This window comes from Chrysemys picta, chromosome 17 (assembly GCF_011386835.1).
Source record: "Chrysemys picta bellii isolate R12L10 chromosome 17, ASM1138683v2, whole genome shotgun sequence".
In the NCBI taxonomy this organism is placed as follows: Eukaryota; Metazoa; Chordata; order Testudines; family Emydidae; genus Chrysemys; species Chrysemys picta.
The window spans coordinates 24,890,462-25,026,933 of record NC_088807.1 but is presented as its reverse complement, the minus strand read 5'-3'; the positions used below and the strand labels follow the sequence as shown (position 1 = coordinate 25,026,933).

The 136,472-nt window shown below is 58.9% G+C and overlaps 8 protein-coding genes and 2 pseudogenes across 31 annotated transcripts in view; 3 read left to right on the top strand and 7 right to left on the bottom strand.

Annotated features, from left to right (window-relative positions):
- Window positions 1–13,555: 13,555 nt before the first annotated feature.
- Window positions 13,556–14,488, top strand: LOC135976315 (olfactory receptor 5C1-like). Its single transcript, XM_065571417.1, has one exon. The coding sequence runs from the start codon at window positions 13,556–13,558 to the stop codon at window positions 14,486–14,488; it is 933 nt and encodes a 310-aa protein (XP_065427489.1).
- Window positions 14,489–18,811: 4,323 nt separating this feature from the next.
- LOC135976313 (uncharacterized) lies at window positions 18,812–22,799 on the top strand. Its single transcript, XM_065571399.1, has one exon. The coding sequence runs from the start codon at window positions 19,619–19,621 to the stop codon at window positions 22,301–22,303; it is 2,685 nt and encodes an 894-aa protein (XP_065427471.1). The 5' UTR covers window positions 18,812–19,618; the 3' UTR covers window positions 22,304–22,799.
- A 7,977-nt stretch (window positions 22,800–30,776) lies between these two features.
- On the bottom strand, window positions 30,777–34,674 carry LOC101947264 (olfactory receptor 5C1-like). The gene has a single exon (XM_065571418.1). It carries the CDS (start codon window positions 34,671–34,673, stop codon window positions 33,741–33,743), a length of 933 nt encoding a protein of 310 aa, XP_065427490.1. The 5' UTR covers window position 34,674; the 3' UTR covers window positions 30,777–33,740.
- A 4,884-nt stretch (window positions 34,675–39,558) lies between these two features.
- LOC135976314 (syntaxin-binding protein 2-like) lies at window positions 39,559–40,602 on the bottom strand (annotated as a pseudogene).
- A 2,083-nt stretch (window positions 40,603–42,685) lies between these two features.
- On the bottom strand, window positions 42,686–43,683 carry LOC112058642 (syntaxin-binding protein 2-like; annotated as a pseudogene).
- A 12,771-nt stretch (window positions 43,684–56,454) lies between these two features.
- On the bottom strand, window positions 56,455–78,822 carry MBD1 (methyl-CpG binding domain protein 1). Of its 16 annotated transcripts, none has more exons than XM_065571400.1 (19): window positions 78,661–78,822; window positions 73,781–73,914; window positions 70,875–70,989; window positions 69,522–69,784; window positions 69,051–69,136; window positions 68,695–68,735; window positions 68,032–68,175; window positions 67,779–67,913; window positions 67,381–67,434; window positions 66,031–66,105; window positions 65,092–65,151; window positions 64,078–64,134; window positions 63,423–63,503; window positions 61,674–61,838; window positions 60,268–60,453; window positions 59,026–59,226; window positions 58,721–58,801; window positions 58,386–58,493; window positions 56,455–57,912 (listed from the first exon to the last, which is right to left on the bottom strand). In XM_065571400.1, the coding sequence occupies exons 2-19, from the start codon at window positions 73,888–73,890 to the stop codon at window positions 57,451–57,453; spliced, it is 2,424 nt and encodes an 807-aa protein (XP_065427472.1). In that variant the 5' UTR covers window positions 73,891–73,914; window positions 78,661–78,822; the 3' UTR covers window positions 56,455–57,450. The 16 variants fall into 16 exon arrangements, with proteins under 16 accessions (XP_065427472.1, XP_065427476.1, XP_065427477.1 ...); XM_065571404.1 differs by having other exon boundaries at window positions 67,381–67,431; XM_065571405.1 differs by having other exon boundaries at window positions 69,522–69,736.
- A 2,021-nt stretch (window positions 78,823–80,843) lies between these two features.
- CXXC1 (CXXC finger protein 1) lies at window positions 80,844–95,014 on the bottom strand. 4 transcript variants are annotated; one of them, XM_005311954.3, is made up of 16 exons: window positions 94,825–95,014; window positions 94,216–94,334; window positions 93,770–93,870; window positions 93,500–93,660; window positions 91,212–91,388; window positions 91,050–91,076; window positions 90,566–90,715; window positions 90,074–90,181; window positions 89,136–89,320; window positions 88,466–88,673; window positions 88,193–88,303; window positions 87,978–88,027; window positions 82,051–82,147; window positions 81,801–81,953; window positions 81,025–81,176; window positions 80,844–80,908 (listed from the first exon to the last, which is right to left on the bottom strand). In XM_005311954.3, exons 1-15 carry the CDS (start codon window positions 94,825–94,827, stop codon window positions 81,030–81,032), a joined length of 1,797 nt encoding a protein of 598 aa, XP_005312011.1. In that variant the 5' UTR covers window positions 94,828–95,014; the 3' UTR covers window positions 80,844–80,908; window positions 81,025–81,029. The 4 variants fall into 4 exon arrangements, with proteins under 4 accessions (XP_005312011.1, XP_005312012.1, XP_008174165.1 ...); XM_005311955.3 differs by having other exon boundaries at window positions 91,212–91,367; window positions 94,825–94,996; XM_008175943.3 differs by having other exon boundaries at window positions 91,212–91,370; window positions 94,825–94,985.
- A 2,587-nt stretch (window positions 95,015–97,601) lies between these two features.
- LOC101952474 (synaptonemal complex central element protein 1) lies at window positions 97,602–109,791 on the bottom strand. 6 transcript variants are annotated; one of them, XM_065571433.1, is made up of 13 exons: window positions 109,311–109,791; window positions 107,356–107,418; window positions 106,838–106,897; window positions 105,840–105,914; window positions 105,499–105,546; window positions 104,697–104,751; window positions 104,234–104,323; window positions 102,725–102,788; window positions 102,200–102,266; window positions 100,965–101,085; window positions 100,572–100,661; window positions 100,114–100,141; window positions 97,616–98,196 (listed from the first exon to the last, which is right to left on the bottom strand). In XM_065571433.1, the coding sequence occupies exons 1-13, from the start codon at window positions 109,327–109,329 to the stop codon at window positions 98,155–98,157; spliced, it is 822 nt and encodes a 273-aa protein (XP_065427505.1). In that variant the 5' UTR covers window positions 109,330–109,791; the 3' UTR covers window positions 97,616–98,154. The 6 variants fall into 6 exon arrangements, 5 of the variants coding, with proteins under 5 accessions (XP_042697635.2, XP_065427504.1, XP_005312033.4 ...); XM_065571432.1 differs by lacking the exon at window positions 109,311–109,791 and having other exon boundaries at window positions 97,603–98,196; window positions 100,572–100,657; window positions 107,356–108,095; XM_005311976.4 differs by lacking the exon at window positions 109,311–109,791 and having other exon boundaries at window positions 97,612–98,196; window positions 107,356–108,095.
- Window positions 109,792–111,659: 1,868 nt separating this feature from the next.
- Window positions 111,660–120,901, bottom strand: LOC101946178 (vacuolar fusion protein MON1 homolog B). The gene is made up of 6 exons (XM_005311953.4): window positions 120,745–120,901; window positions 119,318–119,422; window positions 118,149–118,571; window positions 116,149–116,947; window positions 114,185–114,332; window positions 111,660–113,206 (listed from the first exon to the last, which is right to left on the bottom strand). The coding sequence occupies exons 2-6, from the start codon at window positions 119,400–119,402 to the stop codon at window positions 112,988–112,990; spliced, it is 1,674 nt and encodes a 557-aa protein (XP_005312010.2). The 5' UTR covers window positions 119,403–119,422; window positions 120,745–120,901; the 3' UTR covers window positions 111,660–112,987.
- Window positions 120,902–124,624: 3,723 nt separating this feature from the next.
- PTPN18 (protein tyrosine phosphatase non-receptor type 18) overlaps window positions 124,625–136,472 on the top strand; it is a 23,096-nt gene continuing 11,248 nt past the window's right edge. The window contains exons 1-4 of the mRNA XM_065571137.1: window positions 124,625–124,932; window positions 130,195–130,303; window positions 131,075–131,151; window positions 132,968–133,063. Of these exons, the coding sequence (XP_065427209.1) occupies window positions 124,855–124,932; window positions 130,195–130,303; window positions 131,075–131,151; window positions 132,968–133,063 (360 nt within the window). The 5' untranslated portion in view covers window positions 124,625–124,854. The remainder of the gene's footprint in view (window positions 124,933–130,194; window positions 130,304–131,074; window positions 131,152–132,967; window positions 133,064–136,472) is intronic.

The following is a 136,472-nucleotide window of genomic DNA, read 5'->3' as shown; positions in this document are numbered from 1 at the left end:
CCTGACGTGCTGCCGGCCGACGGCTCGGATCTCTCAACCCTATGGACCAAGGGTGTTTGTCTAAAACATCGGCTGTGGTTCAAACAGAAATGAACCCAGGGCCGTCCTAGGGCCTGGGCCATATGGGGGCGGGGCCGGGGAGATGACGGGATGAGCCCAATCGGCCTTTCTGGCCTTGGCAGTAGGGGACACCTTTCCTACAAGCTACCTCTCTTCACGGCCACACGTAGGCTCATCTTTGGGAGCCATTTCCCCTTGTTCTCCCGTCCTCTAGGGCTGAGAGTGCGCCCCTCCCCCGCCATATAGGGCTGTATTTACTGCCCCTCCCCCACCATTTGGGCTGCGTTTCCTTCCCCCCTCCTACACCATTTGGGCTGCGTTTCCTTCCCCCTCCTCCACCATTTGGGCTGTGTTTACTCCCCCTCCCCCACCATTTGGGCTATGTTTCCTTCCCCCCTCCCCCACCATTTGGGCTGTGTTTACTCCCCCTCCACCACTTTTTGGGCTTGGGACAGACCATTTTTCCCCTGGGGGGGGGAGATGGAGAATTATCACGGACTCAGGCTTTTTAACCCCTCAGACTGAAAAGGAGCCATTCACATGACAGATGTGTGTGTGGGGGGGGGGGCAGTATTATTATACATTTCCTGACAGGGAAAAATACATCCAATGCACTTGTCCAGATAACTTAACCCCTGCACCCTCCTGCCTGTGAAATGGTCTCTTCCAAGGGAGAGAGAAGCCCCAAAGTGCCCAACTGATGGAACGAACCATTTCACTGAGTAGGGACAGGAGAAAGGAGATGAAATGGCAAAGAGTCATAACTGCCACTTTGGAAGGTCTTTGGTGGAAGGTCCCATTCTGCCTGTGGAGAGAGGTCTGGCCAACTGCCATAACTGCCACTTTGGAAGGTCCCATTCTGCCTGCGGGGAGGGGTCTGGCCAACTGCCATAACTGCCACTTTGGAAGGTCCCATTCTGCCTGGGGGGAGGGGTCTGGCCAACTGCCCTAACTGCCACTTTGGAAGGTCCATGATCACTGGAGACAGGATTCGGACACAATCACCGGAAATCCCTTTCAACAGGGCAATGGGGCACGACTGCACCCCCAGAAGCAGCCATTTAAAGGCTCATTCATTCACCGATTCAGTTGTGCAAGATGGCTCCTTTCTCATGGCGCTGTTCCCATCGCTGCACCGAGAAACCAAACCGCCTGGGACATATAAGCCTTAGTAAGGCTTTTGACACAGTGTGACGAACTGGGACTGTTCTTACTGTGGTCTGTGAATGCTGACAGGGGAGTGTGGCTAGGATAGTCTGCATTGGGGGATGGGAGTCTGCCCGAAGGCGAATACCTCAGCGTGTAACATGAGAACCCAGGAAGGGGGTGGAGGCCAGGTGACACCTTGGCCCGGGAAACTGAACAAAGGCTGTGGGAGGGGTCGCTGAAGGCAGAGTGTTGGAAGCGGGCTGGAGAGATGGCTGGGAGGCAGAGATGGCTCTGACCCCCCCCCAAAGGGGGGGGGGGGCTGGGATGCCCCGGGACCCCAAGCTGGACCTAACTGAGGGGGGCCCTGTTGTCTGTGCCTGCAAGACCTGTCCTGGACTGTATTCCTGTCATCCAAATAAACCTTCTGCTTTACTGGCTGGCTGAGAGTCATGGTGAATCGCAGGAAGCCGGGGGTGCAGGGCCCTGAGTCCCCCAATACTCCGTGACACACAGTCCCCCAGGACATGCGGGCCAGACAAAATTATAAGGCTGGCGCACAACTGGTTGAAAAACCATACTCAAAGCGTAGTCATCAATGGTTCGCTGTCAAACTGGGAGGGCGTATCAAGACTCATAGACTTTAAGGTCAGAAGGGACCATCAAGTCTGACCTCCTGCACTTCGCGGGCCACAGAACCTCACCCTGTGACGGCGCAGGGAGTGGGGCGGATTGACCGGGGAGTTTTGCTGGGACAATCTGCATTGGTGATGGGCTACCAGAGTGTGACTTCACTTGAGGGATGATACCTGAGCATGTAACCTGAACCCAGGAGGGGGGTTGGGGCCAGGTGACACCTTCTGCCCGGGAAACTGGACAAAGGCTGGAGGAGGAGCTGGGGGGAGGCTGGGAGGGACAGCTGGAGGGGGTTTCAGTTTGGAGCTGGCTGGGGAAACGAAGGGAACCCCAGGACTGGGGTCTAAGCTCCCTGCCCCCCAGAAGGACTTGACTGAGGGGTCCTGGCTGTACCTACAAGCTCTGTTTGGGACTGTGTTTCTGTCGTCCAATAAACCTTCCATTTTACTAGCTGGCTGAGAGTCACAGTGAATTGCAGGAAGTGGAGGTGCAGGGCCCTGACTCCCACACACTCCGTGACACACCCACTCCTGTAATAGACCCCTAACCTCTGGCTGAGTCACTGACGTCCTCAAATCATGATTTAAAGACTTCAAGTTACAGAGAATCCACCATTTACACTAGTTTAAACCTGCAAGTGACCCATGACCCACACTGCAGAGGAAGGCGAAAACCCTCAGGGTTTCTGCCAATCTGGCCCAGGGGAATATTCCTTCCTAACCCCAAATACAGTGAGCAGTTAGACCCTGAGCATGTGGGAAAGATCCACAAGCCAGACACCTGGGAAAGAATTTGCTGTGGTAACTCAGAGCCCTCGCCATCTAGTGTCCCATCACCAGCCATTGGACAAGTTTTCTTCAAGCAGTTGCAGATGGGCTCCATGCCATCATAGACAGTCTCATTGTACCATCTTATCCATAAACGTATCAAGCTCAGTCTTGAAGCCAGTTCACTTTTTTGCCCCCACTGTTCCAGAACGTCACTCCTCTGATGGTTAGAAACCTTCATCTAATTTCAAGCCTAAATTTGTTGATGGCCAATTTATATCCATTTGTTCTTGTGCCCACATTGGTGCTTAACTGAAATAGCAACTTTCCCTCCCTGGTATTTATCCCTCTGATGTATTTATAGAGAGCAATCGCATCTCCCCCCAGCCTTCGTTTGGTTAAGCTAAACAAGCCAAGCTCTTTGAGTCTCCTCTCATAGGATAGGTTTTCCATTCCTCGGATCATCCTAGTAGCCCTTCTCTACACCTGTTCCACTTTGAGTTAGTCTTTCATGAACATGGGAGCCCAGCACTGCACACAGTATTCCAGTATATACAGTGCCTTGTATAACGGTACTAACACTCCCTTGTCTCTAGTAGAAATATCTTGCCTGACACATTAGGACTGCATTAGCCTTTTTCATGGCCGCATCACATTGGCGGCTCATAGTCTCTAGTGGGGTCAGTCCTGGGTTCAGACCTATCCAATATGTTCATTAATGACTTGTATAACGGACTGGAGCGGATACTTATAAAATGTGCAGGTGACCCAAAGTTGGGAGGGGTTGCAAGCACTTTCAAGGACAGGATTAGGATTCAAAACAACCTCGCCAAATTGGAGAACTGGTCTGAAATCAACAAGACAACATTCCATAAAGACAAGTGTGGTTCATGCTACGGAGCGTTGGTGGTGCTGCAGAGTTGGTAAGGCTGCCAGTGCTGCTATTCTCGGAGCTCCGGTGTTACCTGGATTAGCAGAGAGTGCCGTGTGACGGTTCTGCAGACCTCAATGTTATTCCTAAAGAAACCACAGGCTCGGGTTGGTGGCAAAGTCGCTCGGCCAGGTTTATTGTCAGCAAAGCACAGTCCGAGCCTGTCCAATGCCCTGGCGCAGGGACACTAACATATGTATGTCCACAACAAAGTAAAGGCTTGGTCAACATAACAAGATGTTGTCCCCTTGGCTGCTACAAAGATGCCGCTCCTATGTCTTCTCCTTTTATACATCAATACAAACGAGTTATGTATTACACTCCAGGTGTTATTCGTTACCACCCTTATACCTTGTACCTACTAGTTCAAAATAAACTATGCTCATCCATTATCCTGCCATCCCATCCTTATCTTACGAGGGATCGGTGTATTCCTGTACAATCTCTTGGGAATTTGTATACATATTTACTTGAGAACTCTGGGTGGTTTTGTACCATCCTCTCCGGTCAGGAACAGGCTTACTTGGTTAGCCAAGCCAATACCTGGTGTGTTACCATACTGCCAAGGCCTACTCTGGTTTCCCATAGCTCAGATGGCAGGAGAGACAGCAAGAGACAGCCCAGCTCAGAAAGGCAGCAGAGTGGTCCCCCAAAAAAGGAGCGGAAGTAAATCTACTCCCCAAAACAGGAGAGTGAGAAATCCTCAAAATCCTCTTGTGACTTAAACCTGGCCTAGCACGGAGGGTCAGAAAAACTTAAATCAGAGCCCAGAAACAGCAGAGGGATCAGGCAGGAGAAGGAGAAAGACCCTGTCAGTGTCCTAAATGTGGGGAAAGGTTTGACTGGAGCTCAGACTTGATTACATACCAAAGGATTCACCAGGAGAGAAACCCTATAGATGTCCTGAATGTGGGAGAGGATTCAATGGGAGCTCAAAGCTTAGTGTCCATCAGAGAATCAACTCAGGGGCGCGTCCCGGAGCATCGTGAATGTGGGAAAAGAGCTGGTGGGAATTCAACGCCCACTAAGCACCTGAGAATCCACACAGGAGACCCTATCAGTGTGATGAGTGTGGGAGAGGATCCTGGGAGAGGTCAGACTTCATCACCCATCAGAGAGTCCACAGAGGAACATAAGAACTTAAGGAAAACCATACTGGTTCAGACCCTGGGGCACTGGAACAGGAGACACCTGGGAGCCATGGCCCCGTCACTTTTTACCCGAAGTAAGGGCGAGCAACGGGGGAAGAGGGGGCAAAGAAGAGTGAGCAGGAGGTGGGGTTTTGGGGAGAAGAGGTGGCATGGGAGTGGGTTCTCAGGGGAAGGAGTGATGTGAGGGTGGGGTCTTGGGGAAAAGGAAGGTGTGAGGGCGGGTGCTCGGGGGCAATGGGTGGCATCAGGGCGGGGCCTTGGGATGACGGGGTGGGGCCTCAGGGAGAAGGGGCGGTGCAGGGGCAGAGTGACGGGTCAGTCACCAGTGGCCCTCACACTTTTAGGGAATTTCCACTGCACCTGGTCAGACCAATGGTCCATCTAGCCCAGTTTCCTGTCTTCCAACAATGGCCAGTGCCAGATGCTTCAGAGGGAATGAAGAGAAAAGGGAAATTATCAAGTGATCCATTCCTTGTCATCCAGTCCCAGCTTCTGGCCGTCAGAGGTTTAGGGACACCTGGAGCATGGCCTTGCATCCCTAACTATCTTGGCTAATAGTCAATGATGGACCTATCCTCCATGAAGAGAGACCCCAACAATCCCCTGAATGTGGGCGATGTCAGACCTTGGTAGCCAAGGAGAAAAGACATCAGGTGTATTTAGGGCATAGAGGTGAAATACAAGTATTAATTCATACTGTAACACAGGGCCTACAGGCCTTAGGTTTGTCAGATATTTAGCTTTGAGAAACAAGTCTTAGAGCCTAAAGACGTGACATAAGCCACTACCCAGTAAGCAGGGCAGAATTTGTGCCAGGGCTTGCCAGAGCTGAGCCCCGGTGCCTCTGCACTTTGTGCATCAGTTATTAATGTAAAAAAATTGCTCGAGCCCCGGCACCTCTTTCATTACAAATTAAGCACGGCCAATAAGTGACCCTAGAGCATAAGTTGTCGCAAGATAGCAATGACCCTAGATCACAGGATGTCATAAGGTAGAATACTGCATTCTGTAAGTGTTCAACTGCTGATATTTAGGAAACTTATATTGCAATGTACCCGTTAAAGATAGTTAGAGTATTTGGGGGATTTTTGCAGACTCAGGGGGCCAGCAGCAATCTGCAAAGCACAAGTTGTTATGATGACTGAGTGACATAAAGGTCAGTGAGTATAAGAGAAACGAACCAATTAGTAGCCTATGAAAAATGGAGCAGCCCACAAGTTGTGGGGTGGGGAAGCTCAAAAAAGAGAAAGGGGTCAAAAACCTTCATAAATATGTGTGAATTCCAGTGAGCACAGTATAGAAGCGGTGTTCCGGCCTGCGTGCCTTGGGAGACACCAGGATGACGACCACTGGTGATGATGATGGTGAGGATGAAGATGAGGAGGATGAGACACTTTGGGCTTTTCTGCAAGGATAGACATGCAGAATGCAAAGGAGAGATGCTCCACTGCAGTGTGCGTATTGTGGTTTGGTTGGCTGATAAAACTCCTGATTACAGAAAGCCCGCCGTGGACTATCGATACTCTCTCTACTGTGAGCTTGGAGCTGAATACTCAGAATAAAGTTGGTGCAAACCCTTGCCCGGGGGTGGGTGATTAGTTAAAGCAGCAGTTCTCAAACTCTGGGACGGGCCTACCGAGGGAGGTGTGGGAGTGTGGCAAGGGAGGCGTGAGCTGTGTGCCTTTTTTTTATTTGAAGAGCTCTGGCTGTCAGCCCCGGGTGGCTGGAGCTCGTGCAGAAGGGCCATGCACACCCAAGAGGCAGGATAAAGGCGACAGCTGGAACCCCACCGCCAGGGCTTGGGCCCCTCCCACCCCCCAGCCAATCCTTCACCGGGAGGTGGCTTGGGCTCTGGGTCTCCTTCCCCCCTCCCCACTGGGAGGCAGCCCGGGCTTGGGCTCTCCCTCCCTCATCAGCTGGCTGTCAGCCCCAGGGTGGCAGCAACCGCACAGAAGTAAGGGTGGCCATCGGCACTAAGTCTGCTGTAAAAAGTGATACTGACAAATAGTGACCAGCTCAGATGGCATCTGAAGAAGTGAGGTTCTTACCCACGAAAGCTTATGCTCCCAATACTTCTGTTAGTCTTAAAGGTGCCACAGGACCCTCTGTTGCTTTTTAGTTAGTTTGAGAGAATCTAACTTTGCATGTTCCTCTTCCCTTTGGAAATGTCCACTTCCTCTTTGAATCTTGCTAGGTTTTAGCCTCAACACCATCCTGTGGCAGTGAGTTCCACAGTCCCTGAGTGCGAGAGTGTCTTTTGAATTTCTCACTGTAAGTTCATGGGCTGTCTCCTTGTTCCTGTGCCATGTGACAGGGACGACAGAATCCCCCAAGCTCTTTTCTCGGCCCCATTTTCGTTGTGTCATTCTCCCTCTTATGCTTTACGCAACCCTGATCTTTCTTGTCTCTCTTCACAGGAGAGTTTTCCCAGAGCCTGACCTGTCCCCAAGCCCCTGGTCATTCTGCATTTCCCGTGTGGTGCTGAGAGGGCCCAGGGCTGCAGGCAAGATCCAGATGCGGGCGAAGGGCTGCGAGCATGTTTCCAAACTGGTACCAAGTCCCATCTTCGCCGGCTCTTCGATGAACTAAGCAGACTGAGCCCCTGTTGGGTAGGTTTTCTGGACATCCTGTGTAGCAGCTGAGCATGCTTGGAAATATGCAGCAATGTGCTCGCCATGGTGTGACTCTCATGAACTTTACCTTGTGGTATCTAGGGTTTTCCTACAGGTCCCCTCCTGACTCGTGGACTCAAGTCCAGGCTATCACAGCCGCCGTGTCTAGCTTCAACTCCCAGCCCCTGGATTGGGTTAGACCGTTCTCTGCTAAATCAAAGAGCCCATTATTCAAATGATTGTTCCCCATGTCGGTATTTCTAGACTGGGATCGAGTCACCCTTTAACCTTCTCTTTGTTCAGCTAAAGAGCTCGAGCTCCTTACATCTCTCACTGTCAGGCAGGTTTTCCAATCCTTCAATCATTTCCAGGGCTCTTCTCTGAACCCTTTCCAACTGGCCAGCCTCCTTCTTATAATAATAAATGGAGATATCCCATCTCCTAGAACTGGAAGGGACCTTGAAAGGTCATTGAGTCCAGCCCCCTGCCTTCACTAGCAGGACCAAGTACTGATTTTGCTCCAGATCCCCAAGTGGCCCCCTCAAGAATTGAACTCACAACCCTGGGTTTAGCAGGCCAATGCTCAAAACACTGAGCTATCCCTCCCCCCCAATTCTTGAATTGCGGGCCCCGTTAACACCAGTTAGGCTGTTTTCCAAGTGGAAGATTATTTCAGAACCTCCGCAGCCCCATGTACTTCCTCCTCGGCCAGCTGGCCGTGGTGGATGTGAGCTTCGCCTCCATCACCTTGCCCCAGGCCCTGGTGCACGCCCTGACCCAGCGCCGGGCCGTCCCCTTCGCCAGCTGCATGGCCCAGCTCTTCATCTTCATGGCTGTGGGCAACATGGAGGGCTACCTGCTGGCTGCCATGGCCTATGACCGCTACGTGGCCATCTGCAACCCGCTGCGCTATGCCACCATGGTGACGTGGCCCCTTTGCCTCAAGATGGCCGCCGTCTCCTGGGCCGTGGTGATCCCCCACTCCCTGCTGCACACAGTCATGGCCGCCAGTGCCAGGTGCCCCAGAGGGAATGAACAGAGCAGGAATCATCAAGTGTCCATCTCCTGTTGCCTGTTCCCAACTTCTTGATTTACTTTCTCCACACCAGTCATGATTTTATAGACCTCTCTCATATCCCCCCTTAGTGGACTCTTTTCCAAGCTGAAAAGTCCCAGTCTTCTTCATCTATCCTCATGCGGAAGCTGTTCCATGCCCCTAACCATTGTTGTTGCCCTTTTCTGAACCTTTTCCAGGGCAATCTATCTTTTTTGAGATGGGGCGACCAGATCTGCACACAGTATTCAAGATGCGTGCGGACCGTGGATTTATATAGAGGCACTAGGATATTTTCTGTCTTATTATCTGTCCCTTTCCTAATGACTCCCAAGACTCTGCTTTTTGGACTGCTGCTGCACATCAAGTGGAGATGGGATGGTTTTCCAACAGATCTGCGCTAGGAATTATCTGGGGGACGTTCTCTGGCCTGGGTGATACAGGAGATCAGAGTAGATGATGACAGTGGCCTGAGAATCCACGAAAAAGCCACAGTCCCTGAGAGGAAATCATACCTAGGACCTTTGGCTAGAACTGCAGGATCTGGTACAACCTCATAAAGCCCCGTTGGTGGCTTAGCCACTGGGCAAGAAGCCGTGACAGAGGCACCTTGGGGAAGGGTCCCCAGGTCTTTGCAACTCAGTCCAGACAAACTCACTCCGCCAAACACCCATCTTACGGGATCTTTAGCCATAAAGAGGAGCCTGTGAGGTATCTACAGAAAGCTCGTGATTTATCACGACTGCGAGATGTGTGTCCGGGTAATATTTAAGGAATAAAGTAACTCTATTGAAAGTCCACTTGTCCCTCTTCGGCGTGCCACCTGTTGTACTGGGATACCTCTGAGTCCGCCTGTTCCGCCAGCCTGGGCCCCGTTTACCTTTTCTTGCTGGGCTAGGCTCCCAAGCCTCTTCCAGCCATGCACACAGACAGGGCCACGCCCAGCTGCAGAAAGATGCAGACGCTCAGATCAGCTCTGGGGAGACGCAGCTCTTTGCCCCTCCCAGTTCCTAATTGCACAAACTGGGTTATGGTATAAACAAGAAAGAAGTGTCTGAACTACAAAAGGTAGCTTTTCAGTGGTTATCAGAGATAGCAAACAGAACAAAGCAGATTCCTTTAGTAAATAAACAAAACACTCAGACTAAATTTACCACACTAAAGAGATTATGAGGATACATTAGCAAATTCTCACGCTAAGTGATAAACAGGCAGGCAGATTCTTAAGGCACAAGCTCGCTTGGCTTTGCAGCTCGCATTTCCCAGGTGAAAGAACAAGTGAGGCTCTTACCCACGAAAGCTTATGCTCCCAATACTTCTGTTAGTCTTAAAGGTGCCACAGGACCCTCTGTTGCTTTTTACAGATTCAGACTAACATGGCTACCCCTCTGATACAAAGATATTTACGGTGTCTATTCTGCTGGACCTTGTGACGCTGACAATTTGGGTCGTCACGGATAGCAAGCGTTATCTTTTTGAACCGCAACGTTGACGGTCACGAAGCAATGATTCGCCGACCTCTCCCGTAATTTCCTGCAACTTAAATAAATTGATTACAAAATTTAAAAGGCTTCAACCACATCCTCTTGCACCGGTGTGAAAACGTAAGCGGGCTTAGAAGCTTTTTAACTAAACGCCGATGTTTTTGTATAAGCAGCAATATGACTGGAGGGAGTGGCTAGTTCTGGGGGACAGCGAACGGGATAAGTGGGCCTTTTCCCTCTAGGGGGCACTGGCTCTAATTTGGCCGGGAATGAGACATGGGCCTTCCCTGTCCAGGGGGCACCAGCTCCCAGCCAGTCCAAAATCCAACAGCCGCTCCCGGACCTCGTGTGACAGGAGCGTTGTGCTCAGTCCATCACCGACAATCTGAGACCCTAACGGCCAGTGGCCCCGTCCTGTCTCTGCACTTCACGGCCCCTTAAATGCTCAGCCCGTAGTAGGGGGGGCTCTGGATGGGACGCAGCCCAGCTAACCCTCTGAAATCAGCTGGTCTCCTCCACATCTCTTTTGGACACAGGGATGTGGGGTGGCATGTCACCCCAACCTCTGTGCGCCATAATTGGGAGGCGCTTAATGACTCCAAGCATCTCGCAGAGCTCTGGGCTCACACCCAGGGGAGAATCTCTGACCTCTGTCCCCTGGACAATGCCCGGCTTGAAGAGATTGTGGGACAAATGTCCTGTTAATTACCACAAACTCCCACCGCAGCCCGTCAGCCACTCCGCCTCCACCCCCAGCTGGTGGGGGCTGCAGGGGGCAACATTCATGGGGGGCTGGAGGGGCCTGGATTGTGGTGGGGGCTTGGAACAGCAGAATTGTTGGGGGGCACAATTGATGGGATGCTGGAGGGGGCAGAATTGTGGGGGGCAGGTTTGATTTTGGGGCTGATTAGCAGAGCAAATTGCTGGGCAGGAGGACGGGCTGCTGTGGGGGCGACGGGAGCCCCCCACTTCTGTTCCTACCGCTTTCAGCACCAGGACGTTCCCTTCAGGGCGCCCAGGGATGTAAGCTGCCGCGTCGTCCCTCTGCCTCCGGAGGAGCAAGCGTGGCTGGAAATCAGTCCATCCCTCCCCCGCTCCCCCGACCCCGCTCCCGGCCAAGAGGTGTGGAGAGAACTCAGGAGTCCTGGCTCCCACCCCCCACCTCCCTGCTCTAGCCCACTAGCCCCAAGAGCTGGGGATAGAACCCAGGAATCCTCATTCCCCCATCCCCTCCTGGTCTAACCACTAGGTACTACCCCCACACACATGAAGAAGGCAATGGGGCCCCTTCCGAGACTACAGAATTCACACCCTAAGGTGAAAGCCCAGCTCCAGGAGAGGAGTGGGGTCTAGTGGTTAGAGCAGGGAGGCTGGGAGCCAGGACTCCTGGGTTCTCTCAGCTCTGGGAGGGGAGTGGGGTCTAGTGGTTAGAGCAGGGGGGCTGGGAGCCCGGACTCCTGCGTTCTCTCCCTGGCTCTGGGACGGGAGTGAGGGCTGATGGTTAGAGCGGGGGGGCTGGGAGCCAGGACTCCTGGGTTCTCTCCCCGGTTCTGGGAGCAGAGTGGGGTCTCAAAAAGCCCAGGTGCCCAGCCTCGGAAGCACATGGGATGGCATCTCCCTCACACCGCGCTGGGTGCAAAGGGCCCAGCCCTCAGCGCCACCCGGGGGCCGACCTCTCTTGGCAGCAGAGCAGAAGATCCGAGGCTGGCCCTGCTCTAATGCGGGATACTGGGAGCACGCCATGGGGTGTGTGTGTGTGTGTGGAGCTGTGGCCCAGCAGCCCCCCCGCCACGGGCGCCAATTTCCCGTGCGATTAGCCGACTGCGTCTGACTCCCTGCGGGCAGGAGCCGGGGGGTGACGAGCGCCCAGCCCCTCCGTCTGCGGGGCCCGGCTGGCACGGTGGAGATTGGCTCAGGCAGGAGCCCTGGGAGTCGGTGCCAGGGGAGGACTCGTGGATGCCGGGAAAAGGGGCCATAAAAGCCCCGGTGCCGCCCGGGTGGAAAGCAGCAGGCACCGGCACCGAGAGAGACGCAGACCCTGCCGCTGCCCAGGTAGGGCGGGTGCCGTGGGGCAGAGACGGGACACGGGGCCATTCCCGGGTAGGGACACCCCCTCCGCACTGACCCCCATCACCTCCTCCTCTGGTCAGGGGGCTGTCCAGCCACAGTCAGTGGGAGCCAGGATGCCTGGGTTCTGTCCCAGGCTCTGGGAGGGAAGTGGGGGCTAATGGTTTGAGCAGCGGGGAGCTGGGAGCCAGGACCCCTGTGTTCTCTCCCCAGCACTGGGAGGGGAGTGGGGTCCTGTCGTTAGAGCAGGGAGGGCTGGGAGCCAGGACTCCTGGGTTCTCTCCCTGGCTCCGGGAGGTGAGTGGGGTCTGGTGTGTGAGAGAAGAGGGAGCTGGGAGCCAGGACTCCTGGGTTCTCAGTGGTGACTCCCTCCACGCTTTGCCCATACAGGGCTCCCAGTCCCTCTATCTCTCAGCAGGAGGCAATTTTCCTTCGTTCTCTTTAGCTGTCCCCCTGTCTAAAACCCGCCCTTCTCAGGGGATGCCCTCAGCGATTACTCCATCTCCCTCGGTACCTCGCAGCCTCAGCCCCCCTGTGCTAGTCCTTCTCTCCTCTGTCGGGCCTGGGGCTCCTCTCTGAACCCCTCCGCCCCCCCCCCCACCGCGCCCCTGTGTGTTCAGTTCAGTCTGGGAGGGATCAGTGTTCAGGGCAGGGGGGGGCTCCCAAAAGCTGTCTGGACCATCCCCCTCTCTCCTCTGCTCCGACTGTGCATCCCCGATCACACCCGGGCCTTGGAGCTCTCAACCACCAACCCCGAGCAGGTGTCCCTGTCCCGTCGAAGAGCCAGGCTGGGGACTATGTCCCGCCACACTTTAGGGGGATGTGTATTATGGTACCACTAGGAGGCTGCAGATGACTTGGGGGTGGGGCAGGCGCGTTGCACTAAGCGCTGCACAGATCAGGGCCCCATTGTGCCGGGCGCTGCCCAGACCCCGACCGAGATCAGGGCCCCGTCGTGCCGGGCGCTGCTCAGACCCCAACTGAGATCAGGCCCCCTGTCGTGCCAGGTGGTGCCCAGACCCTGACTGAGATCAGGGCCCCCTGTCATGCCAGGCGCTGCCCAGACACACAGGGAGAGACTGGCTCTGCCCTCGAGAGCTCCCAGTCTGAATGCACCGGGGGAAGCAGAGCCCTAGAGCTGGGCAGTAACTTGCCCAGCGTAACCCAGCTGGTCAGTAGCGGAGCTGCGACTAGAACCCAGGAGTCCCGAGTGCCCGTCCTGCTGTCTGCCCACATCACATTGCCACGCTGCCTCCGGGTCCCTCTGTCATCCCCCTGCCCCAGGCATCGCTCCCCCCGGCTTAGTAGCGCCTGCAGATTTAAATCACCGACCCCTCTTTCCAAAAGGAACCCCGTGAACCCCGCTTTCCTCACCAACGCCTTTCGCCTGCTAACGTCCCTAAAGATGTGTGTGGATGTTGGCTTATTCTTTGCTTCGTAGCCTAAACTGTTGTGTGGCGTTATGTGTAGCTGTTCCCCAGCTGCCGTGCCCCAGAGGTGGCTGCATCTCTGCGCCAGACCAGCCCTCCCCGAACACCAGACCCTTGACGCTAGGAGGAGGCAGTGCCAGCTCCAGCCTGGGCTGAGGGCACTGGCAGAGGGGCAGGTTCTCACCCACGCTCTCTCCCCACAGATCTGTGCTCCCCCATGGCCGGGCCAAACCGGACAGAGGTTACTGACTTCCTCCTTGTGGGCTTCTCCTCCCGCCGAGACCTAAGTCTGCTCCTCTTCTCGCTCGCGCTGCCTGTCTTCCTGCTGGGCCTGGTGGGGAACCTGGGCCTGGCGGTTCTGATCTGGGTCGAGCGCTCCCTCCACACCCCCATGTACTACTTCCTCAGCCACTTGGCGCTGCTGGACCTCTGCTCTTGCTGTGCCGTGAGCCCAGTCATGCTGTGGGGTCTGCTGGCCGGCCAGGCCACCCTCCCCGGCCCAGTCTGCACCCTTCAGCTGTTCCTCTTTGCCGCTGCTGCGGATGCCGAGTGTTGCCTGCTGGCCGTCATGGCCTACGACCGCTACGCCGCCATCTGCCGCCCGCTGCACTACCAGGCCGCCGTGCCGCCCCACCTCTGCCGCGGGCTGGTGCTGGGCTCCTACGCGGCCGGGGCGGCCAGCGGGGCTGTACACTCCGGCCTGGCCTTCCGCCTTCCCTTCTGCCGTGGCCGCACTCTCGACCACTTCTTCTGCATCATCCCGTCCGTGCTGGAGCTGGCCTGCGCCGACACCAGCCTCAACCAGGCCCTGCTGCTGGCCATCTGCGGAGCCATCCAGAGCGTCACCCTGCTGACCATCCTGGCCTCCTACAGGCTCATCCTTGGGGCCGTGGGGCAGGTGGGCTTGCGCCGGGCTGCCTCCACCTGCGGCTCCCACCTGGCAGCTGTGGCCGTGCTCTACGGGACCATCATCTTCATGTACCTGCGGCCCGAAGGCAGCTATGCTCCCCAGGCCGACAAGATGGCCGCTGCCTTCTATACCGTGGTCATCCCCACCCTCAACCCTGCCATCTACAGCCTGCGCAATGCTGATGTCAAGGGGGCCCTGGCCAAGCGGCTCCTGGGCGGGCGCCGCATCTGGGGGGGCTGAGGAAGGGGCTGGAGGCGAGGTGGCAGAGGAAAGGGCGCTGGGGCAAGATGGCTGCTTAGTATCTGCACTGGCATTGGTGCAGTGCTTCAGTGTAGATGCAACCTACTCCGATGGGTGGGCGAAGGTAATGCACCTCCCAAGGAGGCGGTAGCTAGGTTTTATGGAGTAATTCTTCCATCGACTCTGTACTGTGTACACTCTACGCTGGGTTTAGCTACATCTCTCCGGGATGCGGATTTTTCACACCCTGGACTGACGTCGTTGGGTCGACCAACTTCTTAGCATAGTCCCTGGCCTGAGTAAAACGATCAAAATCTAGCCCACAGCCCTTCTGGCTCTCTACTCTAGCTGTGAGCACTTTTTCTGTAGACCGTATCCTGTCTTCATTCGGACAAACGCCCGCTGGAAACTAACAGGGGCATTTGCCTGAATCCAAACACCATCCCCAGTCCCCGTGTGACACCAGGGTGACAACGTGAAACCCTAATGGCCAATGGCCCCGTCCTGTCTCTGCATTTCATGGCCCCTTACACACTCGGCCCCCAGGCGCAGGCTTTGGACGGGACAGAGCCCGTCCACACCTTCTCCTCACCCTTTGGAATCGGATAGTCTCCTGCAGCCATTGCTGGGGGGAGGGAATCCCTCTAGAATCGGTCACAGCAATCTGGGGGTGCAGCCCAACCTCTGAACACCATAGTCGGGGGGTCTTAATGACTCCAAGCATCTCACTGAGCTCTGCGCTCGCACCAGGGGATGAATCTCGGAACTCCATCACCTGGACAATGCCAGTTTGGAGACAAACATCCTGTTAATTACCACAAACTCCACCGCAACTCATCAGCCGCTCTGCCTCCACCCGCAGCTCCCGTCCCTGAGGGCACCAGCACCTAACGATGCCCAGAGCGGTGTGGATTCATTATCAGTAATGAACACACCGGGGATGAGTTGGACATGGGAGCACAGCGGGTGGGGATGGGTGTTCCCATGCCGTGTATTCCTGTGTTCGATGGATAAACAGGGGACTCTTGAATAGATTGGAGATTGGTTCTAGTGCCTCTGTATTTGGCCCTGGGGCGACCGTAGTCCTGGTTAGGGTGAGCTGATGTCCCGATAACACCAGGATTGTCCCGATATCAGGGGCTTTGTCTTCTATCTGCAACTATACTCCCCGAAAAAACAAGTCTCCTGATTTAGAAACCCTGCCGGGCAGTGAGAGACACCAGGAGCTCAATCTGTTTAGCCGAACAACAAGAAGGTGAAGGGGTGACTCGAGCCCAACATGGGGGATAAATATTTACTAACAGGCTCTTCACTCTAGCAGAGGAAGGTCTAACCTGATCCAATGGCTGGACGGTGAAGCTAGACACGTTCAGACAGGAAATAACAGGTACATTTCTAACGATGAAGGGAATTAACCATCGGGACAATTGACCAAAGGTCATGGTGGATTTTTCCATCCCTGACCATTTTTCAATCAAGCTGGGGTGTTTCTCTAGGAGATCTGCTCTAGGAATTGTCTCGGGGTCGTTCTCCGGCCTGTTTGATGGGGGGTCCCACTAGACAATCCCAGTTTGGAGTCAATCAAAACTCTTTAACAAAGCGGCGTCTGGCGGGACACAACTGAGAGTATCAATTCAGGACAAATTGCTTAGAACAGGGCAGTCACAGCCCAAGGCTGGGGTTCCTTTATTATTAAAGCAAAGCAAACCAGCCAATCAGAGAGGACTTCGGTTTTACCCCACTGGCCAACCAGAAGTCATATAAGCAATTCCCTCAGACACTCCAGTCCCCCTGTATCACCACCAGCACCGCTCCTCATGGGGATGAATGATTATGAAAACCAATACCCTAGTAAATGAAATAAGGTTCTCCCGATCCCAAAGGACCAAGCCCCAGACGCAGGTCAATAGACAAGTCAGAACTTACCCACAAATCACGCTGTTGCCAATCCTTTAGAATCTAAAATCGAAAGGTTTATTCATAAAAGAAAGAAAGATAGATGAGAGTTAAAATTGGATAAATGGAATCAAAGACGTACAACAGTTGCAAAGTTCTTGGTTCAGGCTTATAGCAGTGGTGGAATAAACTGCAGGCTCGAATCAAGTCTCTGGAATACATCCCCAGCTGGGATGGGTCCTTCAGTCCTTTGTTCAGACCTTCAGTTAGTAGCCAAGTCCCTCCAGAGGTCAGGAGCAGGATTGAAGACAAAATAGAGAAGATGCAGCTGCCTTTTATAGACTCTTGCCACGCGGCCTCTGCTTCCTTTGTTTCAAACACCAGCTGCCCAGCACGTGGTGTGACGGGCTGGATCACAGAAACCCCCTTGGGGCTGCCAACTGATGTTCCAAGACTACGTCTGCCCCTGCTTTCCTGCCCTGGCAGCTTAGGACTTCGTGCCCTGCCTGGTTTGAGCCAGACCCGCTAGCCTGCTGCAAACCCAGACCCAGGGTCTGAACCACGTCCCCGACAGCTGTAGGCTTAACTGAAAGCAACGTACAGAAGTGTTCCTGTCTTTAATACCCAGGTGTCCAACTCCCAATGGGGTCCAAGCCCCAAATAAATCCGTTTTACCCGGTATAAAGCTTATACAAGGTAAACTCAGAAATTGTTCGCCCTCTATAACACTGATAGAGAGATAAGCACAGCTGTTTGCCCTCCCCCCCCTCCCCCCAGGTATTAATACATACTCTGGGTTAATTAGTAAGTAAAAATGATTTTATTAAATACAGAAAGTAGGATTTAAGTGGTTCCAAGTAGTAACAGACAGAACAAAGTGAATTACCAAGCAAAATAAAATAGAACACGCAAGTCTATGTCTAAGAAACTGAATACAGATAAAAACCTCACCCAGTAAACTGCCTTTTACAGACTAGTCTCCTTCTAGTCTGGGTCCAGCAATCACTCACTCCCCCTGACGTGCTGCCGGCCGACGGCTCGGATCTCTCAACCCTATGGACCAAGGGTGTTTGTCTAAAACATCAGCTGTGGTTCAAACAGAAATGAACCCAGGGCCGTCCTAGGGCCTGGGCCATATGGGGGCGGGGCCGGGGAGATGACGGGATGAGCCCAACCGGCCTTTCTGGCCTTGGCAGTAGGGGGCACCTTTCCTACAAGCTACCTCTCTTCACGGCCACACGTAGGCTCATCTTTGGGAGCCATTTCCCCTTGTTCTCCCATCGTCTAGGGCTGAGAGTGCGCCCCTCCCCCGCCATATAGGGCTGTGTTTACTGCCCCTCCCCCACCATTTGGGCTGCGTTTCCTTCCCCCTCCTCCACCATTTGGGCTGTGTTTACTGCCCCTCCCCCACCATTTGGGCTATGTTTCCTTCCCCCCTCCTCCACCATTTGGGCTATGTTTCCTTCCCCCCTCCCCCACCATTTGGGCTGTGTTTACTCCCCCTCCCCCACCATTTGGGCTGCGTTTCCTCCCCCCCTCCCTCCCTATCGGGGGGGGGGGGGGCGGCAACTAACTGCCACTTTGGGCTTGGGACAGACCATTTTTCCCCTGGGGGGGGGGGGAGATGGAGAATTATCCCGGACTCAGGCTTTTTACCCCCTCAGACTGAAAAGGAGCCATTCACATAACAGATGTGTGTGTGTGGGGGGGGGGGGCGGTATTATTATACATTTCCTGACAGGGAAAAATACATCCAATGCACTTGTCCAGATAACTTAACCCCTGCACCCTCCTGCCTGTGAAATGGTCTCTTCCAAGGGAGAGAGAAGCCCCAAAGTGCCCAACTGATGGAACGAACCATTTCACTGAGTGGGGACAGGAGAAGGGAGATGAAATGGCAAAGAGTCATAACTGCCACTTTGGAAGGTCCCATTCTGCCTGTGGAGAGAGGTCGGGCCAACTGCCATAACTGCCACTTTGGAAGGTCCCATTCTGCCTGCGGGGAGGGGTCTGGCCAACTGCCATAACTGCCACTTTGGAAGGTCCCATTCTGCCTGGGGGGAGGGGTCTGGCCAACTGCCATAACTGCCACTTTGGAAGGTCCATGATCACTGGAGAGAGGATTCGGACACAATCACCGGAAATCCCTTTCAACAGGGCAATGGGGCACGACTGCACCCCCAGAAGCAGCCATTTAAAGGCTCATTCATTCACCGATTCAGTTGTGCAAGATGCCTCCTTTCTCATGGTGCTGTTCCCATCGCTGCACCGAGAAACCAAACCGCCTGGGACATATAAGCCTTAGTAAGGCTTTTGACACAGTCCCCCAGGACGTGCGGGCCAGACAAAATTATAAGGCTGGCGCACAACTGGTTGAAAAACCGTATTCAAAGCATAGTCATCAATGGTTCGCTGTCAAACTGGGAGGGTGTGACGAACTGGGCCTGTTCTCACTGTGGTCTGTGGATGCTGACAGGGGAGTGTGCTGGGATAGTCTGCATTGGAGGATGGGATCGGCCCGGGGGCGCATTCCTGGGAGTGTAACATGAGAACCCAGGAAGGGGTTGAAGGCCAGGTGACTCCTTAGCCCGGGAAACTGAACAAAGGCTGTGGGAGGGGTCGCTGAAGGCAGTGTGCTGGAAGCCGGCTGGAGAGATGGCTGGGAGACAGAGATGGCTCTGACCCCCCCCCCCGAAGGGGGGCGGGCTGGGATGCCCTGGGACCCCAAGCTGGACTTAACTGAGGGGGTCCTGTTGTCTGTGCCTGCAAGACCTGTCTTGGACTGTATTCCTGTCATCCAAATAAACCTTCTGCTTTACTGGCTGGCTGAGAGTCATGGTGAATCGCAGGAAGCCGGGGGTGCAGGGCCCTGAGTCCCCCAATACTCCGTGACAACTGGTGGCAGCGGTGGGATCTACTGCACCCCGTGGACGGTGCTTCCTGCAGTAAGTGACTGGGGAGCAGTAAAACGAAGGGGGATTGACGGGGACCAGGCACGCTGAAGAGTGGGAGAGAGACGGTTATTACCCCTGGGAGTGTGTGACCAGCGAGAAGGACTTTTGCAGTAACAGGGTCCCCCGGGGGGATCGCAGCGAGTGGTCCCAGGGGCGGAGGAGTCTGCAGCTCGACCCTGGCAGAGAGGTGGTGACCTCGAGAAGGGCTGGCACACTAGGGGTCCCCCTGGGAACTGTGGGGAGCTGTGAGCGCACAGGCCGGTGAGTGGCCAGCAGGAAGATGTATGCCAAGCGGCTTAAGAGCGACCTGGTGGAGCTGTGCAAGCAGAGGCGGCTGCGCATTGGGAGGCTCACCAAAGAACAGCTCATTGCCCAGCTGGAGGCGGAAGATCGCGCGAATGAACTGATCCCTGTGTCTCAGGGAAGCAGCCTGGCAAATGCAGCGCAGGCACCAGTGTCTGTCCCAGCTGGGAGTGGTCAGCCCGCTGCTGAGGGCTTCCCGAGACCCCTCCTTCCTATGCCTAGGGGAAGGGTGGGGAGGAGCCCAGCAAATACCGAAGGCGCCGTGACCCCCCCGGCCAGCAGGGGGTCCCCCCGGCGAAGCCCGCCGGCCAGCAGAGGATCCTCCCGGCGACGTTCGGCATCCGTGGAGCGGAATTGGCTGGAATGGGAGAAAGAGCTAAAACTGAGGGAGCTGGAGGATCGTGAACAACAGAGACAGCATGAAGAGAGACAGCGTCAGCATGAACGGGAGGAGAAAGAGAGACAGCATCAGCGTGAAGAGAGACAGAGACAGCATGAACGGGAGGAGAATGAGAGACAGCGTCAGCATGACCTGGAACTGGCGAGATTGAAGGGCAGCGAACCCCCGGCTGCGGTGAGTGAGGGGGGACCCAGGACTGCACGGAGCTTTGATAAGTGCATCATGGCCCCATACAAGGAGGGGGAGGACATGGATGACTTCCTGGAGGCCTTTGAGACGGCCTGCGAGCTGCACCGGGTTGATCCCGCGGACAGACTCCGGGTCCTTACCCCCTTACTGGACCCCAAATCCGTGGCATTGTACCGCCAACTGGGAGAGGCAGAGAAAGGGGACTACGAACTATTCAAAAAGGCCCTGCTACGAGAGTTTGGGCTGACTCCTGAGATGTACCGGGAAAGGTTCCGGAGTCAGGATAAAACCCCTGAGATCTCATATCTGCAACTAGCCGCCCGCATGGAAAGATACGCCAGCAAGTGGGCTGGTGGGGCCCAGACGAAGGAGGACCTGATTAAACTGCTGGTACTGGAGCAACTGTATGAGCGGTGCCCATCCGACCTGAGGCTGTGGTTGGTGGACAGAAAGCCAGAGAACCCGCGACACGCCGGGCAGCTGGCTGATGAGTTTGTAAAGAGCCGGTCAGGGGGTGGCAGGGAGGAGCCCCAAAGGAACAGGCCCGCCGCGATGCAGAGAGAGAGTCACCCTGGGACCTCCCAAAGGGGGAATATTGGGAATCCCCTCCCCCGGGAAATGCCCAGCATCAGGGACAACCGACCGGCTCGAGGGGACCCACGGGACCTGAGCTGCTATTACTGCGGCCGAAGAGGCCACGTTCGGGCCCAGTGCCCCAAGCTCAAGGACAGACTGAGCAGACCGAACCCGCACCGGGTTAACTTGGTAGAGGCCCAGACGGACGAGGGGCAGGCTTCTCACGCAAGAGGGGCTGGCAGCTTATCAACTGCTCAAGAAAGAGAAGGGCCCCAGGCCAGCTTCTCTGGGGGGCCAGATGCTCCGGATTCAAAGTTCTCCGTTTACAGGGTTGGCGCGGGGCTGTCCCTGCGGAGCGAGTGCCTTGTTCCCCTGGAGGTGGATGGGAAGAAAGTTTATGGATACTGGGACACGGGCGCAGAGGTGACACTGGCCCGGCCCGAGGTGGTGGCCCCAGATCGGGTGGTGCCCAACACCTTCCTGACCCTGACCGGGGTGGGCGGGACCCCATTCAAGGTTCCCGTAGCGAGGGTACACCTGAAATGGGGGGCCAAGGAGGGCCCCAAGGACGTGGGAGTGCACCACCATTTGCCCACTGAGGTGTTGATGGGGGGGGACCTAGAGGACTGGCCAAGCAGCCCCCAGACCGCCTTAGTTGTGACCCGCAGTCAGAGCCGGCGAGGGGCACTGCGCCCTGGCCTTGAGGGGGGTGCCTTGCCTGAGGCGCAGGACCCTAACCTGGTGGGGAGGGAACGCCCAGGGACACGGCTCAGGGAGGCTGCAGCTTCGGACCCAGCGGGCGAGAAAGAGCAGGTGGCCATCCCTGTCCCAGCTGCTGAGTTCCAGGCCGAGTTACAGAGAGATCCCTCCTTGCGGAAGATAAGGGACCTGGCCGACCTCAATGCGGTACAGACCATGGGACGAGGTGGCCGGAAAAGGTTCCTGTGGGAGAAGGGGTTCCTGTACCGAGAATGGGCTCCCCCAGGGAAAATGGAGTCAGGGGGGATCAGGAGGCAGCTGGTGGTACCCCAGAAGTATCGCCGCCAGCTGCTGTACCAGGCCCATGACATTCCCCTCTCAGGGCACCAGGGAACCTGGCGTACCCAGCAGAGGCTGCTACGGAGCTTTTACTGGCCTGGGGTCTTTGTTACTGTCCGACAGTACTGCGGATCCTGTGACCCCTGTCAGAGGGGGAGGAAGGCCTGGGACAAGGGGAAAACAGCTTTAGGACCCTTGCCCAGCATAGAGGAGCCTTTCCGGAGGGTGGCCAAGGTAAAAAGGGCGGCTCTGAACCAAGAGAGCCCAAAGCACAGACCTCCAGACTGGAGCGCTGGGAGAAGACCACAGCCCAGTTGGAGCCCCAGAGGTATGGGGGTGGGAAAAGGGCACAGGCCGCATAAACCTTCCCACATGCGAACTGCGAGTGCCATCAAGCACCCCAACCTAAGGGGGGGCGTGAAACTGGAGGGGCTTGGTGTAATTCTCACCAAGGAATGAGAGGGATGCGGGGGCATCCATGGGAACGGGGGTAGGTTCGAACTTCCCCGGGTCACTGGCTACAGTGACCCTGCTCAGTTCGGTCTCGAAGGGGGGAGAGATGTGACGAACTGGGCCTGTTCTCACTGTGGTCTGTGGATGCTGACAGGGGAGTGTGCTGGGATAGTCTGCATTGGAGGATGGGATCGGCCCGGGGGCGCATTCCTGGGAGTGTAACATGAGAACCCAGGAAGGGGTTGAAGGCCAGGTGACTCCTTAGCCCGGGAAACTGAACAAAGGCTGTGGGAGGGGTCGCTGAAGGCAGTGTGCTGGAAGCCGGCTGGAGAGATGGCTGGGAGACAGAGATGGCTCTGACCCCCCCCCCCGAAGGGGGGCGGGCTGGGATGCCCTGGGACCCCAAGCTGGACTTAACTGAGGGGGTCCTGTTGTCTGTGCCTGCAAGACCTGTCTTGGACTGTATTCCTGTCATCCAAATAAACCTTCTGCTTTACTGGCTGGCTGAGAGTCATGGTGAATCGCAGGAAGCCGGGGGTGCAGGGCCCTGAGTCCCCCAATACTCCGTGACAGAGGGCGTATCAAGACTCATAGACTTTAAGGTCAGAAGGGACCATCATGACCATCTAGTCTGACCTCCTGCACTTCGCGGGCCACAGAACCTCACCCTGTGACGGCGCAGGGAGTGGGGCGGATTGACCGGGGAGTTTTGCTGGGACAGTCTGCATTGGTGATGGGCAACCAGAGTGTGACTTCACTTGTGGGATGATACCTGAGCATGTAACCTGAACCCAGGAGGGGGGTTGGGGCCAGGTGACACCTTCTGCCAGGGAAACTGGACAAAGGCTGGAGGAGGAGCTGGGGGGAGGCTGGGAGGGACAGCTGGAGGGGGTTTCAGTTTGGAGCTGGCTGGGGAAACGAAGGGAACCCCAGGACTGGGGTCTAAGCTCCCTGCCCCCCAGAAGGACTTGACTGAGGGGTCCTGGTTGTACCTACAAGCTCTGTTTGGGACTGTGTTTCTGTCGTCCAATAAACCTTCCATTTTACTAGCTGGCTGAGAGTCACAGTGAATTGCAGGAAGTGGGGGTGCAGGGCCCTGACTCCCACACACTCCGTGACACACCCACTCCTGTAATAGACCCCTAACCTCTGGCTGAGTCACTGACATCCTCAAATCATGATTTAAAGACTTCAAGTTACAGAGAATCCACCATTTACACTAGTTTAAACCTGCAAGTGACCCATGACCCACACTGCAGAGGAAGGCGAAAACCCTCAGGGTTTCTGCCAATCTGGCCCAGGGGAATATTCCTTCCTAACCCCAAATACAGTGAGCAGTTAGACCCTGAGCATGTGGGAAAGATCCACAAGCCAGACACCTGGGAAAGAATTTGCTGTGGTAACTCAGAGCCCTCGCCATCTAGTGTCCCATCACCAGCCATTGGACAAGTTTTCTTCAAGCAGTTGCAGATGGGCTCCATGCCATCATAGACAGTCTCATTGTACCATCTTATCCATAAACGTATCAAGCTCAGTCTTGAAGCCAGTTCACTTTTTTGCCCCCACTGTTCCGGAACTTCACTCCTCTGATGGTTAGAAACCTTCATCTAATTTCAAGCCTAAACTTGTTGATGGCCAATTTATATCCATTTGTTCTTGTGCCCACATTGGTGCTTAACTGAAATAGCAACTTTCCCTCCCTGGTATTTATCCCTCTGATGTATTTATAGAGAGCAATCGCATCTCCCCCCAGCCTTCGTTTGGTTAAGCTAAACAAGCCAAGCTCTTTGAGTCTCCTCTCATAGGATAGGTTTTCCATTCCTCGGATCATCCTAGTAGCCCTTCTCTGCACCTGTTCCACTTTGAGTTAGTCTTTCATGAACATGGGAGCCCAGCACTGCACACAGTATTCCAGTATATACAGTGCCTTGTATAACGGTACTAACACTCCCTTGTCTCTAGTAGAAATATCTTGCCTGATGCATTAGGACTGCATTAGCCTTTTTCATGGCCGCATCACATTGGCGGCTCATAGTCTCTAGTGGGGTCAGTCCTGGGTTCAGACCTATCCAATATGTTCATTAATGACTTGGATAACGGACTGGAGCTGATACTTATAAAATGTGCAGGTGACCCAAAGTTGGGAGGGGTTGCAAGCACTTTCAAGGACAGGATTAGGATTCAAAACGACCTCGCCAAATTGGAGAACTGGTCTGAAATCAACAAGACAACATTCCATAAAGACAAGTGTGGTTCATGCTACGGAGCGTTGGTGGTGCTGCAGAGTTGGTAAGGCTGCCAGTGCTGCTATTCTCGGAGCTCCGGTGTTACCTGGATTAGCAGAGAGTGCTGTGTGACGGTTCTGCAGACCTCAATGTTATTCCTAAAGAAACCACAGGCTCGAGTTGGTGGCAAAGTCGCTCGGCCAGGTTTATTGTCAGCAAAGCACAGTCCGAGCCTGTCCAGTGCCCTGGCACAGGGACACTAACATATGTATGTCCACAACAAAGTAAAGGCTTGGTCAACATAACAAGATGTTGTCCCCTTGGCTGCTACAAAGATGCCGCTCCTATGTCTTCTCCTTTTATACATCAGTACAAACGAGTTATGTATTACACTCCAGGTGTTATTCGTTACCACCCTTATACCTTGTACCTACTAGTTCAAAATAAACCATGCTCATTCCATTATCCTGCCATCCCATCCTTATCTTACGAGGGATCGGTGTATTCCTGTACAATCTCTTGGGAATTTGTATACATATTTACTTGAGAACTCTGGGTGGTTTTGTACCATCCTCTCCGGTCAGGAACAGGCTTACTTGGTTAGCCAAGCCAATACCGGGTGTGTTACCATACTGCCAAGGCCTACTCTGGTTTCCCATACCTCAGATGGCAGGAGAGACAGCAAGAGACAGCCCAGCTCAGAAAGGCAGCAGAGTGGTCCCCCAAAAAAGGAGCGGAAGTAAATCTACTCCCCAAAACAGAAGAGTGAGAAATCCTCAAAATCCTCTTGTGACTTAAACCTGGCCCCAGCACGGAGGGTCAGAAAAGCTTAAATTAGAGCCCAGAAACAGCAGAGGGTTCAGGCAGGAGACGGAGAAAGACCCTGTCAGTGTCCTAAATGTGGGGAAAGGTTTGACTGGAGCTCAGACTTGATTACATACCAAAGGATTCACCAGGAGAGAAACCCTATAGATGTCCTGAATGTGGGAGAGGATTCAATGGGAGCTCAAAGCTTAGTGTCCATCAGAGAATCAACTCAGGGGCGCGCCCCTGAGCGTCGTGAATGTGGGAAAAGAGCTGGTGGGAATTCAACGCCCACTAAGTACCTGAGAATCCACGGAGGAGACCCTATCAGTGTGATGAGTGTGGGAGAGGATCCTGGGAGAGGTCAGACTTCATCACCCATCAGAGAGTCCACAGAGGAACATAAGAACTTAAGGAAAACCATACTGGTTCAGACCCTGGGGCACTGGAACAGGAGACACCTGGGAGACATGGCCCCGTCACTTTTTACCCAAAGTAAGGGCGAGCAACGGGGGAAGAGGGGGCAAAGAAGAGTGAGCAGGAGGTGGGGTTTTGGGGAGAAGAGGTGGCATGGGAGTGGGTTCTCAGGGGAAGGAGTGATGTGAGGGTGGGGTCTTGGGGAAAAGGAAGGTGTGAGGGCGGGTCCTCGGGGGCAATGGGTGGCATCAGGGCGGGGCCTTGGGATGACGGGGTGGGGCCTCAGCGAGAAGGGGCGGTGCAGGGGCAGAGTGACGGGTCAGTCACCAGTGGCCCTCACACTTTTAGGGAATTTCCACTGCACCTGGTCAGACCAATGGTCCATCTAGCCCAGTTTCCTGTCTTCCAACAGTGGCCAGTGCCAGATGCTTCAGAGGGAATGAAGAGAAAAGGGAAATTATCAAGTGATCCATTCCTTGTCATCCAGTCCCAGCTTCTGGCCGTCAGAGGTTTAGGGACACCTGGAGCATGGCCTTGCATCCCTAACTATCTTGGCTAATAGTCAATGATGAACCCATCCTCCATGAAGAGAGACCCCAACAATCCCCTGAATGTGGGCGATGTCAGACCTTGGTAGCCAAGGAGAAAAGACATCAGGTGTATTTAGGGCATAGAGGTGAAATACAAGTATTAATTCATACTGTAACACAGGGCCTACAGGCCTTAGGTTTGTAAGATATTTAGCTTAGAGAAACAAGTCTTAGAGCCTAAAGACGTGACATAAGCCACTACCCAGTAAGCAGGGCATAATTTGTGCCAGGGCTTGCCAGAGCTGAGCCCCGGTGCCTCTGCACTTTGTGCATCAGTTATTAATGTAAAAAAATTGCTTGAGCCCCGGCACCTCTTTCATTACAAATTAAGCACGGCCAATAAGTGACCCTAGAGCATAAATTGTCTCAAGATAGCAATGACCCTAGATCACAGGATGTCATAAGGTAGAATATTGCATTCAGTAAGTGTTCAGCTGCTGATATTTAGGAAACTTATATTGCAATGTACCCGTTAAAGATAGTTAGAGTATTTGGGGGATTTTTGCAGACTCAGGGGGCCAGCAGCAATCTGCAAAGTGGTGTTCCGGCCTGCGTGCCTTGGGAGACACCAGGATGACGACCACTGGTGATGATGATGGTGAGGATGAAGATGAGGAGGATGAGACACTTTGGGCTTTTCTGCAAGGAATGGCGTGCAGAATGCAAAGGCGAGATACTCCACTGCAGTGTGCCTATTGTGGTTTGGTTGGCTGATAAAACTCCTGATTACAGAAAGCCCGCCGTGGACTATCGATACTCTCTCTACTGTAGTGAAGCTTGGAGCTGAACGCTCACAGATTAAAGTAGGTGCAAACCCTCACCTGGGGGTGGGTGATTAGTTAAAGCAGCAGTTCTCAAACTCTGGGACGGGCCTACCGAGGGAGGTCTGGGAGTGTGGCAAGGGAGGCGTGAGCTGTGTGCCTTTTTTTTATTTGAAGAGCTCTGGCTGTCAGCCCCGGGTGGCTGGAGCTCGTGCAGAAGGGCCATGCACACCCAAGAGGCAGGATAAAGGCGACAGCTGGAACCCCACCACCAGGGCTTGGGCTCCCCCCCACCCCCAGCCAATCCTTCACCGGGAGGTGGCTTGGGCTCAGGGTCTCCTTCCCCCCTCCCCACTGGGAGGCAGCACAGGCTTGGGCTCTCCTTCCCTCCTCAGCTGGCTGTCAGCCCCAGGGTGGCAGCAACAGCACAGAAGTAAGGGTGGCCATCGGCACTAAGTCTGCTGTAAAAAGTGATACTGACAAATATAACTTTTCACATGGCCTCCCTTACTTCTGCGTTGCTGCTGGCAGCGGCGCTGCCTTTAGAGCTCGGCACCTGACCAGCAGCCGCTGCTCTCCGCTCTGTCTTCAGAGCTGGGTAGTGGTATATATACTTGGGGGAAGTGGGTAAACGACTACAGACACAGAGAAGGGGGGACCCGATCAAATAAGTTTGAGAACCACTGAGTTAAAGTAACCCATGACTATAGATAAGGCTACCCCCTATCATGCATCAGAGAATCCATGCACGAAAGAGACCCTATCAATGTGCTGAGTGTGGGAAAGGATTCAGTCCATGCTTGAAGCTTATCCCCTATCAGCGAGTCCACCCAGGGGATAAATCCCATCCCTGGAGCTCAAATCTAGCAAGACACAGAGGCTCCAGGTCGGCTAGAGACCGAGGCAGACCAGACGTGTTTGTCAACCCTTTTGCACTTCAGACTGTTTTTCATTATAGGCATTTCACTTTTTACATGGCCTCTGTATGTAGATATGCTGGTATGACCACCATGAGCCCAGCTTTTACTGAAGTTCTCACATGACATTATTGATGGATAAATGCTATGAAAGCAGTGTGTTAGGTGTAAGGAGTTTGACGGGCCTCTTGGGAGTTATCTGAGTTTGTGAACTCTTGGTAGTTGGCATTGACAGGGTTCTTTAGAGTTACTTAAGTAAAGTTTTCATTTTAACAACATCCCTTGTTCCCTGTCTCTTTAGCTGGAGAGCTTTTCTTAGAAAGAAACTCCCCCTTTCTGACTGTCTCTTGGGTAATAATTTGCCAATATTTAAGGGGGGGGGGGGTTAACCATAGGAACAGCTTGCCGAGGGGCGTGGTGACTTCTCCATCACGTGGAGTCCATCACATTGAGACTGGAAGTCTCTTTCTAAGAAAGAAACTTTAGTTCACACCGCAGCTCTTGGCTGGATGTAGGAAGGGCTCCGGGCGTCAGGCCTGGAGCGTGCAGGACATGAGGCGAGATGGGTCAGAACTGTCCCCTTCTGGGTGTAGAACGTGTGACCATTGGCTCGGTTCATCGTGGGTCTCCATCGCCCTTGCAGCCCATTCCCAACTGAGCATTCCATTTCATGGCTCAAATCTCCTCTCTGCAGGGACCTCGGAGCCATGAAGCAGGGGAACCAGACCAGCGTCTCCGGGTTCATGCTGCTGGGTCTCTCAGACCGGCCGGAGCTTTGGCACCTCCTCTTCCTCTCCATGTGCCTGCTGATGCTGCTAGGGAACCTGCGCATTGCCCTGCTGATCCGCTCTGACTCCTTGTGACATTATGAGTGTAATATAATATCTCATTGAAAGGTGACACAGGGCCAGAAAGGATTAATTAACTCTCCGACTGACCTGATCCATGGCTAAACTTTAAAGACTTGTTAGGAAGATCTGTAAATGAATAGAGCTTTGAAATGCAGCCTGCATTGTTAGAGATAGAAGGGTAGATGTTTGCTCAGGTCTTGTGATGTAAGCTAACAAGTCTTGTCTATTACTATTACCCTTATGTTCTTATGTTTATGGCTTTGATTCAAAGATCAAAAAAGGAGTATTAACATTTAGGAAGACACTTGAGTGAAATAGTATTATTGTCTATTTGTCTCTTTGAAGGTTGTGGTAACCTGTATCTGAACTGTTTAATGGATAAATTATCCTGTGCTAATTGCCAGGATGTTTGGAAGACAGCAAGTTAAGCCTATTGTTTTCTCAGGCCAAGAGGCTGTTGTTATGTATAAAAACCCTGGGACATGATCCTTCTTCATCTCAGATCTGCTTTGGGTTTCAAGAAGGGGAAACCTTAAACCATAAGAATTGAGATCCCCAGTCACTGATTGGTGTCACCCTGAATATGGACATTGAACTATAACCTATGAACTATTTCTAAAAGAAAGAGGTGCGGGACAGGAGGAGCCAGCGAAGATTCAGGCCAAGGATCCTGCTCTGGCCCAAGCAGTGCCATGCTCTGAGGCTGGGAACGGGCTGATCTTCATCCCTGTCAATGAGTTTCCTTGGTGTTGAATTGTGGGGTCATTAATCATGGCGGCCATTTTGTCCCTAGTAAACCCAGTGATTCTCCCCTCTCCCAGGCTGCTTTCTCAGGGACAGGGGTGGGAGCGACACCCGCGGGGAAGAACCCATTTCCCACAATTGATGAATGAATGAGGTTTAAACGGCAGGCCCCAGGGGACGATTGTGCTCCATTGTCCTGTTGAAGGGGGGAATCCCCTCCCCCTAGCTGCCCCCTAAATCCCCCCGCCTGCTCCAATGGAGCAAGGACAGACAGATCCCATCAGCCCCACTCCCACCACACATGGATGGGGTGTGCCCCCTAGTCAGGGCTGCGCAGCTCCCCCTACCCCCCGGGATCTGAGGGGCAGTTGGGGGTGGGGGAGGGCCTGGTCAGAGGCCATAACTGCCACTTTGGAAGGTCCCATTCTCCCTGGGCGGAGGAGCCTGGCCAACTGCCATAACTGCCACTTTGGAAGGTTCCATTCTCATTTTGGCTGGCACCATCTGTGCTGCAAAAATTGTAATTTTTTTCCCCAGAGACCAAGGAAAATGTATTAAATTTGAGCTGTGGATATTCCCCCTCTCCCCCATAATGAAATGGTTCATCCTGGTCATTGTGAACTTTGGTGCTTTTATCTTCCCTGGAAGGAACCATTTTGATGGGGGGGAGTTCTTTTAATATCGGGGGGAGGCCATTGGATTTATTTTCTCTGACAGGAAATTTACAATAAAAGCCCCCTCCCCTCACGTGATTGTCTCCTTTTAGATCTGGGGGGTTAAAAATCCCAAATCCGGAGGCCTAGAGTAGTAGTTGCTTGTTACCCTCCCCTGCAGATAGAGAGGGGGACGGGGAGTAAATCCAGCCCCATGGGGTGCGGGAGGGGGAGTAAATCCAGCCCTATGTGGTGGGGGAGGGGGAGTAAATCCAGCCCCATGGGGTGCGGGAGGGGGAGTAAATCCAGCCCCATGTGGCGGGGGAGGGGGAGTAAATCCAGCCCCATGTGGTGCGGGAGGGGGAGTAAATCCAGCCCCATGTGGCGGGGGAATGACTCCCACAAGATCAAGCTACGTGTGTCCATGAAGCGAGGTAGCTCATCGAAAACATGCCACCTATAGGGTTGTACATTTTGGTTGGCCGTATTCCTGGAGGTTTCATCACATGACATCATCTTTAATTAAAGATCCATCTTTAATTAGTGGAGACTCCGGGGCAATCCTGGAGCGTTGGCCATCCTCACCACCTGCTGTTAACATAGATACCAAAGCCAGAAGAGCCCATTGGGATCATCCAATCTGAACCAACCCATAGATCCCAGACCCTAGGACAGCCCTGGATTCTTTGGAGTTGGGAGAGTTTCAAGATCATCTATCGATCCCACACTGGGATCATCTACTGGGACCCCCCCATCACAGGCCAGAGAAAGGCCCCAAGCCAATTCCTAGAGCAGATCTCCTAAAGAAACATCCCAGCTTGATTGAAAAATTGTGAGGGGTGGAAAATCCACCATGACCCTTGGTCAATTGTCCCAATGGTTAATTCCCCTCATCGTTAAAAATGCACGTCTTATTTCCTGTCTGAACGTGTCTAGCTTCACCATCCAGCCATTGGATCGGGTTAGACCTTCCTCTGCTAGAGTGAAGAGCCTGTTAGTAAATATTTATCCCCCATGTTGGTACTTATAGACTGTGGTCGCACCAGGGCCAATTACAGGGGAACTAGACCCAATCTCCAGTTACTCCGGAGTCCCCTGTTTATCCATCTAACATAGGAATACACGGCACAGGCACATCCGGCCCCACCCGGGTCTCCTTGTGTTCCTGTCTCCAACTCATCCCCTGGTGTGTTCATTACTGATAATGAAGCCACACCGCTCTGGGCATCGTTAGGCGCTGGTGCCCTCGGGGATGGGAGCTGGGGGTGGAGGCGGAGCGGCTGATGAGTTGCAGTGGCAGTTTGTGGTAATTAACAGGACGTTTGTCCCATGATATCTCCAAGGGGCCGCGTTCAGAGATTCAGCCCTGGGTGCGAGCCCAGAGTGTTAGGATATAGATAGGCCTGTCCGTAAAGGGCTATACTTTAAGAATTTAGGTCTAGGTTTATTGTTTAGCTAGTTCTAGAGGTATAAAAGAAAGAATCAAAATCACTGTCTGCCTGAATAGGGCCTTTTCTCACTGTGACAGTCTGAGGCCTTTGGCTAAGCAGAAGAGGCAGCCATAAACTGGGAAGTGTATGGTCCCATCCTTACCGTCCACTAGTCACATGGCAATAAGGTGCTATGGGGCCGTTAGGAATACAGTCCTCTCCTGGTAATGCCCATCACCTCCAGAGAAAGGGAAGAGCCTAGAAGATTTAAAGAAAACGTAGTTTGATAACGTCCTGTCTGGCAAGAACTCACTTATCCATAGCACGGGTGTGAAATCCTCATTTCTTTGTTGTTCTATCACTGTAGTCTCCACTGCAGAACTGGAATTAATTTGCAAAATGGACACCATTAAATTAGGCTTGAATAAAGACTGGGAGTGGAGGAGTCATTACACAAACTAAACTATTTCCCCATGCTAATTTCCCCCCTACTGTTACTCACACCTTCTTGTCAACTGTTGGAAATAGGCCATCCTGATTATCACTACAAAAGTTTTTTTTCTCCTGCTGATAATAGCCCGCCTTAATCAATTAGTCTCATTAGAGTTGGTATGGCAACACCCATTTTCTCATGTTCTCTGTATATCTATCTTCCTACTGTATTTTCCACTACAGGGATCTGATGAAGTGGGCTTTAGCCCAAATAAATTTGTTAGTCTCTAAGGTGCCACAAATACTCCTCGTTCTTTTCATTTCCCTATTGTTTGTCTGTATAATCTCTGTCTGGTTCTGTGATTGTTTCTGTCTGCAATTTTGTTGGGTGTAAACCAATTAAGGTGGTGGGATATAATTGGTTAGATAATCATGTTACAATAGGTTAGAATTGGTTAGTTAAATTTCAGTAAAATGATTGGTTAAGGTCTGGCTAAGCAGAACGCAAGTTTTACTAGATAGTCTGCAGTCAATCAGGTCGTAAACGGGGGAATGGGAACAGGGAACGGGGAGGGGGAATTGGAATCATGTTTTGCTAAGAGGGTGGATGGGAACAGGGACACAGGCCATGCTGTGTGGTGTCAGAGCTGGGAAGGGGGACACTGAGGAAGGAAATTGGAATCATTGCTTGCTGGAAGTTCACCCCAATAAACATTGAATTTTTGCACCTTCAGATTTCGGATATTGTTGCTCTCTGTTCATGCAAGAAGGATCCAGGAAGTAAGCGGGTGAAGGAATAAGCCCTTTAACAGCCCAGAGCTCTGTGAGATGCTTGGAGTCATTTAGGACCCCCTGATTATGGTGCACAGAGGTTAGGGTGCAACCCCAGATCCCTGTGTCCAATTCCAGGGGGACTTGCCCCTCAGCGATGTGTGGAGGAGAACAGCTGATTCCAAAGGGTTAGGAGAAGGTGAGGCTGGGCCGTGTCCCATCCAGAGCCCCCTTCTAGGGACTGAGCGTTTAAGGGGCCGTGAAGTGCAGAGACAGGACGGGGCCACTGGCTGCAGCACTCTTTGCCTGAGGATGTTGCCAGGGCCAGGGTTCAAAAAGGAACTAGATCAGTTCGTGGAGGATAGGTCCATCATAGCCAGGCTGGGCAGGGATGGTGTCCCGAGTCTCTGTTTGTCAGAAGCTGGGAATGGGCGACAGGGGATGGATCACTTGACGATTCCCTGCTCTGTTCATTCCCTCTGGGGCACCTGGCATGGGCCACTGTCGGAAAACAGGATACTGGGCTAGATGGACCTTTGGTCTGACCATGTCTGGCCGTTCTTATGTACTGAGACCTGGGCTACTCTAAGAAGTTGGTCGACCCAGCGATGTCGCTCCAGGGTGTGAAAAAGCCACACCCCAGAGAGATGTGTACACAGCACTGGGTTGATGGAAGAAATACTCCGTAAGACCTAGCTACCGCCTCCTTGGGAGGTGCATTACCTTCACCCACCCATCGGAGTAGGTTGCGTCTACACTGAAGCACTGCACCAATGCCGTGGCAGACCTTAAGCAGCCATCTTGACCCATCTCCCCTTCCCTTGGCCACCCCTCCTCCAGCCCCTTCCTCAGCCCCCCCAGATGCGGCGCCCACCCAAGAGCCACGTGGCCAGGGCCGCCTTGACATCAGCATTGCGCAGGCTGTAGATGGCAGGGTTGAGGGTGGGGATGACCACGGTATAGAAGGCAGCGGCCATCTTGTCGGCCTCGGGAGCGTAGCTGCCTTCAGGCCGCAGGTACATGAAGATGAGGGTCCCGTAGAGCACAGCCACAGCTGCCAGGTGGGAGCCGCAGGTGGAGGCAGCCCGGCGCAAGCCCGCCCGCCCCACGGCCCCGAGGATGAGCCTGTAGGAGGCCAGGATGGTCAGCAGGGTGACGCTCTGGATGGCTCCACAGATGGCCAGCAGCAGGGCCTGGTTGAGGCTGGTGTCGGCGCAGGCCAGCTCCAGCACAGGTGGGATGTCACAGAAGAAGCTGTTGATGGCGCGGCTGCGGCAGAAGGGAAGGCGGAAGGCCAGGCCGGAGTGTACAGCCCCGCTGGCCGCCCCAGCTGCGTAGGAGCCCAGCACCAGCCCACGGCAGAGGCGGGGCGGCACGGCGGCCTGGTAGTGGAGCGGGCGGCAGACGGCGGCGTAGCGGTCGTAGGCCATGACGGCCAGCAGGCAACACTCGGCATCCGCAGCAGCGGCAAAGAGGAACATCTGAAGGGCGCAGGCTGGGCCGGGGAGGGCGGCCTGGCCGGCCAGCAGACCCCACAGCATGATGGGGCCCACGGCACAGCAGGAGCAGAGGTCCAGTAGCGCCAAGTGGCTGAGGAAGTAGTACATGGGGGTGTGGAGGGAGTGCTCGGCCCGGATCAGAACCGCCAGGCCCAGGTTCCCCGCCAGGCCCAGCAGAAAGACGGGCAGCACAAGCGAGAAGAGGAGCAGACTTAGGTCTCGGCGGGAGGAGAAGCCCACAAGGAGGAAGTCAGTAACCTCTGTCCGGTTTGGCCCGGCCATGGGGGGGGCACGGATCTGTGGGAGAGAGCGTGGGTGAGAACCTGACCCTCTGCCAGTGCCCTCAGCCCAGGCTGGGGCTGGCACTGCCTCCTCCTAGTGTTAAGGGTCTGGTGTTCGGGAAGGGCTGGTCTGGCGCAGAGATGCAGCCACGTCTGGGGCGAGGCAGCTGGGGAACAGCCGCACATAACACCACATAACAGTTTAGGCTATGAAGCAAAGAATAAGCCAATATCCACACACATCTTTAGGGACGTTAGCAGGCGAAAGGCGTTGGTGAGGAAAGCGGGGTTCACGGGGTTCCTTTTGGAAAGAGGGGTCGGTGACTTAAATCTGCAGGCGCTACTAAGCCGGGGGGAGCGATGCCTGGGGCAGGGGGATGACAGAGGGACCTGGAGGCAGCGTGGCAATGTGATGTGGGCAGACAGCAGGACGGGCACTCAGGACTCCTGGGTTCTATTCGCAGCTCCGCTACTGACCAGCTGGGTTACGCTGGGCAAGTTACTGCCCAGCTCTAGGGCTCTGCTTCCCCCGGTGCATTCAGACTGGGAGCTCTCGACGGCAGAGCCAGTCTCTCCGTGTGTGTCTGGGCAGCGCCCGGCACGACGGGGCCCTGATCTCGGTCAGGGTCTGGGCAGCGCCTGGCACAAGGGGGGGCCCTGATCTTGGCAGCACTCAGTGTCAGCCTCCCCACCGCGATTTCATCTGCAGCCTCCTACCGGGACCATAATAAACATCCCCATAAAGATGGGACGGGGACACCTCGTCGGGGTTGGTGGCTGAGAGCCCCAAGGGCTGGGTGCGATGATCGGGGGTTGCATATTTGGGGCAGAGAAGAGAGGGGGATGGTCCAGACAGCTTTGGGAAGCCCACCCTCCTGCTCTGAACACTGGTCCCTCCATCCCAGATGGAACTGGGCATGGGGCCGGGGGTTTGGGGAGGAGCCCCATGCCTGGGAAAGGAGGGAAGACCTAGCAGGAGGGGCTGTGGCTGAGAGGTACCGAGGGGGACAGGGTAACCGGATGGGGGGGATCCTCCGAGCAGGGCAGGGATTAGAAAGGGGGACGGCTGAAGAGAAGGAAGGAAAATTGCCTCCCGCTGAGAGAGAGAGGGACTGGGATGGGCTGGGAGCCCTTTATGGGCAAAGCATGGAGGGATTCACCCCTGAGAACCCAGAAGTCCTGGCTCCCAGCCCCACCCCGCTCTAACCCACCAGATCCCACTTCCTGCCCAGAGATGAGGAAAGAATCCAGGAGTCCTGACCCCCAGCCCCACCTGCTCTAACCCACTGGACCCCACCCCCCTCCCAGAGCCAGGGAGAGAACCCAGGAGTCCTGGCTCCCAACCCCCCCACTCTAACCTACCAGACCCCACTTCCCTCCCCGAGCCAGGGAGAGAACCCAGGGGTCCTGGCTCCCAGACCCTCCTACTCTAACCTTTAGCCCCCACTCCCCTCCCAGAGCCTGGGACAGAACCCAGGAGTCCTGGCTCCCAGCCCCTCCTGCTCTAACCTTTAGCCCCCACTTCCCTCCCAGAGCCTGGGACAGAACCCAGGCATCCTGGCTCCCACTGACTGTGGCTGGACAGCCCCCTGACCAGAGGAGGAGGTGATGGGGGTCAGTGCGGAGGGGGTGTCCCTACCCGGGAATGGCCCCGTGTCCCGTCTCTGCCCCACGGCACCCGCCCTACCTGGGCAGCGGCAGGGTCTGCGTCTCTCTCGGTGCCGGTGCCTGCTGCTTTCCACCCGGGCGGCGCCGGGGCTTTTATGGGCCCTTTCCCCGGCATCCACGAGTCCTCCCCTGGCACCGACTCCCAGGGCTCCTGCCTGAGCCAATCTCCACCGTGCCAGCCGGGCCCCGCAGACGGAGGGGCTGGGCGCTCATCACCCCCCGGCTCCTGCCCGCAGGGAGTCAGACGCAGCCGGCTAATCGCACGGGAAATTGGCGCCTGCGGAGGCGGGGCTGCTGGGCCAGCTACACACACACACACACCATGGAGTGCTCCCAGTAACCCGCATTAGAGCAGAACCAGCCTCGGATCTTCTGCCTTGCTGCCAGTCCCTGCGTGGCACCGAGGGCTGGGCCCTTTGCACCTAGTGCGGTATGAGGGAGATGCCATCACGTCCATGGCTGGGCGCCTGGGTTTCGTTAGACCCCAATCCCTTCAGAGGGCTGAGGAAAGAACCCAGGAGTCCTGGCTCCTAGCGCCCCAGCTCCCAGTCCCCCGTATTCACCCACCAGACCCCACACCCCTCCCAGAGCCAGGGAGAGAACCCAGGAGTCCTGGCTCCCAGCCCCCTCAACTCTGACCCCTCCCCAAGCTGGGTTCTCACTTAGGGGATTATTTCTCCAGTCTTGGAGGGGCTCCGATAACAGCTGCATCGAGCCCCATTGCCTTGTGCATGCGTGAGGAGGTAGTGGAAACCCAGCCTGCCCTAGACACTGGAGTGTTGATTTACCCGGCCGAACGGCTGGATGCCCAGCGGAGAGAAGAAACGTACATTCACAGCCCTCGAGTGACATGGGGAGCAGGCGGGGAGACATTGTCCAGCCTCCAGGAGTCCTTCCTGGCTCTTGAGGCAGAGACAATGGACTTTGGGGGATACACAAGGAGCACAATGACCCTCCTTGATGGATGTAGGGGCCGGTCCCCTCTGGGCCTGTTCAGTCCCCCGGCCTGGAGGGCTGGGGTTGCTGGGAACTTGACATAAGGCAGAAAATTGAATGGGGTAAGATAGAGAGACACGGTGGGACCGACACGGCTCCAACAACACCATGTACAACATGGCAAAGCTAGACAATGGGGGACTGATGCGACTGCAACAACACTTCCTACAACAACCAGAAAACATAGACAAAGTGAGGCTGACATGGCTCCAATTCTGCTGTATACAATCGGCAAAGAAAGAAGGTGCGACTGACTTGGCTCCAACAACACTACCTACAACCATCGGCAAAGATAGACAAGATGAGATCGACACATCTCCAACAACACCGCCTTAAACACTCGGCAAAGTAGCCCCGCGCAACAATGTCGTGTCCGTCACTAGAAAAGTGCGGTTTGGTGCCTTTTCCTCTGGCTCCGCATCACTTAAACTCGGCTCTTCGTTGCCACGCTCAGCATTGGATTTGCTAGAACCCGGCTCCATGCTGGGGCGTTGGAGTCGGGCGCGAGGCTCAGCTGAGCAAACAGGCCGGGGCGGGACGGGACACAGCCCAGGGACGGCTCTGGGGTTGCCGGAGGCGGGGAGTCAGCCGGAAGGCAAGGGAAAGGCCAGCAGCGTCTCTGGGGGGTTACCGGTGAGGCGGACAGGCCGGCACGGCAGGGAACTGATTTCCAGCCACGCTCGCTCTTGCGGAGGCAGAGGGCGAGGCGGCTGCTTGTGACCCTGGATGCCCTGACGAGAACATCTCAGTACTGGAAGTGCTTGGAACAGAAGTGGGGGGGGCCCCCATCACCCCCACAGCAGCTCATCCCTCTGCCCAGCAGTTAGTTCTGTCTCCCAGCCCCGAAATGAAGCCTGGACCCCCCTAATTCTGCCCCCTCCAGTACCCTATCAATTGTCAGGTTTCAGAGTAGAAGCCGTGTTAGTCTGTATCCGCAAAAAGAACAGGAGTACTTGTGGCACCTTAGAGACTAACAAATTTATTAGAGCATAAGCTTTCGTGGACTACAGCCCACTTCTTCGGATGTGTCGGATGTGTCAATTGTGTCTCCCAACAATTCTACTGTTTCAAGCCCCCCCGTCAATTCTGCCCCCAACCAGCTGGGGGTGGAGGCGGAGCGGCTGACGGGCTGAGGTGGGAGTTTGTGGTAATTAACAGGACGTTTGTCCCACAATCTCTCCAAGCTGGGCATTGTCCAGGGGACGGAGTTCCGAGATTCGCCCCCAGGTGCAAGCCCAAAGCTCTGAGAGATGCTTAGAGCCATTACACGCCTCCCGATTATGGTGCCCAGAGGTTGGGGTGCAATCCCCAGATCGCTGGGTCCAATTCTACGGGGACTCCCCCCTCCAGCGATGTGTGGAGGAGCCCATCCCATCCCAAAGGGTTAGGAGAAGGTGCAGACGGGCCGTGTCCCATCCAGAGCCCCCTTCCGAGGGGCCGAGTGTGTAAGGGGCCGTGAAGTGCAGAGACAGGACGGGCCTACTGGCCGTTAGGGTCTCACATTGTCACTGACGGACTGAGAACAACCCTTGTTGTCTCTAGGAACGGCTGTTGGATTTTGGACTGGATGGGAGCTGGCGTCCCCTATGGGAGGAAGGCCCCATGTCCCAAGAGCTAGGCATCTAGACAGAGGATTCCTGGACCAGCTCCAAGCGCCAACCAGCAGTGGCTGATCTCCGGTGCTTCAGAGGAAGGCAGGGGAAAAAAGAGATTAGAAATATAGAGTCATAGAAACGTTGGGCTGGAAAGGACCTCGAGACGTCATCAAGTCCAGCCCCCGGTGAGGTGGCAGGACCAAATAAACCTAGACCATCCCTGACAGGTGTTTCTCCGACCTCTTCTTAGAAACCGCCAATGACCAGAGATCCCACAATCTCCCTTGGAAGCCGGTTCCGGAGTTTAACTACCCTCAGAGTTAAAAAGTTTTTCCTAACCTCGAACATAATCCCCCCCGGCTGCAGATCAAACCCTTTACTTCTTGTCCTGCCTTCAGCAAACACGGAGAACAACTGATTCCCCGGCCTCATTATAACAGCCCGGAACAAATGTGAAGACTGTTCTTCTTTTCTCAGGAGTAAACATGTCCTGAGTTTTTAACCATTCCTCCTAGGTCAGGTTTTCGAAACCTTTCCTCCTTCCTGTCTCTCGCCTCTGGACTCTCTCCAGTTTGACCACATCTGTCTTGAAGTGCAGTGCCCAGAACAGGACCATTTGATCTAGAATCAGAAATACAAGGGTTGATGAACATGGAGGTTTAAGACTGATAGTTGCGCTGGAGGCACAATGGGATCCAGCAGGACAGGCACGATGATCTTCACGGGGTCCTTGATCATCTCCCCGTCCACGTCCATCCCCATGGACAGCTTCTCCACTGTCCCTTTGACGTGCCGCATGCAGTCCTCGGCCAGGTTCAGGTGCGTGGAGTACCTGGTCAGTTCTTTCTGGTACTGTGGCATCTTCTTTAGGATCTGGGACAGGTCCTCGATGTTGGTCTTGTCCATGGTCAGCCTCTTACTCTCACTTCTTGGAGACGTCAGCGATGTGCATGTGGCGTAGCTGCACCCAGAGTTCGTCGTCTTCGTCCAGCAGCGCCACTTTCTCCCGCGAGTCGCTGATGCCCATTGTCTCGTACTTGTAGGTGCCGTTCTCGATGCTGAGTAGGTCGTAGGCCATGGCCTGGTAGGTGAGCTCGTGCAGCAGTGCGGACACCAGGTCGAAGCTCCGATCCACCATCAGCAGCTGGGAGTGGGCTTTGTGCACCAGGTGGAAGTTATCTTCATGGTCCTTCCTGTAGAGGATGGCTGGATACTCCTTCAGGGTTACACACAATGTGGCAATCTGCTCTGTCAGCATCTCCATCTGCTTGTTCTTTTCCAAGAAGCAGTAGGGGCTGAACCAGTTGTGGAAGGTCTATGACCCTGCCAGGGAGTACACCTGACTCTCGAAGGGCAGGAAGACCACGTTGATCTCCCTGAGGGTTTTGATGGCCTTGGTGATCCGTGACTTCCTCAGCTCGTTGAACAGAGTCTCAGGACAGGTGTTGATGAAGAAGATGTGAGTCGCCTTGTAGGTGAAGTGGGAGTGCCCTGGACGTCATTGATCAGAGCCTGCACCGACTTCTCCACAGGGCTGAGCAGGTAGATGGCCTCCAGGCTGGGGCTTGGCTCCCGGCGCTTATTAATATCTTCCACAAGCGTGATGCCTTCGTCCACAATGTCGGACATCGTGCAGCACGACGAGAGGATGCGCATGGTGGGGTGGTCCATGATCAGCACCTTCCATTCTCCTTCCTTCTTCACGCTGCAAATGACACCGCGGAGGATCTCTGGGTTAACTGTGCTCCAATAATAAGACCAGTGGCCTTTTCCAGTTGCTCTAATTTCTCATCATGTTGTTGGCCTTTGTAAATGTTCCAAATTGCTGCTGCACTATTGGCACCATCCCATAGGGATCACTAAGGTGTAAAGGCCTTGGCCACTGGGTTTCATAAGAGTATATAGTATTGTCTGTATTAGGATGTGTTACAGGGGTGGTAGTAGTAGTGAGGATAATGGCGGGGGCAGTGGTCGTGGCAGCAAGGCGTCTTTGGTATTCATCATCTGAAAGCCAATTAGGGAGGGCTATACATGCTGAAGGTACTTGTCCAAAAGCACAGAACCCAGTCCCCGGAATAAACCCAAACTACCCCTCAATACCACAGTCCCAAGCGCGGTTCCCACAAGTTCCTCTCTGCCAGGTTACGATACTCCGTCTCTTCCACCAGGGCCAATTCTTAATGTCTTTTGTAGTCAAGAATCCCTGGACTTTGGCGGTTTCAGCAGAACGAACATACCTTCTTCTTCTTCTTTCCTGGAACAGTCGTGGTTCAGCATCATACAGAGGAGAGGTTACCAGCACGTCACCCTGTAATAACTGGGTTTCTCCAGCAGATGGTGAATGTATGGTGGTTCTGTTAGTGGACAAGGGAGAGGTTACCAGCACTTCATCTTGTCCTTTTCTCCTGCCGTCCAGAAGGAGGAAAAGAAGTACCAGAAGGAGGGACAGGCTGATCAGCAGGAAGAGGTGGAGGGGCCTTCTTTCAGTGAGACGCATGGGTCCAGGCAGTCAGTCCTTGGCACTTCACAGCGATGTTGGTAGTTAGCAGAACTTGGTAAGGGCCTTTCCAGTGCGGAGCCAGAGCGGACTTTCGCTGATGGACCTTTATGTAGACCCAGTCTCCTGGTTCTAACGAATGACAGGGTTGCTTAGGATCTTTGGGTAGCGCGTCTTTTACCTGTGAATAAAGAGACCTAATACATTTCATTAGTGCCTGGCAGTAATTAAGCATTGTATCGTCCATCAAATGAATGTCTATCCGGGCAAGGGCCAGTGGAGGCGCAGCCGGTAGTCACAACGGGTGCCCTGTCAGGATCTCATGTGGGCTACGTTCAATCTTTCAGTTGGGAGTGGCCCTCATGCTCATCAATGCTAATTGCAGGGCATTTGGCCATTTTAAGTTTGTTTCCGCACAAATCTTGGCCTGTTCGTTTTGTTTTTCAGAATCCCATTCTGACGTTTCCCTGCCCCGGCAGACTGCGGGTGGTGGGGACAGTGTTGGATCTGCAAGGCTGCACATAACTCCTTTACAATCTGTCCAGTAAAATGAATGCCGCGATCACTGTTGATACGCACAGCTATGCCAAACCTTGGAATGAAATCCGTAAGCAACATTTTCACAACAGACTTGGCGTTTGCTCTTCTGCAGGGGAAGGCTTCAACCCAGCTTGAAAAACATCAACTAATTCTAACACATACTCATCGTTACAACATTTGGACATTAGAATAAAATCAACCTGAATATTTACAAAAGGTCCCCAAGGGGTGTGCTGCTTTTCTAGCTTTAACTGCTTTTCCAATATTATGTTGCTGGCCCTCCTCCCTCAGTGAGTGTCCAGGAAAGGCAGATCAGCACTGTATGTGGCCAACACCGTTGCAAGCATCGCAAAGCATTTTGGGGAGGATCAAAGGTGTGTGAGCGGAAAGTGGAAGTTTCCTCTGCAGGTACGAGAGGCTGGGGGGGGGCGGAAGAGGGAAGAAGAAGAAAGGAGCAGAGAACGAATGAATTAACCACTGCAGCTAGCAAACTCAGTCCGAAGATAAGACGCTGGCTCCCGCCCAAGGACACGGCTCATAGCCGAGACTTGGCTGACAGCCGAGAAAGACAGGGGCTTGGATGTGCCCGAAAGAAATCCAGCTGCACGGGCCTGCAAAATAGCAAGGCCAATAGGAAGGAAAACAGCAGATCTAAGACTACAGAGATGGAAAACACCAACTATCAGGCAAATTAAAATTAGGTGCATACCAATCTCGTTACCTGCAGCAATCATCCCCCCTTTGCTCAGGTGTGCCATCCAGTGTCATGGGGTCCTTGATCATCTCCCCGTCCACGTCCGTCCCCATGGACAGCTTCTCCACTGTCCCTTTGACGTGCCGCATGCAGTCCTCGGCCAGGTTCAGGTGCGTGGAGTACCTGGTCAGCTCTTTCTGGTACTGTGGCATCTTCTTTAGGATCTGGGACAGGTCCTCGATGTTGGCCTTGTCCATGGTCAGCCTCTTACTCTCACTTCTTGGAGACGTCAGCGATGTGCATGTGGCGTAGCTGCACCCAGAGTTCGTCGTCTTCGTCCAGCAGCGCCACTTTCTCCCGCGAGTCGCTGATGCCCGTTGTCTCGTACTTTAGGTGCCGTTCTCGATGCTGAGTAGGTCATAGGCCATGGCCTGGTAGGTGAGCTCGTGCAGCAGTGCGGACACCAGGTCGAAGCTCCGATCCACCATCAGCAGCTGGGAGTGGGCTTTGTGCACCAGGTGGAAGTTATCTTCATGGTCCTTCCTGTAGAGGATGGCTGGATACTCCTTCAGGGTTACACACAATGTGGCAATCTGCTCTGTCAGCATCTCCATCTGCTTGTTCTTTTCCAAGAAGCAGTAGGGGCTGAACCAGTTGTGGAAGGTCTATGACCCTTCCAGGGAGTACACCTGACTCTCGAAGGGCAGGAAGACCACGTTGATCTCCCTGAGGGTTTTGATGGCCTTGGTGATCCGTGACTTCCTCAGCTCGTTGAACAGAGTCTCAGGACAGGTGTTGATGAAGAAGATGTGAGTCGCCTTGTAGGTGAAGTGGGGGTGCCCTGGACATCATTGATCAGAGCCTGCACCGACTTCTCCACAGGGCTGAGCAGGTAGATGGCCTCCAGGCTGGGGCTTGGCTCCCGGCGCTTATTAATATCTTCCACAAGCGTGATGCCTTCGTCCACAATGTCGGACATCGTGCAGCACGACGAGAGGATGCGCATGGTGGGGTGGTCCATGATCAGCACCTTCCATTCTCCTTCCTTCTTCACGCTGCAAATGACACCGCGGAGGATCTCTGGGTTAACTGTGCTCCAATAATAAGACCAGTGGCCTTTTCCAGTTGCTCTAATTTCTCATCATGTTGTTGGCCTTTGTAAATGTTCCAAATTGCTGCTGCGCTATTGGCACCATCCCATAGGGATCACTAAGGTGTGAAGGCCTTGGCCACTGGGTTTCATAAGAGTATATGGTATTGTCTGTATTAGGATGTGTTACAGGGGTGGTAGTGGTAGTGAGGATAATGGCAGGGGCAGTGGTCGTGGCAGCAAGGCGTCTTTGGTATTCATCATCTGAAAGCCAGTTAGGGAGGGCTATACATGCTGAAGGTACTTGTCCGAAAGCACAGAACCCAGTCCCCGGAATAAACCCAAACCACCCCTCAATACCACAGTCCCAAGCGCGGTTCCCACAAGTTCCTCTCTGCCAGGTTACGATACTCCGTCTCTTCCACCAGGGCCAATTCTTAATGTCTTTTGTAGTCAAGAATCCCTGGACTTTGGCGGTTTCAGCAGAACGAACATACCTTCTTCTTCTTCTTTCCTGGAACAGTCGTGGTTCAGCATCATACAGAGGAGAGGTGCATACCAATCTCGTTACCTGCAGCAATCATCCCCCCTTTGCTCAGGTGTGCCATCCAGTGGTGCATGCGAGCCACGAGGCGCAACCAGGCGGCCGCCCAGGGAGCGCCGAAGGTGATCAGGATGTAAAGTGCACCCAGCAGCACCCCAAGAACATTTCTCAGCTCTTGGTGCAGCCTCTGTCACGTATATTCAAACCTCAGTATTTTCTGAAAGTATCCAAACCACTGCGTATTCCCACTTGGATAAACCAAGTATCTGCATTTAGCTCTAAGGCCTCCATTTGGTTTTGAACGAGGCTGTCCTGTAGCAAACTAAACACAACCATTCTAGCCACAAGACAAAACACCACAAGGACACAGGACACAGAACACAATTTCTATTGTGCCAGCAAAGGCACGGGATGTTGGCTCACTCTTTAGCTGGCATTAGCTTCTAAAAGACAAAAACATATTTCTACCCCTTCTGGGGTGATCGGTCATTGTTTAAAATATTTCTTTCTTATACAGATACCCTGGCTGATTGCAGGCAAGACGGAGGAATTACCCCTCTATTTTTCTGTATTTGTTTCATAGGCAGCCCAGATTTCAGTGGCTTCTACCTTATCAATTAGGTCATTTGCATTAGCACACAGATGCTGCCTGGCTTCCTTTTAGATCCAGAGCTATTCACAGGTTAAAAACTTTTACTTAAAAGGGACACAATTAACTTTTACCAGAGTTCTGATTGCCTGTTACCTTTAACTCCTGTTTTCAAAAACACACAGTGATCCAAAAAGGAAACCACCACCTATTGTCGCCCCTCGGAACCTAATAGGATTTTAATTAAGTAGCATTGCATATTTGCATTTTCCTCACCCCTTTTACAATATACACTACACATGTTCTTTTCCTTGACATTCCTTTCATACATGTTGGGTGGTTAAATTCCGTATGTTTTTTCTAATCCGACTAAAATGTTCAGAGCCAAATGATTTTAATTAAATAGTCTCTATTTATTTACAGACATTTCTTTGGAAAAGGGCCCATTTTCCCTTCAGAATGGCTGCAAAGAAACCAAGAATTCTTTTTCTTTTTAACATTTTTACAAAATCCAACTGATAATTCCCTCCAGCAACTACAGAGTTAACGTCTTACTTTTTTCCTTAAATCACTTGCTTATTTTCCCAAACCGACATCCCGATCAACTCAGATTTTACCATTCAAATGATTGTTCCAGGGGGTTAAATTCCCCATGCCTACACTTACTGCTTTCCCTTAGTCCTGCCACCACGCCCCTCAGGCCTTCCAATCCGTTTAAAAAAATTTTTTTCTTCTCTGCCTGCCTGTCTGCTTGTCTGGGCCCGATCCTTTTTTCCTTGCTGCATCGTCCCTTTCCATGGGCCCAGGCTTTGGTCCACTACCAATTTAGCAAGGAGGGTGGGCTTCTCAACTAACCCCCACCCCTCCTGGTCCTGTTCTTAAACAGTCTCGCTCACAAGGCTACCCGAGTCCTCCCCCGTGAGCGTACCACCTGGACAGATTGCACGGCCAATTGGCATTTTAACTGTCCAGTTTTCTCTAGCTGTCAGGTCCACATCTCTTCCCTTTTCCCCAACTCCTCTTATTGCCTGGTCCTGCTACGACCGGGAGTAGACCCACCAGCCACCTTTTTTTTTTCTCCCATACTCACAAACACGCTGCCTGGGCTGGCCAGGCCCGGGGGTAGGAGAGAGCGAGAGAGAGAGGGGGACAGGAGGTTATCCTGTGTACAGGTTGTCCAGAGATACGCTGCAAAAAAATCTCCAACTTGCTTCTGCTCATGGGTTTTTTCGCCCTGGGGTCTATTGGGGCGTCTCTTTCAGAGACCTTTGCTCAGTATTCCAGTCCCGGCCGGCTGCCTGTGGCTTCTTCAGCATCCCCAAACCACACCGGCTCCAGGGTCGCAAAGGCAGACTGTTGGGTCTCACTGGGCGGCCAAGCTTTGCAAATGTAATCTCAGTCCCGTGATTGTGTTGCCTTTGGTTTGCCTCGGTCTCTATTTTTCACAGCCGGCTGGGTTTTTTGGTGCTTGCAATGCAGAGCAAGGCAGACTGTGTTGATTCTTGACCTTGAACGCAGAGCAGTTTTCTCTTTCTCTCTAGGCCAAGCTGACTTTTCAAATTAACCCGTTCCTTTCCCTCCTCCCTTCAGCGAGATAAAGGAGCCGAGGGAGTTGATGAAGTGGTTTGGGGAGGGAGCATCCGGCTGCTTTACATTTTGTTTCGAAATCCTGCACTTGAGTCTTTAATTTTTCCTGGGAGTCCTTCAGCCTCCGCACTCGGGACTCATGGAGTTTCGTTGTAGCTTCCTCCCACCAGCAGACAAATTGCTCCCACTGTTTGTTAGAGCTTTTGGTGATGTAAGGATTCCTCTGAGGTATGGGATTTTATCCAAATCGAAGGTACCTTCTAGTGGGAATTGTTGGGATGGATTATCACGCATGTAAAAATTCCAGTTTTCTAAATACCTGTAGGCCCTAGAACCATAATGCACGTACATGTAGTACGCAGGGGTGCCCTTCGGAGGTGCGGGGGGGATTTTAGACTGTCCCCCACCCATATTCCAATCACACGGGGAGTGCCCTGTCCGCTCAGCGGCTCACAAGTAAGGGAAGATCTCCACACACTCACACCCCGGGGGAAGGGTCCACTGGGTCATGGGTTTCACCGCCTAGCGGCTTAAGCCCGGACCTGGTCAACAGCTCATGAGTAAGGGAAAATTCTCCGCTGGGTCACGGGGTTCGGCTTTCAGATCTCCTGCATGGGGTAGCCCTGGGGCAGCTGGAGTCAGCTTACATCTTCGGCCTGGTCAGCGGTTCATACCCCCCTTCATTCATTCACACACACACATTCATTCCCCATATCTAGAGGCATCTCATTTAACAATAATCTTAATTCTTTATGTCCATGTTTAATATAACCGTTCCATTATTTGAGGCGGCAAAAAACCCCTCAGCACTGGTGCATTAACCTTATTGGCGGCCGCAAAACTATTCCTCAGAATCGCATTAACTAACCTTACTTGAGGCCGGCAACAAATTCCCCAGCACCACTCTGCATCTGATCTTGCAAAATCAATACGTTCGGATGGCGGGAGCCGCAAAGGGACAGAAGGCCCCACGGGCAGTCCTCCTCCGACACCCCAGTAGAGATTTCAAAACGTCTCTTACTTCTTGATTGGCGCCTTGGGGTTCGAAGGGGAACGGGCCGTAGTTGTCGTCGCTGTCTCAGCCGGGCGTTGCCATCCGAGTCACGGCACCAAATTGTGGAAGAAAATGCAGTCTTCGCTCTTAGGTTGTTTGCAGCATGTCAGAGACAGTTTATTCCCAAGCAATTGCAAGGGGGAGAGTGCGCTCGGACAGGGATTCCCCCGTCCCAGGCAGGTCTCCGCCAGATAAAGAATTAGGACAAGCATTTATACCTTTTGTAGCACACAATAATGATCAACTGCCGCATCTTGTTTATACATATTCCCTCCTGATATCTTACTTTTCTCAGTAGTTCCTGCTACAGTCTGCGTTCCATTCTTATCGAACACAAGGTCAACCAGCATCTCTTACAGTTTTCGCCCAGGCCCTGCCTTAAAGTCTCGCGTTATTAGAGTTCCAGTTAGCTTGACTCTTGCTCTAGTCTGTTGAAAACTAAGATGTCTGCATCTAAATTCCCTTCATCCCTTTTTCCACTCCAACACTGCCCTGGCTAATACAGTCGGTTCCCCCTTCCCCCGACGCTCAAGCGGTTGGATCCTGGTTCTTGTGGACCCGGCCGGCCCGTTCACGAAAGCTCCCTCGGCAAGGGGTTTTCCTCAGGGACTGGAGCCTTTCCCAACACTCGGTGACACCGACCGCAAACGTTTGTCGTTATTCATAGCCAGGACTAGCTCCTGCCCGCGGTGATGTCCCTTGTCCCTGCGGTTCTGACTGTGTGGAGGCGCAGTTAACCTGTGGAACTCGCCACCGGAGGATGTTGTGGAAGCCAAGCCTAGAACCAGGCTCGAAACAGAACGAGAGATGTTCATAGAGGATAGGTCCAGTGATGGCTATTAGCCAAGGTGGTCAGGGATGCGACTGTCAATATTAAACCATGACACTCTAGATATAACCCGCATGTATGTCTCACCGTGCTTATTAATGGAGATATCCTATCTCCTAGAACTGGAAGGGACCTTGAAAGGTCATCAAGTCCAGCCCCCTGCCTTCACTAGCAGGACCAAGTACCAATTTTGCCCCAGAACCCTAAGTGGCCCTCTCAAGGATTGAACTCACAACCCTGGGTTTAAACAGGCCAATGCTCAAACCACTGAGCTATCCCTCCCCCCTTATGCAGTTTCCTTTGGGAATCTTAGACATGGCCTGCGAACCACCAGAGGTCTGCAGACCACAAGTTGAAAACCACTGGTGAAGGCACCTTATTGGTTCAGGCTGGTTTCAACCAGTTCCTTAGGGAATGTCTACACTGCAGGGAAAGTCCAGGGCTCAAATTCAAGAGCAAACCTAACCCCTTTCTGTTTACACACAAATCACGCTAACCCAGTGTGACAGTCTGGACCCTGATGTTCATCCTTTTTTCAAGACTACAATAAATTTTGTACCAAGTATGCCTTGTGCCGGTATCATTCGAAAACTCATAATCTACTGAACATTATTGTCCTGGAAAAAAATGCACGGCAACATTGTATGTAAAGTTATACGATTCTACGTATGACATTGCTGAGCTGTGTTCCAAGTTTAGAAAAGCAGGCACAAACCAGTTCCTCAGAGACAAAAGGCAAACTGACGTCTCAGTCAGGTGTCAACGTCATCAAATGGACTATCGCCTGGTTAAGCGGCCATTCTTTGGTGGGAAGAGAGGCGTGAGCGAGAAATTTACATCCTAGCAAAAGAGCTGGAAGTTCCTGTCCCAGAGACAGGCTGTCTGCTCAACCCCAGCTGAGGATGATTGTCAAGGAGGAAAAGGATATAATTGAGGAACAGAGGCCACAAATTCTCTCTCCCTTCATCTCCAGTCATGGCATCAACTTAAAAGACACTGGACTGGGGAGTGATCCTGGCTGAAAGATCCAGCCGGAAAGATCATGTGGTGAGAGAGAGAGACCCTTTCATGTCACTTGTTAAGTTTGGGATTAGTTTGCATTTTTACCTCTTGTTTCTTTGTAACTAATTCTGACTTTTATGCCTCGTTACTTGTAATCAACTTAAAATCTATTGTTCTGGAGTTAATAAACTGGTTTTCTTGTTTTATCTAGACCCGGGTGGGTTTGGATGGAAGTGTCCAGGGGGCTCCTTGTGCCGCTCGTTTTCTGTTCATGAAATGACGGGCTATGGATGAGCTGGTGATGTCCAAGAGGGGGCTGGGCAGTGAACGACGTACCGTGCTGGGGAGCTGGGAATTTGCTGGTGTCGCTCTGCAGTGTAATTCCTGGGTGGCTGGTTCAGTAGAACTGGGGCGTGATTTACACATTGGAGGCTGCATGTGAGCAGACCAGGAGCGAGGGCTCTCACAGGGAAGTGGTGTGAAAGGCACGGGGTGGTGGAGAACTGAGGGGACATCACTGTCCATCACCCCAGGGTCCCAGGACCCCACAGGGGGTGAGCGTGAGTGAAGACAGGAGACAGGGATCGAGCCCTATTGATTTGCAGTGCAGATGCGGACCCACTGGGGAATCCGCCAAAAGCATCCCACGATCCCGGCTTCCTTTATCCTCTGGCCCGTTGAGTCTGGGGGATGGTCAAGTTTCCCCAGCCTGCACCACGAACAAAGGGCAAAAGCAGCTACATTTTGGGAGGGGGCTGGGATACGGGTGGTTGGACGCAGGCTGGTGTAATGCAGCGTGGACACTGGAGCTGCAGCTTGGGACCCGGGTCCACCATTCCTGGGCTTACCACTGAGTATAGACGCTCAAGCCCTGCGTTAACAAACCCAACATCTGCTCGCTCCAGTTTGACTCACCCTGGGCTAACACTGCCGTGTAAACAGACCATTCATGGCTCCGTTCAGTCCACCCACAGCCTGGCGACACGAACACACCCCACCGGCTCTTCGCCTGTCCCGAGAGCAAACTCATTCCTGTCTCCCCCTACACACACACTCTGGATAGCATTGCACAAAACAGGGGAAACTGAGGCACGGGGGAGCATCCTACAAAAAACATTACAAAAATTCCTACTTTGTCACAATCTCATATGTCTTCCCTCACCACCACCACCCCCCAGCCTTGGTGGCTAAACCTCCTGCCAGACTTGGGGGTAGCGAGTTTGTCAGGTCTGCGAGAAACCGGTTTGTCATGGGGGTTGGCTCGGTTTGTCCCACGGCCTTTTGGTCAAGGCGTGTTGGCCTAAGAGAGCAGGGGGAAGCTACAGCACCAGGCGCGGTTCTCACGGGAGCAGGCAGGTGCTAGGAGGTTTGACAGAGACGGTGAAGGCAGGATGTCCCTTCCCCGGGGTAACCCGTGCTCCCCTCTTTGATCCATCCCCAGGGTCTTAATTACCGGTAACGGTTCCCTGCCGCTCTGGGCGTCGTTAGCAGCCGTGGCCCTGGGGACGGGAGCCGGGGGCGGAGGAGCAGCGGCTGATGGGTTGCAGCGGGAGTTTGGGGTAATTACCAGGATGTTTGTCTCATGCTGGGGCTCGATCACTCGACAATGCCCAGCTTGGCCAGGGGATCCCGTTCATGGATTCACTCCCCCACCCCGCCCTGGTGTGAGCGCAGAGCGCCGGGAAACGCTGGGAGTTGTTAAGATCCTCCAACTACCGTGCACAGAGATTGGGAGTGGGGGAGTCACTGACCTGGGCCAGCCCTGGGCCCGTCTCAACTCCAGCTCCGGGCTGCTGCAGGGAGTTGATGGTCCACTCCCACTCTCCTCTGAATCATCAGTGATGGGATGGGAGCTTTGAGACACTTCAGAAAATCCCCTTTCTAAAGGCCCGGCCTGTGGGCCGCACTCCCATGCTCCGCTCTGGCGCGCCCCAGGTCAGCGAGGCAGGGGCCATTGGGGGGGGGGGGGGGTTCACTGTCCCCTGGAGCCTGCTGAGATGATTGGGGCATCTCTCTGCTGGCCAATTGCCTGCCATCCTCGGATGCTGTTGGCCGCACCAGCTCTCCTGTTCCCCAACAGTTCAGTCTCCGGCGTTGGTCTAAAAAGGAGTCAGACACTTCTCAACTTCTCCCCATCACGCTGGGGCATCTCTACCCTTCAGTACAGAGCAAATCAGCCGGGGGAAGTGGGGGGCTCTGGCCCAGCCCCGCGCCACCTTGATTTCACGCCCCTGTACCTGGTGAACGAATGCACCTCATACAGAAGCACCCAGGGCTGCCAGTTTGGGTTGGACTAGGGTGACCAGATGACCCGATTTTACAGTAACAGTCCCGATTTTTGGGTCTTTTTCTTATATAGGATCCTATTACCCCCGCTCCCCTGTCCCGATTTTTCATACTTGCTGTCTGGTCACCCTAGGTTGGACGCTCCTGGAAGTTTCATCCCAGGCATAATCTTTAATTCTTGGAGACTCCAGGACACTCCCAGAGGGGAAGCCCCTAGCCCTCGGGTGTGCAGCTAGCGCCCCTTAGTGGCGACAGGTGGCATCCGTCACTGAGTCAAGTGCGGCCTATAAACCGGCTCGGAAGAATTCGATATCTAATGGGTCAGTGTGTGGAAATCGCCGCCCACGCCCAAAGCCCTAGTAACAATTTATCGCTCCCAAGCGAAAGTCACAGATCAGCAACGCATGAAAAAAACGCTGCCTGGGAACCCGTACCAGCGTGTGATTGAAAGATAGTTCTATATTGTGACATGTGACATGGAGCCGGTGTGGTTTGATGTGTCGTTATGGATCTCAACGTCTACGTGAATTAAATACTTATTCCCTGAGCCCCTCGAGTGGCTGGCACGTGCCCCCCACCCCCCTAAGTTGCCGCAACTAAAAATTTAAAAATCAAATAAAAAAAGTTTTAAATGCTTAAAACGCCCTAATTTTGTGCAACTGGGGAAATGCAAAAATCGATAAAAATAAACGTCAAGCGAAACTATGGAACAGACGCTGGTTTCTCTCACTCACTCAACAAGGGAGAAGTGAGTCCTCCGACAAAACCCACTTACGAAAGCGGCACCGGAGGCAGGAGAACGGCTCGCAAATCTCGCCACGGTCCAAGCGCCGGATCGCCGCTGCGCTGGCTTTCCGGAAATGAATTCCACTCAACCCGCTGCAAGTCACCCGTTTCCCCCGTCCCTCCGTGTCAAATCAGGCCCCCGCCGAGCCGGGAGGGTCCAGTTGCAGACGGAAGCCACCTTTCCGCACACCGCAGACCACGGCAATGCCGCTTGCTTCCAGCCGGGGGGCGTCTGCATCATCCGAATACTTTTTAATCAACGTCGCCGCTTGGGAAAAGAGCCGGCGCTGGGTTTGGCCGAGCCCCCCGGGAGATTTTTGAACTGATCTTCGCCGCCTTTCCCGGAGCTGGCTTGCAACAAACGAAGCTGAATTCCAGATTAACAGCTTCCCACGCCAGAACGGACCCTTGTGAGCATTGTCTGATCCCCTGTACCACCCGGGCCAGAGACGTGCCCCCAAATCATTCCTAGAGCCGAACTCTTCGGGAAAAAACTTCCCAGCTTGATTTTAAAATGGTCAGAGATGGCGAATCCATCGTGTCCCTTGGGAAATTGGCCCAATGGTGAATTCCTCTCACCGGTAAAGATTTACACTTTATTTTCCAGCTGGAATTTGTCTAGCTTCGGTTTAAAGCCGTCGGATCGTGTTAGACCTTCTAGGGAGCCCGTTATTAAGTATCCGTCCCCCACGTCGATACGTACTGCCCGGATCTAGTCACCGCTGCGCCAATAGCCGGAGCTCTCACACTCAAGCCAGTTTCTAGCCCTTTAAATCATTCTCACGGCTCTTCTCGGACCCCTCCCCGCCTGATCTTGAATTGCAGGCAGCAGAACCGGATGCGGTGGGGGCAGAGGGCGGATTCCCCTGGCAGTGGAGACGGGAAAGGGACATTCCCACCCTCCAAGGTCACGGTTTTCCCATCTGACTGGGCAGCCCCCACCGACCGGCCTATCTCTCCCCAGCTCGGTGTGGGGGTGGCACGGGGCGGGTCCCCATTGCCAGCTCATGCCCCAGGGATGTGGGGCAGGAGGGTGCGGATGGGGACCGACAGTCCAGGGAGTCTCAGCTCAGTTCTGATTCGGGTTTTGGTCCAAAAATGCTTTAAAAGGAGATTAAATTTCATTTCCCAGGGGAGACAGATGGAGAAACAGAACAGAGGGAAGACTTACCCAAGGTCAGCCAGAGCCAGGGAGAGAACCCAGGAGTCCCAGCCCCCCCACTCTAACCCACCAGACCCCATTCCCCTCCCAACCCTGGTCATGGCTACACTAACCCAGGGGTGAGGTGGCTTGGAGGTATGTCCTCTCCTTGCAGAACAGGGAATTGAGCAAAATCCAAACAGCTGACAACCTGGCAATGCAAACAAGTTGTAAAAGGAGGTGAGAAGCGTGTACATTTCAGCCACTGCGGGGCTGGCAGACTTAAGGTAGGCGTGTTAATGGGGGTGTGCCAAAAGAGGGCAGAGTTAAGGTGACATGGACAACCTTAACTGTGCATTTTCCCACATGCAGACATTTGAGTTATGCTTCACTCAGCCGTTCTGCAAGGGCACGACCGACCCCCCCCCCCCCATCAACCCTGACTCTGTGCTAACGTCGGGGTTTTGCCATCGACTACCTTGTCGAACAGGAAAAGACACGCTGCTGGTCGGAATTAGTGGTGTAGCCTGATCTCTTATTGCATTCGGGCAATTTATTTATTCCCTCTACGCGATTTATTACTACTACAGCGGCTATCGCTTTCGGGCAGCTGATTCTCATGGGCTGGTCACACCCGAGAGAGAGATCCCGGCTTTTCTTAGCGCTCGTTAGTATCACTAAACATACGGCTACAACCGGCGCGTTTGTCACCCCCGCCTACCATTTGTGGCAAACAAAGATCGTTGGGGGAACACGGGCCAGTCGACCTCGCTACGGGCAAGCGGCCAGCCCCAAATTCCAGGGCACGTTTCCAGTTCTTTTCTACCCTGACATCGCACGCCCTGCCCCTGGCTTCAGGACCCTACATAATCTTTATTTTCTCACACTCGCCCTCCAAACCTGTCAGCATTACACTCCACAGCGTCCCTCCAAAGCTAGGATTCAGCACATCTTGCGGAAGCCCCGCTAAACGAAGCGATCGAGGCATTGGCCAGTCCGCAGGCGGGCTACCGGGCTAGATGGCCATTTGGTCTGACCCAGTGTGGCCGCTCTTATGTTCTTACACCTCTCACCCACGTACCTGTATCAACCTCAGTTTGAAGTGGAGACAAGGCCTTGGTCCAAAACCCCCTTTATCTTGGGTGGGGCCTGGCCCTTAATTTAGCCATAAGTTAATTGAAGGGTGAGCTCATGGCTCTCAATCTCAATGAGGGCTGCGATTTACCCGGTCATTACACTCTTTCAGATTAACAGCACCCGGCAGCAGTTGGAAACCGATTTCAGGGTGGCTGTCACTCAGGAACCCCTGGGTCTAACAACCCCAAATTTGGCTCTCCAAGGCTGCCCCGCGCCCCTGTGAGCCACACCAAATTTCAAGGCAAGCCACGTAACCGTTTGGCTGCTGGAGGGTGTGGAAACCCGCTAGCCCTTCTCCAGCCCGGGCGCAGCCGCCGTGTTAAAACACACCAACAAAAACCACGCACTTAGAAACGTTGGGGAAACGGCTCTTCTGGGGCAGGCAATATCTCCGGCACCTGGTGCTCAAACAATCCCAAATTGGGGTGACTGACCCGGCCCCGTGCCCACCCGAGGGGCTCCGCATTTCAAGGGGCTCTGCCGAAGCTGGTGGATTTCAGAGGCCTTGGGAACAGGCGGCCTTTAACCAGAAGTCCCTGACGCACCCTGAATTACCATGCGGGAGACGGCTGCTGGGAACAGACAAGCCTGGGCGGCTGCCCCTGGAGCTGTTCCCGGCAGGGTGCGCTGGGGGGGCTGGGCTCCTGCCCTGGAGCGGCTGCGCCAACACCCAGCCGGACGCAGCCTGGGCCGCCAGGAGGCTGTTGCTTCTCCTCGTGCTGCTAGCCACAGCACCCCCCGGCTGCCAGGGCATCATCATGCCCCGGTGCCAGCCGGTGCGGATCCACCGGTGGCACGGGCTGGAAGGCTTCGGCGGGAAAGCGCTGGCTGATTTTGAGTGGGGCACCCCCCACCCGCTGGCCCATGGACCCCAGCCCTCCTTCCCCTCTGCCCCCCATCTACCCACCACCAGCTCCCACGCCCAGCTCCTCGCCAAGAATCAAAGGGCTGACTCCTGGAGGGACAGAGGGGGGCAGCTGGGGATAGATTTTGGGGTGCATGAGGATACAGGGATGGACACCGATTGAGGGGGCAGGGCCCTGGCAGAGGGGCAGGGCCAGGGGTCCGGCCGACCACAGCCAGCTAGGGCTGCGTGGGGATGGACGGACAGACCTTGACTCAAGTGGGCTGGACAGCAAAGGCCCCACTGCAGAAGCCACCCTGGGGACTGGGTGACCCCACCCCATCTCAGCCTGCCAGGGGCTACACCCCAAAGTGCCCAGATGTGGGGGGCAGCAACCCCCCCCCCATCCCCAATAAACACCAAGAGCAACGTGTCTGTTTGGCACAGGGGCACCACAGCCGGGGAAAGGGACGTTTGAATCATCAGGTAGGGGCTGAGAGCCAGGACTCCTGGGTTCTCTCCCCAGCTCTGGGAGGGGAGTGGGGTGGGGTCTAGTGGTTAGAGTTAGCCGGGGTGAGGGGAAGAGGAGAGAGCCTGGGAGCCAGGATTCCTGGGTTCTCTCCCCAGCTATCACTGACTTCCTGCCTGAGCATAGGCCAGTCCCATCCACCCACCTGCCTCAGTTTCCCCATGGGGCTTGCACTCCTCTTACCATGCCCCTTGCCCACCCTGCAGCCAGGCCAAGCTGTGCTCAGGTTTAGGACTCTTCTGATGGGTGCCAGGCAGGATGCCACGGAAGGTGTGTGTGTCCCCCCCACCCTCCCATTCAGGGGTAACGGTTTCCTGGCCCGGGGGGGGGGGGCGCCGTCCCTCCCCAGGGAAAGCAGAGGCAGGACCCGGCCCTCATCTACTCATTAAAACTTTTAATACATAAAAAAAATAGAGACGAGTTTCTGGGAGGGGGGGGTGAATTTTTTTTCGCATTTTTTTTTTTTCTCTTTCTGTGCACGGGGACGGGGGGGAGAAGAACAGAACTAACCCTGACAGGGGGTGGGGGCGGGGATCTGTGCTTCACACCCTGCCCCCCCCAGCCACGGGGGGGAGACGTCCCCCACCAAGGACGCAGCTATGGCTTCGGCAGAAACTCCCTGAAATTAGCACTAGCCTCTGACTGCCGCGGGGCGGGGGGGGGGGAGGAGGGAAGAGGGGGGAGACAGAGAAGTGGGCAGCACGGGGTCAGCTCTGCCCCCCCCCCCCCCCCGAGTCCTCTAACCTTCCCCCCCCCCAGGAGCTGTCCCCTCCCCCCTGCAGCAGAAAAATCGCCACCAAGGAAGAATTCAAGTTTTAAAACAGGAGCCTAAACTGGGAGGGGGGGGGGAGAGAGAAAGGGGGAACAACCCCCCATGGTGGAGATGAAGCTATCGCTTGGGGGGGAGAAGGTGGCATGGGTCTGCCCCCCCACAAAGGGTGGGGGAGGTGGGAGACCCAGGCCAATGGGTGGGGTGGGGTTAAAGCAAGTTAAGATGGCGTCTGAAATCCCTGCCCCCCAAGTCACTGCAAAGGGGGCAGGGGGGGTTCAGGAAGAAGGAGCCCTCTGCCCTGCCTGGGGGGGTTCACGGGGAGAGAGCTCCTCATTGGCTAGAGCCGCTCATGTGACCACGGGGGGGGGGGAGAGAGAGAATGTCCCTTCAGCCCTCCCCCGGCCCGGAAGGGGGACAAACAAGCAACGAAAACAAACTGGTGCCGCCGCCACCAAACCCCCCCTGGCCGCACCCACCTCTGTCCCCCCCCCTCACCCTCCCCCGGCCGCACCCACCTCTGCCCCCCCCTCACCCCCACCCCGGCAGGGTCCAGCCGATTCCAGTGTCAAAAATAGAAGCTCTGGGGGCGCGGGGGGCACTAGGGGCCGGCGCTGCCCGAGGGCCACGGGTTGAGGCGGCACTGCGGGCAGCAGCCCGAGTAGACCAGCACGTCGCAGGCCTGGGAGCGCTGCCCGGCGTGCCAGCCGGCCGGCCAGCCGGGGCAGAGCCGATAGGCCTCCAGGTCGCAGATCAGCTCCACCACCTCGTCCACGGTGGTGAGGCGGGCGGGGTGGCTGGCGTAGACCTCGTGCTCGGGGGGCACGGGCAGCTGGCGCGCCACCACCTGGAAGAAGAGGCCCGGGCGGATGTGGATGACGGTGGCGGCCATGGTGGAGCGGGCCGAGCGCTGGACCAGCCGCAGGTCGGGCCCCCCCAGGGGCGGCTGCACCTCCCAGTGGGCCGGCAACGGGATCTCCTGCAGCTCGGCCAGGAACTCCCGCAGCACCGGGTCCAGGGGCGCCCGCCCCGCCAGCGCCCCCAGGCTGTAGATCTCCATGATCTGCGGGCACGGGGGGGGGGGGGGGTCAGGGGGGCGGGCCGGTGCCACCCCGGTCGCCCCCAGCGTCGAACTGCCCCTGCCCCCCCAGCACCAGGCCCCCAACATTGCCCCCATACACCCCCTCAACACCGCCCCCTAGCGCCAGATGCCCCCAGAACTGCCCCCAACGTGGCCCCTGCCACCCCAGCACCAGACCCTCAGCCCCCCAAAATCCCTCCATGCACCCCTCAACCCTGCCCCCTCCCCCCATACTGCCCCTGCCCCATCCCCACCCTCATACACCCCTCAACCCTGCCCCTAGCACCAGACGCCCCCAGAACTGCCACCTTCCCCCCCCATACTGCTCCCCCCAGCACCAGCCTCCCAGAACTACCCCCATGCACCCCCGTTGCACCCATCCTCCCAACACAGCCCCCTGCTCTCTCATGGCCCTCACGGAACTGCCCTCCCCCACCACCCTGCCCCCCACTCACCACCGGGGTGCGCTCCTCCTCCTCCTCGTCCTTGTCAGCTGGGTCCAGAACCACCACTTCCCTGGCCAGCCCCCGGCCCTCCATCCGCAGGGGCACCCCGGCCGGCACCTGCAAGGGAGAGGGGTGAGCGCTGGGGGTGCCCCGAAGCCTGCCTGGGGCAGCTCTCGGGGAACCTGGGCTGGGAGGCAAGACTCCTGGGTTCTCTCCCTGGCCCTGGGAGGGAGTGGGGTCTAGAGGTTAGAGCAGGGGCAGGGGGGGCTAGGAGCCCGGACCCCTGGGTTCTCTCCCCAATGCTGGGAGGGCAGAGGGCTCTCAGGAGCTGGGGGGGTTCTTACCGGTGCAAGGTCCCATCCAGGCTCCACCTTCTCCTGCTTCACCAGGGGCGGGGCGGCACGGAGCAGGGTGGGGGCCGGCTCCTGCAGGGGGGAGAGAGACCGGGGACAGGACTGAACCCGCAGAGCCAAGACAGCCAGTAGGGGGCGCCGCGGGGATGCAGGCGCAGGGGCCGGTCCTCACCCCAGCACGGGGCATGGAGCCAGGACTCCTGGGTCACCCCAAGGGGGAGGACTGGTCCCAAGCCGGGCACCACTGGAGGGGGACACCCAGGGGGAATGGGGGATGCCCCGGCTGCCCCTCTCACCTCCAGGTGGGCAGGGGGCGGGGGTGTGGCTGGCTCCTCCTTCACGTGCTGCAGCAGGAGGGGGAAGCTCTGGGGGGCGTCGCGGAGCAGGACGAAGTCCCTGCCCGGCCGATCCTTCAGCAGCACCAGCTGCCCGGGCGCCTCGGCGACCCCCTTCTCCGCCAGGAACCGCAGCTCCCCACCCGGCGGGCACTCCTTCTCCTGTGGGGCAGAGCACAGCGTCAGGGGGCAGCACAGAGCCCCCCCAGACAGCCACCGCCGAGCAGGGAGAACCCAGGAGTCCTGGCTCCCAGCCTCCTCCCGCTCTCACCACTTGAGCCCACTCCCCTCCCAGAGCCAGGGAGAGAACACAGGAGTCCTGGCTCCCAGCCCCCCTGCTCTAACCACCAGAGCCTAGGAGAGAAACCAGGAGTCCTGGTTCCCAGCCCCCCTGCTCTAACCACCAGCCCCCACTCCCCTCCCAGAGCCAGGGAGAGAACCCAGGAGTCCTGGCTCCCAGCCCCGCCCCTGTGCTCTAACCACTAGACCCCTCTCCCCTCCCAGAGCCTGGGAGAGAACCCAGGAGTCCTGGTTCCCAGCCCCACCCCTGTGCTCTAACCACCAGACCCCACTCCCCTCCCAGAGCCAAGGAGAGAAACCAGGAGTCCTGGTTCCCAGCCCCCCAGCTCTAACCACTAGACCCCACTAGACCCCACTCTCCTTTCAGAGCCTGGGAGAGAACCCAGGAGTCCTGGTTCCCAGCCCCCCAGCTCTAACCACTAGCCCCCACTCCCCTTCCAGAGTGAGCCGAATCCAAGAACCTATGGGGAGAAGCGAAATTAACTCTCATTCCCCGGCCCAGCAGTGCAGCCGACGTCCCAGATCGTCCCCCCCCACGCACACGCTGTCACCACCCCAAGTCACTGATGGGGACAAGCACACAGAGGGGGAAGGTCTTGACCAAAAAGTCACAGAGCAAGCCAGGGAGAGAACCCAGGAGTCCTGGCTCCCAGCCCCCCCGCTCTAACCACCAGCCCCCACTCCCCTCCCAGAGCCGGGAGAGAACCCAGGCGTCCTGGGCTCCCCTCCCCCCAGGCTGAGCGGTAACCGGGCCGGAAGGACGAGCGGGAAAGGCGGAGCGGAGGAAGAAAGAGAGAAGCGCGAGTGTCTTTGCCCCGGGTCGAGCGCCTGGGCCTGAGGGGGCGGGCAGGGCAGGGCGGGGGGGCGGGCCGCCAGGGGGGCGGGGCAGGGGGAGGTAGTTACCTGCGGCGGGGCACTGCCCCGAGCCCAGCGCTGCTGGCCGCTCCCCTTGACCCGCCGCCCCACCTGCTTGATCCGGGCCGGCTGGCGGCTGCGGCCGATCCTGCGCCTCCAGGCCTTCCGGGGGGCCAGCGCCCCCGCCCCCTCCTCCGCCTGCCCGCGGCTCCACACCGCCGGCAGCAGCCGCTTCTGGGGAAGGGAAAGAGAGGGAGAGACAGAGCCAGAGCCGGGCAGGCGGCGAGCGGGAGAGAGAGAGAGAGAGAGAAAGAGAGAGCGAGAGACAGGGAGAGCGAGAGTCGGCCCGGTCCTGCCCATCCCCACGGCCTCTGGGCGCCTGCACTCCAGCCCCTCCCCAGCCAGCAACAGGGGCCCCGCAGCCCAGCCTGCACTCGCACACGGCCCCCCCAGGATGGGAGTCACCGAGTTCGGGGGGCCCTTCCGCCTGCCCCAGAGAGCGGGGTGCAGGGCAGGGGAGTTCGGCTGCACAGGGAGGGTGCAGGAGGTGCGCAGACACCTGGTCATGATGTTTGCATCAAGAATCCAGATTTACAGAAAGGCAGAGAAAAAGAACCCAGGAGTCCTGGCTCTCACCCCTCCCCCCCGCTCTAACCACCAGACCCCATTCCCCTTCCAGAGCTGAGGAGAGAACCCAGGAGTCCTGGCTCCCACCCCCCCGCGCTCTAACCACTAGACCCCACTCTCCTCCCCTCCCCGAGCAGAGAACCCAGGCGTCCGGTTTCACAAGCCCCTTCTGAACAGTGCCTCTGACTCTGTGCCAGGCCCAAACGGCCCCGAGAACTGCAGGTGAAGAGCGCGGCCCACCGGCCGCTAAGACCTGAGCCCAAATCCCATTGACGTCCCCAGGAGCTCGGCGCCTAAACCCACGGCAGCTCTGGGCCCCAAGCACCCTCCCGGGAGGCGAACAAACCCGGCAGGGACAAAACCATGCTCTGCCGGGCCCAGATCCCGCTCCGCGCGGACGGCACAGCTGCGGAACTCCACGCCACAGGACGAGCAGGGCAAGAGTGCTGGACGCAGGCCGGGAGGGAAGACGCTCCCCTGATGTGGGGCACAGAGCCCGGGCGAGCGGGCGGTAGGAGGGGTGTGCCCCACACAAAGGGCTCCGTCTCCCCTCCCCGGGGCATTGGGCCTGCTCCAACGGCCACGGTCGGACGGAAGCCCCAGAGCCGTGGAGCATTTTGGGAGCCCACCAGAGCTACGGCCCTGCCCCACCTGAGCCAAGCCAGAGTCACGCCAGCCAGGGCAAGGGCCCACCCCGCCCGAGCCCAGCCAGAGCCGCGCCAGCCGGAGCGAGCGCCCTCAAGTCCCTTCCAGCTCAGCGCTTGGCACCGTGCCCCTGCCCTCCCAGAGCAGCCGGACCCCGCGAGCCGGGCGGGCAGGGCACCAACCATTGCGAAGCGCAGGCACTGTCTCCAGCGGCACTTCTGGCGCTTGAGGTTCTCGCCGCCGAACTTGGGCTTGTCCCGGCAGAAGTCGCAGCGGCCGCAGTCGGCTTTCAGCAGACAGGCCTCACACTCCCCGCACTTGCGGTTCCGCCGGCTCTTGGAGCAGAGCTGCCGGGCGGGGAGAGAGGCGCCGGGTCAGAGGGGGGTGAGACGGCCGCACAAAGGCCCCCTCCCCGCCCTTGGCGCCGGGAAATCACCGGCCTGCCAAAGGGGGCGTACGGCGTGGGTTGGGGAGCACTGAGGGAGCCCTGGGGACGCAGAGCGAGAGCCGATCGGCCCCAGTCAGGGGGCCCCAGCCCCCTGGACTCAAAGCGAGGGCCGAGCGACCCCAGCCGGGGGGCCCGGCCCCCCAGACTCAGCGTGACCTCATGGGTCTAACTTCTGCCTTCGGGTATCTAGCGCCTCCCGCCCACCCAAGACACAGGTTGGAGATGAATCATCTCTCGCTTCAACTCCGCTCCCCAAATCCAGGCCCGGCCCGTGGCCACGGGCTGGGGGGCCCCCGGCACGCTGCGGGTACGTGCTGACTCAGCGAGCCAGCCCCTCACTTCCCTTTTGTTCAGCTCCCGGCCTCTCCCCCTCTGGCCCCTCCCCGATCGACCCACTTCCTCCTTGAACTGCGGGCACCGGAACAGGATCGCAGCCCCACGGCCGGATCGAGGGACAGTCCCCTCTCCGCTCCTACCCGAGATTGGCTCCCGGGGCCCGGCCGGAGCTCCCGGTCACCTGACTGTCCCCCTTACAGAGTCCCGCCCAGACCTAGGGTCCGCGCCGAGGGGTTCAAGAAGCGCTCGGACGAGCCCGACACGGAGAGTGCCGGGGCTGGACCCGCCGACGTCCCTTCCAGCCCTAGTGCTCGAGGCAGCCTGGGATGTGGGGACAGACTCGCCCAGTTCTCCCAGCAGGCCCCGGAGGCCCAAGGGAACCGGAGTCGGCGCCGTGGCAGCGGGGGCGCGCGCCCGGCGTCAGGGAAACGCAAGAAGAGCCAGCCCAGCAGGCCTGTGTCCCCGGGCAGCAGGGCACCAGGGCCGGCGAGACAGCAGGGCGGCGCTCTGCAGCCCACGGCCAAGCCCCATGGCGAGGGAGGGGCACAGCGGGCGGGCGACACACAGGCGAGTTAGTCCATGGAACAGAGCAGGGCGCTGGGGGGGAGATCACCGGGGTAGACTGTCAGCCACAGAACCACCAGACAGGCTTTTCCTAGCCAGGGATGGAACCCAGGAGTCCTGGCTACCAACCACTAGACCCCACTGCCCTCCCAGAGCTGGGGAGAGAACCCAGGAGTCCTGGCTCCCAGCTCTAACCACTAGACCCCACTGCCCTCCCAGAGACATGGAGAGAACCCAGGAGTCCTGGCTCCCAGCCCCTCAGCTCTAACCACTAGACCCCACTGCCCTCCCAGAGCCGGGGAGAGAACCCAGGAGTCCTGACTCCCAGCCCCCCCCGCTCTAACCACTAGACCCCACTGCCCTCCCAGAGACATGGAGAGAACCCAGGAGTCCTGGCTCCCAGCCCCCCAGCTCTAACCACTAGACCCCACTGCCCTCCCAGAGACATGGAGAGAACCCAGGAGTCCTGGCTCCCAGCCCCCCCGTGCAGTCACCCCGCTAGGTCTCTCAGCAGGCTCTGGCCTGGCCGTGCCGCAGCGCCCCCTGCTGGACCCCACCCCACGGCGCAGGGAGGGTCACTCACCACGCTGCTCCGGGCCCTGGCACTCGGGTGTTTCGGTGGCCTCCCCGGCTTCTTCTTCTCCTTCACTTTACCCAGCTGTTTCTGGGGGTGGCGGAGAGAGGAGGGGGTTACCCCCGGCCCCAGAGCCGACGCCGCCCTGCCCCGCTCCAATCCCTCCTCCGCCCTACTGCCCCGCCCCCTGCCCTGCCGACCCCAGCGACCTAGGCTGGGTGAACCCGGAGTTACAGCTTCAGGGAGCGACTGACACTGGCTTTCAGGAGCCGGGGGCCTCGGGGCCAGCCATAGACTCTGCGGTAGGCCCAGCTCCCCTGGCTCCCAGCCCCACTGCTCTAACCACTAGACCCCCCTCCCCTCCCAGAGCTGGGGAGAGAACCCAGGAGTCCTGGCTCCCAGCCCCCCTGCTCTAACCACCAGCCCCCACTCCCCTCCCAGCAGAGCCGGGGAGAGAACCCAGGAGTCCTGGCTCCCAGCCCCCCTGCTCTAACCCACCAGCCCCCACTCCCCTCCCAGAGCCGGGGAGAGAACCCAGGAGTCCTGGCTACCAGCCCCTCTGCTCTAACCCCTCAACCGCACTCCACTCGCGGTCTCAGCCCCCGGCCTTTGCACCACCCCAGCCTATGGGGCTCCCCCTGCACCGGGCAGGTCTCTCACTCACCCTGCGCCGGGAGCCTGAGAGGCCGCCGGGGTCTCGCTCCAGCGACGGCTTCCATTTCTGGGGGGAGCGAAGGGAAGACAAGGTGAGGGGGAGGGTCACCCGGATGCCGGGGTCCCTTCTGCAGAACACATGCAGGGCCTGGCGGGAGAGGAGGGGAACAGTGGCCCCGATGTCTGGGTCCCTCCTCCTCCAGAGTCCAGGCTGGGGGGACCACCCGGACGTCTGGGTCCCTCCACTTCCAGAGTCCAGACACCTGGGTCCCTCCTCCTCCGGAGGCCGGGCTTGGGGGACCGCCCGGACACCTGGGTCCCTCCTCTTCCCCCAGAATTCAGGGCGGGGAGGGTGACCCGGACACCTGGGTCCATGACCCCACCTGAGCTGGGTGGGTACCAGAGGGCGGGGCTGGATCGCCGCCCCCCCAGCTTGTTGCCCATCCGGCCCCACTGGCTGCCAGGTGTCCCCCGTGTCACCACCATGGCCCGGCTCAGGCCCCCTTGGCTGGATGAGAGGGCACGCACACCTGCCCCACGGCAGAGGGGCCAACCGGCAGCTCCCGGAGCCACAGAGCTCGCCCAGCCCCTGGCCCTGCCCAGCCCCATAATGCCAGGAAGGGGGACAAGGCTGGACACTGAGTGTCGGGGTTCCCGTCCCCCCCCTTTCCCTCCCCCGACGCAATACAGAGTGCCCCCAGCGTGCCAGACACAGCCTGGGTCACCCCTACTGCCAAGGGAAAGGGACCAGCCAGAGACCTCACAGCGAGGAGAGAACCCAGGAGTCCTGGCTCCCTGCCCCCCCAACCACTAGACCCCACTCCCCTCCCAGAGCCGGGGAGAGAACCCAGGAGTCCTGGCTCCACGAGAGCTTGCTTCCTCCATCTCTAGGGTTAACACTGCGTGGGGACTCTAGGAGTGGGGGATGTTGGGGGGCTGGAAGCCAGGACTCCTGGGTTCTCTCCCCAGCTCTGGGGGAAGGGGCTGGGAACAAGGACGCCGGGGGGGCTGGCACCGCACTCACTGTGGCTGCTGCGGCCGGGGTTAATCTCTTACGGCGCCGAGGTTTAGGGGCCAGGCCGTCCTGGCGGAGACAGAGAAGGAAGAGAAGAGATGCTCGCAGGACACGGCAGCGCAGACAGGCTGGCAGGACAGAGCCAGAGCAGAACCCACCCACAGCCGCACGGGCCCCCCGCCCCACGGGGACCCCCCGGCAGAGGCAACCCACCCCACCCCTCTCCCCCGCTCTAACCACCAGCCCCCACTCCCCTCCCAGAACCGGGGAGAGAACACAGGAGTCCTGGCTCCCAGCCCCCTGCTCTAACCACCAGCCCCCACTCCCCTCCCAGAGCCGGGGAGAGAACCCAGGAGTCCTGGCTCCCAGCCCCCCTGCTCTAACCCACCAGCCCCCACTCCCCTCCCAGAACCGGGGAGAGAACCCAGGAGTCCTGGCTCCCAGCCCCCCCTGCTCTAACCACCAGCCCCCACTCCCCTCCCAGAGCCGGGGAGAGAACCCAGGAGTCCTGGCTCCCAGCCCCCCCTGCTCTAACCACCAGCCCCACTCCCCTCCCAGAGCCGGGGAGAGAACCCAGGAGTCCTGGCTCCCAGCCCCCTGCTCTAACCACCAGACCCTTTCCCCCCAGAGCCAGGAGAGAACCCAGGAGTCCTGGCTCCCAGCCCCCTGCTCTAACCACCAGTCCCTTTCCCCCCCAGAGCCAGGAGAGAACCCAGGAGTCCTGGCTCCCAGCCCCCTGCTCTAACCACCAGTCCCTTTCCCCCAGAGCCAGGAGAGAACCCAGGAGTTCTGGCTCCCAGCCCCCCTGCTCTAACCACTAGACCGCATTCCCCTCTGAGCCGGGAGAGAACCCAGGAGTCCTGGCTCCCAGGCCCCCCTCCCCTTTTCTACCCCGCCGGGGGTGGCGCGGTCTCCCAGAAGTGCTCCCCGCTGCTCACACCCACTCACAGCGCTGGGCCCGGCCGCTGGCAGCCTCCTGCGGCGCCTCCCTGGGGCGAGCTGGGGCTTGGCGGGGGGCCCGTCCTGAGGGCAGGGAAGCGACAAGGAAAGAAAGAACGAAGAAGGGACAGGAAGGAGTGAGAGAGACGCAGAGTGAGCCAGTCCACGGCGCTGCCCTTACATTCCTCCCCTGCCACAGCCAGGAGAGAACCCAGGAGTCCGGGCTCCCAGCCCCGCTGTTCTAAGCACTAGACCCCACTCCCCTCCCAGAGCTGGGGAGAGAACCCAGGCGTCCTGGCTCCCAGCGGCCCCTGCTCTCACCACTGGACTGGGGCAGTGAGCTCACCGGGGGTCGGGGGTCCCATGCAGAAGGGGGGGCAGGGTTCGAGCCCCTCATTGCAGCTTCAGGCAGGGCCAAGGGGTGGTTTCGGGTGGGCCTGTCCTGCCGCCAGCCGGGCAGAGAGAGGGCGAGCGGCTGTTAGTTGCCAGGGGGCGGCGTGGCAAGGCCGGACCCCACAGCCAGGCCACAGCTGTACCCGCTCCCGGCTGCCCTTGGGGGGGCAAAGAGGGGCAAGAGCCACAGGGCAGCCGTGCCAGGGAGGCGCACACGCCTGCCCCCCTCCCAGTACACCCATGCCAGGGAGCCACAGGCACCCACCCCCCCACCCGGGAGCCAAACATGCCCGCCCCCTTCCCCACTACACCCACAATGGGGAAACACACACGCCCCCCCGCCCCCCCACACACACAGCCACGCCAGGGAGCCACATGCGACCGCCCCCCACCCGGGGAGGGAGTCGAACATGCCCGCCCCCTTCCCCACTACACCCACAATGGGGAAACACACACGCCCCCCCGCCCCCACACACACACAGCCACGCCAGGGAGCCACATGCGACCGCCCCCCCACCCGGGGAGGGAGCCGAACATGCCCGCCCCCTTCCCCACTTTACTCACACCAGGGAGCCGCACACGCCCCCCCCCCCCCCCCCGGCGGGCAGCCACATGCGACACCCCCCCCACTGGGGAGCCGCACACGCCCGCCCCCCCCACACCCACACAGGGAGCCGCACGCGCCCGCCCCGCCCCCCCCCCCCCCCCCGGGGACCCACGTCTCTGTCACACACATGGGCCACCTGCAGGGCATGCTGAGAAACCATGCCCCCCACAGGCCGCAGGGCGTGCCGGGAATCCCCCCACCACCGCCACACAGGCCGCAGGGCGTGCCGGGAATCCCCCCACCACCACCACGCAGGCCGCAGGGCGTGCCGGGAATCCCCCCACCACCACCACACAGGCCGCAGGGCGTGCCGGGAAGCTGTGCCGAGGGGGGCTCCGAACAGTAGGGCGGGTACTTACTACGGTCAGTTTCCGGGGGCCGTACCCTGCCTTCTTCGCCACCACCGATTTCTGCTGCACACCAGAAGATAGTTAGTGCCAGCTGCGGTGCTCGGGGGCGCCGGGCTGCGAGGAGCGGGATGGGGGGCTGGGCAGCGGGCGCTGTGGTGCGGGGGGCAGGGCAGGGGGGCGCTCTCTCCCTCACTGCGGCACCCCTTCAAAGGGGCAGCGGAGCCTTCCCAAAAGTGGGGAGGCCAGGGCCCCACCCCGACCCTCCTCTTCCCCCAAGCCCCTGCGGTGGGGGGGGGGGGGGGCGGGCTGAGAGCAGCCCCCAGCCAGTGTCCCAGCCCATGTGGGTGGAGGGTCCCGCGGCTCCCCACAGCCGCCCCCCCCCGGACGATCCCCCCCCCCACCCCTACCTTCTTCTTGAGGCAGCGGCGTTTCAGGCATTTCCACTGTCGCTTCAGGCCGGGCTTCAGCCTCCGCAAGCAGATGTAGCAGCTGCCGCAGTCCTCGGTGGCCTGGCAGCCCTGGCACACGCCGCAGCCGAAGCCCTGCGCAGGCAGAGGGGAGAGGCCGGGAGTGAGGGGAGCCCGGGGCCGGGCTAGCGGGGGCTGCGGGGCGGGAGCGAGGGGCACCAGAGGGGGAGGGGGGCGGGGCGCCGGCCGGTACCTTCTTGACGATTTTCAGGCAGCGCCGCAGGAGGCATTTCCTGCCGATCCGGAGCTCGGGGTTCTTGGCCCGCACGGCGCACACGGTGCAGATGCCGCAGTCCTCGGGGATCTGGCAGGCCTGGCAGGCCCCGCAGCCCACCCGCTGCAAGAGGGGCAGGGCCTTCAGCCGGCGCAGCCAAGGCCCCTCGCCCGCCCCCCACAAGGAGGGGACCAGGGAAACAGACCCAGCCCCCTGGAGGCCCCACTCCCAGCCCCACCTGCTCTAGCCACTGGACCCCACTCCCCTCCCAGAGCCAGGGAGTGAACCCAGGTGTTCTGGCTCCCAGCCCCCCCCCGCTCCAACCACCAGACCCCAGTCCCCGCCCAGAGCCAGGGAGTGAACCCAGGTGTTCTGGCTCCCAGCCCCCCCGCTCCAACCACCAGACCCCAGTCCCCGCCCAGAGCCAGGGAGTGAACCCAGGAGTCCTGGCTCCCAGCCCTCCCCTGCTCTAGCCACTGGACACCACTCCCCTCCCAGAGCCAGGGAGAGAACCCAGGAGTCCTGACTCCCAGCCCCCCCCCCTCCCCCCCCGCTCTATCCACTAGACCCGACTCCCCTCCCAGAGCCAGGGAGAGAACCCAGGAATCCTGGCCCTCACCCCAGCCCCAGGCCTGGCCTTACCTTGAAGAACCGCTGCTCCCTGTTGAAGTCTCTTCTCTGGGCTGAAAGAAACAAACCAGCGTTGGCACCGGTGGCTGACGCTCAACACAACAGGTAGCGGCACCAGGGCAGGTGGGGCCGAGACAGGTCAGTCTCCCGGAGATGCAGCCACCTCTGGGGTGGGGTAACGGGCACAGAGACCCACGGGGACGGCTCGCCCAGCACTGAGATGCAGCCGCCTCTGGGGCGTAGTCCGGACAGGACACCTGGGTTCACAGCCTGACTCCTTCTAGGAGGGGCTAGGGAGCTGGGCAAAGCAGCAGCCCCCCCCCCAAGCAGGACGGGGTTTAGCCATCGGCCCCACCCTGCTCACCCACCTCGGCAGTCCGGGCACAGCCAGCGGCAGCGTCTCTGGCTGGGCAGCGTCACCCCGGGGAAGTAGTTCTGGCAGCTGGCGCAGCACCTGGAAGGCAGAGGTGGGCTGCTGAGGTCCCACGTCTGGGGCCCCCCGGGTTGGTGATGAGCTCAAAGGCACCCCCAGGGGGGCAGGGACCCCCGCTAGGCCTGGACGGAGGGACAAGGGCCTGCCAGGCAGTTCCGGTGCCGGGGAGGGATCGTGGCACGGGAGACGGACCAGGGACACTGGGACGTCTCCGTGGACGAATAGAACCCAGGAGTCCTGGCTCACAGCCCCAGCCCGCTCCAAACACTAGACCCCACTGCCCTCCCAGAGCCGGGGAAAGAACCCAGGCGTCCGGCTGGGCTCTCTGCACCTCCCCGTAGCATTTGCATTGTTACCCGGAGGGCTCAGGGGACGGGGCACCCCAGGGGGGCTGGGGGAAACTCACGCCACTACGGCATCCTGCGCCGATTCCTGGGCTTCCAGCAGGGCCGCCGGGCGCTTCCGGGGGCGTCGCTCCGGGAGGGGCGGAGGCCGCTGCTCCGGGGGCGGCTGCTCCGGGGGCTCCAGCTTCACGGGTTGCTGTTTGGGGGGCGGCTGCTCAGGGGAGTTTGGGGGGTCTGGCTCCGACAGCGAGAGGCGCCTCTTCTGAGCCTTCTTCACCTGCACGGGGCGCAAGGCGAGCGGGGCTGGAGGTGGGGTCCCAGCCCCCTGCAACATGGGGTGGGGAGGTCAGCCAGATCTTCCCCAACAAGCCCCATGTGATGCCCCCCTCCACCTGCCATTCCTGACCCAATCATGCATTATGTGCTGGACCCCCCCCCTCCCAGAGCCAGGGAGAGAACCCAGGAGTCCTGGCGCCCAGCCCCCGGAAGCGCTTTCACTAGCAGGAATGGCGGCCGCGCCGGCATGGACCCCGACGTTCCCAGCAGGCTGGGAGCGTGGCCTCTGCCCGGCTGGCCCAAGGGCGGCCACTTGCACAATCAGCGGCTTGCGACATGCGAGCCGACCGCACCAGCGTGAAAGGCCCGGTTACCGTGGCCGCTTTGGAGGGAGTTTTGGCGCACGGAGCCAACCGCGCGGCCGGAGCCGATTGACTGGGACATGTGAGTGTCACACGTGGCTCGTGGAACCCTAATTACGGCTCCCCGGAACACGCCGCTGGAGGGAGATGTCATGAACCCTGACCACTGGCGGGAGGGAAAACGGGTCTAAAAGAGGCGTTACCGGACTCCACCCAGCACATGGGGACTGGTGGGGTGAGGTTTGTGCTGCACCCGACCCCTGGCTTGGCTTTCGTGGGCTCCAGGCGCCAGGGACTGCGAGACTAGTGTGCGGGGCGGGTTTGGGTGCCACCGCAGCCCCGCTCAGGGTTTCCAATCAATCCTTCGCCTCCATTTCCGGGTCTGAGAGTTGCCGCCCGCACGAATTCCCCGGAGCCGCCTGCGTCCAGGGCCTGAGTCTCACCCGGACGGAGCGAAGGCGACCGGAGTTTCCGCCAGAGCCCCGGGCACGGCGAAAATCACCAACCAGAGTCGGCTGGGAGCCGCGGCAAGAACGGCTGCCCTCAGCACCGGCTATTCACCAGCTCAGCGCATTCCCAAGGAGCAGGAACACACAGGCCCTCGGAAGAGGACGTGGGAGCAACAGGATCACGGATGGGGAGGTCGTGTTCCAACTAAGAACCGCTTGTTTTGGGCATCGCTTTATAAAGGGGAGGCGGCCCCGGGTCAGCCGAGGAGGCACCCGGCCGAGTTTTCGGCACCGTGCCCGTGGTCAGGCCTGCCGCGGGGATTCTGACCTTGGGAGGCGGGTCGCGGAGCACGCCGTTCTTGAAGTCGAAGTTGGTCAGGTCCTGCGAGGGCCCCAGGAACCTGGTGAGCTCAATCTTGCTGCGGAATTTCTCGCCGTTGGGGCTGCGGGAGGGGAGGCAGAGACAGAGCCGGCGTCAGAGAGCACCCCAGCCTGGCCTGGGGGGCTGGGAATACCCCCCCACACACACACCCCGCCCAGGGAAGTGATGCACCTGCCTGGAGCCAAAGGGAGCCGGGAGAACAGGCTCGCTCGCAAACGACGTGGGAAGGCCACGTTTTCCCATGCAGCGCAAAATTAGCCTGTGGAACTTACAGCCACAAGGTAACAATCCACAGGGACACTGGCAGGGATTAAATAACAGCACCCGAGACCCAATCTCAACTCTGCTTTAGCTACAGGGCAGGAGGGAGACGCTGCCCCCTACGGGAAGGGCAGGGCTCAGACAGGAGACTGGGAATTCTCTTTTAATGGGAAACAGGCAGGGGGTTAAAGGGGGTTGGGCGGTGGGGCACGGGGGACACATGGCTACTGAATCCGACTCCCCCGTCACAGCGGAAGAGCAGACCAGGGTGCGGGTCCGAGGGAGCTACAAAAACCCATTCAGAGGATCGCCCCCTGGATAGTCGTCCCCTGCAGGGATCGGGGGGGGCCAGACTCCCGAGGAGACGCCCATGAACCGGGGGTCGTTAAGAGGGAAGCGCCGGCCGACGGAAGGAAACAGCGGCCGGCAAGCGGTTACAGCTGCCCCACGCGCGGCAAAACGTGCCCCCTACGCTGCTAATTCGGCCTCCGAGACCAGGGCCGGCTCCAGGCACCAGCCCAGCAAGCAGGTGTTTGGGGCAGCACGTCCGGCTCTTCGGCAGCGGGTCCCTCACTCCCTCTCGGAGCGAAGGACCAGCCGCCGAATTGCCGCTGAAGCAGCAGCACCGCACATCGCGATCGCGGCTTTTTTTTTTTTTTCTCTTCTTTTTACTGCTTGGGGCAGCAAAAACCCTGGAGCCGGCCCGGTCCGAGACCCGGCTAAGCTCTCAGCTGGTTGCTCGCACACTCGTGGGAGTCCCTCGGGAACCGTCTCCTTCGCAGCCTGCACTGCTCCTCAGGCCGACGACGGGCCTTCGTCTCGCTAACTCGTCTCCCTCCCGACACACTGAGCGCGAGCAACCAGACCCCCCCTCTCCACCCGCTTGTGTTTCCCCTGGGAGCTGGACGCACGAGTCAAGAGGCCTGAATATTTCCCCATTGCGCCTGATCCGGCCTAGGCTCGCCCGTGCCCCCGACCGCTCCACCCAGCCCTGTCACCTTCGCCGTCACTCCCAGCTGAGCCGCGCCGGCTCAGAGCAGAAAATCTCGTTCCTCTCCCCGCTGGCTGCACGGCCTTGCACTTTGGACTAGTCAATTTATAACCCGGCTTGGCCACGCCTCAGCTCCCAGGCCCTGGTTCTCGGCAGAGCCGGGATGATTTCGCCTCCGGGCTGGCAGGGAATGGAAGCGGCTCCGGCGGGGATTTCCCGGAGGCGCCGTGCGGCCGCAGAGCCGGCCCAAGCCACAGGGAAACCGGCCCGGCGAGGGCCCCGGCTGGGCTGCCCTGGAAGGCTCCAGCCAGCTGTGCGCCTCGCGGGTGCCAGGGGCGGGAGGCGGAGAGATGCCAGGCAGCGCGCTGGGACGGGGACGGCACTGAGCGGAGGGGTTTAGGGCTGTTTAGATTAGACACGCTGTGGGGATACAGGGAGCCCCCCCAGTTTCTAGACACTACTACAACCTGGCTACTAATGCAACCCACGAGCAGCCCCAGAGGGGCGGGGAGAGGAGACTCACTCGACCGGGGAGCAGCCAGGGGGCTACGCCGAGGCTCTGGTGGCTGGAGGCAGAACCACAGGCCGAGCGAAACGCCTCGAGCGCCAGCGGGGGAGGGGAAAGAGGGGGGACGGTTTCATTTCATAACATGCGGGTTTATAACTGAAAAAGCACACGCGCCAGCAACGGACTCGGGGGCTGGGAGGAAAGACACACACCCTGATCCACACGCAGGCCACAGGGGGAGAACTAAGGACAGAACCCAGGAGTCCTGGCTCCCAGCTCCCACTGCTCTAACCACCACACCCCACTCCCCTCCCAGAGCCAGCGAGAGAACCCAGGAGTCCTGGCTCCTAGCCCCCCGTGCTCTAACCACTAGACCCCACTCCCCTCCCAGAGCCGGGGAGAGAACCCAGGAGTCCTGACTCCCAGCCCCCCCCCCCCCCCCGGCTCTAACCACTAGACCCCACTCCCCTCCCAGAGCCGGGGAGAGAACCCAGGAGTCCTGGCTCCCAGCTCCCACTGCTCTAACCACTAGACCCCACTCGCCTCCCAGAGCCGGGGAGAGAACCCAGGAGTCCTGGCCCCCAGCAGAAGCCTCTCTTTCTAACCCAGCTGGCTTCAGAGTAGGTAAATAGACTCCATCCAGCAGAGCCGGTTTCCTGCGGGGGCGGGCGGAGGAGAGTTATCTCCAGCTGCAGACAGACGCACCCTGTCTTAGCAGGGGGCTGTACGGCTGGAGCAGGCAGCTCCTCTCCCACGGAGCACTAGGGCAGGCCGGGGTCAGGGCCAGCGCTCGTGTGTGACGAGGCTGGGACCGACTGGAGGCCCCTGAATCCCAGATGCCAGGCCGGGGGGGGTGGAGAGATCCAGGGAGCGGGAGGGCTGCAGGGGCAGCGCCTGAACCCCAGAGGAGCCCGGAGTTCTGGCTCTGACCCGCTGAGGCCAAGGCCCTCCCGTGCCTCAGTTTCCCCTCCCGTGCCGTGTCCACACCGGCTGTCACTGTGGCTCTGCAGAACACGATTCTCGCCCCGCCCCTCTGCCGTGGGGGCTGCCCAGCCCCGCCCCCTGCCCCCAAGGGAGAAGCAGTGTCCGTACCCCTGATAGTAGGTGTCCGTCCGTCCACAGGTGGCCCCGGATCGGCGGTAGGCCTCGCGGCGCTTCCATCCGGGCCCCAGGGTGGGGCAGTCCACCCAGCCCTCCGACATGGTGCTGAACTGGGGGAGCGGCTACTGTGGGGACAGAGACGGGGGGGTCAGCACGGCTGGATGGGGGGGGCGGGTTCCCCCCGGGGCTTGTGCCCCTCACCTGTCCGCCCAGGGCTCGGGCAGACAACGCTCTGCGTCCAGGAACAGCGTCAACATTCAGGCCATGCCTGTTCACGCGCACTAGCACCCTGCTCCGAGGGCTTGGCCTAGCTCTGACCACTAGCCCCCACTGCCCCCCCAGAGCCGGGGAGAGAACCCAGGGGTCCAGGCTCCCAGCCCCCCTTCTCTAACCCACCAGCCCCCACTCCCCTCCCAGAGCCGGGGAGAGAACCCAGGCGTCCTGGCTCCCAGCCCCCCTGCTCTAACCACTAGACCCCACTCCCCTCCCAGAGCCAGGGAAGGAACCCAGGAGTCCTGGCTCCCAGCCCCCTCTCCCCCTGTTCTAATCACCAGACCCCACTCCCACAGTTTGAATAGGAGTCCATCTACTGGACACTTCATTCCCGTGACCCTCCTCTGAAAGGGTTTTCATCACAGAATAAAGGTTGCCAGTAATGAGGCTCCAGCATAAGAAATCACGTCACCCTGAACAACTGGACACGCATACAGGACCGACCGTAGGCAGTGATCACTTGCCCAGCACTGAAATGCAGCCACCTCTGGGGCGGAGCATCTGGGGAACAGCCGCACATAACACCGCATGGGGATGACTCTCCCAGCACTGAGATGCAGCCACCTCTTGGGCGGAGCAGCCAGGAACAGCCGCACATAACACCTGGCCAGGCGCCCGGGTCGTGAGCAAAGCACTAGGGCTATCAGGAGGGCTCTGGCTTTCGGCTCAGGGCGCCCACTCGCAGCCCAGACTGAAGGCACGTCCGTCCACCACCCCCTCCTATCCGGGCGCAGGGAGCGGCCAGCAGCCAGCACCCACGGGGAGCATGACTCACGCTGCTCAGGCTTTGAGCCTGGATCCTTCCGCAGGCCCCGGGGCCCAGCATGCCTCGCTCCTCGGCGGAGGGGCGATCGGCGTGGGCGTCTCCCACCGGGCTGGACCCCGCCAGGGCTCTCGGGAGAGGCGGGGGAGATAAGGCCCAATCCCGCGGCTCAGCTTTCAGGCCCGCAAGGTCAGTGGGAAGCCCGGCCCCGCGCTCCTGGCCACATTCCAGCGTGAGCAGTTACAGCCCGTCTCTGGCACGCCCAACGCTGCCCCATCAGATAAGGGAGCAGTCTCCGAAGTCAGCACGCAGCGGCACGACGGTTCCCAGCCGTCCCACGCCCCAGAGGTGGCCGCATCTCAGCGCCGGGAGAGCCGGCGTTATGCGGCGTTACGTGCGGCTGTTCCCCAGCTGCCCCAGCTGCCCCAGAGCTGGCTGCATTGCAGCGCCGGGAGAGCCGGCGTTATGCAGCGTTATGTGTGGCTGTTCCCCAGCTGCCCTTCCCCAGAAGCGGCTGCATCTCAGCGCCGGTCAAGCCCTCCCCAATGCGGCCATACGTGCAGCTGTTCCCCAACTGTCCCACGCTCCAGACCTGGCCGCCTCTCAGCGCCACGCAAGCCACCCACACACAGCATCACTGCGCGGCTCTTCCCCAGCTGCCCCTCCCCAGAGGTGGCTGCATCGCAGCACCTGGCGATCCAGCACCGCGCGGGTCACTGTGCGGCTGCTCCCCAGCTGCGTCTCTGTGCCAGGCGAGCCGTGCCCGTGGGGCTCCTGAACCGCCACCAACCGGGAAGCCAGCCAATTCTGCGTGTCCGTTTAACGCCATTTCAGACAGCGGCCCAGGCCCGGAGACATCCTGCCAGCTCACGCGTTTCGGCCCCCTTGTTTTCCCTTTCCGACGGGGGGCCTCTCCCCGCCCCCCCCGCACCACGTGAGACCTAAACAGGCAAACTGGCAGCTCCAGCCCCAGCCGCGACAGCCTCTCCCAGCCGAGAGGAGAACGCACAGAGCGTGTCGGGCACAAAAACCAGCCCAACGTCACGAGCCGAGTTACAGCTTGAAACCACCGAGCTCCGGCCGTGGACACCTGCCAGGGGCGGGCTCTTCCGCACAGCGGGGGCCCTTTGGCAGCCCAAGGGGCTCGCGGGAAACGGGCCGGCAGCAAGTCGCCGCATGGCGTTTCACGGCCGAGGAATCAGAGCGTTAAGGAGCTAGAAGCAAGATTATTTTGCGCTCCGGGCTTCCCGGGTCTCCGTGTCCCGCCCCCGCAGCGCCGCTCAGATTTAGTCTTTCCAGGCCCCCCCAAGAACGGGGAACCCCCGATTTCAGTCGGGCCATGCACAGCCCCGACACATTGGATCCCTGGCTGGGGCCAGACGGCCTAAGTGCTGCCACAACCCAGGCCACGGTGGGTGTTTTTGGGGGCGACGGGCAACCCCCCACCAGGGGAAATAAGGCCCGAGCCGTGCGGCCGGCGCCGCGATATTGCGGCTCTGAGCTGTCTGGGTAGAGCCAGGAACGTCGGCGTCACCTCCAGCCTTGTGGGGGACCCACCCGGGTCTGGGGCACCCCCGAGCTCCCCTCGGGGAGCGGCAGATGCTAGATTGCCGCAGGAACCCAGCGAGTCGCGACCATGTACGATGCTCGGGTGCCCGGCTGCTGCAGGGCCCCAGTTGTGCCAAGCTAACGGGGGGCGAAGCGCCCGGTTTTTGTGGCTCTTCGGAGCTCAGTTGGGGAGCGATTCAGCTGAAATGGGGCGGAGGGGAGCCGCCATCGGGGCACAGGACGGCACCTACCGATGGCATCGGGGGAGTTCTCCCTGCCCTAAGACTGGGTCGCCCGGGTTAGCACTTCCTGCCCCAGACCCCAGCCGCGGCCTTGCTCGGGACGTGTCCGACGGGCGCGGGAGGAAGACAAACAAGGCAGCAGGTCGGGCAGCGACGCCAAGGCCCGGCTGGGGGAGGGCAGCGGGCGCCAGCCCGGAGGCGGCTTCGGAGCCCAGCGTCGCCGAGCCGGTGGCCAAACGCCATCCCCGGAGCTGGGCTGCGGCCAGATTCGCTGCGGCGACCCCGGCCCGCCCCAGCTCACCCTGCGTGCCAACCCGCCCGTGTCCCTGACGTGGCTTCATGCCGTGCCGAGCCCCCCAGACCTCTCCCCCAGCTGCCCCACGGCCCCAATCCACTCCCTGTTTGCCCACAAACAGCTGGGCCCCGATCCAACAGCAGGCCTGGAGACGGACCCCCCGCTGCCCCCCACAAACCTGGCCACTGGGCTCCCAGCCCTTCTCCCCCTTCCTGCCCAGCCCCCCAACGCATTCCCCTTCAGCCCCACTTCCTCCCCACTCCTCCCCTTCGCTCCCCCAGGGCCTTTCCATTCCCCGCCGTCCCCAAACTCCTCCCTCCCACCCCGATGCCGCCCCCACAAGGCACAGCCTGTACCCCCAACCCTCAGCCACCCCCTCACCCTTCACATCAGCCTCCATTTCCCCAGCCCCCCCTGCCTGGTGCCCCTGCTCCCCCCTCCAAGGCCCCCCCTCTGCAGCACCCTCCCAGCTAACACCCCATCACCCTATAACTCCCACCCCAGAGCCTTTCAATGCCCGCCCCCTCGACACTCCCTCTGCCCCATACTCCCAGCACCCCCTCCCACTGCCCCCCACTCCCTCAGACCTCCCTCGCCCTACCCACACCCAGTGCCCCCCAACTGCTCCCCGCTTCACACACCCCAGCTCCTTAGCCCCACCCCCCAGAGTCTCAACCACCAGTCAACTCCCTCAACCCCTCCCCTACTAGATACCCCCTTACCAGCTCCCCGCCCCCCAGTCATCTGGGCTTCACTCCACCCCACCCCAGGGCCTCACAGAGCCAGCCCCCAAAGCCCCTCTGCCCCCAACCCCTCCCCCAGGCATCCCACTTTCCCAAACCTCCCCCCCTTCCTTGGGCCTGGCCCCCCAGCTACAGTCTCCCCATGTCCTCAGGCCTGGGCCCCTTTCCCAGACCCCCCCCCCCCACCCTTCCACTGCAATTAACCTCCCCCTCTGCTCCTGCCCCCCGCAACTCCCCTCCCAGCCCCCCACAGCCTCTTGGTACCACCCCCCCAGTCATGCCCCTGCCAAAGCTCCCCCAGCCCCTCCTGAACCCCCCACACCACAGCCCCCCAACTCCCTCCTCCCCGCCACAGGCCCACAGGCCTCCATCTACAGCCCCCTCTCACCACTCCCCTGGGTGCCCCCTCGCCCCACAAGCCCCCCAACTCCCTCCTCTCCTCAGAACCCCTCCCCCCCCCTGCCATATTATAGTGCCCCAATTCCCTCTTCACCGCCCGGGGCCTACAACCCCCTCCCCCAGGACACCCCTCCCCTGGCCCCCCAACGCCCTCCTCACCCCCTACCGGCCCCTCCCTCTGGCCCCCCACTTCCTCCTCACCCCCTACCGCCCCCCCAATTCCCTCTTCACCGCCCGGGCCTACAACCCCCTCCCCCAGGACACCCAACGCCCTCCTCACCCCCTACCGGCCCCTCCCTCTGGCCCCCCAACTTCCTCCTCACCCCCTACCGCCCCCCAATTCCCTCTTCACCGCCCGGGCCTACAACCCCCTCCCCCAGGACACCCCTCCCCTGGCCCCCCAACGCCCTCCTCACCCCCTACCAGCCCCTCCCTCTGGCCCCCCAACTTCCTCCTCACCCCCTACCGCCCCCCAATTCCCTCTTCACAGCCCGGGCCTACAACCCCCTCCCCCAGGACACCCCTCCCCTGGCCCCCCAACTTCCTCCTCCCCCCCAGCCCCCCAACTCCCCCCCGCCCCAGGCCCCCCCGGCCGCGCCCCCCCTCACCGCGGGGCGGCTCCCGGGCCCCCCCCGGGCCGGCGGCTCCATCCCGCGGGCCCCGCTCGTGGCGCAGCAGCAGCGGCCGCAGCCCGGGCGGCGCGCGGGGCTCGAACCGGAACCGGAAAACGGGCGGGGGGGGCCCCGGGAACGGCCGGTCACGTGGCCACGGGGGCGGGGCCCTGTGGCGGGGGGCGGGGCCTGGACTGGAGGAGTGGGGGGAGCTGGGGGGCGGGGGGAGGAGGTGGAGGAGGAGGGACCTGGGGGGTTGGGGGCGGGAGAGGGGGCGGGGGAGGAGAAGGGAGTTAGGGGGCGAGGAGGAGGGAACTGGGGGGTGGGGGGCGGGGAGGAGGGAACTGGGGGGCGGGGGGAGGAGATGGGGGTTGGGGGCAGGGGGAGGAGGGAGCTGGGGGGCAGGGGGAGGAGGGAGTTAGGGGGCGGGGAGGAGGGAACCGGGGGTTTGGGGGCAGGGGGAGGAGGTGGGGGTTGGGGGCGGGAGAGGGGGCAGGGGGAGGAGGGAGCTGGGGGGCAGGGGGAGGAGGTGGGAGTTAGGGGGCGGGGAGGAGGGAACCGGGGGTTTGGGGGCAGGGGGAGGAGGTGGGGGTTGGGGGCGGGAGAGGGGGCGGGGGGAGGAGGGAGCTGGGGGGCAGGGGGAGGAGGTGGGAGTTAGGGGGCGGGGAGGAGGGAACCGGGGGTTTGGGGGCAGGGGGAGGAGATGGGGGTTGGGGGCGGGAGAGGGGGCGGGGGGAGGAGGGAACCGGGGGGTGAGGGCGGGGGGAGGAGGGAGTTAGGGGGCGGGGAGGAGGGAACCGGGCGTTTGGGGGCAGGGGGAGGAGGTGGGGGTTGGGGGCGGGAGAGGGAGCCGGGGGGCGGGGAGGAGGGAGCTGGGGGGCGGGGGAGAGGAGGGAGCCGGGGGTTTGGGGGCGGGGAGGAGGGAGCCGGGGGACCCCCAAGGAAGCAGATGTGGGGCAGACCCCAGCGGCTCCCCGCAGCCCGCCCCGGCCGTAGCCCACCTGCTCCACGTTGCAGCGCAGGCGGGGAGGGGCCGCAGGGGGCGGGCTGATATAGCCTAAGCCACGCCCAGGGGGCGGGTCGTATTCAAATGCGATGCGGGAAGGGGCGCTCCAAGACCGTTAACGGGACTATGGAGAACGGGGAGGGGCCGTTAACCCGCGGGACTCCCCGCTGCAGGGTCTGGATGGGAGGGGGGGGCTTAGCTCAACCAGAGTGTTAACCCGCGGGACTCCCCGCTGCAGGGTCTGGATGGGAGGGGGGGGCTTAGCTCAACCAGAGCGTTAACCTGCGGGACTCCCCGCTGCAGGGTCTGGATGGGGGGGGCTTAGCTCAGCCAGGGCATTAACCCGCGGGACTCCCCGCTGCAGGGTCTGGATGGGAGGGGGGCTTAGCTCAACCAGAGCGTTAACCTGCGGGACTCCCCACTGCAGGGTCTGGATGGGGGGGGGGCTTAGCTCAGCCAGGGCATTAACCTGCAGGACTCCCCCCTGCAGGGTCTGGATTGGGGGGGGGCTAGCTCAGCCAGGGCGTTAACCCGCAGGACTCCCCACTGGAGGGTCTGGATGGAGGGGGCTTAGCTGAGCCAGGGCGTTAACCCACGGGACTCCCCGCTGCAGGGTCCGGTGGGGGGGGGGCTCAGCCAGGGCATTAACCCCCAGGACTCCCCGCTGCAGGGTCTGCTGGGGGGCAAGGGGGAGGAATAGCTCAGGCAGGAAAGTTGCTTAAGAACAGCCATTGTCCCCGCCCCCCAGAGAAAAGTAAACGTAAGCTTCACTTTAACACTTTTTTATTACTGGCGGCCTTGTTCCGTCCGCCTTTTCCCCCCACCCCCCAGGGCCTCCAGCCCCTGCTGCCCACACTCACCCCTCACCCGCACTGCCCTACCCCAGCGAGGGTGCGTGTCTCTTCAGGGTAGACCCCATAGCCTGCAGCACCTGGAGAAGTACCCATGGGTGGGGTGGGTTGGAAAGGGACAAGCCAACCCCCCAGCAGGAGGGCCGGAGTGGGGTAGGACAGCTGGGGGGAGGGGGGGGTGTCAGAAGCCCCAGGCTATGGGGGGGCGGGAAGTGGGGGCCCAGCCAGGGCCAAATTCCCCCACCCCTGGCACAGCTTTGCTACATTTTTCCTCCTTTTGGGTTTTTTTTTTTTTTTTTTGGTAAAGAAAAAAAAGTTTTTAAAAAAAAAAATCATTAAAAAAAGAACCAACGAGCGTCCGGAGAATCCACCGAGCCTGGTGCCGACCCTGGGAGAGAGAGAAAGAGTCGTTAGGGGAGGCCCGGAACCCAGCCCCCCCCCCGAGCCAACCTGGAGGGGAGCCAGCTCCCCCGTGAGGGAAGGCCCCGGCCCCCAGCTGCTCACCGGGTTCAGCGGTCGGTGGTGGTGCGCAGGTCTGTGGTCAGCGGGTCGTGCTGGATGGTCTGGTGCAGCATCAGCGCCAGCAGCCCGGCCCGGTTGGTCATGGCCATGCGCACGTTCCGCTCCTGCTCAAACAGCTCGTCCAGCTTGTACCACTGCCAACAGCAGGAGGAGCCATTACACGCGGCCACCTCTGGGGTGGGGCAGCTGGGGAACAGCCACACATAACGCTGCTGGGGACAGCTCGGCCGGCGCGGAGATGCAGCTAGTTCTGGGGTGGGGCAGCTGGGGAACAGCCGCACATAACGCCGATGGGGACAGCTCGCCCGGCGGGGAGATGCAGCTAGTTCTGGGGTGGGGCAGCTGGGGAAGAGCTGCACATAACGCCGATTGGGACAGCTCGCCCGGCGGGGAGATGCAGCTAGCTCTGGGGTGGGGCAGCTGGGGAAGAGCTGCACATAACGCCAATGGGGACAGCTCGCCTGGCGGGGAGATGCAGCTAGTTCTGGGGTGGGGCAGCTGGGGAACAGCCGCACAGCGACAACAGAGAGTGGGTCAGGAAAAGGGGAGCTCCCTACTTAATAAAAGTGTGGGAGGGATGAGGGGGCAGGAATTTCTTCGGTCAGAAGGAATAAAAACCACTTGGGATCATGCCTAGATTTTAGTGCCTGGGCCTCACTGCCAGGGGAGGGCTCCCTGCCCAGCCTCGCCCAGCCCCCCACAGCGCCCGGCCCTGACTGCCAGGGGAGAGCACCCCCAGCGCCAGCCCCGCTCCGTACCACGCGCACTCTCTCCAGGTCCACCTCGGCCCGGCGCAGTTTCTCCCAGCAGTAGTGCCGGTTGCATTTCCTCTTGGGCACGCGGCAGAAATCGCCGGTGAGCTCAAACACGTCCTTTACCAGGGGGCAGCCGCACACCTCGTCCACCGACACCTGGAGGGGGCACCATAGGGTTCGCACACACGCTAGCCCTCGCTCCCAACCCGCAGCCCCCCACCCCTGGCCCCCAGCCATAGCCAGTGCCCCTCACCTTGGGGTCGCGGGAGTGCTCGGGACACAGCACCTGCAGCCGCTTGCAGTACGTCTTGCTCTGAGGGTTGTAGACGTCACAGAAGAGGCGGGTGGCTCTGGGGAGGGGAGACACGGTGCCTGGGTGAGAGGCTGCAGCTGCTACTACTGTGGGGGGGGGGGGGCTCCATGCCCCTATGACAACCTAGGCAGCATCGCCCAATTGTTCAGAGGGGGAAACTGGGGCACATGCATGTGCGTTCAATCCTCCTTCTCAGAGCCAGGGAGAGAACCCAGGAGTCCTGGCTCCCAGCCCCCCCTGCTCTAACCCACCAGACCCCATTCCCCTCCCATAGCCGGGGAGAGAACCCAGGAGTCCTGGCGCCCAGCCCACCCTGCTCTAACCCACCAGACCCCATTCCCCTCCCAGAGCCGGGGAGAGAACGCAGAAGCCCTTTGGAAATTGTCTGAATGATGGCGGATTGGAGGGAGGTCACACGTGGGGTTCCACGGGGATCTGTTCTGGGTCCGGGGATGTTTTACATCTTTATTAACTACCAGGATGTGAGCAGAGAGAGAGCAAACGGATGGCACAAAGCAAGGGGGGCGTTGCCAAGCCTTTGGACAGAGCTAAAACTCAGAGGGATCTTGATAAATCAGAGAACCGGGCTATCGCCAACACAATGCGTTTCAACGGAGGCCCATGGATGGTGGAAAAACCAAACGCACAAGTACAGACTGGAGGAAAACTGGCCGGGCAGCAGCCCGGCTGCGACGGAGCTGGGAGTTGTGGTGGATCACAACCTCGACATGAGTCAGCAACGAGACGCTGTTGCAAACACAACCTGGTGGAAGGCCTCCAGGGCAGTAGAGGCGGACTGAAGCAGGAGCGCCTCTCGACGGCTGCGAAGGGGGGCGAAGGGCTGCTCCCGCTCGTCTTAGACCTCCTGGACTCCGGAGCCTCTCCCGCCAAGCTCCGTGCAGCTGCCGGTGCAGAACAGCTCCCCCCCTTAACAACTCATGCGCAGGCTTCTTTCCCAGGAATAATTCCCCCCCTTCCCCACCCATAAAAGCCCTGCGGCGATGGGCAGTGGCGACGGAGACAGGTGGCATGATTGCCCGGAGGCCCTAGCCGCAGAGCCACACGCAGGCGATGACCGCAAGACGGTTGTCGTGTTGTAGTACTGGGATTTTATGTTTGTATTTGGTATAACTTAGAATGAAGGATAAAGAATAACGCAGCATGTCTTAAACGTACTGCTGTATGATTTGATCATATCCTGCCAGCCACCCTTTCTGAAAGCAGGAAGGAACGGCCTCGTGTGCCATTGGTAAAGAGGCTTCAGCCAGAATCTTGTGTCGGAAGTGGATTTCAAGGCAGTGATGGACCTTTAGGGTCACCCTTTGGTTGTAGGTTTAAAATTAGGGTTTTGAAATAAGTAAAAGAAGGTGACGATTGTTTTCTCCTGCATTGTTAGAGGAGGTTCCTGTTCAAATGCTCTGCGTAAATCAAGCCTGTTTTGTGGGTGAACAAGGAACGTGTGTGTTAGAAGAGAAGTGTGAAGGCCATCGCTGGACCAGATGTTCTAGGGAGGAACCAAGAACAGACGTAAAGGCACCAGGAGGCTGCAACGTGCCCCTCTTGAGGTGTCAGAGGAGGGCAGATTGATGACTCTAAAGATGAGGCAGGCACCTATCGATGGAGACAAGATAGCTGTGATCAAAACCAGCCTAGGGTAGCTCCCCGAGAGACCGGTGAAGAAACAAGATAAAGGATGAGAAGAACAATTTAAGAAAACAAGCACTCGTCAAACAGCGATTGATTACAGCAGGACGGTGCAAAACTCATTGGTCCCAATGAAGGAGAATCACTATATAAACGGGGCCTTGCCATGAAACTTTGGGTTCGTCCTGCCAAGACTTCCCCGGAGCATCGTGTCGTGACCGACAGAACCCGGCTCCTCCCTACCCGTGATCAACCAGCTGGCCTCTAGATTGATCTGGACTGTAACTAGAGAGAGAGAGAGAGTGTGAGTGTGTGTGTGTGTGGGGGGGGGGTGTTTAAATGTATATGCCAATTGTTGTGTTTCCAATAAAAGTAGCGTATTGCCTTTTCCCCTGATAAAGATCCCACGTGCTTCTTATAAGTATAACAGTCTTCCCCTGGACTCGGACAGGGGGGCATTTTCAGCAGCAGCGGGCATGACTGAGTAAGCCTTTTTAGGAACCCCTCTGCTCACCCCGGACGGGGAAGGGGTGCCCCAAACACAGGCTATCCCACCATACCTGACTGGAGAACCGGCTCCAGGGGGATCGCGCCCTACGCGGTCAAAAACCAAAACGTGTTTTTTGCAACTCGGCACACCCGTGCCCTGCTAGACGGATCCAAAAGGCAGAGCAGCGATTGTTGCCCGAGGTACAACAGCGACATTGGTGCTCTCGGCGAGACACGACCTGCCCATCAGAGTATGACCGCCGCCCTCCAGTGGCCTTCTTCTGGAAAGGAAAACCAGCACGCGACAGGCCAATACACGGTGTTGGCTTTGCACTCAAGAACTTTCTAGTCAACCGCCTCACTGACTCCCCGTCAGCATCAACGCGCGTCTTATGACCTTCTGCATCCACTCCCCAAAACAGAGAAGTTAATCCTCTTAGGGGACTTGAAGAGTTGGCCAAGATTCTAACGTATGGAGTAGCACCACTGGGAAGGAAGGAGTGGACAAGACCACTTCCAATGGCACCCTTCTGCTCGGTCAATGTGCAGAGCACAACCTTGTTGCTTTGTCTGAAGACAAGTTTGTGATCACAAGTAGAAAACAACTTGGCGACACCCCCGCTCAAAGCAGTGGCACCTCCTAGACTAGGTCACTGTAAGAACACAGGAGCGAAGAGATGTCCAAATCACCCGTGTCATGAGAGGAGCCGATGCTTGCTGGACTGACCCCCTGCCTGGAGAGGTCAGTCATGTCGCTCGGGATTGCACCGAATCATAGAAAGCAATCCAAACCACACAGACGGCAACACAACATCCAAAGACTTCAATCCTCAGCGCACCGAGAGACCTTCAAACACTCCTCAGTGAAAAACTGGCCATATGCACACCTGGAAATGACAACACAAGTGTCGAGGGAGACTGGGAAGCCCTAAAACAGACCATCCGCCAGGCTTGCAAGGAATCCATCGGCCTTGCTACCTGCCACCATCAGGACTGGTTTGACAACAAGGTTGAGATTACAGCCCTTTTGGGCCAGAAGAGAAAAAGCTTCTTGCGACTGGCAAAAACCAACCACTGCCCTGTCAGCAGCCGAGCTCTCTCCATCAGCTCAAAGGAGGAGCTGAGAAATCAAAACCAAACGGTGGGAAGACAAAGCAAAGGAAAGCCAAACATTCGCTGGCAGACATGATATGTGGAGCTTTTAGCGTGAGAAAAAGACCCTGTACGGCCCAAGCTCACGTGGCCTCATCACACCACTGAGATCTGAAGATGGTAGTGCCCTTCTTAAAGGGAACGGATCCATCACAGAGCGCTGGAAAGAACACGGCCAACAGCTTCTAAATCGAGAAAGGACCGCGACTGAGGATACCAGCGACTCCATCCCTCGGCACCCAGTCTGGGAAACTCTTGCCAGCCCACCGACACCTGAGGAGATCCGCAAAGCAATTAATCAAATGAAGACCCATAACGCACCAGGTCCTGATGGTGTACCAGCTGCAGTACCGAAAGCGAGGGGAGAAACACTGACTAACAAGCTTCATTTGGTGCTCCTCAAAAGCTGGCGCACCGAAGAAATCCCCGCTGGCTTACGTAATGCTAACACCGTCACCATTTTCAAAAAGGGAGACAGGGCCGACTGTGGCAACTACAAGAACACCACCAGGAGCTTTATATGGCCTTTAATCAATGTGACCAAAGCCTTCGACTCTGCCAACCGTGAGGCTCTGTGGAAAATCATGTCAAAGTTTGGCTGCCCAAGTAAATTTATCACCATTGTAAGACTCCTTCACAACCTGATGACCGCCTCCATCCTGAGCAGTGGCTCTGCCTCTGAGCCCTTTGTCGTCCGAACTGGCGTAAAACAAGGCTGGGTACCGGCACCCACCCTTTTCTCCGTTTTCTTAGCAGCCATGAAAGCATTAACCCAAGACCGTCTACCGCAGGGCATTGGCATCCAATATCGGACCGACGGCCACCTCTTCAAACTTTCTCGTCTCCGTACCAGAACTAATATCGGCAACAATAACCGAGCTCCGGGACGCAGCTGACTGGGCTGTCGTTGCGCACACAAAGGAGGATCTCACCCTTAATTGCTTCTCTGAAACTTACAAAAGCCCAAGGCTAACTCCGAACATCGGCAAAACAAAAGTTCTCCACCAGCCAGTCCCCAGTCAAGCATCAGACCCAGCAAGGAAGATCTATATCGACAAAGAAGAACTGGAAAAAGTAGAAGACTTTGCCTATCTTGGCAGCCATCGCTCACAGAGGGCAGACAGACGTCGAGATCCAGCCCAGAATTCGCCATGCCAGCCTTGCCTTTGGCAGACCGTCTCGCCGGGTGTTCAACATTCACAACATCAGAACACACACGAGACTTAGAAAGCGGTGGTGATCCCAGCGCTCCTCTATGGATGAGAGACTTGTGTGACCTACCGAAAACACCTGAAAACCTGGCATGCCAGCCCCAGCACTTTCTCTGGAAGATCCTCAACATAAAGTGGGAAGATCAGCGCACTAATGTCAGTGTCCTCACAGAGGCCAACGCCCTCAAGATAAACGTCAAGAGATGTGGCACTGACACCACGCACTGGGGGAGAGTGGCCCAGGGTAGGGATAACTGGTGAAGACTTGTCAGAGAGGGAACGTCCGTTTTGAGGAAAATCGCTTTACCCTGGTCGCAGAAAAACGCCAGAAAAGGACAGACGACTGTCCCCCCGTGCCAGCCCTGTCTTCCAACCCAACCTGCAACATCTGCAACCAGCCTGCGGCTCAAGGATCGGACTCCTCAGTCACGAAAAACAAAACCCGTGGAAGAGATCGTGCTCAACCTCAAGGGATCGCCGATGATGCTGATGCTGTTGCAAAAAGGAAAAAGCACGTACAATTTTCGGTTGCATGAACAGAGGCGTGGCTGCAGGTCCCAGGAGGTGACAGTACGGCTCTGCTCGGCCCAGGCGAGGCCTCAGCTGGAGGAGGGTGTCCAGTTTCGGTCACCAATGCACAGAAAGGATGTGGAGACACTGGGTAGGACCCAGAGGCGAGCGACAAAGCCGATCGAAGGGGTGGGACGCCAGCTACGTGAGCAAAGGCTGCAGGAAGTGGGGACGCTCAGTTTGGAAAAGAGATTAAGGGGGAACACGCGAGCGCTCTTCGACTACTCGAAAGGCTGCCATAGAAAAGATGGAGACAGGTGGTTCTCTCTTGCCCCAGAGGGCAGGACGAGAGGCCGTGGGTTCGAACTACAGCACAGCAGACAGATTAAATCTCAGGGAAAACTTCCGGCCAGGAAGAGCAGGACGACGATGGAACTGAGGCCTCGGGAGGGCGTGGAAGCTCCTTCGAGGAAGGTTTCGAGCGGAGGCCGGAGCCATCTGTCTTGGATGGTTTAAATCCTGCGGCGTGGTCGGGGGTCAGACTAGGTGCCCCTGGCGGTCCCTTCTCACCCCACGGGTCGAGGAGCCTACGAAGGTACATGTGAGCAGGGCAGAGAGGAGGATTGTAGGAATCGAAGACAACGGGCGATGTCCCGCGGGGGAATTACAGTGCTGTGGGAACCAAAAGCAGTGGAATGGTGGAGAGGGGACAACAAGCAGGGTGAGTCAGTGGGGGAACCATATGTGGGGGGAACCAAGGGGTCAGGCTGGTGGGGGAAGATTTAGAGAATGGACAATGCCAGCCCATAAGGTCCCAGGGGGAGGAATTTGGAGAGCGCCCCCCACAGGGCTGGGACTCACCCCTCTATGCGGGTTGGGTACATGGATCCGAAGGACGTCTGGCTCTCGTACTGCGGGGAAAGGGAGAACACAGGGCTTGTCAGTGCACCGGGAAGGGGACAGGGACAAGACATAACGCCGCACGGCCGTCAGATGCAGCCACCTCTGGGGCGCAGCGGGGCGGGGACAAGGGGAGAGTCTGCGTTTCCCGGGCCCCATGGGGCAGGGCAGCGTACCTTGGCGTAGCAACGTTCCATGTGGCGCAGTGCCACCTTGGGGTTGATGGGGTGCCCGCAGGAGACGCAGAAGATCTGCAGGTCGGTGTCATCGCTGTCTCCCTCGTTAGTCTGCGGGGAGAGAGCAGGGAGGGCCCTGTTAGCGCAGCCCCATCGGGGGGATCCCTGAGCACAGGACTGCTGGGAAGAGAACCCAGGAGTCCTGGCTCCCAGCCCCCCCGCCCCGCTCCTCCAAGAGCCAGAGATGGAACCCAGGCGTCCAGCCCCGCCCACCTCCTCATCCTCCTTGATGGCCTGCTGCTTGGCCTTGCCGATGATGGCCTCCAGCTCGTGGAAGCGCCGCTCCATCTCCTGCAGCCGCAGCCGCGCCTGCTGCTGCTCCCGCCGGATCCGCTCCAGCAACTTCTTGCCGTGTTCCTCCGCCACGCACGGGCTCTGCTGCCACTGCTGGATGCGCTGCGGAAGGATCTCGTAGATCCGGCTGGACGGGGAGAGAGAGACAACTAACCTGTGGGGGCGGGATACTGGTCTGGGGGCCACATGGGTCTAATCCAAGGGGGAGGATATGGGGCTGGGGTGTACCCTGTGGGTCTGATCTGCGGTGGGGGGCCCCTGAGAGTCTGATTGGGAGGGGGAGGGGGATGGACACATGGGGCTGGGGGGGGACCCTGTGGGTCTGATCCGGGCTGGGTGGGGATACGGGCTCGGGGGCCCCTGTGGCTCTGATTGGGACGGGGGGAACAGACATGGGGGAGGCTGGGGGAGGCATGGGTCTCATCCGGGGGGGATATGGGGCTGGGGGGGTCCCGGGGGTCTTATCTGGGTGACTGGGATGGTGCCAACGCCATGGGGGACCCCTGCCAGGGCCCGGGGATTCCCAGGGCTAGGAGGTCCCTGCGGTCGGGGCTGCGTCCCCAGGCAGGGGTCAGGCCGGGGCCCTTACTTGGCAGCCAGCTTCATGCCGCACTCCTCGGAGCAGTACTTGGAGGCGACGCGGGCCGGCTGGACGCAGCCGGGGCCCAGGCACTGGTGTAGGGAGGTCGGGTCCTTGGCGTCCGGCCGCTCGGCGTGCCGCGACCGGTCTCGGTGCTTCTGCTTCTGCTTGTGACGCTTGTACTTCTCCTCCTTCTGCGGGTGGGGGTGGGGAGAGACCACGTCAGCGCCCTGTGGCCCCCCAGAGCCATCTCCCCCTTTCCACCTCCCATCAGGGGCCCCTCCGTGACCAGCCCCCCTGCTCTAACCCCTAGACCCCACTTCCCTCCCAGTGCCAGGAAGAGAACCCAGGAGTCCTGGCTCCCAGCCCTGCCCCCCCCCCCCAACCACTAGACCCCACTCCCCTCCCAGTGCCAGGGAGAGAACCCAGGAGTCCTGGCTCCCAGCCCCTCCCCCCCCAACCACTAGACCCCATTCCCCTCCCAGTGCCAGAGAGAGAACCCAGGAGTCCTGGCTCCCAGCCCCTCCCCTTCTCCCCCCGCTCTAACCACTAGACCCCACTCCCCTCCCAAAGCCAGGGAGGGAACCCAGGAGTCCTGGCTCCCAGCCCCCCCTGCTCTAACCACGAGCCCCCACTCCCGTCCCAGAGCTGGGGAGAGAACCCAGGAGTCCTGGCTCCCAGCCTCTCCCCCCCCAACCACTAGACCCCATTCCCCTCCCAGTGCCAGGGAGAGAACCCAGGAGTCCTGGCTCCCAGCCCCTCCCCTTCTCCCCCTGCTCTAACCACTAGACCCCACTCCCCTCCCAAAGCCAGGGAGGGAACCCAGGAGTCCTGGCTTCTAGGCCCCCCCTCCCCCGCTCTAACCACTAGCCCCCATTGCCGTCCCGGAGCCAGGATACACCCCATGACTGGGGAAAGCCTCTGTGGCGGCTGCAATCGGCTCCTACCTTCTTCTCCGATTTCTTCTCCCGCCTCTTGACGTGCTTGACCTTCACGGCGCGTTTGCGGAGCACGGGGTCCAGGAACGGGGCATCCTCTGGGTCACTGAGCCACGGCTGGGGGAGGGGTGGCAGGAGAGGAGACAAGGATGAGACCAGCACCCCCTGAGGGAGCTTGAGAGGCCACATACTCCAGAGACCGCTCCGCTCCTCCCAAGCGGGCTACAGAGGCCTTCGGAGCCCTCAATGACGCTCAACCCAGGCTCTTGTCCAGGGAGCCCCCCACATGTCCAAGGACCCGTACTAGGAAAAACAGCCCAGAGGCTGAACGTTCAGGGATGGGACACCCTGCATTGAGATGCAGCCACCTCTGGGGTGGGCCAGCTGAGGAACAGCCGCAGAGTAAAACGATTTGGAGAATGCTCTATCTGGACACATGGTGCCTGGGTTCTCCCGGGGCCCTGCCACGCGTGGGATCCCCAGGTTGGGTGGGGCCCTCACCAGGTTCTGGTCATCGAAGGCTCCGGCACAGAAATCTTGGTACAAGTCGGGGTCAATCGGGAGGTCGTCGTCCGACAGCGGCTCGGGGGTGGCGGACGATTCCAACTGCTCTTTCAGCATCTGCAGGTCCTCGTCCCGCCCTCGCAGCATCTGCCAGGAGGGGGTTAAACACTTGCTGCCTGACACCTCAGACCTACCCCCTTCCCTGTGGCTGCCCCACACACAGACAGGGAAACTGAGGCACAACGAGGGGAAGAGACCAGTCCATGATCAAACTGCAAAAGCTGGGAATAGGCCCTGACTCCCATTCCCCTTTCCCCACTAGACCCCACTCTCCTCCCAGAGCTGGAGAGAGAACCCAGGAGTCCTGGCTCCCAGCCACCCCCCTGCTCTACCCACTAGCCCCCTCTCCCCTCCCAGACCTAGGGAGAGAACCCAGGAGTCCTGCAGGGAAATGGGCACAGAAAGGATGGAGCCAACTTACCGAGGCTGGGAAATACTTATATGATTCCTAGAAAGAAAAGAAACACTCTGGTAAGCAGCTCAGATGACATGCGGCCACCTCTGGGGCGGGGCAGCTGGTTAATAGCCTCCAGACGGAGAACACAGGTGTTTAGGGACAGGAAGTGAATGCTTCAGTACTCACCCGTGCCCGGACCTGGCACTGCCGCAGACGGCACTTCTGACGGATTTTATTGGGCCCTCCAAATTTCTTCATGTCGCGGCAGAAGTCACACTGGCCGCAGTCCTCTGTCCGCCGGCACGCCTCGCACTCCCCACACATCCGTGCCGAGCGCTTGATCTGCTGTTGCGGATGAGAGAACTGTAAGAATGACAAATTTGAACATTGTAGAAAGATGGGGAAGTCATCCTTAAGTCATCCTTAACCAGGGGCATCCTTAACTGAGGGCGTCCTTAACTGGGGCAGGAGAAAGAGAGACCATTTTTACTCTCACATCTTTGAAATTATCACTCCATCCACTGGCTTCAAATCTGATTTGCTCTTGCCTCGTGGTGAGATCTATCAAACAAGCCAGGTTTGAGATTTCTACCTTCCTCTCAGTCTCTCTCCTAAAACATCCCCAGCCCCTTTAGATTCTTCCTTGCAAAGAGGCAATTTAGCATGTGCCCCTCAGTCCAAAACTGAAGTTGGCTGGTAAAGGGAAACACCCCTGTAATCTGGAAACATTCCTTTGTACCCTTTAAGAATTTTAATCTGTTTGGCATCACAACCACCCCTTTAAATATTGCTAAGGACTGCAACAACCTACCCCCCCACACCCAAAACACGTGGATACTTTTTAATCAAGTCTAGCTGTCTGCACCCACAAATCCGCAACTTGGAGGTCTGCATTTTATCCGGCATGCCCAGAAATAACTGTGGGCATAAAGGGTGAGTCTAAGCCAAGCCCCTGTTTAAAATGTAGCGGTTCATGCTTCTGTTTAGAGGGAAATATTCCTAGCAAGCTTCATTCACTTTCTTTGCGGTGGAATCTGTTGCTTAACAGGCCCGGTTCCCTTCTGTTCCTCGTGCCATCTGCTAGATTTGGGCTGCCACAGCAGAAGAAAATCATGGTGCGTTTCACGGATTAATTCCAGCCCCAGCTGGTAGCAAAGTTCCCAGAGCTGCATCCAATTTTTGGGCCCGAATAAGCCAGAAAAGGGACTAGGATGCTTTAAAAAAAAAAAAAACACACACACACACACAACGCATTTGCTGCTGTTGTGACCAGCCGGGCTCTCCTGCAGGTCTGACTCCGCACTGAGCTTACGGCTTGGAGATGGCTCTAGACTCGTCCCAGTTGATTTGCCCGCTGGAGCACCCTTAAAGCGGCACCTATCCCGTGCTCAGCCACCCTCCCACAAAAAAAAAAAAAAAAAAGCCCTCAGGGCTACTTCCCCTCTCCTCCCCGAAGACCCCACACCCTCAGCCCTCTCCCTTATTTCTCAGCTCCTCCGCTGGTTGCAGTGTTTGGGGATTTATAAGATCCTAACTCAAGACTTGACGCTCCACCTGGCATCCAACAAACCAATCACGGGCACCGAGATCGGGGCGGGGGGAGGGGGGAAAAGACCGCAAGATGCGCCGGGAGTAGCCGTTTGAGGGCACTTACAGCATAAACCCAGGGGTAGCATTTATCTCGGGGAAACTGGGAATCCTTCATTCTCCCGTCCAGCTGCAGCACTGGAGAGCGGACGGGGTCAGAAGCTTTTACAGGGATGTCATCTCCCCTAGCTCAGATGCACCGGGGGCGGGCTGGGCTGCACAGAGGGCACGACAGTCTATTCTGAAGGTAACCAAGGCTGGTCGCAAGGAGAAAATGTCACAGCCTCCGGGTGGATTTACAAGGCAGGGAGAACACCTCCCGAGCGAAGAGGCAGACGAGTTAGCACATCTGCATTTGTAGCGCTGCCACAGCCAATAAGGTACAATCGGCAATTCACCCCGTGCCCATTGGTCTCACCCAACTGCACCATACTCCAGAAATATGGAGTAAGAATGGAAAGGAAACCATCAGGTCACTTTCAAAATCTCCAGGCACAACTGACAGGAGGGGAGTGCTGCCACTCAAAATGGGATGGCTCGCCTGGTGCCAAGATGCAGCCACCTCTGGGGAGGGGCGGCTGGGGAACGGGTGCACATAATGCCACATGGCAACTCAGTCAGAACTATCTGCCCGGGGATTCAGGGGTATCAGACTAGATTCCAGGGTGTTTACCCTTAACTCTGCCCACGGGGAGCGTCAGGAATGAGAGGGAGGATCAAAAGCACGCCCTCCCTGGGCAGGAACGGGGAACAGCAGCGACTGGAACCGTCAGGGCCTGGCTGGCACGTGGAGCCGCTCTTGGAACCCTGCGGCTTGGCTCCCTGGCAACGCGGCCCACGGGCTCATGGGATAGAATCCTGCGCCCTGCCCCCCAGAACGCACTCACCTGGCCACCTACTTTCGACCCACGGCTCTGGTCCAGGGCCAGCCCCTGGGCCTTCTTCCTCAGCTCGTCCTTCTCCGCCCGGTCCCGGTCCCGCTCGCCCTCCCGCTCCTTCTCTCTGGATTTCTTATGCCGGTATCGGATCTCCAAATGGGGGTTCTTATCTGCGGTGGGGAGAGGAAAGCACATCACAGCCGGAAATACCAGGGAGACAGCCCAGCCCCCCACCCGGGAGAGAATCCAGGAATCCGGGCTCCCCGCCCCGTTCCTCACCTCGGCACTGCAGACAGTACCATTCCCGAATGGCCTTCGCCATCTTCTCGGTGATGTTGATACAGTTGCCATGGAACCACTCGTTGCAGTTATCACAGCCTCTGCAGGGGGAGGGGAGAGTCAGAGCGCCCCCAACTGAGCCCCCCAGGACCTGACCCTGACTACCAGGGGATTACACCCCACTCCCCACAGCACAACACCCCCCAGCGGCCCCTGCCCAGCCCCCTATAACAGCTGGAATTTCCTGGGGGGGGGTAAAGACTCCCTTGGCCTGGCTCAGTGAACAGGATGGCTGGACTGAGTTTTCCCTGGGCTCTCCCTGCAGGGGCAGCAAATTACCCACCCCCCTTCCAGCACCCTGAGTCCAGGACACAGGCAGCCCCTTGCAAGCTCAGTGCTGGGGACCCAGGAGTCCTAGCAGCCCCCCCCACCCCCGGTCTCCGTACATCATGAAGCAGTTGATGTCTGGCTTGCGGCAGATGCAGTACACGGGCGCATTCTCGCCGTTCTCCGACTTGGACTCCTCGCCCACCGCGGCCAGCTCCGGGTCCGAGAACTCGCTGTCCTGGGCGGTGCGGGAGGGGGAAGACAAACGGCATCAGAGAACCCAGGAGTCCTGGTTCCCAGCCCCCCCTGCTCTCAGCCACCAGACCCCTCTCCTCCCAGAGAACCCAGGAGTCCTGGTTCCCAGCCCCCCCTGCTCTCAGCCACCAGACCCCTCCCCTCCCAGAGAACCCAGGAGTCCGGGCTCCCAGCCACCAGACCCCTCCCCTCCCAGAGAACCCAGGAGTCCTGGTTCCCAGCCCCCCCTGCTCTCAGCCACCAGACCCCTCCCCTCCCAGAGAACCCAGGAGTCCGGACTCCCAGCCACCAGACCCCTCCCCTCCCAGAGAACCCAGGAGTTCGGGCTCCCAGCCCCCCCCTGCTCTCAGCCACCAGACGCCCTCCCCTCCCAGAGAACCCAGGAGTCCTGGTTCCCAGCCCCCCCCCCTGCTCTCAGCCACCAGACCCCCTCCCCTCCCAGAGAACCCAGGCGTCCGAGCCCCCCCCCTTACCATGGTCTCTCCCAGCCCCTTGTTGTGGAATCAAGACAACAGGGGCTCTGGGGCAGGAAGTTCTGACAGCCCCTCCCCCAGGCGTCTACTTCCACTTCCGGGGTCACCCGGCCACCCTGGCCAAAGGCGCAGCCGCCACCCCCAGCCGCAGCCAGCTCATCTGCCCGCTTCCAAGATGGCCGCCATCAGGGCTATGATGTTCCTCCCAGTCGGCCTCTGCCCGCGTCCAAGATGGCCGCCCCCAAGCCCAGCGGCAGGGGAACCTATCAAATATGGCCGCCCCCATGAGAGTGACGAGCGCATCAGGCAAGATGGCCACGCCCCACGGGGTCTGCTCAGCCTGAGCGCCAGGATCAAATATGTCCGCTTCAGCGCTACTTAATCCACCAGTCAACGGGAGCGGCCATCTTTGATACTGGCAAATGCAACCCAAGTTGAATCAAACAGGTTGTCTAAATGATCAGATAGATACAGCGCATGGAGATAGATAGATAGATAGATACAGGGGTGTATGGGGATAGATAGATAGATACAGGGGTGGCTGGGGATAGATAGATAGATAGATAGATAGATAGATGATAGATAGATACAGGGGTGTATGGGGATAGATAGATAGATAGATAGATAGAGGGGGTGGCTGGGGATAGATAGATAGATAGATAGAGGGGGTGGATGGGGATAGATAGATAGATACGGGGTGGACGGGGATAGATAGATAGATAGATAGAGGGGGTGGATGGGGATAGATAGATAGATAGATGGGTGGGTGGGTGGATGTGGGGGTTAGATAGATAGATGGGGTGGCTGGGGATAGATAGATAGATACAGGGGTGTATGGGGATAGATAGATAGATAGATACAGGGGTGGATGGGGATAGATAGATAGATAGATAGATAGATAGATAGATAGATAGATAGATAGATACAGGGGTGGATGGGGATAGATAGATAGATAGATAGATACAGGGGTGGCTGGGGATAGATAGATAGATAGATAGAGGGGGTGGCTGGGGATAGATAGATAGATAGATACAGGGGTGGCTGGGGATAGATAGATAGATAGGGTGGATGGGGATAGATAGATAGATAGAGGGGGTGGATGGGGATAGATAGATAGATAGAGGGGGTGGATGGGGATAGATAAATAGATACGGGGTGGACGGGGATAGATAGATAGATAGATAGATAGATAGAGGGGGTGGATGGGGATAGATAGATAGATAGATGGGTGGGTGGGTGGATGTGGGGGTTAGATAGATAGATGGGGTGGCTGGGGATAGATAGATAGATACAGGGGTGTATGGGGATAGATAGATAGATAGATAGATAGATAGATAGATAGATACAGGGGTGGATGGGGATAGATAGATAGATAGATAGATAGATAGATAGATACAGGGGTGGATGGGGATAGATAGATAGATAGATACAGGGGTGGCTGGGGATAGATAGATAGATAGATAGAGGGGGTGGCTGGGGATAGATAGATAGATAGATACAGGGGTGGCTGGGGATAGATAGATAGATAGGGTGGATGGGGATAGATAGATAGATAAAGGGGGTGGATGAGGATAGATAGATAGATACGGGGTGGCTGGGGATAGATAGATAGATAGATAGATAATCTTAGGGGCTGGAGATCTAGAGGCATAGGCATATGGTTAGATATCTCAGGAACCCCTTGGTCAAATGACCCCCAATTTGGGTCACTGTCTGGGGAGGGGAAGACAAAGGGCAACAGAGAACCCAGGAGTCCTGGCTCCCAGGCCACCCCCCGTCCTCTGCTCTCAGCCATCAGACGCTTCCCTGCCCAGAGAACCAGGCCCTGCCAGTTTTGAGGCACTCGGAATAACCGTGCGGATTCCAGAGTACTTGGGAGCCTCAGTGGCGTGTGGCCCGGCCCAGCCCCGCACCCAAAGGTGTTGCGGTAGACGTGGCCCACGCTGCCCTTTCCCCGTGGCAATCTCTGGGGTCATGCCCGCTCTCCCACGACTTTCTGCTGGATACCATAGGCCCTTTTGGGGCCTCCAGCCTCCACAAAATAATAATAATAATAGAGATATACCTATCTCATATAACTGGAAGGGACCCCGAAAGAAAGGTCAGCAAGTCCAGTCCCCTGCCTTCACTGGAAGGACCAAGTACTGATTTTTACCCCAGATCCCTAAGTGGCCCCCTCAAGGATTGAACTCACAACCCTGGGTTTAGCAGGCCAATGCTCAAACCACTGAGCTATCCCTCCCCCCCTTGAGCCAGCCACATGCAGGGAGAGGTCTTCCCCTGCCACATATCATAATCGTCCCACCCTCTAAGGATCAGGAGGGCATGGGAAGGGCCGAGCGATGATCCAGCTACTCTGGGACCCTGACACCCCCAGGCTCAGAGCCCGAATCCTGGGCCAGTAGTGCATGTCCCAGCTGGGAGACGCTTCTGTTCATGGTCATGTGAAATCCATTCTTATTTCAATTCACCTTTGCTCTTTGCCTCTCTGATATCCTGCAGCAGGGAGTTCCACAGGCTGCTCCACTCAGGCATACACGGAGCAACGCAGCCATATCCCATCTGTTATCCACTGCTCCCTCCCCTGAGCTGGGAGCCGATGCAGCATGGGTCGCAGCGTCACCTCCTGAGCCTCCCACCCCACTCCCCGCAGCACAGGGCCCCTGGGGCCGCACTGGGACCCGGGTGTCAGTCCACCACTGACTCCTCATGGTGAGGGCCTAGCACTGCATGGAGCCAAGGCAGTCTGACAAGGAAGCTCCCACTCGCTTCACACACCTGTGACCCCAGAACGACGGCAGCCCCCACCGCGGGACGGAGACCGCCTGGCACAGACGTGACCACCTGCTGCTGCCCAATGGTGCCAGGTGGCTTCACCCAGTCTCGACTGAACCACAGCCAGTGATGGAGAATCCGCTGTGCCCCCTGGGAAATCGGTTAATTCCTCTCATCGTTAAAAACGGACGCCATCTTCCCAGGCTGAATTGGTCCAGCTTCAACTTCCAGCCGGTACTTATAGATGGGAATAAAGTCACCCCTGCACCTTCTCTTGGTTCAGCTAAATAGACCGCGCTCCTGGCACCCTTTAATCATTCTCGGGGGGCTTGCCTGACCCCGCCCCACGGGATCCCCATCCTCCCTGAATTGTGGGCGGCCGAACAGGACAGATCGTCCCGCCCTGAGTCCAATAACCGGGCAGAGGCCAGCAGGGGGTGGAGGGAAGGATGTTTTTATTCAAAACAAGGAGCCCGATACATCCAGAGGGGACTTAACTCCAGGCCGATCCTCGGGGGGGCGCCGTTCTAGCTCTTGCTGCGGGGGCGGGGGGGGTTAGGCATCTGTTTCCATGATGGCCGAGTCACCCCTGGATCCCTGCGATGGGGCAGAGCGCAGGGTGAGGGTTATGGGGGGAGATGTGGAAGGGTCGGCCTGCCCCCCTAGCCGGGATGGTGGGACACGGCTGGGTGAGAACGCTCAGACGCTGGCACCAGGCCTTGGATCCCACCCCGAGTACGATCGCTCGCCCTAGGCCTGACCCCAAACCTGGCCCCATTGCGCTGCTGGGCATTTAGGCTGGCAGCCTGGAGGGAAGGGCCATGGGTCCCAGCCCCAGGGGCCGCTCAGCCCCCTGGCTGGCATGCTGATTGGGATAGCCAAAGGGGTACGAGCGACTGCTGAGCCTCCCGGCGGACTCGGGCACCAGCAGGAGCCCAGAGCCAGGAAAGCAGCCAACCAGCGAGTCCTCGCACACCTCCAGCCAGGCCTTGCACACCTCCAGCCAGCCAGACAGACCTCGCACACCTCCAGTCAGGCCTCGCATACCTCCAGCCAGCCAGGCCTTGCACACCTCCAGCAAGTCCTCGCACACCTCCAGCCAGTCCTCGCACACCTCCAGTCAGCCAGCCAGACCTCGCACACCTCCAGCCAGGCCTTGCACACCTCCAGCCAGGCCTTGCACATCTCCAGCCAGTCCTCGCACACCTCCAGTCAGGCCTTGCACATCTCCAGCCAGTCCTCGCACACCTCCAGTCAGCCAGCCAGACCTCGCACACCTCCAGCCAGTCCTCGCACACCTCCAGCCAGCCAGCCACTCCTCGCACACCTCCAGTCAGCCAGCCAGTCCTTGCACACCTCCAGCCAGTCCTCGCACGCCTCCAGCCACTCCTCGCACACCTCCAGCCAGTCCTCGCACACCTCCAGCCAGTCCTCGCACACCTCCAGTCAGCCAGCCAGTTCTCGCACACCTCCAGCCAGGCCTCGCACACCTCCAGTCAGGCCTTGCACACCTCCAGCCAGTCCTCGCACACCTCCAGCCAGCCAGCCAGGTCTCGCACACCTCCAGCCAGCCAGCCAGGCTTCACACACCTGCAGCCAGTCCTCGCACACCTCCAGCCAGCTAGGCCTTGCACACCTCCAGCCAGTCCTCGCACACCTCCAGCCAGCCAGCCAGGCCTCGCACACCTGCAGCCAGTCCTCACACACCTCCAGTCAGCCAGCCAGACCTTGCACACCTGCAGCCAGTCCTCGCACACCTCCAGTCAGCCAGCCACACCTTGCACACCTGCAGCCAGTCCTCGCACACCTCCAGTCAGCCAGCCAGACCTTGCACACCTGCAGCCAGTCCTCGCATACCTCCAGCCAGCCAGACCTCGCACACCTGCAGTCAGGCCTCGCATACCTCCAGCCAGCCAGGCCTTGCACACCTCCAGCCAGCCAGCCAGTCCTCGCACATCTCCAGCCAGCCAGCCAGGCCTCGCACACATCCAACCAGCCAGGCCTCACACCCCTCCAGTCAGTCCTCACACACCTCCAGCCAGCCAGCCAGACCTCGCACACCTCCAGTCAGGCCTCGCATACCTCCAGCCAGCCAGCCAGCCCTCGCACACCTGCAGCCAGTCCTCACACACCTCCAGCCAGCCAGCCAGTATTTGCACACCTCCAGCCAGTCCTTGCACACCTCCAGCCAGCCAGCCAGTATTTGCACACCTCCAGCCAGTCCTTGCACACCTCCAGCCAGACAGCCAGTCCTCACACACCTCCAGTCAGTCCTTGCACACCTCCAATCAACCAGCCAGGCCTCGCACACCTCCAGCCAGCCCTCCCTCCCCCATGCATCCTTCTCGTACACCCCTCTCTCTGCATATCAGGTGGGATATTCTGTCCATGTGACAATGTCCTGGTCACAGGGGTCCAGCCCTACAGACTCCGGTGGAGAAGCTAGCCGAGCCCTGGCCCTTTGCGTGGCACTGAGCCCTACCAGAGATTTCCCTTTGTCGCTACCGTCCTCACCTGCTGGGCTTCCAGCTCGGCCGTCAGCCTGAAAGAGACCCGAAATATTGGTTATAATAAAACAGCGGGAGCACCTGGCCGGGCCGTCACCAGGGCAGCTGAGCCATTCACAGAGAGGAAGGGATATGGCACAAGGGCTATGGCAGGGTCCTTCCTCCCAGCAGAGAAATGCAACCGCCTCTGGAGGGGCACGCAGCCACTGCCCAGCAGAACAGAGCAATCGGGACAGTGAGGAATCCCATAAGCCACTGGAGACACGGGGAACGTGGAGAGGGCTCGACCCAGTTGGGACTGGGCCAGGCAAAGAGGGCCCAAAATGTGCCAGGGGAGTGTCCTGGACAAACCAGTCGGGGCCTTAGACTGACTGTGCCCACAGCAAAGCAACAGCCTCAGCGCCAAGCTCACGGAAACTGGGATAGAACCCAGGAGTCCTGGCTCCCAGCCCACCCTGCACTCACCTCTTGAACTTCTGCTGCAGTTCTGAGTGGCGGCGCGAAGCTGCCTCCAGATACTCGGTCGCTCTCTTGTTTTCCTGTTGGAACAGCTGCCTGGGAACAACACAAGGCAGTGAACAGCCCGGACGCCTCGGTGATGGACAGCAATCACCCCCCAGGCAAGGCAGGCTGTGCCGGGAATGACTCTCTCTGCATCCCCTTGCCAAACGCCTCTCCCTGGCGGACCTCTGCCAGCGTTGTGCCAAGGCACTCTCCGCACTGGCCTAGATGGCTCCCAGCCCCCCCCTGCTCTAACCACTAGACCCCACTCCCCGAGCCGGGGCTAGGACCCAGGAGTATCGCTGCAGAACTGCTCCCCCGGTGGCTGGCACAGGGCTGGTGGCACTCAGCACTCACAGGGCAGTGCTGGCCTCCTGGCTCTTCAGGAACATCCTCTCCTGGCTGGGAGTTGCCTCTGCCTGGGGCAGGGAGTCCAGCTGCTTCTCGACCTGGGCCAGGTTGTCTCGGATCAGCTTGTCTGGGGCAAATGACAGAAACAGCGTCACGGGGCAGCGTAACTCGGGTGCTGGGATCTCAGTGAGAACGGATGGGGCCCAGTTCCTGGACTGAGACATGTCTGCAGAGACCGAGATCAGGGCCCCGTCGTGCCAGGCGCTGCCCAGACCCTGACTGAGATCAGGGCCTCCCGTTGTGCCAGGCGCTGCCCAGACCCTGACTGAGATCAGGGCCCCCCGTCGTGCCGGGCGCTGCCCAGACCCTGACTGAGATCAGGGCCCCCTGTCGTGCCGGGCGCTGCCCAGACCCTGACTGAGATCAGGGCCTCCCGTCGTGCCAGACGCTGCCCAGACCCTGACTGAGATCAGGGCCCCGTCACGCCGGGCGCTGCCCAGACCCTGACTGAGATCAGGGCCCCGTCATGCCAGGCGCTGCCCAGACCCTGACCGAGATCAGGGCCCCATCACGCCGGGCGCTGCCCAGACCCCGACCGAGATCAGGGCCCCGTCACGCCGGGTGCTGCCCAGACCCCGACCGAGATCAGGGCCCCGTCACGCCGGGTGCTGCCCAGACCCCGACCGAGATCAGGGCCCCGTCATGCCAGGCGCTGCCCAGACCCTGACCGAGATCAGGGCCCCGTCACGCCGGGCGCTGCCCAGACCCCGACCGAGATCAGGGCCCCGTCGTGCCGGGCGCTGCCCAGACCCCGACCGAGATCAGGGTTCCCCATCGCGCCGGGCGCTGCCCAGACCCCAACCGAGATCAGGGCCCCGTCACGCCGGGCGCTGCCCAGACCCCGACCGAGATCAGGGCCCCGTCGTGCCGGGCGCTGCCCAGACCCTGACTGAGATCAGGGCCCCGTCGTGCCGGGCGCTGCCCAGACCCCAACCGAGACCAGGGCCCCGTCACGCCGGGCGCTGCCCAGACCCTGACCGAGATCAGGGCCCCGTCGTGCCAGACGCTGCCCAGATCCCGACCGAGATCAGGGCCCCGTCGTGCTGGGCGCTGCACAGACCCTGAGCGAGAGATGGTCCCTGCCCCCAAGCGTCTGCACTCCAAATAAACAAGACAGCCCCAAGGGAGGATTATTCTGCCCGTTTTACAGCTGGGAACTGAGGCCCAGAGAGATTCATCACCTTCGCTCAGCAAACGTTCCTTGCTCTCGGCCATGCTGCAGATCTCGGCAGCCAGCTTCTCCATGCTCTAGGAGGAGGCGGAGGGAATTCACCACAGAGCACGCTGCCATGGGGAGGAGGAAGTGTCTGGGGTGGGGGCGTCCAGGGGCTTCCCTCACATTAACCCCCCCTGGTCTCCGAGGGGAGACGCAGCTTGTACCAGCTAAAGGGTAGTTCCCCTGCCCCCGCAGGCCTTATATCAGGGCCCTACCCCTAATGCTGCCACAGCGAAACACCGTGGACACCCTTGGCTTCTGCTAGCACCGAGTGTCCTCAGCCCCTGTCCTGGCTCCCAGCCCCCCTCAAAGCCAGGAATCCCGGCTCCCAGTCAGACTCTCTGCTCTAACCCACTCCCTCCCACACATGCCCAGGTCCCCTCCCAGTAGGGTTGTGTCCCACAGTCTGTCCCAAGGGGGCGCTCCCTTGGACCCCACCCCCAGCCCACTTGGCCCAGCAACAGCCCCGGGGGACCCCAATGGCTCTTACGTGGCACTCCTGGAGGCTCTTGTGCTTCTCCATCAGCTCGTCCAGCTGCTGCTCAAATTCCAGCCTGGAAACAACAGGGGGTGAGGGGCTGCCATGGGGCAGAGAGAGCGGCTGGGGTGCAGGGAGCGTGGAGTTCTGCGCACAACAGAAACACACACACACACACACAGAGCAGGGTTCATCCCCTCCAGCAGGGGGCAGCAGGGATACACACACACACAGCACACGGCTCAGCCCCTCCAGCAGGGATACACACACACACACAGCACACGGCTCAGCCCCTCCAGCAGGGATACACACACACACACAGCAGGGCTCATCCCCTCCAGCCGGGGGCAGCAGGGATACACACACCACACGGCTCAGACCCTCCAGCAGGGGGCAGCAGGGATACATACACACACACCACACGGCTCAGCCCCTCCAGCAGGGATACACACACACACACAGCAGAGCTGGTCCCTCCAGCAGGGGGCAGCAGGGACACACACAGAGTGCGTTACATACAGTGCAGTACATGTATGTCCCTGCCACCCCCTGCTGGAAGAGATGAGCCCTGCTCTGTGTGTGTGTGTGTGAGTGTGCTGTAGGGTGACCACATGTCCTGATTTTATAGGGACAGTCCCAATATTTCGGGCTTTTTCTTATATAGGTGCCTATTACCCCCCACCCTGTCCCAATTTTTCACACTTATCTGGTCACCCTAGTGTGCAGGTGTGAGTGTGTGTGTCCCCCTTGCTGCGGGGGATGAGCCCTGCTCTCTGTGACTATGTGTGTGTGTGTGTCCCTGCTGTACCCTGCTGGAGGGGATGAGCTCTGCTGTGTGTGTGTGTGTGTGTGTGTGTGTGCGCGCTTGTGCGCCCGTGTGCTGTCTGTGTGAGAGAGACAGAGAGGGACGCTAAGGGCTGATTCACCCCCTAGAGTGACTCTACTCCCTCTGGTGAGCAGGCGCTGGCAAGCGAGGGCCTGTGGCAAAGCCGGGACTGCCTAGGGTGAGCACTACCGCCTCTGCACTGTGGGCCTGGCAGCTGGTTAATGATTGGTCGTTAATTTCCCGGACAGAACAGGAACACGCCCAGGGAGTGGAACCCGCAGCAGAGGCTCAGGCTGCAGGAGGGAGCCACCATCGCACACCTAGGCCAGGTGGTTGGTGGACAAACTGGGGTGTGCAACCCCGGTCTCTCTCAGAGCGCTTGCCCATGGCTCGGCCTGGCTGGCACACAGGGGGCTGCCCCAAGGATGGATGCCCCGGACCCGCTAAGGGATCGACTTTGAGGATCGGGCTGCCGTAGATCTCACGGAGAGAAGGGAGCATCTAGACTCGGTGCAGCGGGATATCCCAGAATGCACTGCCCACTCCTGCTCATTGCCCGTTGTGCTGGGTGCTGTGCACGACACGTGCCCATCTCCAGGGCACCAGGGGTGGGCGGGGGGTTGGAGCGGTAGTGACGCCCGCCTACAGAGCTGGGGGTCCCGCGTTCAGTCTGCTGCTGGGGGGCCGGGGGGTACCTCTGTTTCCTCTGCTTCAGCTTCTCTTCCTGGATCTTCGCCATCAGCTCCTCGATGCTCTGCTTCCGCTCCTGGGACAGCGTCTGCTGCCTGCATGGGGCGAACAAGGGCGGCCCAGCCAGTGAGCCCGGGCGGCCTGACTCCCAGACGAGGGGACGAGGCTATCGCCTGCAGGGGATCCCAAGCCACCTTCCCCAGGTGAATCTACTCAACCCCCGCACGTGGGCAGAGAAGCGGAAACACCTGGCCCAATATCAGGGCGTGACATGAATAGAACCCAGGCGTCCTGGCTCCCACCCCCATCTTCCCCCGCTCTAACCACTAGACCCCACTCCCCTACCAGAGTTGAACCAAGGAGTCCTTCTCTCTCTGTATGGTTCTCTGTGTCTCTCAGTCTCCATCTAAATCCCCATACACACCCCTCCATCTGTCCACCCCTCCCTCCTGCCCTATCCCCTCTCACCGCTGGGCCTCGGCCTCTGTCTCCTGGCAGCGGAGCTGCAGGGTGCGCAGGACCTCTGGAAGGGACACGCATGTTAGTGCTGGGGACACGGCTCCCAGAGAGACACCGCGCGCTGATCCCTGCTGGGGCCACCCCACTCCCCATGGGGTGCTCACTCCAGACATGGGGGACCCTGGTGTGAGGGAGGCGGAATGGGGGGGACACAGAAGGCCTGGGATGGGGGGAGATCGGGGGACCCTGGTGTGAGGGAGGAGGAATGGGGGGCACACAGGGGCCCTGGGATGGGGGGAATTGTGGAACCCTGGTGTGAGGGAGGGAGAATGGGGGGCACACAGGGGCCCTGGGATGGGGGAATCGGGGGACCCTGGTGTGAGGGAGGGAGAATGGGGGGCACACAGGGGCCCTGGGATGGGGGGACTCGGGGGACCCTGGTGTGAGGGAAGTGGAATGGGGGGCACACGGGGGCCCTGGGATGGGGGGACTCGGGGGACCCTGGTGTGAGGGAGGGGACAAAGGGGATACACAACACCCCTGGGGGCACGCAGCACCCCTGGCAGTGGAGAGAAGGAGCAGAGAGGCAGGAAGTCTCTGAAATAGAAGGGATTGGTGGGGGGCCCATGGGGAGTTTGGGGGGCAGAGGTGGTTAAGGCTGGAGCCCGCTGCTAATGGTAACGCCCGTCTCTTCTTGAGTCCGTCTCCTCCGTGGATCTCAAAGCGCGAGACCAAAGCGGTCAGTGCCTTTCTCCCGGCTGTCCAGCCCGTCCTTATGTCACTCCGCGGCCCGCTAAAGGCCTGCTCTCACCTTGCTTCTGGCTGCAGATTTCCTCCAGGTTCGACTTCTCTTCGTTCACTGCAAGAGAATGGAGGGGGGAACAACCAGGCTGGGGGCTCATGTCCTCCGGGTTCGGGGATATGTCTCACCGGCGCTAGGGAGTGGGTCCAGCGCCCCGCAGCATGCAGCTGGGTAGCGAAGTAACCAGCGGTGCAAAGGAGCCTGCTCCAAGAGAGCTCAGAAGATGCTGTGGCCCAAATCCTTAAAGGGATTTGGTGCCTAGGGGAGTTAGGCACCGGTGAGACTCTGGGCCAAAGACCTGAGGCGCAACATGAGCCGCAGGGAGTGGTGCTGGGGTGGGGGTGACTTACGCTCCTCCAGCTCTGCCTGCAGTTCCTCGCTGCGCGCCTTCCCATCCTGCAGCTCCCGGCTCAGAGCCTGCTTAGCTGCGGAGACACCAAACGGGTTAGGGGTGAGGGTGTGCGGAGGGGGGGTGTCTAAGGGGCTGGAGCAGTGGTGTGTGGGATGGATGGGTAGATAGATAGATGGAGAGGTGTGTATGGGGATGGATGGGCTGGTGTGGGGTTGGAGGGAGGGAGGGAAGGGTCAGTATGGGGATGGATAATGCAGGGGGTGTACGGGGAGGGGGGAGGGGTCAGTATGGGGATGGATAGTGGTGTGGGGTTGGATGGAGGGATGGAGGGAGGGGTCAGTATGGGGATTGATAGTAGGGGGGGTTGGATGGACGGAGGGAGGGAAGGGGCAGTAAGGGGATGGATAGTAGGGGGGTGTACGGGGATGAAGGGAGGGGTCAGTATGGGGATGGATAGTGGTGTGGGGTTGGACGGAAGGAGGGAAGGCTCAGTATGGGGATGGATGGGCTGGTGTGGGGTTGGAGGGAGGGAGGGAAGGGTCGGTATGGGGATGGATAGTGGGGGGGTGTACGGGGATGGAGGGAGGGGTCAGTATAGACCTAGAGAACTATAGGAAGGTAGGTATACATGAGGATGGATGGATTATATAGATCCCTGCATTACCAAGGGCCTGAGTCTGATTTCAGCCCCACTGGGGGAAATCCAGAGTCCCTGCTCTGAAGTCCAGGGGTCGTTTACACGCCGCTTTCAAAGCCGTGGAAGCTAAACCGGACAACGGCCTCTGCTCCTGGGGTCGGCGCATCCCCCGGCGGGTGCAGCAGCTTGGCTTTGGGGGTACAGTGTGTGTCCCCATGTAAACGGACTGTCAGTGAGAGCAGAATCTAGCCCCTGCTAGACACTGGGGGGCCCAGGACACGGGGCATGGCAGTAAGGGGTGCTGGGGGAGTGGGCTGCAGCCCCGTGTGCTCCATCCCCCTGCCTTCCCCTCCCCTCACCTCGCTGCAGTCTGCTGATCCTTCCTACCAGGTCGTCCATTCGGGGCTCCAGGGTCCTTGCTGCAGAGAGAAGGAGAAGGATATGCCCGGTTGGGTTCCTAACACTCGTCCTTCACCCTAGGCTCTTTTGAGCGTGCTTGGGAGGAGAGGGGTTATTCCTGCCTTCACTTAAAGGGGGAGGGGAAACTGAGGCACAGAGATGTGACACAGAGAGTCCCTAGTACAGCCTAGAAAAGGACAGTCCCCTTTCACAGACTCTGACAACTAGACCCCACTCTCCCCCCGAGCTAGGGATAGAACCCAGGAGTCCTGGCTCCCAGCCCCCTCCCCTCCCAGAGCTGGAGAGAGAACCCAGGAGTCCTGGCTCCCAGCCCCATCCCCTCCCAGAGCTGGAGAGAGAACCTGGCTCCCAGCCCCGCAAGCTCTAACCCCTAGTTCCCACTCTCCTCCCAGAGCTGGGGAGAGAACCCCGGAGTCCTGGCTCCCAGCGCTAACCACCAGACCCAGCTCCCAAATACCATCCTGCAGTTGTTTCACCAGCAACAGCAGCTCCTCTGCCTTGGGTGCAAAGTCCCTGGGAACTGGGAAGAAGAAGAAAAAAATCAAAGGAATTGCTTTGTTGTACAGAAAATTCAGCTCAAGCTTGTAACTGGGCTTTCTAGGGGGATTTATCCACCCCTTGGTGTTCAGGAGAAGGGCACTGTGGGGTTGACACAGATTTATCCGGCCCACGGTATGAGGGAGAAAGGCATTGTGGGATTGCCATGGCGAGAGGGAGAAGGCATTGTGGGATTGCCGCCCCATGGCATGAGTGACAAGGTTACTGTGGCATCGCTGCCCCATGGCATGAGCAAGCAGGGCACTGAGATCACCCTCCCCTTGGCGTGAGTGAGCAGGGCACTGTGGGATCACTCCGCTGGGGGAGTGGGGAGTTACGGGATCACCCCTCTTGGCATGAGCGAGCAGGGCATTGTGGGATCACTCCGCTGGGGGAGCGGGGAGTTACGGGATCACCCCCCTTGGCATGAGCGAGCAGGGCATTGTGGGATCACTCCGCTGGGGGAGCAGGGAGTTACGGGATCACCCCCCTTGGCATGAGCGAGCAGGGCATTGTGGGATCACTCCGCTGGGGGAGCGGGGAGTTATGGGATCACCCCCCTTGACATGAGCGAGCAGGGCATTGTGGGATCACTCTGCTGGGGGAGCAGGGAGTTATTGGATCACCCCCGTTGGCGTGAGCGAATAGGGCACTGTGGGATCACACACACACCCTTGGCGTGAGTGAGCAGGGCACTGTGGGATCACACCCCCTTGGTGTGAGTGAGCAGGGCACTGTGGAATCACGCCCCCTTGGTGTGAGCGAGCAGGGCACTGTGGGATCAAACCCCCTTGGTGTGAGTGAGCAGGGCACTGTGGGATCACACACACACCCTTGGTGTGAGCAAGCAGGGCACTGTGGGATCACACACACACCCTTGGTGTGAGTGAGCAGGGCACTGTGGGATCAAACCCCCTCGGTGTGAGTGAGCAGGGCACTGTAGGATCACACACACCCTTGGCGTGAGTGAGCAGGGCACTGTGGGATCACACACACCCCCTTGGCGTGAGTGAGCGGGGCACTGTGGGATCACACCCCCTTGGTGTGAGCGAGCAGGGCACTCTGGGATCACACCCCCTTGGTGTGAGTGAGCAGGGCACTGTGGGATCACACACACACCCTTGGCGTGAGCGAGCAGGACACTGTGGGATCACACACACCCTTGGCGTGAGTGAGCAGGGCACTGTGGGATCACACACCCACCCTTGGCGTGAGTGAGCAGGGCACTGTGGGATCAAACCCCCTCGGTGTGAGTGAGCAGGGCACTGTGGGATCACACACACCCCCTTGGTGTGAGTGAGCGGGGCACTGTGGGATCACACCCCCTTGGTGTGAGCGAGCAGGGCACTGTGGGATCACACACACACCCTTGGCGTGAGTGAGCAGGGCACTCTGGGATCACACCCCCTTGGTGTGAGTGAGCAGGGCACTGTGGGATCAAACTCCCTCGGTGTGAGTGAGCAGGGCACTGTAGGATCACACACACCCTTGGCGTGAGTGAGCAGGGCACTGTGGGATCACACACACCCCCTTGGCGTGAGTGAGCAGGGCACTCTGGGATCACACCCCCTTGGTGTGAGTGAGCAGGGCACTGTGGGATCACATACACACCCTTGGCGTGAGTGAGCAGGGCACTGTGGGATCACACCCCACACATCTGCTGGTGGCATGAGGGAGCGGGAAGTTGTGGGATCATCCCCCTTGGGGTGAAGGACAAAGGGATTATGGGATCGCACACACACACACACCCTTGGTGTGAGCAAGGGCATTGTGGGATCACCCCGCTGGGGGCATGAGAAAGACGGGCATTGTGGGATTGCCATGAGTTATCCACCCCATGGGGGCCATTCCCCCTCTGCCCCATCTTCCCCTCACCCTGTTTTCTCCCCTCCATGGCGCTATGTGCCCAGAGAAGTGTGGGGCGGGGGGGGGGGCCTTAACACAGGCGCCTATTCACCCCCCTGGAGGGAGGGGGAGCCTTGAAACTCCCCAGCCCCTCCCGCGCTTTCTTTTCCCGCCGTTTTCCAACGGTTGCTGCGGCCCCGCCTCTGCCCCCCCCTCCCCCGCCCCCAGCCAGGCTCGTGCGCTGTATTTACCACCTGCCAGGGCCCCGCCCCTCCCCTTGGAAAAGGGGGAGGGGCTAACCCCCCACTGGGGGGCAGGGCTGGGAACCAGGATGCCTGGGTTCTCTCCCCAGGTCTGGGAGGGAAGTGGGGTCTGCTGGATTAGAGCAGGGAGTTGGGGCTGGGAGCCAGGACTCCTGGGTTCTCTCCCCATCTCTGAGAGGGGAGTGGGGGTTAGTAGTTAGAGCGGGGGGGCTGGGAGCCAGGACTCCTGGGTTCGCTCCCTGGCTCTAGGAAGGGAGTGGGGACTAGTGGTTAGAGCAGGAGGAGGATTGGGGGGGGAGGGTGGGAGGCAGGACTCCTGGGTTCTTTCCCCAGCTCTGAGAGGGGAGAGGGGGCTAGTAGTTAGAGCAGGGGGGGGCTGGGAGCCAGGACTCCCGGGTTCTCTCCCCAGCTCTGAGAGGGGAGTGGTGTCTGGTGGGTTAGAGCAGGGGGGGCTGGGAGCCAGGACTCCTGGGTTCTCTCCCCAGCTCTGGGAGGGGAGTGGGGTCCAGGGGGTTAGAGCGGGGAGCTGTGTACAGTAACCCCAGAGCATGGGTTCCAGGGCTGCTCCTCCCTTGTCCCAGCCCACAGACTAAGCTCATGCCATCCCTCCTTGATTATCATTTGCACGGGCGGGCCTGGATTTCATCCATTCTCCCCTCTCTGCTTCGGGCATGGGGTGGGGGGCACCTTCAGAGGTCCCTGGGCTCCACCATGTGGATGTTTTTGTGCTTAGCACCCGGGGGGGGGGCTCCCCCCACGGGGATGGCATTTGGCTTGGGTAGATGGCAGGGGGTGGGGCAGTCTAACGATTGGCAGGTGATGAGCGAGGGCCAGTAGCGTCTGGACCAGGGCCTAGCCCGCTCCTGTACCTTCGGGGCCAGACAAGGGCAGGAGTGGAGCTACAGGCAGCCAGACATTGTTTATTTCAGCCCCCCAACCCTTGCTGGTGGACTCGAGGTGCAGTCAGCCTTGGGAGAAGTGCTGGACCCGACCTCTCTGAGCAGCAGCTGCCTTCCCACCGCCGGTCCTGCTCCCGCTGCAGAGCCCACATACATAGCTTGCGGCAGGGTGCAAGCGCTGGCTGCATCTTAAAATAACACCCCCTGAGAGGCTCGCCTTGGTATTTTGGACTCTGGCCGTCCCCAGGCTTCTATTTGCAGCGTTGTAGCAGCAGGGTTAAGTGCGAGGCCTGGGGGTGAAGCGAGTGCAACTGGTAGCTTTATTTCTGCACAGCAGCTCTCTGCACCACATCACCACTCGCAGACTAGAAGCATCAACATCAGTTCACAGCCTGCGGTCCAGGCACCCAACCACGCCCCCAGAAACAGCTGTGAATATCACTCTATAATGACCCTTCTACCATGCCTCACTGCTCCCTTTCCCCCTTGAAGAGCACCTGAGCTTGACGCCTTTCACACGCTCCTGATGGGATAAATGGAGCGACCATGTGCTAGGAACTGCTTGGCAGGCCCTCTGCTGCCATAAAGTCACATCCCTCCCTTGCCAGCAGCCAAGCAGTACTCACTTAAAACAATGGAGGCTGGGCCCAGAAGATATAGTTCACGGGTGGAACATGCTAGTACCAGACCCATCTCCGCTTTGTACCTGCTGAACGAGCCCAAAGTACTGCAGCAGGCGCTGAACTGCAGCTGCTTCTGGGGTGGAGCATGGTAGTGGTGTTGCCAGCAGAGAGGACCACAGCCCACAGTTGGCATAATACTTAGATTTGAGATAAAAAATAAAAACCACCAGGCAACATTAGAGTACCTGATGGTTGAGTGGAACACAGCAGGAAGAGAAGGGGATTCTGGAGGACAAAAATGGGCAAAGTGAATTTGGGATCCCGTCTTTCCAAAAAGGAGAATGCTGCAGGGATGGAAAATGCCAGCCTCAGGCAGAGGGTTAGCGTGACAACCCTCTGGACCAGGGCCGCTGTGGGCTAGCTCCGCTGTGACCTGACGTCTCCAGAGATGAGAATTAAAAGATTGGACCTCTCCCCAGCATCCAACTGACATAAGCTCACTGGGGCCAAGGCAATACAGCTAGCATTTAGAAAGCCCCAATTCCCCCTTCTCTTGACAAGATCTTTTGTGCTGGCCGGCGAGCAAGACAGATGTACCCTCATCAAAACAACTTTTTAATAAGACTTTGATTCTCAGTTGAACACGCCAGCCAGAAAGAGACCTCATTTGACAGACAGCCAAGATGGTTCTAGGCACAGCGCGTCATGCATGTGAAAACTGTTTCTGCTTCCCCAACCCCATCAGGTCTCACTGGAGCAGCTAAACGCAAGTTAAAAGGAGACGCAGGCAGGGGCTGGCTCTCCAGAGGCATGGGATGATCTTCCTGCGAGAAACAGACCCAGCGGATTCTGGGTCAATCCCGCTGCAAATCGATAGGTCTAAGGCCACAGGAGAGCAAACAGCCCTTCCTTCTAGCAACCAGGATGGACAAGGAGACTGAAAAGTGTGACGGGGCAGCCCAGTTAACTTAGCACAGATGTCACCGGCAAAGGAGGGAGGCAGTTCGTTGCTTTCAAAGAGCATTTCAACACTTCCTGTGAAAGGATCTGCCTTTCCAAAGGGAACATTAAATTAATACGGGCAGGGGAGAGTGCATTGGTGCAGGCGCTAACGAACATGACCAGCCCAGGGAGGGAGAACATAATACAGCGGCATCTCCAACACCCACTTGCAATTTATATCATCGACAGAAGCATGTGCATGGCGGGGGATGAGGGAGTAATCTCCTTCCCGCCGCACATACAGCTATGTCTCAAGACACAGCGGCCAGTTAAATCAATTGGCAAACATGAGCCGCCAACCTCCGGGCGCCTGCGAGAAATCTAAGTTCATTCCAGGCCCAAGTTTTTAAAGAGCAGAGGATGTTGAAAAATGGTTTCAAAGCAGGTCCGGCTCCGATGCCCAGGGTGCAATTCCCCACAATTCATCCAAAAGAAAGAGAAACACAATCACAGCCCATTTCATAGGGGCCTGCGGCCGATCCACACCAGGAGGCGGAAAGCAGAGGCTCCGGGGAAGGAACCGCGAACAGCTTCTGTCAAGGAGATGGAACAAGCCGCACCCAACCCCAGCTCCACCATGTAGGTGGAGTCCTTCAGTACAGGCCTATGCGAGCCAGAACGTAAGCTCGCCACCCCCCTCTGCGCCCCACATCAGCCTGGAGCACGAGGCCCAAAGTGAAGCAAACCCCCCACTCCGGCTTCCCCAACAGAGACTCGGAGATACGAGTAGGCCAATAAATAAGACGGGCAGATAACCACGTGTCGCCACCACCCCAGAAGGAGCTGGCCAAGCCTGAGCCAGCTCCTAGAGAGTGTGGTTTCTTGGGGGGGGGGGGTCCCCGATCTCCCCTTCAAAGAGGAGAAGGGATTTCCCCCCCAAGTTATCCAATCACCAGGCCTCAGGTGAAGCAGGCTCAGGCTTAGAGGCCAGCAAAAAATCCGTTCTCCGCGCCATCGGGCCGGCCCCCCTTGGCGCCCTTCCCAGGGTTGGGTGTAGTAGAGTACTTTGGGGGGTAGCGAATGAAGAGCCGGTCCTCCTCCTTCTTGATCCAGCGCAACAACTTGGTGAGGACATTGATGGCGCCGGCCTTGGTTACCAGGGGGCTGAAGCAGGTGTATAGCTCGAACTTACTGGTGACCTGAGAAGGAGAACGTGGAAAAAGGACAGGTCAATCCATCCTCTCCCCAATACTTGGCACTGTCTTGTCTCTTGTCCTCCCTCTCCAAACTTGCTCCCCAAGCTTCCTCTCATCATTAGCCCTGAGGGAGGCAGCACAAGCTTTAAACCTATATGGAGCTGTCAGCATGACAGCCAGAAGCAGCATGAGCTATCTGTTCCAATGGGGCGCGTGTTCACTCTGAAACCTACTGATGTTTGGTTAAAACCCAAGCACATCGCTGCCGATCACGTGAGTGGACACATCACACTAAGGTGCATATCCCAGTCACATCCCTCAGTAGTCTGGGAATTCTGCAGCATGTGGGGCCTTGACGCTGGAATTCTGGAAACGAACAGCCTGAACCATTTCCCCAGCTATCCAGGCGGGACTGGTCTGGGCTTGGTGATCACTTCCCACGCCAGGCACCACTGTGCTTCCTGCTAGGAGAGCAGGAATGAGCCAAGTGCAAGATAGAAAGGACACAGCAGGAAGTCCCACCCTCCTCACCCTAGAGTATTACTGAGACAGGAAGTGGTCTCTCCCAAGCCCCCAGCCAACACCAGGTGAAGGCCCAGGCAATCTAGGCTCATGCCTAAGGGCGATTGCTAGAGTCATGTGATCACAGCAGCAGCTCAGCTTTCTGTTACGAATAGAGTAAGCATCTCACCCTCCTAGTTGGGAAGAAAACCTTGAAATCATAAACCAAGTGTCGCAAAGGCAGCGACACTGCCTGAGTCTGCAGAAGGCCTGAGCCCATCACTCCAACTTGGGGGAAATTGACCCACGTGTGAGTGATGCTGCCTGAGTTTGCAGAGAGCCTGAGCCAATTGCGGTGAGTGAGTAGTAGGGGGTGCTCCTGCCTCTCTTGGGGAGGAAGAGGAGCCCTGCTGCTCCTCTGGGGAGATGAGGGCCCATGACCCTGCCCCTCCAGATGCCTTGATCTGTGCCCTGCCTTACCCAGGCGAGTAGCGTCTCCTTCTCGGCCACATGGTAGATGAGGCGCAGGGGGCGAGAGGTGCTGTGGATGCGGCTGTGCAGGTAATGGTAGAGGTCAAAGAGCCGGTGTTGCTCCTCCTCGCTGCAATACGGCCCCTCCAGCTCTGGGCTGCAGGGGCGAGAGACGCCAGAGGAGGGGGGATTAGACACAGAGACCAGGCACCACCCGCTCCCTGCGGCTACCAGTGTCTTGACCCCGCACCCCGCAGAACCAGGAGGGCAGGGAGAACGCTGAACTAGAAGGAAACCAAGGAACAGCTGGAGCACGAGCCCATCTAGCGCGGCATCCTGGCTAGCAGAGGAACCCCAGAGGAAAGAGCTTCCCAGCCCCCAGTGATTAGCGCTGTCTCACTGCCGAAATCCAGCTCCCTCCGGGGTCGGGCCCGCCCTGCCAAAACCCTGCCTTTGGTTTGAGATCTTCCAGATACTCCTGGGGCCTGCAGGGCTGTCAGCGCCAGTATCCTGTGGCAGGGAGTCCCACCAGCTAACACGAGGGACCTGTAGAAGCCCACAGTTGGCTTTGACCCCTGGGTGGTTCACGTGACAGGCCTTTGTTCTGGCACTACAAGGCAGGGAGGATGAGAGATCCCGATCCTATTGCAGTATTTGGTATACAGCTAGCCGGTCCCCTCACATCAGGGTAGAGGAGCCCATTGTTCTCATCCGGGACGGGGACGGGGTACCAGGGAAAGGAGGACCCCCATTCTGATCCAGGACGGGGAGGAGCTACCCGGACAGACGGACCCCCATTCTGATGTGGGGGAGAAACACTTGCCCTGACTAACGAGGTGTATCGTGAGCCAATCACATCTGTTTCAGGCTGTGAACAAGCAGTTCAGAGACCCCGATTCCATGCCAAGTCCAGCTGACAGGAAGAATGGTTGTGTGGGGTAAAGCGGTTCGTTAAGTGTCCTACACTGACCCGTCCCACCCTGGCACGAGCTCTCAGCTGCAATCCCCCCTGCCCCCCAGCAGAGGGGTCTAGTAGTGTAGAATACAGGGGCTGGGAACCAGGACTCCTGGGTTCTATCCCTGCTGTTTTGAAACAGAAGAATGTGCCTCGGTTTCCCCATTTATAACACACGGACGGTGTCACCCATTCTTTTTCGGGGGCACTGGGAGGTTCATGATGTCAGAGCTCCCCTCCCCTGGCACTGAGCTACCCGCATTCCGCCACGTGATGGCACTGCCGAGGCCCCTGAATTCCCAGCATGCCCTGGGCCACCTCCGCCCCCGTGATCCCCACAAGCAGCCAGTCTCACACACACACCGCCTTGTTGGGAAGCACATGACGTGCCCTATTTAAAGCCGGGATTGCATAAGGCTGGCTTAATTCGTCCCGGAGCCGCGGGGGGAGAGGGAGGGCAGCTGTCTGTTCGGGAGGCTGTCTGTCCAGCTGGCACATCCCAGCCGTCCTCCGTTGCAGTGACCACAAAGCGCTCTCCAGGCTGCACCTGGGGCTGAAACGCAGCTGCCTCTGGGGTGGAGCACACAGCTGCAGAACGCCTGCCCGCAAACTGAGGACAGCTCTTCTGACACCTGGCCTGCTGCCTGCAGCACGGCGCCCCCTAGTGCCCGGCCCTGACTGCCAGGGGAGAGCGCCCTCTGCCCAGCCCCCCGCCCTGCTCCCCATGGCACGGCACCCCCCAGTGCCCAGCCCTGACTGCCAGGGGAGAGCGCCCTCCACCCCGCTACCCACCACAGAGCGCCCAGCCCTAACTGCCAGGGGAGAGTGCCTCCTGCTGACCCCCCTGCTCCCCGGTGCCCCCTACCACCAGTACCTTGCAGGTACTAAGCACGGCTTAGCATTAGCGTCAGAATTCAAGGCCACCGACACGACCCAGCCTCCCCCACACCAACCCCGACGGCGAAAGCCAGAGCCAAGCACTGCTGCCCCCAGGAGGGCGGCCGGGGTGCCCCGTTACCTGGTGAACTGGGGCAGCTGGCGGTAGTTCTCCGGGATATCCAGCGGCTTGTAGAGGAAGTGCCGCAAGTCGGGCACCCCGACCTGCCCCACGCCATAGGAGGGGCTCTGCAGGCCGCCCGAGAGCACCTGCAGCGAGCCCTGAGTCCGCATGGCCTCCTCCACCCGCTTCTTGCAGTCCGAGACGGCGTAGAAGGACTCCTTGTCGGTGGAGAGCAGCACCAGGCACACGGTGCACTCCGCGTCCAGGTAGGAGATGTAGGCGTAAAAGTACCCGTCGGGGTTGAAGCGGGGCAGGCAGATGGGCGTCCAGATCTCCCCGGCCTGGAAGGCCGAGCTGGCCCCGATCAGGTTAAGCAGCAGGTGGAGGTCGGTGGGCTCCAGCCGGCACTCCTCGATCACCGCCCGCTCCTGCACCGCCGTGACCAGCTGGCTGCGGGCCACCAGGATGGAGAAGACCAGGTTGGGGGTGATGGCCTTCTGCAGTAGGGTGCCCAGGGCGTCCCGCAGGGAGGCGGGAAGGGGGAGGCAGCGCACGGCCCCCAGCAGGAAGCCGGGATCCGACTCCACCAGGTTGAGCAGGCGGTCGAGGATCTTCTCGGAGCCAGCCAGCAGGCGCCGCAAGTCGTAGTTCTTCTTGCGCTCGAAGATGCGGGTGATGCTCACCTGGGTCAGCATGCTGAGGATCTGGTAATAGACGTAGAGCAGCTCCTGGCGCAGCTGCTGCTCCGACTGCAGCGTCCGCGACACCGACACCAGCACCAGCGGGCCCTGCTGCACGAACACCAGCTTCCGGTCATCTGGGGCGGACGTGGAGACAGTGAGATTGCCCTGCTCCCGGGGACCCCCGAGTGCCGCTGCCCGACCCCCTGGGCCAGCCAGTCCCCTGCCCTGGGGCCAGATCGGAGCCGGCGCCCCCTCGAGGGGACAGGCCCCTGCCCCATTTCCCGCCCCCCCGGGCCAGCCAGTTCCCCGCCCTGGGGCCAGATCGGAGCTGGCGCCCCCTAGAGGGGACAGTCCCCGTGTCCCATTCCCCACCGCCCTGGGCCAGCCAGTTCCCCGCCCTGGGGCCAGATCAGAGCCGGCGCCCCCTCAAGGGGACAGGCCCCTGCCCCATTTCCCGCCCCCCGGGCCAGCCAGTTCCCCGCCCTGGGGCTGGATGGGAGCCAGCGCCCCCTAGAGGGGACAGGCCGCCATGTCCCATTCCAGTGCCCACGAGTCTCCTCTCCATCTGTCACGCCTCACGTATTTCTACACTCTCAGTGCGACGTATCGACCGCCGAGGGCTGATCTCATTACGGCTCCCCTGGGCGCGATTCGTGCATCCCATGCCCAGCGGCACGAGGCAAGGTGTGGGGCCACAGGTCTGCCAGCGTCCCAGCCTCCTCCTCCCGCTAAATCCCCCTAGGCAAGCGCACAGCCTCACACCCCACAGCGGGCTTGCCCAGCACCGACAGGCAGCCACCTCTGGGGTGGAGCGCAGCAGCTGGATAATCGGTGACTAGCTTCCGCCCCTCCAACTGGGACTGCGGTGAGGAGAAATCAGGAAGGTGGAATGGAATCCCCCGCGCCCCAACACCCAGGACTGGGGTCCCCACCTCCACTGCTGGAGGGCAAGTGTTACGGGATTTTTAAGGAATTAATTTATTTGGGTCGGCAGCAACTGCCAGGGCAGAGGGCCCCCTGCCCAGCCCCCCACCCCACAGCACAGCACCCCCACAGTGCCCGGCCCTGTCCGCCAGAGGAGAGCGCCCCCTGCCCAGCCCCTCAACCTGCTCCCCACAGCACAGCACCACCCAGCGCCCAGCCCTGACTGCCAGGGCAGGGCACCCCCTGCCCAGCCCCCCACCCCATAGCACAGCACCCCCCAGTGCCAGGCCCTGACTGCTAGAGGAGAAGGTCCCCTGCCCCGCAGCATGGCACCCCCCAGCGCCCGGCCCTGAATGCCAAGGCAGTGTGCCCCCTGCCCAGCCCCTGCCCTGCAGCCCAGCCCGCGCCTACCCGAGTAGATGGAGCGGATGGCGTTGTCGCCGCTCTGGATGAAGGACACCAGCGCCATCATGACGCCCATGGTGGAGGACAAGGCCTCCTCGTTGCCGTAGCGAGAGTAGATGGGCTTGCCGGCCTCGCTCAGCACGAAGATGTGCTTCCGGCGGGCCCGCCAGCTGGCGGCCGTCACGTCCTCGTCGCGGTGCGTGGGAGGGGCCAAGGGGCCCCCTGGCTCGCAGGCCCCCACCCCCAGGGGCCGCCCGAACTCGCTCGAGTCCTCCAAGGCATTGTCGGTGGAGGCCGAGTCCGAGAGCTCCTTGTCGCTCTGCTCCTCCTGGGCATCCCCCTGGCCATCAGCCGCTCTCACGGGCCCATTGCTCTGTGGGGCAAGCAGCTCCTCCTGCTCCTCCGGGCCAGCGCTGAGCTCGTCCCCCCCTGGGGGGCAAAGGAGAGAGTCACGGAGACGGGAGAGAACCCTGGAGTCCTGGCTCTGAGCCCCCCTGCTCTAGCCACCAGATCCCACTCCCCTCCCAGAGCCAGGGAGAGAACCCAGGAGTCCTGGCTCTGAGCCCCCGTGTTCTAACCACCAGCCCCAACTCCCCTCCCAGAGCCAGGGAGAGAACCCAGGAGTCCTGGCTCCCAGCCCCCCTGCTCTAACCACCAGATCCCACTCCCCTCCCAGAGCCAGGGAGAGAACCCAGGAGTCCTGGCTCCCAGCCCCCCTGCTCTAACCAGTAGACCCCACTCCCCTCCTTGAGCCAGGGAGAGAACCCAGGAGTCATGGCTCCCAGCCCCTCTGCTCTAACCAGTAGACCCCACTCCCCTCCCAGAGCCAGGGAGAGAACCCAGGAGTCCTGGCTCCCAGCCCCCCTGCTCTAACCACTAGATCCCACTCCCCTCCCAGAGCCAGGGAGAGAACCCAGGAGTCCTGGCTCCCAGCCCCCCTGCTCTAACCAGTAGACCCCATCCCCTCCTGGAGCCAGGGAGAGAACCCCAGAGTCCTTGCCCCCTGTGTGACCAATTCAGGGGTACTCTCTCTCTGCATTCAGCAGGGCGTCCCCACTGTAGGGTCGGGGGCCCCGGTGACCACAGCCCCACTAATGTCCCTGGCCACAGGATGGAGGACAACCCCACACCTTCCTGTCCCCAGTCTGGGGGGCGCGCCCCAGGCAGGGACTCACCTGTATCCGTGGGGCACAGCCCGGCCTGCTCCTGGGGCAGCGCCATCCCTTCCCGCGTCGGTGAGCCGGGCTCGCCCGTTGCCATCTCCGCATGCCAAGCAGCACCTGCAGTGGCAAAGTCACAAGAACCCAAGCTCCATGGCTGGAGAGAGAACCCAGGAGTCCTGGCGCCTGGCTCCCCCGCTCTAACCACTAGACCCCACTCCCCTCCCAGAACCAGGCAGAGAACCCAGGAGTCCTGGCGCCCGGCTCCCCCGCTCTAACCACTAGACCCCACTCCCCTCCCAGAACCAGGCAGAGAACCCAGGAGTCCTGGCTCCCAGCCCCCCTCGCCTTAACCCACTAGACCCCACTCCACCCCACCATGGAGGTGCAAACACCAGACGGACCCAAGTCGCTGTTCAGGCCCGGAGCCACGGCCAGCCCGGGCCGCTCCCAGCAGCCGGCAGGGCAGGGCCAAGCCGGTCAGACCAGCATTAATCACTAATCGCTGTCACATGCCCCAGCAGCGATGCCAGGCAGGAGCCGGCAGGAAATAGCCCTGTTCACTAATCGCCTTCCCACCGGGAGCTTAATGGCACCAAGCTTAGCACAGCAGGGCCGGCAGCACCCCCCTTATAACACCAACGCCCCCTTCTTCACCACCACAGCACTCCTGGGTGCTGCCCCCCCAGCTTCACCACCCCAGAGGGGGCTGCATCTCAGCACGGGGCGAGCCCTCCCTGTGGGTTGTTATGTGCAGCTGTTCCCCAGCTGCCGTGCCCCAGAGGTGGACGCATCTCAGTGCCGGGTGAGCCCTCCCCATGTGTTGTTATGTGCGGCTGATCCCCAGCTGACCCACCCCAGAGGGGCTGCATCTCAGCGCCAGGCGAGCCCTCCCCATGTGCTGTTATGTGCGGCTGTTTCCCAGCTGACCCGCCCCAGAGGTGGCTGCATCTCAGCGTCGGGGGATTCCTCCCCCTGCAGATCCTGGGGATCTTTCACAACGGAGAGCAGGCCAGGCATAGAGGGATGTTGAGATGTCTCCCCTCTGGAGAGGGCAGCTCAGTAACAACAACACATAACGCCCGGCAGGGATGCATCAGGGGCTTCCCTCTCCCCATGTAGGTATGGGAGGGTCTCCCCTCCTCCCCATGGAGCTCTGGGGGGGTCTCCCCTCCTCCCCCACTGGGGGTCTCCCCTCCTCCCTATTGGCCTCTGCGGGGGTGTCCCCTCTTCCCCCACTGGGGGTCTCCCCTCCTCCCCATGGAGCTCTGGGGGGGGTCTCCCCTCCTCCCCCACTGGGGGTCTCCCCTCCTCCCCATGGGGCTCTGGGAGGGTCTCCCCTCCTCCCCCACTGAGGGTCTCCCCTCCTCCCCATGGGGCTCTGGGAGGGTCTCCCCCTCCAAACCCACGTGGCAGTAAGGGGGGTCTCCCCCTCCCCTCACCATGCGCACGCCCGAGGGTCTCCCCTGCGCTCCTCCAGCAGCCTCGATCCCGGCCCCGCGCAGCACGGAACCGAACGCGGGGGAAAGGGCGGGGCCGGCGGCGCCTCCCTCCAATCACAGGGCGCGAAGCGTGGGAGGCGTGGCCCGGCGTGCCGGGTAGCAGCCAATCACAGAGCGAGGCGGTGCGGACGCAACTTTGGGCCAGACTGTCACAAGCCTTAGCCAATCAGGGAGCGCAGAGCGAGCCGAAGGGGCGGGTTTCGAGATTGACCCTGCCAATCCCGAGAGGCTATTACCAGACGTCCACCAATCAGAGAGCGAGGTGGGTTTCGACGGCCATCGGGGCAGGGACTGGGGGTGACAGCTGGTCACTGGGCCATGACGTCACCGTGTAACACATGATGCTGGGCTGTGATGTCATCTTAGTGCACTGCGACAGCACCACACTCCGTTGTGTTGCGAGACACACCAGCGCTGGGCTGCGCCGTGGTGACGTCATGATGAGATATGATGACATCATTGTATTGAGTGATTACATCATGCTACACTGTGACATCATCACATTGCATCATGATGTGCTACGACATCCTGGCAACGTGTCATCACCCAGGCACGTTGCACCATCCTCATCCTCTGGGGGGAGCGTGGGACAGCCCCATGACATCATCCTGCTGGCTCCTCCCATCAGCCCCCTGCCCCGTGACATCACAGTATGGTGTGTCTGACATCACAATGCTGCTTAGCAATGTCGGGGTGCTCCAGCAGGACGGGGGCTTGGAGCCAGGACTCCTGGGTTCTCTCCCTGGCTCTGGGAGGGGGAGTGGGAGCTAGTGGTTAGAGCGGGGGGGCTGGGAGCCAGGACTCCTGGGTTCTCTCCTGGCTTTGTGAGGGGAGTGGGAGCTAGTGGTTAGAGCAGGGGGGGCTGGGAGCCAGGACTCCTGGGTTCTCTCCCTGGCTCTGGGAGGGGAGTGGGAGCTAGTGGTTAGAGCCGGGGGGCTGGGAGCCAGGACTCCTGGGTTCTCTCCCTGGCTCTGGGAGGGGAGTGGGGGCTGGTGGTTAGAGCAGGGGGGGCTGGGAGCCAGGACTCCTGGGTTTTTGGAAGGGGAGTGGGGTCTAGTGGTTGGAGCTGGGAGCCAGGACTCCTGGGTTCTGTCCCTGGCTCTAGTCCTCTTCTTCAGAGCAGGGGTTCTCACAACAAAATTTTTAGTGGCCTCAGAATGCAGCTACCAAATCTTGCTGGTGCCACTTTGACAATTTTTCCTAAAATATTTAATTAGCTTTAGGGAAATCAAATAAATATGCACAAATCCAAATCCTTGTGATTTATTTATGTGGGGCTTTTTTTTTTTCAATAATCAAAATAATGGACCGTTGTCTCTATTCTTTACTGGACCTAAAGAGAACAGAAACACAAACAAGGTGTTTTGCACATTCTTGTCTTTGTTGTTGTTGTTTCTTTTGCTATTTTTTTTAAAGACTTGTTAGCTAGTAAGTTGCTGCTGTGAAAAGTGACACTTGTATGTTCGTATCACTTTTTTCACAGCCTCCCAGCTGGCTACAGAGTCTGCTGTGAAAAGTGATATTAACCAACACACAAATATTATTTTTCACAGCAGACTTGCTCAGCCCCTGCAAGCCTGGGGATATATCATGCCCTGGATGGGGAGTTGGGTAGGGAGGTAGCGGTGGGCGGGGGAGGCAGTGGGGGCTGGGGCGATGGGGGGCAGGGGGCAGGGGAGGCAGGGCCAGCACCCCACCACTACACAGGTGGGGCCAGAGCCCCAAGGCCGGATCCTATCGCCCGAGCCCAAAGCCCTGTGCATGGGGGATGGAGCCTGGGCCAGAGAAGGTAGCGGGGGCCTAGGATGGATGAGGGAGGGGTGGTGGTGAGCTGGAGGCCGGAGCCCCCCACTGGGGCGGCTGGAGCCGAGGGCCAGAGGAGGCGGTAAGGCCAGAGCCTGTTGCTGCATGGCCAAAGCCCAGGGCTGGAGGAGGCAGGGGGGATCAGGGCAATGGGGGGTGAACTCACGGGCCGCCCCCTGCTCCTTCAGTGTTTGTCTCTCCAGAGGGTGGCAGGGCCCGACCTCTGCTGGTGGCCCCAGGGGAGGGGGGAGCCCCCATCGCTCCCCATGTGGCTGCGGCCGCAAGAAAAGCCCCTGGTGGCCACATGCGGCCACAGTGGCCACATTTGAGAACAACTGAGGCCTGACTCTCAGCCCCCCCCCCCAGCTCTAACCACTAGACCCCCACTCCCCTCCTAGATCCCAGGATAGAACCCAGGAATCCTGGCTCCCAGCCCCCCCCCCCACTCTAACCACTAGACCCCCCACTCCCCTCCCAGATCCCAGGATAGAACCCAGGAGTCCTGGCTCCCAGCCCCCCCGCTCTAACCATTAGACCCCACTCCCCTCCCAGAGCTGGGGATGGAACCCAGGAGTCCTGGCTCCCCACACCTCCCCCCACCCTCTCTACTACACGAGTCTCCCGTTGCTGTTGTTCCGATCACATTCTCCTCTTTCCAGTTCCTCCCCACAGGTTCCAGGCGAAGTCAGGGTCCTGTGACTTCCCCACGGGGTGGATGTCTCACCCTTGCCGCTCAGCCCTTCCCCCAGGCCCCAGCCCCGCTATCCCCAGGAGAAGGCCGGGGCGGGAGACGTGCTACCTGGGTCAGTTCCTCCTCCCCAGACCAGGCCTCTCAGTCTCCCTACGGCCCCGGGTAGCCCTGCTCTTCTGCGTCATACATCCGGCATGAAAACGAAGGCCTTGATCTCTCCGCAGACCCTGTCCCACAGAGCTGAGGGTGGATCCCCAGTGTCCTGACCAAATCCAGATGGAGATCCAGATTTAGGGTTCCCTAAGCCCCCTGTGTCATTGAGATACAGAAAACGCCTTCACTTCCTGTCCTAAAGTCCTTTGAGGTAGTGTTATGAATGGCCGTTCCCCACCTGCCCCACACCAGAGGTGGCTGCATCTCTGTGCCGGGTGACCCATTCCTGTGCAGAGTTATGTGTGGCCGTTCCCCAGCTGCCCCGCACCAGAGGTGGCTGCATCTCTGTGCCGGGTGACCCATTCCTGTGCAGAGTTATGTGTGGCCGTTCCCCACCTGCCCCACACCAGAGGTGGCTGCATCTCTGTGCCGGGTGACCCATTCCTGTGCAGAGTTATGTGTGGCCGTTCCCCACCTGCCCCACACCAGAGGTGGCTGCATCTCTGTGCCGGGTGACCCATCCCTGTGCAGAGTTATGTGTGGCTGTTCCCCACCTGCCCCGCACCAGAGTTGGCTGCATCTCAGTGCTGGGCAAGCCCTCCCCATGTAGCGAAATACCAGATATTAATGCCCTGGTCACAGTGGAATTGCACCTGGCACATGTGGTGAGGTTAGTCTCCGCTGCAGGTCATTTCCTGACTGCTGGAAGGTGCACAAAGCCCTGAGCTCAGACACGGGGGCAAAGGCTGAGAATTTACCTTTAGCACCACAGCCGAGGGGTGGTGTCGAGAAGGGGCTGTTATAGGGCAGCTTGGGGGTATTCTGGGGGAGGGGATCCCAGCTGAGGGGGTTGGGGGGGAGGGATCCCACTAAGGGATGGGGGGGAAGCGGGCCGGTCCCCAAGAAGGGCTGGCGACTGGCACGCTGAGCCCCGCTCCCCCCAACTGAGGGGCAGGCAGGGACATCCCCAGGAAGCCAGAGGGCTCCGAGAAGGGGAAGGAAACAACCCAGAGCAAAACTACCCACAAACGTATAGCAAAAATTCCACGGGGAGGGCTCGGCCGGCGCTGAGATGCAGCCACCTCTGGGGAAGGGCACACGGGGGGAACAGCCGCACATAACGCCGCTCGGGGAGGGCTCGACCGGCGCTGTTCTCGGCGACCCTGCCCCAGCGGTTGGGGAGATTTCCGGCTTGGGCTGGGCGGGATCCCCCAGGTGAGGATGGGCCCGGACGCCTGGGTTCTCCCAGCTAGGCAGCCGCGCTCGCTCCCCTGGCTGGCGGCCCGCCAGGCTCAGGTCCGGGCTCGCCCAACCGGCCCGTTGGGGGGCGGGGACCTCAACTTCCTCTTCAGTCCGCTCCGTCCTGCGTCCTCGCTCCGGCCGCGGGGCAGCCGCTCCGCGCGATGAGCCGCCTGGACCAGACGCTGCGGGCGTTCCTGGGCGCCGAGCCCGGCCCGGCCCGGCTGGGCCAGGAGTTCCAGGTGAGGCCGGGCCGCGGGGAGAGCCGAGACCCCGCGCCAGCCCCTGCGCCGCCCGGATCCCCGGGAAATCCCACCCCCAGCAGGGAGAGAACCCAGGAGTCCGGGCTCCCAGCCCCCCGCTCTAACCCACCAGCCCCCACTCCACTCCCAAAGCCAGGGAGAGAACCCAGGAGTCCTGGCTCCCTGCACCACTAGACCCCGGTCCCCTCCCAGAGCCGAGGAGAGAACCCAGGAGTCCTGGCTCCCAGCCCCGGCACCTCGCTCTAACGCACGGGACCCCACACTGCCCTCCCGGAGCTGCGCAGGGAACCCAGGCGTCCGACACCCTCCGCCCGTCTCCAGCCCCAGTGCAAGTTTCTTTCTGTAATCATTAATCTGGGGCTTGGGTTTAACTTTCCATTGCTCCCGCCGTGCACAGAGTTAACTCGTCACCTGCCGGCCAGCAAGAGTCAGAGCTGCAGGGAGCCCGGACGCCTGGGTCCTCTCCCCGGCCCTGGGAGGGGAGTGGGGTCTAGTGGTTAGAACAGGGGGGCTGGGAGCCTGGATGCCTGGGTCCTCTCCCCGGCCCTGGGAGGGGAGTGGGGTCTAGTGGTTAGAGCAGGGGGGGCTAGGAGCCAGGACGCCTGGGTCCTCTCCCCGGCCCTGGGAGGGGAGTGGGGTCTAGTGGTTAGAGCAGGGGGGGCTAGGAGCCAGGACTCCTGGGTTCTCTCCCCAGCTCTGGGAGGGGAGTGGGGTCTAGTGGTTAGAGCAGGGGGGCTGGGAGCCCGGACGCCTGGGTCCTCTCCCCGGCCCTAGGAGAGGAGTGGGGTCTAGTGGTTAGAGCAGGGGGGGCTGGGAGCCAGGACTCCTGGGTTCGTTCCCCAGCTCTGGGAGGGGAGCAGGGGCTAGTGGTTAGAGCCAGGGATTGTGGGGCTGGGTGCCCTGGGCTGATCCTATGAGACGCTATTGGACGTCTCGGTTCCGGGTCCCTTGGCGGGTGGCCGGCTCTGTCGCCCATCACTGCCCGGAGCAGTGCAAGTTTTCGGGCCCGGGGCAAGGCAGAGCCGAGAAATGGTGAAATCCAGCCAATAGCCGCTCCGGCTTTGCCCACAGGCTTCCCGCACCGCCACCAGCTTTGTGGGCCCTGGGCATCGCTACAACATTCAGCAGATCCTCCTGGCAGCCAGGGCTGGGCACGGGGCGGGGGCCTGGCCAGGGGGCACTATCCCCTGGCAGCCAGGGCCAGGTCCTGGGGGGCACCGTGCTGTGGGGAGTGGGGCAGGGGGTGCTCTCCCCTGGCAGTCAGTGCTGGCCTGAAATCGTTAGTGGGGTGCGCCCTAGGGTCATTACATTTCCCTTCCATCTTGGGGTTACCCCGCCGAACCCCAGCAGACAGATGCTTTCCGACCACTACATTCCCCATTGTTTCTTCCGGCACACATTTCTAGTGTCACAGTGCGGCTCTCCCCGGCTGCCTCGCCCCAGAAGTGGCTGCACCTCAGTCCTGGGCAAGGTACCGCTGCATCTAGACCGGTCAAGAGCTGGGAATCCAGTGGAAATCAGCCGTTCGGTCTGAGCGATCGATTCAGTCTGAAGGAAATTCCCAGAGTAAAGAATATTCTCTGGTTTGTGTTACTAGCAATCGGGTCATTAAACTCAAGTGAAATTGACTGGGAACCCAAACATGGCATCCACTTTCCCCTTCTTTTTCACTTCTCCCTCCACCCCCCCCGCACTAACCACTAGACCCTCCCTTCTCCTCCTAGAGCCAGGGAGAGAACCCAGGAGTCCTGGCTCCCAGCCCCATGCCCTCTTCTAACCACTAGACCCACTCTCCTCCCAGAGCCGGGGAGAGAACCCACAAGAGAAGGGAAGTGGGGGATTCAGTAAGGACAGTCCCTTCTGATAACAGTCTGCGGCTGTTCCCCAGCTCCCCATCCCCAGAGGTGTCTGCATCTCAGCACTGGGCGAGCCGTCCCTGTGAGGCGTTATGTGCGGCTGTTCCCCAGCTCCCCATCCCCAGAGGTGTCTGCATCTCAGCGCTGGGCGAGCCGTCCCTGTGTGGCGTTATGTGCGGCTGTTCCCCAGCTCCCCATCCCCAGAGGTGGCTGCAGCTCAGCGCCGGGCGAGCCGTCCCAGTCGCACTCCCAGCTACTCCTTTGCATAACCGCAGCCTGGGAGCAGAAAAGGCCGTGACATAATCCGAAATTCACCTCCACTGGGTCCTGGTGCTGGTTCAAATAGACCCTGTGTTGAGCAGGCACCAAATGCAAATTTCCCCTTATCACTGTGGCTTGTGACATAGCATCGATAGTGCATGAAATAGCCCCTCCTAAAACAGCGGCTGCCTCCTGCAGTTACAAACCACACTGCTTGCTCTCAATGCTGAAATGCAGCCACCTCTGGGGCGGGGCAGCTGGGGAACAACTGCACATCACACCATAGTGGGATGGCTCGCCCAGTGCTGAGATGCAGCCAGCTCTGGGACAGGGCACCCAGGGAGCAGCTACGCATAATGCCAGATGGGGATGGCTTGCCTGGCGCTGAGATGCAGCCACCTCTGGGGATGGGGAGCTGGGGAACAGCTGAGATGCAGCTATTTCTGGGGAGCAGCAAAGTTCACTGGTTGTCACAGTATAAAACAGCAGAAGGTTCTTTTTATAGGCTAGAACTAAGAACCAGGACTCCTGGGTTCCCTCCTCAGCTCTGGGAGGGGTGTGGGGTGTAGCGGATTAGATCAGGGTGCGGCTGGGAGCTAGGACTCCTGGGTTCTGTCAGTGTCACCTTGGCCAGGCCCTGCCTCAACGTGGTGCCTCAGTTTCCCCGGTGGCTTTCCAGAGTTGTGCTGGGAGTGAGTCGGGTGGGGAGGGTTAATTCTGTGCAGCTCCGCGCTGGCCCGTCCTCCCCTCTGCCAGGGAAATGAATTTTCCAGAAGGGACTTTGTTCCCTTGTCTCTCGCCTGGCTTCAGCTGCTGATATATAAACGTAGCCCAAACCAAATCCCAGCTACCTCCGGGCTGGGGCCAGGTGGGGGAGGGAAGGGAAAGTGATGGAAGCCGGCACCCCCTAGTGGGGAAAGGCCCCGTGCCTCACTCCCCACCCCCTAAGCCAGCCACTCCCTTTATTAAATCCCCATCTCATATTCCAAACTTATGTACAGCTGTTTTCATTCCACTGTACTGGGTCTAGAGAGCGGGATGGCTTGACCAGCGCTCAGATGCAGCCACCTCTGGGGCAGGGCAGCTGGGGAACAGCTGTGCATAATGCCGCACAGGATGGCTGACAGGCTCTGCTCCCTTGCTCAGCACAGGGGCTGCTCACCAGCCCTGTGCAGCAGAGCTGAAGTGAAAAGCAGAAGCTACCCCATGGGGTTAGTCAGTCCTGGGAACTGAAAACACGGATCCTGAAAGTGAATGCAACAGTGCGGGGAAATGGACCTCTCTAGGGGGTGCTGTGCTGCGGGGGGGCTGGGCAGGGGGCGCTCTCCCCTGGCAGTCGGGGCCGGGCGCTGGGGGGCGCTGTGCTGCGGGGGGCTGGTCAAATTCCCTCCCCTGATCCCCTGTCTCTCTGCACCCTACATGGCTAATATCCCCCATGCCCTCCATCCAGAGCTCTGGCCCCCGCACCATCCCCCGCAGGGTACAGCTCAGGGGATCCACCAAGCCGACAACATCCCGGTTGTCTCCCTTTTGCCTCCAGCCGTCGGGACACAGGGGGGAAACTACGAAAAAAATTGGGATGGCGAAAAACCTCCGTCGGCCGGAGAGTTCGGAAGCCGCGGGAGCTTCTCTGCTCCAGATCTTCCCCCTCTGGGTCTTTCTCTTCCCTCTGTCCTTTTGGAAATTAAAAAACCAAACCTAGGGAATGAATAACCAAAAACTGTGTGATTTAGTCAAATCCGGCACTGAGAAGCCGAAAGCTGCCCGGGCCGCTCAGACCCAGGTTTTCTCCCCCGCGGTCCTGTTCTTTCTCCTTCCCCCGCCCCACCAAAACTTTTTTTGGGGGAAAAAACGGAGGAAATAAACATCAAAAACTCCGTGACGCGCCCTGATCCCTAATGCAAGAAACTTTTATCTGCTGAGAAGCTGCAGAACCTGCCTGTCTCCTGCTACCCTCTTCGTTCCACACCTGCTTTTCTCCAGCCTTAGTCGACAAAACCGCTGCAGTCAAACCTTGGCAACGCGAGAGCAGAAACCACCGGGGCGGAGCTGGCGCTGGAGCTGTGGCAAACAGCCCGGCCGCTGGCGGGTCCAGCTGAGAACTGCCAACTACTGTAACCCCCCGCCTGCGAACTACTGACCCAGCCACTCCTCCGCCCTGGGGCTGAAGGGAGCTAGTGCCCCCTAGAGCCCACCCCCCTGAGCCCTCCATTCCTACCTCCCAGCCCCCCTGCTCTACCCACTAGAGCCCCCTCCCCTCCCAGACCTGGGAATAGAACCCAGGAGTCCTGGCTCCCAGCCCCCCCCTGCTCTAACCCCTAGACCCCACTCCCCTCCCAGAGCTGGGGAGAGAATCCAGGAGTCCTGGCTCCCAGCCCCCATGCACTAACCCCTAGACCCCACTCCCCTCCCAGAGCTGGGGAGAGAACCCAGGAGTCCTGGCTCCCAGCCCCCCTTCTCTAACCCACTAGATGCCAGTCCCCTCCCAGGGCCAGGGCTAGAACCCAGGAGTCCTGGCTCCCAGCCCCCCCTACTCTAACCCCTAGACCCCACTCTCCTCCCTCCCAGAGCCGGGGAGAGAACCCAGGAGTCCTGGCTCTCATTCTGGAAGCAACTCCTGCACAGATTAACTCTCCCTGGAGGGTACTTCCATGGCAGGGGTGGGGTTTTTTTTCTCCTGCCTGTTCCAGGATGGGCGTGGGTGTGCTCACGCTGGGGCCCAGAGCTGGCAGGACCGGCTGGTCCGCTACTGGCAAGGTCAGAACCAGCCTGTTCCCAAAATAAACCTGACTCCAGTGCTCAGGAATGATCATCCTCATGTGAGCTGTCTCTGTGCCGCGTTATGTGCAGCTGTTTCTCCAGCTGCCCTGCCCCAGAGGTGGCTGCATCTCAGTGCCAGGCTAGTCTTACCCTTGGAGTTTGGGGGTGCTGGAAAGTCTGAGCTGGGAAAAGGGGCTGTGGTCACAGGGAATGGGGTGCCGTATACTTGAGTATTAGGGAGCCAGGGCATTAGCTGTGGGAATCACAGAGCTATTGGCTGCTGGGGTGCTCGCTCACTCTCCCTGTTTAACCCCGTCTTCTCCACGGCCTCCTAATCCCCCTCCTGTCCTCTCTCTCCGCCCAGGACATCAAGGCCCAAGCCAGCGCCTTCCGGCAGCAACAGGGGTTCTCCGCGGAGGCTGGGGGCAGGAAAGAAAATATCAAGAAGAATCGGTATAAAGACATCCTGCCATGTGAGTGTGGGAGGGGGTTGCTGGCACTGAAATGTGCAGCGTTATGTGCAGCTGTTCCCCCAGCTGCCCCACCCCAGAGCTGGCTGCATCTCAGCACCAGAGGAGCTGTCCCTTGTGATGTTATATACAGCTGTTCTCCAGCTGCCTTGCTTCAGAGTTGACTGCATCTCAGCTCCAGGCAAGCCATTTCCAGGCAGCGTTATGTGCAGCTGTTTTCCCCGGCTGCCCCACCCCAGAGGTGGCCGCATCTCAGGGCCGGGTTTCATAGATTCATAGATTCCCAGGCCAGAAGGGACCATTGTGAGTGTCTCATCTCACCCCCTGTATCCCACAGGCAGGGCCGGCTCCAGGGATTTGGCCTCCCCAAGCTGCCAAAACAAAAAACAAACAAACAAAAAAAAGCCGCGATCGCGATCTGCAGCGGCAATTCGGCGGGAGGTCCTTCACTCCCAGGCGGAGTGAGGGACCGTCCGCCGAATTGCCGCTGAATACCTGGACGTGCCGCCCCTCTCCGGAGCGGCCGCCCCAAGCACCTGCTTGAGAAGCTGGTGCCTGGAGCCGGCCCTGCCCACAGGCCAGAGAACGGCCCCAAAATAATTCCTGGGGCAGAACTTTGAGAAGAACAGCCCAGCTTGATTTACAAACAGCCAGAGACGGAGACTCCGCTGCGCCCCTTGGGGAACTGGCCCCGTGGGTAATTCCTCTCATCGGTCACAATTGGTGCCTTATTCCCAGTCTGAATTTGTCAATCCCTCCCTCTCTCCCCGGCAGATGATCAGACCCGGGTCGTTCTGAATCTCTGCACGGACGAAGGGCAGACGGACTATATCAATGCCAGTTTCATCCAGGTAACCCCCTCCCTCCGCAGCAGGGGGCGCTCTCCCCTCGCACCAGCACTGGCCCTGCCAATCCAGTGCTGGGGGGCTCAGCGGGGGGCGTTGGGATGCAGGGGGCGGATGGGGGCTCAGCGGGGGGCGTTGGGATGCAGGGGGCGGATGGGGGGCTCAGCGGGGGATGCAGGGCTGCAGGGGGTGGGGCGGGGGGCGCTGGGCTACAGGGGGTGGGATGGGGGCTCAGCGGGGGGCGTTGGGCTGCAGGGGGCGGATGGGGGGCTCAGCGGGGGGCGTTGGGATGCAGGGGCAGATGGGGGGCTCAGCGGGGGGCGTTGGGATGCAGGGGGCGGATGGGGGCTCAGTGGGGGGCGTTGGGATGCAGGGGGCGGATGGGGGGCTCAGCGGGGGATGCAGGGCTGCAGGGGGTGGGATGGGGGGCTCGGCGGGGGGCGTTGGGATGCAGGGGGCGGATGGGGGGCTCAGCGGGGGATGCAGGGCTGCAGGGGGTGGGATGGGGGGCTCAGCGGGGGGCGTTGGGATGCAGGGGGCGGATGGGGGGCTCAGCGGGGGGCGTTGGGATGCAGGGGGTGAGATGGGGGGCTCAGCGGGGGGCGTTGGGATGCAGGGGGTGAGATGGGGGACTCAGCGGGGGGCGTTGGGATGCAGGGGGTGAGATGGGGGGCTCAGCGGGGGGCGTTGGGATGCAGGGGGCGAGATGGGGGGCTCAGCGGGGGGCGTTGGGATGCAGGGGACGGATGGGGGGCTCAGCGGGGGGCGTTGGGCTGCAGGGGGCGGGATGGGGGACTCAGCGGGGGGCGTTGGGATGCAGGGGACGGATGGGGGGCTCAGCGGGGGGCGTTGGGCTGCAGGGGGCGGGATGGTGGGTTCAGCGGGGGGCGTTGGGCTGCAGGGGACGGATGGGGGGCTCAGCGGGGGGCGTTGGGCTGCAGGGGGCGGGATGGTGGGTTCAGCGGGGGGCGTTGGGCTGCAAGGGGCGGGATGGTGGGTTCAGCGGGGGGCGTTGGGCTGCAGGGGGCGGGATGGGGGGCTCAGCGGGGGACACCAGGCTGCAGGGGACGGATGGGGGGCTCAGCGGGGGGCGTTGGGATGCAGGGGGTGAGATGGGGGACTCAGCGGGGGGCGTTGGGATGCAGGGGACGGATGGGGGGCTCAGCGGGGGGCGTTGGGCTGCAGGGGGTGGGATGGGGGGTTCAGCGGGGGGCGTTGGGATGCAGGGGGTGGGCGGGGGCTCAGCGGGGGGCGTTGGGCTGCAGGGGTGGGATGGGGGGTGCAGCGGGGGGCGTTGGGATGCAGGGGATGGATGGGGGGTTCAGCGGGGGGCGTTGGGCTGCAGGGGGTGGGATGGGGGGTTCAGCGGGGGGCGTTGGGATGCAGGGGGTGGGATGGGGGGTTCAGCGGGGGGCGTTGGGATGCAGGGGGTGGGATGGGGGTTCAGCGGGGGGCGTTGGGCTGCAGGGGTGGGATGGGGGGTGCAGCGGGGGGCGTTGGGATGCAGGGGATGGATGGGGGGCTCAGCGGGGGGCGTTGGGATGCAGGGGATGGGATGGGGGTTCAGCGGGGGGCGTTGGGCTGCAGGGGTGGGATGGGGGGTGCAGCGGGGGGCGTTGGGATGCAGGGGACGGATGGGGGGCTCAGCGGGGGGCGTTGGGATGCAGGGGGTGGGATGGGGGTTCATCGGGGGGCACAGGGCTGCAGGGGGTGGGCGGGGGCTCCGCAGGGGATGCTGTGCTGCAGGGGTGGGTGGGGTTCAGTGGGTGGTGCTGCCCTGCAGGTGGTGGGTGACTTATTTCCCCCCTTCGTCTCCTGCCAGGGGGTAAATAACAAGAGATGCTACATCGCGACCCAGGGGCCGCTGCCTCACACCGTCCTGGATTTCTGGCGCATGATTTGGGAATACGGGGTGAAGGTGGGTGTAACGCTTCTCGGGGTCCCAGGTCTGGCAGTTGCCCGCTCACCCCCGTAGCTGGGCGCCAGCGCCCTGACACCCCTGGCCTTTCAGCCACCCACGCACACTCCTCTGGGCTGGGCCAGCCCCGTCCTAGATCCTGTACCCCCAAAGATTCAATGTGTGCCCCAAACACCCCTCGCTCCTGATGGGATTTCCTCTGCAAACGGACCCAGAAAGAGGATTTCTCCCACTTCAAATTCTCTTACGCTATCTGTGAACTGCTCCTGCTAAACGATTGGTCCCAGCTTGGCTGACTCCCTGCGTACCTTTCCCGGCCCTGCGGAGCACGAAATCTTCTCTCCTTCACCGGCTGGGGCAGCTTTTCTATCAAATAAGACATAAGTAATAAGACAGGCGTAATTGTACCGTTTAATCCCCTACCAACACAATACATCCTGCACGTGGTTCCGACAGGCGTAATTGTACCGTTTAATCCCCTACAAACACGATACATCCCCGCACGTGGTTCAGACAGGTGTATTGTACCGTTTATTCCACTACAAACACGGTACATCCCCCACATTGTATAGACAGGCGTAATTGTACCGTTTATCCCCCTACAAACACGATACATCCCGCACGTGCTTCATTCTCTAATAAGAATATAACATTAGGGATCTATTATGGACCACCTGACCAGGATGGTGATAGTCACGATGAAATGCTAAGGGAATTAGAGAGGCTATCAAAATTAAGAACTCAATGATAGTGGGGGATTTCAATTATCCCCATATTGACTGGGAACATTTCACTTCAGGACGAAATACAGAGATAAAATTTCTCGATACTTTAACTGACTGCGTCTTGGAGCAGCTGGTACGGGAACCCACAAGGGGAGAGGCAACTCTAGATTTAGTCCTGAGTGGAGCGCAGGAGCTGGTCCAAGAGGTAACTCTAACAGGACCGCTTGGAAATAGTGACCATAATATAATAACACTTAACATCCCTGTGGTGGGAAGAACATCTCAACAGCCCAACACTGCGGCATTGAATTTCAAAAGGGGGAACTATGCAAAACTGAGGGGGTTAGTTAAACAGAAGTTAAAAGGTACAGTGACTAAAGTGAAATCCCTGCGAGCTGCATGGGCGCTTTTTAAGGACACCATAATAGAGGCCCAACTTCAATGTAGACCCCAAATTAAGAAACACAGTAAAAGAACTAAAAAAGAGCCACCGTGGCTTAACCACCATGTAAAAGAAGCAGTGGGAGATAAAAAGACTTCCTTTAAAAAGTGGACGTCAAATCCTAGTGAGGCAAATAGAAAGGAGCATAAACGCTGCCAAATTAAGTGCAAGAATGTAATAAGAAAAGCCAAAGAGGCGTTTGAAGAACGGCGAGCCAAAAACTCCAAAGATAATAACAAAAGGTTTTTTAAGTACATCAGAAGCAGGAAGCTGCTAAACAACCAGTGGGGCCCCTGGATGATCGAGATACAAAAGGAGCGCTTAAAGATTAGTCATTGCGGAGAAACTAAATGGATTCTTTGCTTCAGTCTTCGCGGCTGAGGATGTGAGGGAGATTCCCAAACCTGAGCCGGCTTTTGTAGGTGACAAATCTGAGGAACTGTCACGGATTGAAGTGTCACGAGAGGAGGTTTTGGAATTAATTGATAAACGTAACATTAACAAGTCACTGGGACCAGATGGCATTCACCCAAGAGTTCTGAAAAAACTCAAATGTGAAATTGCGGAACTATTATCTAGGGTTTGTAACCTGTCCTTTAAATCGGCTTCTGTATCCAATGACTGGAAGTTAGCTAATGTAACGCCGATATTTAAAAAGGGCTTTAGAGGTGATCCCGGCAATTACAGACCGGTAAGTCTAACGTCTGTACTGGGCAAATCAGTCGAAACAATAGTTAAGAATAAAATTGTCCGACACATAGAAACTCATAAACTGTTGAGCAATAGTCAACATGGTTTCTGTAAAGGGAAATCGTGTCTTACTAATCTATTAGAATTCTTTGAAGGGGTCAACAAACATGTGGACAAGGGGATCCAGTGGACATAGTGTACTTAGATTTCCAGAAAGCCTTTGACAAGGTCCCTCACCAAAGGCTCTTACGTAAATTAAGTTGTCAAGGGATAAAAGGGAAGGTCCTTTCATGGATTGAGAACTGGTTAAAAGACAGGAAACAAAGGGTAGGAATTAATGGTAAATTCTCAGAATGGAGAGGAGTAACTAGTGGTGTTCCCCAAGGGTCAGTGCTCGGACTGATCCTATTAAACTTATTTATAAATGATCTGGAGAAAGGGGTAAACAGTGAGGTGGCAAAGTTTGCAGATGATTAACTGCTCAAGATAGTTAAGACCAAAGCAGACTGTGAAGAACTTCAAAAAGATCTCACAAAACTAAGTGATTGGGCAACAAAATGGCAAATTTAATGTGAATAAATGTAAAGTAATAAATGTAAAAATAACCCCAACTCTACATACAATATGATGGGGGCTAATTTAGCTACAACAAGTCAGGAAAAAGATCTTGGAGTCATTGTGGATCGTTCTCTGAAGATGTCCACGCAGTGTGCAGAGGCGGTCAAAAAACCAAGCAGGATGTTAGGAATCATTAAAAAGGGGATAGAGAATAAGACGGAGAATATCTTATTGCCCTTATATAAATCGATGGTACGCCCACATCTCGAATACTGCGTACAGATGTGGTCTCCTCATCTAAAAAAAGATATACTGGCACGGGAAAAGGTTCAGAAAAGGTCAACTAAAATGGTTAGGGGTTTGGAGAGGGTCCCATATGAGGAGAGATTAAAGAGGCTAGGACTCTTCAGTTTGGAAAAGAGGAGACTAGGGGGAGATATGTTAGAGGTCTATAAAATCATGAGTGATGTGGAGAAAGTGGATAAGGAAAAGTTATTTACCTATTCCCATAATACAAGAACTAGGGGTCACCAAATGAAATTAATAGGCAGCAGGTTTAAAACAAATACAAGGACATTCTTCTTCACACAGCGCCCAGTTAACCTGTGGAACTCCTTGCCTGAGGAGGTTGTGAAGGCTAGGACTATAACAGGGTTTAAAAGAGAACTGGATAAATTCATGGTGGTTAAGTCCATTAATGGCTATTAGCCAGGACGGGTAAGGAATGGTGTCCCTAGCCTCTGTCTGTTAGAGGATGGAGATGGACGGCAGGAGAGAGATCACTTGATCATTGCCTGTTAGGTTCACTCCCTCTGGGGCACCTGGCATTGGCCACTGTCGGTAGACGGGATACTGGGCTAGATGGACCTTTGGTCTGACCCGGTACGGCCGTTCTTATGTTCTTATGTAGACAGGCGTAATTGTACCGTTTATTCCCCTACAAACACGATACATCCCCGCACGTGGTTCAGACAGGCGTAATTTAACAGTTCCT

Bases quoted from the DNA above. Each gene is read 5' to 3' on its own strand.
- LOC101947264 (XM_065571418.1), bottom strand. From the start codon at position 34,673: ATGGCCGGGCCAAACCGGACAGAGGTTACTGACTTCCTCCTTGTGGGC.
- CXXC1 (XM_005311954.3), bottom strand. The intron at 90,716-91,049 runs GTAAGTTGGCTC...CCCTCCTGGCAG, and splicing joins ATAAGTATTTCCCAGCCTCG to ATGCTGCGAGGGCGGGACGA. The intron at 82,148-87,977 runs GTGAGTCCCAGC...TCCCCTCCCCAG, and splicing joins TACCCAACCCGCATAGAGGG to AGCCACCCGCCTCTTCTGTG.
- LOC135976315 (XM_065571417.1), top strand. From the start codon at position 13,556: ATGGCCGGGCCAAACCGGACAGAGGTTACTGACTTCCTCCTTGTGGGC.
- LOC101946178 (XM_005311953.4), bottom strand. From the start codon at position 119,402: ATGGCAACGGGCGAGCCCGGCTCACCGACGCGGGAAGGGATGGCGCTG. The intron at 116,948-118,148 runs GTAGGCGCGGGC...CGTCCGCCCCAG, and splicing joins CATCCGCTCCATCTACTCGG to ATGACCGGAAGCTGGTGTTC. The intron at 113,207-114,184 runs GTAAGGCAGGGC...TCTCCTTCTCAG, and splicing joins AGGAGACGCTACTCGCCTGG to GTCACCAGTAAGTTCGAGCT.
- LOC135976313 (XM_065571399.1), top strand. From the start codon at position 19,619: ATGTATGCCAAGCGGCTTAAGAGCGACCTGGTGGAGCTGTGCAAGCAG.
- LOC101952474 (XM_005311976.4), bottom strand. From the start codon at position 107,680: ATGGGGCAGCGATGCCACAGTAACCTTGTCACTCATGCCATGGGGCGG. The intron at 101,086-102,199 runs GTGATGAATCTC...CATTTGCCCCAG, and splicing joins GGAACGTTTGCTGAGCGAAG to ACAAGCTGATCCGAGACAAC. The intron at 100,142-100,571 runs GTGAGTGCAGGG...GGTCTCTTTCAG, and splicing joins CTGCAGCAGAAGTTCAAGAG to GCTGACGGCCGAGCTGGAAG.
- MBD1 (XM_065571400.1), bottom strand. From the start codon at position 73,890: ATGTCGGAGGGCTGGGTGGACTGCCCCACCCTGGGGCCCGGATGGAAG. The intron at 69,137-69,521 runs GTGAGTTTCCCC...TCTGCCTTCCAG, and splicing joins GCGCAGGATGCCGTAGTGGC to GTGCTGCGCCAGCTGCCAGA. The intron at 68,736-69,050 runs GTGGGTGAGCAG...TGTTTCTTTCAG, and splicing joins GCTGTGCCCGGACTGCCGAG to CCCAGAGAAGAGACTTCAAC.